This window comes from Tachypleus tridentatus, chromosome 1, assembly GCF_004210375.1.
Source record: "Tachypleus tridentatus isolate NWPU-2018 chromosome 1, ASM421037v1, whole genome shotgun sequence".
NCBI classification, from domain to species: Eukaryota; Metazoa; Arthropoda; class Merostomata; order Xiphosura; family Limulidae; genus Tachypleus; species Tachypleus tridentatus.
In genome coordinates, this window is record NC_134825.1 from 35,580,319 (window position 1) to 35,724,497 (window position 144,179).

A 144,179-nucleotide genomic window follows, 5' to 3' on the forward strand; every position below is an offset into this window, starting at 1 on the left:
AATATAACTTTGATTAATTGTCATAACCTGCTAGACTGAAAGTGTCAATGTTATATAAGATTTGACCTAATATAAAAACTGTTTCTTCGTAAGACTAATGGTAATCAGTCTCTGTTGTCAACAATACAGTCCAGAGATCACTCTGCCCCAGTAGCACAGCGGTGCGGACTTACAACGTTAGAAACCGGGTTTCAAAACCCATAATGAACAAAGCTTTATACTTAATTTCAAAACAAATAAACAAAAAAATTGAAATAATTAATAAAGTAATGTTGGTTGTGAAAAAATAAAATAATTCTGCTTATTTACATTGACCTTTTCTGCACAGGTTTGAACTTTATACTAAAATGTCTTTCATAATTATTTCTCATTAAGATGTTTCACGGCATAAGTAAACCATTTACTTTAGAAAAAAAACCTTTTTAAATCTCTTATAAAAATTAAAATTTACTTATTCGATGTAAACTTTACTTGGATAATTAAAATGTAAGTCAGACACAAAGCGGAATTATACAAGTCAAATACCGGGTTCAGAATAAGTGGTTTGTTTGTTTGTTTTGAATTTCGTGCAAAGCTACACGAGGGCTATCTGCACTAGCCGTCCCTAATTTAGCAGTGTAAGACTAAAGGGAAGACAGCTAGTCATCATCACCCACCGCCAGCTAATGGGCTACTCTTTTACCAACGAATAGTGGGATTGACCGTACCATTATAACGCCCCCATGGTTAAAAGGGCGAGCATGTTTGGTGTGACAGGGAGAATAAGTTAGTTGATTGTTTTCCTGTCCGCTACGTTTGCTGATGGACAATTTCAATTAGAGAATACTCGATGATTCATCACTCTTTATCTACAATTTCTTTTTTGGTAAAGGAAGGATTTACTGTCTGCTTTCCTTCTTTTTTCCCCATTATCCATTTCTGCTTGAACAGCTTATCACTTGTGTTCTTTATATTCACCTTTAAGCCAGCTTACTGGAACGCTTCGTGTTGGCAATGATTATCGCACATAACTCCAGTATTTATAATTATTGTTTCTCATATTTTAATTTTTAACAAGCTAGTTGTTTGATGCTTGAGATTTTTTTATTCTACGCTCCTAGAAAGAGTTTTTTTTAACGTTACAAGAAGGTACTGAAGTAATACTCTAGTACTTTATAGAGTATTTTTAATTCCTTCTCACAGTGATTTTTCCCTAATTATTACTGAATACAAATATATATCCACAACACTTTTACGGAAGCTTCTACTCAGAACCTTCGAACGATAATAATCTAAGCATTGTATTTATTAAATAGGTTTAAATATTTCAAAGAATAGGCTGTTGAGTTATTTCCAAATGGTTTGTTTGTTTGTTTGTTTTGAATTTCGTGCAAAGCTACGCGAGGGCTATCTGTGCTAGCCGTCCCTAATTTATCAGGTGTAAGACTAGAGGAAAGGCAGCTAGTCACCACCACCCACCGCTAACTTTTGGGCTACTCTTTTACCAACGAATATTGGGATTGACCGTAACATTATAACGCCCCTATGGCTGAAAAGGCAAACATGTTTGATGCGACTGGGGTTTGAACCCGCGCCCCTCAGATCACCAGTCGAACGCCTTAACCCACCTGGCCATGCTAGGCCATTTCCGAATGGAAATTATTTTTTCAGATATACTAAAGAAAACTATTCCAGATAATGTTATAATCTTAATACCTTTCTGGAACCAAGCAAGAGAACTATGTTGTAACAACTGGCTCTTTCCACCTATTCTTCCAGTTTGGGATGATAACGGAATAATTTGGTTAGGGCCCTTGACTCAAATTCAGAATCGCAAATTCGAATCATCATCACCGAACATCTTCGTCCGATACGAGTGTAAAAATTCTTATCTTACGAAATTACCGTTCGACTTCAAACTAGTTGGGATTAAGGGTTGTAAAAACTTGAAAAGTGGGGTAAGTCTACACTGTTTTTTTTTATCCACATACTTCTCTGGAGAAATTTTATAGAGTATTTTAGAACTAAGCTGGTACTCAGAAGGCTAAAATGTATCTTTAATATTAAGATATTTAAGTGATGCTCTATAGGGGTAATCTCAAGCAACCATTATGTTAAATTTGAAGGTGTATGTTAGTGAATTACATTATGGGTTTGAAAATGTATATGCCTTGCCCTTTCTGAAATCTCAGAGTGTAAAAATTATAGATCATTGCTAAGCTTGTGTTATTTAAACGTTCAGAGTTTCACATATATACATATCCAAGTTGTGTTCATTGCAAATATCGGAACCGGATTTTTAACGTTATAGTCCCTCACACTTTATGCTAAGCTTCCGAGGGGTGGACTCTGAATTTAAAATTTCTATTGATTACTTAATTACTTTCTGCCAGTATGTTCAACTCACATATGTCTTCACGTGCATTTTTTTACATTTACATTTGGGATGTAAACAGTTAATATTTAAGGAAACTTAAAAAAAAAAGAAAGCAAACAACCAACATAAAAATGTGTAGCATGAAGAAGTATAACTTAACTTGTCCTAAATACTGTGTTTCTCATGAATTTTCTAAACAAAGAATAGTTTCAAATACGAATACATTTCATTAGGTGTTTGTTTTTTTAACCCTTTTTGATACATTACATTTTACATTTTCTGCTCATTATTCTTCTCACTCAATGAAAAATGTTGGATGTATTTGACGATTAATGTTATAATGAGAATTTAAAATACTCTACATAATGATAGATAATTCTTTTGAATTTCGCGCAAAGCTACGCGAGGGCTATCTGCGCTAGTCGTCCCTAATTTTGCAGTGTAAGACTAGAGGGAAAGCAGCTAGTCATCACGACCCACCATCAACTCTTGGGCTACTTTTTAACCAACTAGTAGTGGGATTGACCGTCACATTATAACGCCCTCATAGCTGAAAAGGTGAGCATGTTTGGTGTGACACGGATTCAAACCCGCAATCCTCGGATTAGGAGTCGAGTACCTTAACCACCTGGTCAATGAAATATAAAGGCTAAATAACAATGAGAATGCTAAAGCAATACAATTTAGTCTAGAATTATTTGTTTGGAAATGGGTTTTAAATCAACTTTAATAATATTTGTTAGTTAAATTTCATGTTTCATGATAGCATGTGTAAAAATTATATATTTTTGTTAGATCTTAAAATGTCAAAGACTTGTTAAGTATAATTATTTAATTAAAGTAAAAACCAGAATAAAACGATAATTTAGCTCAGATAGAAAGTTAGATAACCGCATTCGATTGTTTGGTATAATAAGGACCAAAGGCGAGTCTATGAAAAAAATACAAAATTATTCAGTGTAAAATTTCCAATGTTGCAAAAGTTGCTTTTGCTGCCATCTATCAATATAAATTATAAATGCAATTTAAATTTCGTAATGTCGTTGAGAAAATAAATAAGATCGAAACAGGTGACAAGCAGGACTCTTAAAAATTTTACAATTAGCATGCTCTATTTATTTTTAAAATGTGAGTTTTATCAGAATCGTAGCCATCTTCTCAGAGGAGGCGGAAGAACGTCGTGTTTCCATTGTGTTTTCAGGAGACACAATGTTTATGGTGTAATAAATAAAATAGGCTTAGCTTCAAATCTATAAGAACTATTTTATTAACTATTTTACCTTTTGCAGTTGTATTTATATTTTGTTAATTTGTGTATTATGTGCGTGTTATATGAATTATCACTTTCGTTATTTTTAAAGTCTGAAGAAGAACAGTCAACGAATCAAAGTCGCTCGAGTTTTTGTTCTTGTTTGAAAACATTAGATCTTTTTATGTAACCATCTTTGGTTTGTTAACTTTCTAATCAGAATCATGATTAAGAAACGATTTTATACGATGCTTCTTAGATACTCAACTTTTGTTTAACAATATTTGAAGACATATGACATCGGTATCCTATGAAAATATCTGTTATGTAGATTGGTAGTGTAACATTCCATCAAAGAAACTGCACTATAATAACGTTTTTCATATTAAGATATTTTTCTGAACAAACGATGTTAGTACAACTGTCTGTTTTAACAGTAGTTAAACAAAGAAAAACTATACACATTTCCAATCAACTAGCGAGTGAATTGCCAAAGACACTATTTTGTCTGGTATAAAAACCATGAAAAAGTTTTAAATCCTAAATAACTTTGACTTCAATTTTGAATACGAGTTATTTATTTTTTGTATAATTGTATTGTTAATAAATGTTTATAAGACTGAATTAATAATTAGGAATAAATTGTTGAATGTTTACGTTTAAATTTATGTAATTGCAAAATACATAGACACAAAATATAAGTATTACAATTATCTATACGGCTGAATCATAAAACATGGCCAGAACTAGCCATAAAGCCATATTTAAAGTTTATAACCATGACGTTATAGCTTCAGTTTATGTAAGCTTTACTACCAGACTTACAGCATTGAAACTGTTAACTTCTTGTGAGCAAAATAAGAAGGGTAAGTTTCAGACTTTTATATAAATTACCAGCGTAAAAGCCAGTAAAAAAAAAAAGAAAAATCGAAACTGCTGGAAACCAAAACTATTCCGTATAAACTGGCAAAACTATTCCGTATAAACTGGCAATATACAAAATAAATGTTAAACTTCCTTTCCCTGGAACATGCTAAATCGTGTTCCTGAATCCAATACAAATGACTGAGCAAATGTGTTTGATTATACGATGATCATGTTCCTCCATACCTACCTGTTCTTGTTCTGAGGAAAGTCTCCTCTACAGATACTTAATTGGTATCTTTTGTCTGTTTTTCAAACGTTTTTCGAAATAATTCCCAAGCATAGATTTGCGCTAATTTTTGGCTTTTCATAGGAATTTTCCCGGCTTTGCTAATCGCATCCTACCCCGTTTGACGTCATAATGATGTGCTGATGTATTGTCATGTACGTAACACTATAATACCACAGCCGGTTCTTGGAACTCCTTCCTTGATATAGCAGAAAAAGTGCCTAATATCTACGTCTATGTAGAGAATGAGTTTAGTGAAACTGAGAATTGACAATAAAAGGAGTATTGTAGTAGAAAAAGTGGAATTAAACTCCTGTAATTTACGAAATTCGGAGAAAATTAGAGTGACCGATCTCCACTTGCTTTTATATATGTATATATATTGATAGTTTCTCGAATTTCTTTGTGCTTTTCCCCATTCATTTATTTATATTTAAATAGAAATTTCAGACGCAACAAGTTATATATTACACTGAAACTTGGGGTTTATCATTAAGTACGGTAATAACAGTAATGATAATAAAAAACAAAATGGCAGACATAAAACCGCCCACTTAAAACCGCCTTTAAAATACCTAAATGCTAACAATGACTGTTTCATAGCATTGGTTGAGGCCCGGCATGGTCAGGTGGGTTAAGGCGTGGCCCTTTAAGACGTGGGGGCGTTATAATGTGACGGTCAATCCCACTATTCGTTGGTAAAAGAGTAGCCCAAGGGCTGGCGGTGGGTGGTGATGACTAGCTGCCTTCCCTCTAGTCTTACACTGATAAATTAGGGACGGCTAGCGCAGATAGCCCTTGAGTAGCTTCGCGCAAAATTTAAAAAATAAAACCTTGGCTGAGCAAAACTAAAGCTTATTGAGTCGCATAAATAGCTATATACGTGTTTGTGGAGGAAATGCTTATGTGTTTTCTTATAGCAAATCCATATCAGGCTATGGCCTGAGTCCATCGAGAGGAATCGAACCCCTGAGTTTATCCTTGTAAATCCGTAGACTTACCGCTATACTAGAGGGATACATATGGAGGAAGTTAAAATTACACTATTTTAACAAACTATCATCTTAGTAGCCCAGAAAAATGACGGCATTATCGCTGGAGTTCTTTCACAGAATTCTTCGATCTGGAGTTTCAGTGATTACTTTCCTGTCCCGAGAAAGATACTAGTATATAAAAAACACAGAATGAAAACGGAGGATGCTCTACTTTGGGCATATAATTAGATTTGAGGGTAGGTTGGTAGAAGTTCTCATGAGTAATAAAATCGAATCAGGGATACACATGCCCAACGCTTGGTATTGCTGGCGCACAAAAATATAGCTAACAAAAAAGGAAACAAACAAGCACAATATTTTTTATTATTTAATAAAGACAAATAGGAATCAATATATACGGAACCTAGTTAGCTACAGTAATATAGAGTTATAATACCACTAAAAGTATTAAAGCAAGAAAGTCAAAACTACAAAAACTAAATTATTTACTTTATAAGTGTGCATGTTTGTTTTTTCACATCAAAGCCAGATCGAGCTATCTGATGTGTCCACCGAGAGGAATCGAACGCCTGGTTTTAGCATTGTAAATCCGTATACTTACCATTCTTTCAGCGGAAGGCCTGGCATGGCCAAGCGCGTAAGGCGTGCGACTCGTAATCCGAGGGTCGCGGGTTCGCGCCCGCATCGCGCTAAACATGCTCGCCCTCCCAGCCGTGGGGGTGTATAATGTGACGATCAATCCCACTATTCGTTGGTAAAAGAGTAGCCCAAGTTTGGCGGTGGGTGGTGATGACTAGCTGCCTTCCCTCTAGTCTTACACTGCTAAATTAGGGACGGCTAGCATAGATAGCCCTCGAGTAGCTTTGTGCGAAATTCCAAAACAAACAAACAAATCTTTCAGCGCATGGCAACATTTTAATTTATAAAATGTTATCCCTATATTGGCTCGGACTAACATAATTAGTGATTTGTCAAATTAAGGATAACAAATTTAGGTTCTGTGCAACTCAGTTTTTGTAGTTTTGACTTTCTTGTTTCAAAATTTGTTGTAGCATTAAAACTTTCTGCATAACTACATCTAATTGGCTGTGGGTGGTGATGACTAGCTGCCTTCCCTCTAGTCTTACACTGCTAAATTAGGGACGGCTAGCGCAGATAGCCCTCAAGTAGCTTTGCACGAAATTCAAAAACAAAATCTAATGAATTTTTGTTACTTTTCAAAATTAATCAGAAGATCGTGCAATTTACTATGATTATATGTAAGTGATTACCCTTTTAAACTGAGAGAAGATAACAAACTTTAAAATCTGTAACTACACATGTTAAAAGCAAGTGATTTTTATGGGCACAGTATGAATATTTTCTTCGACTCTTTGTTCAGGCGTAATTGATTCTAAGCTCATTTTGGCTTGTCACCTGAAATTATGTACAGTAGCATTGTTTTTAACTAGGCTGTTCCTATTCCTTGAATTGCTGGAAAAATGTTATGGCTTCAACTCAGATCAAACAAAAAAGACAACTGTACCTTGTGTTACACCATACTTCACCTCAGGTTTCATTATAACAGACAGTTGTACCTTGTGTTACACTGTACTTCAACTCAGATCAATCTATAGCAGAAGATTATATTTTGTGCTGCACTCTACTTCAACTCAACTCAAACTATAACAGATAATAGTACCATGTGTTTAACTCTACTTCAACTTAGAATGCAATGAGTAACAACTGAATTTACTCACAATTAAAAACTTCATAAGTAAGCATACTCATGTAAACGGAATATATAAAAATGGCATAGTTGTGTTCACTTCATAACAGTTGAGCTTTACGACTATATCGGTAACACGTGCTTTTCTCTAGTGAACTATTATTGAATTTAAAACCGTTGCACTCTAAAAACTGAATCACGTACTCTTCTTGTACGTTTTACACGTGATCATATCTGTTATTACAAAACCTATCACACATATATATAAACAATAAACATGTTATTGCTGTATATAGAAAGAGATATTATATAGTAAAAGGAAGAAACTTGAATAGAATTAACCAAGCTGAGTACGTAATGTTTAAGTTATAATATTAAAGAAATTTAGTAAACTGAAATAGAAGAGCCATCTAACATACTTGCTCATTTCCGATTTAAATTTTGCTATCAACATTATTTTTGTTACCTTAGTTCAAAACTACAAAATTGGCTATCTGACCATGATTAGGAATTGAACACGGAATTTTAGTTTGTAAGTCCATAAACTTATTGCCTACCCACCAAGGGATCAATGACCAAGTAATGATAGTAGACTTGATCTATAACAACTTCCTGGCCCGGCGAATAAGGCACTCGACTCGTAATTGAGGATCGCGGGTTTGAATCCCCGTCACATCAAACATACTTGCTCTTTCAGCCATGGGGGCGTTATCATGTAACAGCGAATTGGTAAAAGAGTAGCCCAAGAGTTGGCGGTGGGTCGTGATGACTAGCTGCTTTCCCTCTAGTCTTACACTGCTAAATTAGGGACGGCTAGCGCAGATAGCCCTCGAGTAGCTTTGCGCGAAATTAAAAACAAAACAAGCAACTTATTATTATTGCTAACTCCAAATCGATTGTCAATTGGTGTGAAGCCTTGCCTTGGTTATGGGTTTGTTCTTCACACAGTGGACAAGCAAAACTGTGACAACGCTAAAGCAGACAGATTTAGCCAAGGTGTCAGCAACCTCGTTCCCGCATATACCAGCATGGCCAGGAATAAAAATATAAAAATAATAGATAGAAACAATAAATAGAAGTGGAACAGTCATTTCTGAATATCCAAAAGAATAAGGTGAGAACTCATAGCAATTCCAGGAACAAAAAAAGAGCTAAGAGAGTCAGTACCTTTAGTGTACTGTTTAGCTTCTATGTGATTCTAGGCCAATCTAGGGAATCCCGTGAACATCCATCGAGCCAAATAAGCCATTGTCGAGCGAACAAAATCAACTGAATTTGAGCCATCCGTAAACAGGGGAACACAAGAATGGTTCGAAAATAGTCCAGAAAGGAAAAGACTGGACTTTCAATCAGAAGTATCCGTCCTCCTCAAATGATTCAAAGAGAAGTCACCAGTTTGAATGGTAATGAACCATGGTTAGATGAACTAATTATTGGACTCAGAAAGATCGTCCAATGTCAGACTCAATGTAGTCAACAGTGCCTAGACATGAAGGTCAAATGGGGAAAGATAGATCTCTCATTCCTAAAAAACACAACACACCGAGGCATTAAAACAAAACAGTAAAAATACAGCTAGAAAGGCTCACGTTATTTTTTGCAGTTGTTCTTACAGGCGACCTTAACAAAGGAAATGTTCCTACCAGTAATGTAATAAGTGATTCCGAAAAAAAGATAAGGCTGAAATCCAGCATTGTGAAAAACGATAGAATGTAGATAGAAATATTGTGACCCACGGGCCGAGTCTGTCCCATAAAGGTATTATATCTGTCTTTTTTTTATCATGTTTTATTTTGTGGGTCTGTTTTGGAAAAACATATATACGTGTAAACATCAAAAAACGACAAAGCAGCTCAAATAAATTCAATTACTAGTATCGCCTTAAAAAATAACTTCCATTACTCATAAACTGGTGAGTATCGGCTGATTTTTACCCATGCTTAAAACCCCACAGTGAACAGCAGTATGTATTCGGACTCACAGGGCTAGAAACCGGGTTTCGATACCTGTGGTGTGCAGAGCACAAATAGCTCATTATGAAGCTTTGTGCTTAATTTCAAACCAACCAACTAACCCATGCTTTACCTGATGATAATTTCGGCACCTGCCAACAGTGTAGGTAAGAAACTGGCCACGAGCATAAATGAATTGGCCATCCACGTCTGATAGAATATCATCAGGGGGAAGATTGGCATCATTATTATGGAAAATGACCTTTAGAGTTAGAAGGTGGATGGTATAGGAGCGTAAAGTACAATTAATGAGAAAAGTCAAGGTGAGCTTGCAAACGAAATTGAGAATTTCCAGTGATTGAAATGAGAAAGAAAAAGAAAGAAGAAAGAAATACCGATATTCAAATGTGTTTGTTTGGATGAGTGTTATAAGGTATTGCTTAATCCACACTCCCCAGTAATTAAATTATTTCTGGAATGAACAGTGAATGCATATTGCGTTGATAAAGATTGCAAAACATTCTAAAATATTTAAAAGTGGAAAAATAAACAAGTTAAAAATAATTACTTAACAAAAATGTTCATTAATTTCATGATATTAAAATTTTAAATAAAGTATTAGTTTGTTTGTTTGTGGAATTAGGTTATTATATCTAGATAGTAGGAAAAGTAACAGAAAATGTTCCTGAAAATAATTGTTTCAGTGTGATACTTAGCAAAAGAAAGAGAAGTCAAATCTAAACTGGATGGGTGCAAAGATAAGTACCACAGAGAGCAGAAATATTCCGAAAAAAAATTAAAACGTAAATTAAAAAGGCAAGAAATACGAAAGTACGACAGCATCTTTGAAAGTTCGAACACAGACGGGATTATTTCCTCTTACTTCGCACGTGGTTTTAACTGTGTTATGCGAGAACGTCATAATTTGCTGATGTTGATTGACTCATAATCACTAATTAAGTAACCTTGTTTATTTGAACTTATTACTGGGAGAACGCGCTAATAAGCAACAGTTTGCGGTACCAGAATACAGTTTTTAATTTTAAATTGTGTTCTTAAAAACGTTGAAAGTTTTGCGTATTATGATTAGCTTTTATATAAGTACCTTTAAACTGAAAATTAAAATTCACCCTATAATTATATATCAAAATTTAATTTACTTTGTTGTTTCACAGTAATAAGTTGTGCTACACTCAGTAATTATGTGATTTTACTTAAAATAAAAATTTACTTTTCTGTGAAAAAATTTATGACCATGTTAGGCCTGGTTATGGTATAATTATACTTATGTACGTGATGAACATATCGTTGAAGTTGAATTAATATTACACTTAAGAGTTTACACTCAGAAGATTTGCTTTTATCTTACGAGTAGGTTTGTGAATATGACAATGTTTTGGGGCAACATGGGACCTATTACCAGTATTGGCCCATCTCAGCTACCCCATCTTCTGAAATAAACTAAAGTTATTAATAAATAAGTTTAAAAAAATTCTTAAACCTAGCTCTTATTATTCATATACTTACCAGATTTCTTCTTATACTCAGTTAAATTTACTGTCTTCTCAACATCGAAAGGCAATTTATTCCAAAGGCCAACAACCATGTTAGAAACTTCCAAATTAATATTTCAGTATCAAAGCATTAGACTGGTAGAAACATAGTATTAGTAGTAACTGTAATTAAGTAATCAAACTAAACATCTTTTGACCATGATATGCATGGTAAAAATAACAATCAACAGTAGACTGCAACTTTTTCAACAATTTAAAATTCTATTTTTAAAATGTTATCTTCCCACTGTTAAATACCAGAACTATAAATCAGTTGGGCCAAACATGATGGCAGAAAAAAGTTAATTTGAAATATGCATACCTGTAGTGCTGTATATAGTACAGTATTAGGCTTAGTTGTTTCATTAGTTTGTTTTATTGCTTATTGGCACTTAAATCACAACATTAAGAGTCTGCATTTGTTACAGTCCTTTTTTTTTTTTTTTTTCATGTTACGAATAATTGGTTTTAACCAAATTGTGGAAATATTGAAAACAAAATTAAAACATTACAATTCAGTCATAATGAATAGGTATACTATTTTAAAAATTCAAAAGAAATTTCTACTCATAGGGTTTCAGTTTATATTTTACCCATTTTTGTGAACTATTCATTTGAAGTTTAAAACATTATTTTCTTTCATTCTAAACAGGGTAGGAATTTCTTAGTGAGGAACTGGTAAGCTTCTTTCCTGAAAGTGCTTACTAGCTCATAAAAGTTTTCAAACTTTGGTAAACACAAGATGTGGTGTGATAATCACCTATGTTTAGGTACACAAACATAGTCTTGGAGAAAAATAATTGATTATTTTAAGGTACTGATTTATTTGGGTGAAATGCTGTTTCTTTACAAAACACAGCATTATTTCAGTCTGCTTGTCATTTTTAATGCAGAGTCACCATGGAAACACTACAATTTGAATTTGAATTTTAACCTACCCATTGACACCTCAAAACTTCATAAGATTTATATTAATTTATTGACCATATTTAAACATATGTGGCAGAAATACTACAATCAAATCATTCCGATGCAATAAAAACTGAGAAGGACTAGGGTTTAGGGATTTCAACATCTCAGTTATTATTTGAAACTTATTTACAATAATTGTTAGATCATTAAACCAGTCATTGGTTTGAGAGATTTTTCATTATATACTACAAAACATTTCCTTTCACATTTCAACTTATGCATAATATATTTTTTGTAAATTTGCATTTATGATTCAGAACTATGCTTTCTTAGACAATATTATGCATGTCATGGGTGAAATTCTCAAAAAAAGAAAAGTAGAAGCCTTCATTTGAGTTAAGTGGACGTGTTTTTAAAACAAGAGAAAAAATGAAGTGTAAACAAAAAATAACAAAGCAGCTCAAGTAAGTCCCAGTACTGATACCTCTTTAAAAATAAGTTCTGGTACTCAGTACCATTGAGTATTGGCAGGTTTCACCCCTGGTGCATGAAAGTTGACACTACACTAAGTGCTTTTGCTTTTACTTGTACTTATATACAGTATTGAGATTTAACTTACAAATTCTCGAGGAATCATAATAAGATTTTACTTTGACAGTAGAAATAACTTTGAATAAGCAACTTGTCTGTTTGAAGTTTAATCATTTTTTGTGAATTTTGATATTTATTTTTGAACCTAGAGTTTGGCCCATTACTTATGGTACGAGTGAAGACTTGCTTCTGGTCTCCTGTTGGCTTTTCATGTCTTTACCCAGTCTGTTTCAGGATGTGGATCAAATGCTTTACCTGAGGCCCATTGATCAAGATGATCATCAGGGCCAACCCTGACCTGTTGCCACTTTTGATTCTATTCATAACAGAATATTCTATTTTACATATTGTTGTATTCATGTGCAAAAGAAGTGCTAATTTTCATAAGTATGGAGTAGAATGAAACTGTTCACCAACAAGTTTCTTCCACATATGAAAAATAATCTTTCATTTGCAGGCACGTTTTAATACTGACTGTTTTTAGTGTTTCCATTCATCCATCACAGTCTGCTGGGTGGTTCATTTGACTGTTGGCCTCTTTCTTCTGAATAGTGACCCTCAGACTCACTGGAGAATAAATGTTCATAGTAGTGATCAATCAGTTTCTTAAGGTCATCTTTGCCACAGTTAACAAGTTGTTAGATCCTGTTGGTTAAAACTTTAGATCTAAAATCTCAGAATTTTTAATCACATGCTTACTGAGACCTGACAAAATTCTCTCATTATGTACATTTACATTATCAAGAATTACATCAAATTTTTTAATACAATGTTCTACATTAGTTGCTGTTCCTTTAACTTGAACCTCTTTCTAGGTGTATTCTTTTACACCCTACACAAATAATATTAAATGAAAACATAAGATGAACATTATAGGGAAATTAAGGAAAATCTTGTATTTGATCTCATTCATAGTGTCACCAAAATTTAAAATGACTTGACCAGAAAGAAGTTGACAAGTGTGTAGTTTTTGATGAAAGATCTTGCATATGTGTGATGAAGTAAAGAAGTTGATTTGATCATTTGTATGTGTCTGTTGGCAACAGAAGTGTCATCTGAGTTGATTTAGAAAAAATATGTTTGAGGTGATGAATTGTGGTTTTCCAGTCTGTAGTTTCCATGGCCCTGTACATACTAATGACCCATCAAATTTCATTGCACTTTCCAACTTTTCCAGTCACTTCATTCAACAAGTCAAAGATTTCCTCCATTTCTTACAAATGTTTGGCAGAGTTTAAATAAAGATTAAGTCTCTCTCTCATTGTGGTTTGAGACTTACATGCTTTACACTTTACATGCATCCAAAGTACTACAAGATGTGTCATATGTTTTTGCAGGAAGTTTACTGTCCTACTCTTTGAGCCAAGGTTAATGCTTACTCCATCTGATCTAAATCCAACAAGATTTTACTGCTATGTGTGAATTTCAATAAATTCTATTAGCTCTTTGGTTATTGTTTTAGCACATGCATTGCTAATATTTACAATTCCAGAGAAGAATGTTTTGAAGTTCATAATAAATCAAAAGGCAAATGTATACTATTTATTTCTGTGTCTGTAGGACCATTGATTATTATAGAAAATAATTTAGGACTGTTTATATGGTATATTAATTCTATTACTGCTAGCTTATAAATGCATGAAATAGAGACAGTGGCTCCTTTATTGTTCATATACATATGACCAAGGTCAACTCTATTGATGGCTTGTAGTTCATACAAATGTTCAAAAGAGTGAAGACCTGCATGTTTTGCAGTGCAGTATGTTGTTATGAGAAGCTTCTTCATGTCATTTTTGCTCACTGAACATTTACTTTAATGCCCTGTTAATATAAAATAAAGATTATTTAAAGCCAAATTAAAAGTTGCTTTGCAACTGAATTAAATTAGCCTATTTTTCTTTAAAGGACAATGGTGGCTGTAGAGTTGTTTTTATATGCTTTACAGGGTTATATCTCTGGTGCTTCATTTTATCAAAGACATTACTATAAGTTTGGTGAAATGAATGGCAGTGTAAGCCAATTGGAAAATTGGAATTTATTTTGGTTTTATTTACAGTTCCCTCCTCCCCTGAAGTAGAATGTACCAATATTTACACCTGTTTGTTTTATTCAAAATATAATAGCATGGTTACATTATGTTTTGATTTGGAGGAGGGGACAATTTGTGATTTTCAGAATATGATAATAACTTTACTCTTCACTCTGAATTGAGAAGCAGTGCTATGTGTAAAATCAGGGAATTGCAAGAGATAACTCCTTGTTGTAATGTACATATGTTGTGTTTTTATTGTCAGTACTGACACATGTTTAGGGATTGCATATGAGAACTCTTACTTCTTAGGAGCACTGAAAGTGCTTATGAAACTAAATCTGCATAGCTATTAATGTCAGACCTATCTGTGTTAGTTCAGTTTGCACTTTTGGTGACATTAGGTATAGGTGATCTTTTTCCCTTTGGTTAAGTCTCACAGTCAGAAAGTTTCTTCACATCTTGTAGTTTACATCTCTTAAAACTCAAAATACTCTGCTGTATATTTCATTTTCCAAAAAGCAGGCTAAGTTACTGAATTATCATGAAGTTAAAATTATAAAAGCAGCCCACATATATTGACTTTCAAAGCAAAGTAAGGTTATAATATTTCTGATGAAATTTGCAAAACTGTAACATAAGGAATGGCTGTTCTAGTCGTATGCAAGTTGGCATTTTACTATGGTTGTTTTTTTTGGTCAGGTGGTTAAGGCGTTCAAGTCGTAATCCCCATTGCACCAAACAAGCTTGCCCTTTCAGCTGCAGTGTCATTATAATGTGATGGTCAATCCCACTATTCATTGGTAAAAGAGTAGCCCAAGAGCTGGCAGTGGGTGGTGATGACTAGCTGCCTTCCCTTTAGTCTTACACTGCTAAATTAGGAATGGCTAGTGCAAATAGCCCTTGTGTAGCTTCTTGCAAAATTTAAAACAAACTGTGTTTTTTTTTGTGAGATTATTTTCCTTTTTATACTAATGAACTATTGCTGCAATGGCAGAAAGGGGGCTTATAAAACTTTAGGTACAAGGCATTTCTTTAGTCTTAAAGTAATATTTTGTGATATGTGGAAGATTAGTTTGGTGGATCCTCATTTGTGTCAACATTTTATTATTGTACGGTCTCAAGGGAAAACAATCTCATTAAAATTATTGGAACATCTTCACAAAAATTGTCAAATGCCTATTTTTCACAGACATCCATAGTTTCATAATTGGCTGTTTGATTTCCCCTGCCTGGGAAGCTGAATTTTCTTTCCAGGGGGCTTGAATGCTAGTTCATTTATATTGATGCTTTTCCCAGTCAGACAATCATTCTCTTTAGGCTATCTTCTATAGTTCATGAATTAGAAATGATGTATTTTGTTTCTTTTCCAATTCTTCAACAGATGCTTCTTTCCTTATTGTTTCTAGATTGTGGCTTATCATTTTTGTCATTAAGTTATGCCTTTGGTATCTCAAATATAGTGTTATTTATGGGATATTCTGCAGACCAGCATGTAGACCAATCCTAATAATTTCTTAAAATTTTGCATCTCATGGCTTCCTCTAGCTTTGGGATTCATTTTGTCTCTGATTGTCATTTGTCAAGTGTGATGGAATGTATAGCAGTTCTTTTCTGTTACCTATTTAGTTACTATTTGTTCCATGCCTAAGTTATGCTTATTAACCAGGTATGATTATCCCATCCTTTTAACAATATAGGGACATCTAGTGTTGTGGATTCATTCAATTAAAAACATGTATATACATTTCCTCTCCTTTATAATATGAGACTCCATCTTGCTGTCATGCTTTCAGCTCCAAATGGCTATGTATAGTAGAGCTTTATATGTTACTAAAGTTGAATCCAATGCACTTAAAGGTAGTAGACATGCTGCATAGACATATGGTGTTAAAGTTTCTCAGCAATGACTAGATCATGAGCAGTTAATTCAAGAACATCAGCAAAGATATCTGTTTATTCATGGGGATCCTGGCCTTATCGTTGGTGCTGCTGAAAAATGAATGTATTTTATGACAAACCTGTAAGCTTACACTGTGGAGATAGAAGACTGTGAATATTAACTTACCATCCACACAAAATTCTTGAGTGGTTGATGCTCTAGTCATCTTCTTAGGAAGAGTTAGAATATGTTTTTTCTTCCTTTTATTTTTGTCTGATGTGACTTAAAAGAGTTATAGGTATGCATTTAATATATTAAGGTAGTAGACATTATATATTCAGTTCATTCTCCATGTTATATAGATCTTAAGGATCTTGGGCATTCTAACTGGTACCGATCCACATAGAAGCACTCATAATACTGGAAAAGTATTCTGTTTCTATGTGTATATGATGTATGCATAAAGTATCATTACTTTCAATAAGTGTCAACTTATTGGTCAATCTTTGAAAAATAGCCTAAAAACAAATGAGGAATAACTACAATTTATAGGTATTTCATACACATATTTACTGTACTCTGTTAGCCATAATGATCAGTTGGCCTCTGACCATTATACAAGAATGATTTTAGTTTATGGCTGCTTGTAACATTGTCGTGACAACTGATTACTATTAATGATCCTATTGAAACAATAATTAACTCTTGAGATGCTTACCTTTTATCTAAAAATGTTAATTTCCTGAAATTCTCTACATCATAAATGGACATGTCAAATTGTTGGTAACAATGGGTGCTGCCTGATGGGCAAGTAAAGAATGTTGATAAAATAACTGATAAAGCTTCAATAACATTATACATTATGCTTATGGTTTAGAAACTGAAATCATAAATATATTAATTGCACATAATTATAATGAAAGTTCATTTGTGAAACTTAGTTGCATTAAATATATGTTAATTCTAAAAGAGAGTAAAAACATCAACTTGGATAAACTGTAGTTCTTGGAAGCTACCCATGAAGAAATTGCATAAAAGTAATTAGATTCTTGGTTTTTCATGCTTTTTAATTGTAGAAACTTCATATTAAATAAAAAATAAACTCATGGGATCCATCACTGACCATACAGTTTAACTTTTTTGTACAGTAATTTCATAAATATAATAACTTCAGTATTTAAGTTTACAAGTGTTGAAACTGAATATTGTTGAATCCATACAAGAATATAATGGTGAGAACAAATACTATTAAGTATTTTTATGATAGCAGATTTTGGTATATCTGTATTGCTGTAGGCTCATTTCCTTGTGTGGCTGTCATGGATATTTATCATATTGATGTACTGAAAGAAGGGTATTCCTATTTGAGTGAAGACAAACAATCTATGGTTGCAAATGGCACTTCAACACTTGTGAAAGGTCCTGGAGTCAATTTGTTGGTGGACACTTTGAGTGCATGGGACAGCCACGTTCTTATTGAAGGTATTGACTTTTTTTTCAATAAGGGTAACTTAACAATTTAAATGTAGTTGAAATTGTTTTTTTAAATGTTTCTACATAATTTTTAAACAACAATAGATACAAGATTAGATAAAGAAATGTAAGAAGTATTTTGTGTGAAAACTCTTGTATTTTTACATTTATCACTTGTTCACAAAAACTTTCCAACACTGAAAAAAAGGGAAAAGTGTAAAACAAAAATAAAAAACATGACTTAGAACTGAACTTAGAAAACTGAGAAAATAGACTAAAGATCAAGTTTTTATATTAGATAACAATAAAATAATAATTTTTAACAAATCTTTTTTACTGTAGAGTATCTTATTAAGTAGGATATAATAGCATTTTTTAAAAACTGTATGTCTTATTCTGATGTCATACTATTATACAAACTACTAAACCATAGACCATATATCATTATCAGCATGTACCTTTCACCAGATATATCTCACAGGTTGGGGAGAGGTATATCTGGTCTTTGGTTGGATTGAGGTTCCACATCTCTCTTTTGGAACTTTTTGCAGTTCATTTAATGTTGGATCATTTCCTCCAGTTAGTACAGAGTTGGTTGGTTATGATTCATTTTAACTGATTGTTGTTTCTTCCAACTGTTGACTAGCTACGGGTACCTATTCACATTCACTTCTGGGTCCACTCATTGCATATTTGCTTGTTGGCTTGTTGTGTACTGGATGCTTTTATTCTTGTTGCAGATCTGTTATCTTGTCCCCACAGAATGATCCACAGGTCTGCTTCCATTGGGGTGCCCCTCTACTTGTCACATTTGCCACTTCATCTGTTCTGATCTCTGGTTCTTCTTCCATTGGCTCTGGCAATGAATGCTTTCAGTTGGGATTGAGCCAGTGATTATCCTCCTATCTATCTCCTTCCTTAGATTTTGTCTATCATCCAAGCCACTCCTTATTGAGCCCTTCTCATTACCTCCTTATTTCCTGCACAACTTCTGTTCCCAGTTCCTCCACTGCTTCTGCAATTTTTTCTTCCAATCAGGTTCTTTCTCCTCCAGTATTTTTTATTGGTGTTTCATCCTTCCTAACCCATACTTTACAATTAACTTTTGTCTGATTCTTTCTAGGGCAACCTTATTTCACTGCTAGTGAACAGCTCTTATACTGAATTCTGTTTGCCCTTCTTTTTGGTGGTTTACAAAAGATTTTGCCATTGATCTCTACACCATGGTTACTTGCTTTCAACCTCTTTTATTCTGCATTTTTCTGTATTTTACTTTGCTGTTTAACACTTATCTGTTTGTGTTAACCATTACAGATGGCAGAGTGGCCTTATCCTCAACCTTCATTTTGTTTCATTCCCATGTGTTTTTCCCTCATGTGTCATATTTCTCTAATTTGTGTTTTTTTTGTCTCCTCTATTTCTTCTTGCTTCTTCAAAAATGAAGTTTTATTCTTTATGCCCTTACTCAGCATACTTTCAACTCATTGACAACATATTCTCTATCTCACCACTGGTAGTCATTTCAGGTTGGATTTGATCACTCTCAATGTATCATATACCTGTCACTGTCATTTTTAACTTCCCAAGACCTCAGTGGCTTGTAAAGGAATTATCACTTTCACACTAGTATTCCTCCTTTACGTTTCTTACTTGTCTTCATATTATGGTCTGGATCATCTCCTCTGCCTGTTTTGTGCTCTCTGATGTTAATATGCATGCACATCTTCCATCCTTGGTACCAGTTCCCACCTCTTTTTCCAATGGAACCCTTTATCCACTTGTGACCCTTACCTGTTGGATTCACCAACTCATTCAATTGACTTATTCTTTCATTTCTTCACTTTTTTTTTCATTCTACCATCCTATTCTCCTACTACTATACATTTCAACTCACCCTATTCCTGGCAGCTCCCTTCTGTTGTATATAAGTAGATATCTTCCAGGCTACCAGGTGAAACACACTGCACAGTTTCATCACACATTATTTATATTTGGGCATCTCCTCCTTCTTGGAATACTGATTGCTATCCATTGCCATACCACACATTTTGGTTCAACTTTGAGTGGGTAAGTTTTCTTTTAATTTATTTTTAACTCTTACAATGTCCCTGTGCTTTATGTAGGATACTGTTCAGCTGGGGAACATCCATCATACTACCTTCTAGATGTGGTTTCCCAAGTGGTCTGGTTTAAGATGAGAGCTGGACCAGCCACAAGAACCTACACTGTATGTCCTTGAGGTCTGTAATGCCCACTGTTAACATGAGATGTGATGTCCTGAATGAATGGCATTGGTTGTGTAGTGTGGATGTATGCATGTGCTGACCTGGGTTTTAGAATGGAAGTTCTCATTCCCTACTAATTCCTGAGTGTGAGGTGAAGATGGTAAGGATCATCCTTCTAATATGGGCCAGATAATCCATTCCCAGTTCTGCCTGATTTTCAACTGGAATTGACCCACCAATTATGGTCTTTTGTGCTTTAACCATTCTACACCATTAGTCATGTTAGTAAAATTTTTGATGTGCTTCTTTTTCCCACTTGTTTAGTGATGCATATCTTTATAACAGGCAAGAATTATATCTGGTACAAGTGTGGTGTGGTTTCCAACAGGTGTATTCTTATACATGGAAGTGTCACACTTCATGGGCTCTCTTTAAACACTTTTGAAAAGGTACTCATCAATGATAACTTTGCACTGGTCTCTCAACTGTATGAATGTGAGAAGTTATCTATTGTATGAGAGAGGTAAACTATTATATTAGAAGTTTTCGTACACTAAAAATGTATTTCTAATAAATCCTTACCTCTTTTCATACTTTCCACCTGTCCTCACTGCTTGCAGTGCTTCTGTTTGGCTTAACTTAAAATAAGGAATAGGTGCTAGGCTATAGAGGGAGCCAGTTGTGCTATGAGGATGCGTCACACTCCTATTGATAAAGGATTGTTGCATGTTACAATGTACCTGTAACACATGGATGGAGATGGAAGAACAAGGATAGTAGCAAGTAAAAATTTTTGCATATACAGAGTAGTAGTTGTTGAGAAAAACTATTATGTGAGAGAAGGTAAGGATCTATCAGAATTATGTTACCAGCATAAGAAATGATTAACTCTAAAAGAACATTAGTTTAAATTGGTTCATGAAAATTTTGTATTTATTTATTGATTAATAAATCAGCACTGTTATCATATTGGTGGTAGTGTAGCTAAATGGTTATTGCTTTGGACTTATAGTCAAAAGTTACAGACAGTCTAGGCTTGTCTTACTCTATCATTGCATCTGGATAAGACACTTTATCCTAATTTCTGTGGACACTGTAGTAGACTAGCATATCATCCAATAAAAAGATGTCACCATTCTCACATACTTGTGCCATTGGAATCTGTAATTAAGCATTGGCCTTTGGAAAACTTCAGGTATAAAAATGATTGGGTTACTTACTGAGATTATTTTACACCTGAATACAGACTTTTTAAACAAGCCATTCTGTTATTGCATTGTTATAATGATAATTTTGTCCAATTTCGTGAAAGACAAAAATAACCAAGTTAGATTGAAAATGCTTTTTAATATCCACCTTATCAGTTATTAATAGATAAAAAACAAAAAGGTTCATAGTTGCATGTATGTGTATTATGTATTACCATGCTCTGTGATTATTTAATTTCTATAGGCCTCAAAAGAAATGGATTGACATGTGATAATATCAATTATGTTGTGTGTACCCACGGCCACTCTGACCATATTGGGAACCTCAATCTCTTTCAAAGCTCAACACAAATTGTGGGTATGAGTATTTCATCTGGGGACGTTTATCAGATTCATCCTTTTGAAAAGGTTAGGAATGAGAATTTATTTCAATTTCTTAAATATTAAAAATTGTAACAAATTGAGAAATTAAGTTTGCTCAGCAAAACTGATACTTCCATGAAAAAGTTAATTTAGAGTAGCAGTATACTTGTACATCTAACACTAAAACAGTATTCCATGTTTCAGTTTAACTGGTATGTTCATCATAGCTGTTAATAATTAATCCAGTGTAATACAACTTTATTAACATTTGCAGATGACATCAGTAAAGTGTGTTATTATCTTACTCTATTCTTTACATCATAAAGCAAAAAAACATCTGTCCAAGTTTCAGTGACAGCATGCCCAGACCTTAATGTCCTAATTTGTGTTCAGAATAATACATTGCAGATGTGGTCAATGTTACCATATAGCAGAAACCAAAACTGTTATCAACCTTTACTTAAATTGCATAAATATTTAATGTTTTTTCACCTCTCCATAGTAAAACTTAGCCTTCATTGTTGTTATTTTTTTGTATACTGAAATTAATTTATTAAGACATTAAAGTTAACTCTATCCTGATAAATGTTAGGTAGTGTCAGATACTTTTCTGAGAACACATTAAAAATAACATAAAACTTAGTTGTAACTGATTCTTTTAATTAGGTCATGCATTGAATGTGATTGACTTATTTTTTCAAGCCATAATTAAGCATTTTTATCACAGTTATTAAAAAGTGAAACATATATGAAATCTGTGGTATTAAGCCTGCAAATGATAATGGTACTTGTGTAACTTACTTTTATCATGTATTAATAAGTTAATTGTTGTAATTGTAGAGTGTAAGACATTTATTGTGGACATACTTGACTTAAATGCCTGACCAGAAACAAGCCTTTTGTGGTGCATCTCCTCATAAGTTTTCTGAAAAATCAGAAACATATAATCTATACCCTTAACCTCAAGTATGTAAGTAATAACTTTTTCAAAGAAATTCAAAAGATTTGTAAGGCAAGATTTTCTTTTAGTGAAGCCATGTTGGCTATTTAATAAAATTTTAAACTTTGTTAAATGACTTTGCAAAGCATCTTTTAACAGTATTTTCAAAACTTTTCTGTCAAGTGATGCAAGATTAATAGGCCTATGATTACAAGTGAAATTTTATCACCACCCTAGAAGAGTAATAATCCTCTGGCATCTATCTGCTGTTCAAGGACTTAAGAAATAATAATAGCATATGGTTTACATACCCAATCCTTAACATCGTTACCTAAGCACATCTGAGTACTTAGTACCTAGGCCTGTACCATAAACAGGTTTGTCAGTGAGGCTAGTGTTAGTTGTAGATGTATAACATACAGTTTTGTTGATGTTGTGCTTTGTGACATTGGGTTTGTTTTTTATAATAACTTTGTCTGTTTGAGATTTGTTTAAAGTGTAAGAGGTGTTATAGTTTTGTTTCTTTTTTCTATGTCATAGTGTTTGATTGGAGAGTTTATGGTAAATATGTTGAAACTTTTCCCAATGTGAACCTGATGTACAGTTCCAAATGTCATCAGGTTTTATCTGAAATCCCTCACCATGTTATGTGTGTGTGTAAATATAGTGGGTGATGTTTAAGAGTGGCACAGTTCATTGTGGGATTCTAGCAATTTTATGAGGTCAGATAACATATCACAATATAATACTTTCCTTCACTGAAAATGTATTTCCAGTATATTCGTACATCTGATGTACAATTCCAGATACTGCCAGGTGTTGGTTGTGCATTTTCATTTTCATTGTTAGCATTTGTAAGGATAACATTGGTGTTACTAGTTAGTGGGGCCTTCACTGGTGGTGTAAGCTAACAATTTGATATTTGGATGCCATGTTGTGTATTTATTTGCTGCAGGTTTGTTTTTTATAATAACTTGGTCTGTTATTATATATGTAAAAACGGCTCGTTTGGGTTGAGAAAATTTTTTATGTAGAGGAGTGAACAATGTTTTGACCTTCTTCAGTCATCATCAGGTTTACAAAAGTGTTGTAAGGTATGCTAGTTCAGACATAATGGTAACAGGTAAGTACAAAAACCACAAAGAAAACACAAAGACTTACACTTCTCGTACAGTCACCATGATGAAATAATAATCAGTGATGTCAAGAAAACCCACTTGTAGAGAAATATATATGTAAAAACAGCTCGTTTGGGTTGTTCACTCCTCTACGTAAAAAATTTTCTCAACCCAAACGAGCCGTTTTTACATATATATTTCTCTACAAGTGGGTTTAGTTTGTTATTGTTTCAGTTGGGATGAAAAGTGTTGTGTTGATATTTTGTGTGATATTTGCAGTGTGTGAACTTTTAAAAGGCTTAGGAATCTATGTTCAGTAGCAACCGAGTTCAAAGGTCGTAGCTAAAAGAGATAACTGTTTACTATTTCTTTATTTATTGTTCTATATTTTAAGAAAAATAATTTTTATAACTTATTTCAAAATAGTAATAAGTGATATAGATATATAATGTATAATAATTTAAATGTTACTGTATAATACAAAATACTCGTCCACTAAAACACAGCCAAGACTAGGTCAGTTTTATATTATTGGATAAGGTAACAAAAGTGCGCGTGCATCATGTCAATACAAGTTATGTAATCTTAGTCAGGCATGGTAAGAAGGTTAGTATAATAAAATATATATAAATATATGAAGTCATGGGACTTAAGCTATTTAGACTGAACATTTGTATTTTCATGTTATAATACATAGTCATGTTAGCATAAAAAGACAACATGATTTATATTTATTTCCTAATTTTCTCATAATGATTACAAGATTGGTCATTTGACAAATCCCACATAGGGTATGGAAAATAACAAAATATAGTCTCACTTAAAACAAACATTCCAAATGTATTTCAGACGTTTTAGGGATTACACAAATATTTGAGATTTTTGGGATTAAGAATACTTTTTTAATGATAACATGAAATCACCTCATACTGAAACTAGTAACCAAGTAGACTTGATATTTTCACAACAAATCTTTAGTAAAAATATTTCATTATAAAATCTGATTTTTTTTGTGCATGAAAAACTTGCAATTTTACTGAAAATCTGCCAAGTTTGGTGAATGTACACATACTGTATCAAAAGTTATAAGGTAAATACTTGACGTGTGTAAATGTGTATATTATACTGAGCCTATTGTGAAAGGGTCAACTGTGTTATGAAGGAGAGGGATCTTGGTGTAATAGTCGATCAGTCTTTAAAGCCATCCAAACAATGTGATGTTGTTAGTGGGAGGGCAAGTAGAATTTTAGGTTGTATCTACAGAAATAATGAAGAGGTTACAACTTTATTGCACAGGTCACTAATTAAGCCACATTTGGAATATTGTTTTCAGTCTTGGGCATCTTACCTCAGAAAATACATTGAATCATTTATTAGAAGGGTTCAGAGAAAGATTACTAGAATGGTACCTGGAATGGAGGGCTTGTCATTCAATGAGAAGCTGAAATATCTTAAATTTTCTCTTGAAAAAAGGAAAAGTTGGTGGGATCTAAATGATGTTTAAGATTGTAAAGGAAATTAATAGTACTGGTGCATCAACATCTAGGTTTTCAAATTTTAATTATAACATTTTCAGTCCTGCAGTGTACTTTTTAAATGAAATTGACTTTTAAAGTGGAAGTCAAATCTCACTTATCGTATATCTGTGACATTGGGTTTAAAATGCCAAAATACCTTTTTTTGTTTTTATTATATACCTCATTTGCTTTACTCACAGACATGTTGTGCTGAGGAAGGGGAAAAAGAAGGGTAACAGTAGCCTTTCATTTCCTACTTCTACATATTCACATGCAAATGATCATGCAGCAACTCTTTGGCAATAGGACTGTAATATCACTTCTATCATAAACAGCACTCTCTTCACATCTGCACTTGTTAGTCACTTTGCAATTTATGGTGTGGTACTGGACAAACTTGCTGGTCTTTGCTTGCAGATTTGTTGATGTTTTCCATTATACTACTGACTTAGTTTTCTCTACTATTTATTTAAAATCTTGCATTGTAATGTGAAAAATTGGTTACTTTATTTTTCAAACTTTTCTTACTTTTTCTGGGGTCTTTTTGCTAGTTCCGTGGTAAAGGGTGCTTGATCAGGTGAAACTTTTTTTTGAAAATTTGCACTGTCCATCTTGTGACCATTAATCAACATCAATTACATTGTACCTTTTCCTGTCATAGATCTGATGTACAATTCCAATAGCCCCAAGATGGTTGTGCATCTTCATTTTATTGTTACCTGTGGTGAAACTATTACATAACAGGTTTGGGTAATACACACTGTATAGATGGGGTGTTCTTTAGGACAACTTGTAGTTCTTTCTTGTGGTTTTTTTACAATAATTAAATTGAAAACTTCCCCATTGTGAATGTGGTGTACAGTTCCAGATGCCACCAGATTTTGATAAAAGCACTTCACCACATTGTGTGTGTGTGTATATTGATATTATTTCACTTTGTCTCTCAAGCTGAGATATTCCTCCTCCCAACCATTGTTCAGATATACATTCTTGGTGGGTCCCATATTAGTTGTAGATGGACTAGCTAACTAAATTCTCTCATGTGTTACAGGTATCCCACCTCCTATTGGATAACAAATACCCGATTCCATCAGGTTTTGGATTGGAAATGTACAGCAGGTTTGCACCATCTGATCTAGTGTTGGTTGTGTTGGAACTGCTTGCAAATGGAGACATATTTTGGCATGGAAGCTTGTCTTCCCTGCCAATTTCTGTTTTTAAGGGAGAGATGTTCTCTACCTACTGGGAATCTGGTCTACCATTTCATGTACTACTTGATGTTGGATGCAGTTGAACTATACTAAGGTCTGCTACACCCTAACCAGTCAATGCCAAGAATTCCCACTTATCGGTTATACATATTCTGGGATTCCTTCTGACCAATCTCAAAGTGATTAACAAGTGCAGGTCAAAAGAAGGTACTGATTATGATAGAAGTGGTGTCATGCTCTTACTGGTGAAGATCTGCTGCATGATAATTTGCATGTGGATAATACAGAAGTCAGAAGTGGAAGGCTAGTGGCATGTATTGAAAATTTGTACCAAAAAAAGTCCCAGCTACTTGATAAGAGTCATTTTGCAAGAGGAGATATTTCTCTTAAAATGTGGTGTTATAAATGTAGATCATTGTGTCATAACTATGTGTTGTTTTCACATAAAATTTGTCAAATACTTTTACAGTTATGATCATATTGTTGTTTCACATTCTCCATTAACTTTTCTGCATGGTTAATTATCATATAAAATGTTTCTTAGAAATACTTTGTAAGTTTGTTAATCTGTAAACATGTATTTTTTAAAGGTGTTAAGAATGTATGAAATGAAATTTGTTTCAGGGCATACCATACCAAATAGCTAATAATATTGAAGTGATTCCAACCCCAGGACATACTTTATCAGATGTAAGTGTAACTATCAAATCAACACACCTAGGAACAGTTGTTATAGCAGGTTGGTTTGATGATTAGTATCTTTTCACTATAAAATAGATATTGATTTCCTATAGAAATTTTCTTTTAATCATTGTAAATTAATCATACAAACAAACTGTTATATAATTTTTGCACAATGCAATTTGTTGGACTTATGACTAACAAAAGTACTAACTGTACTAAAGGAAATCTCTGGATATAACTTCAAAATAAATTGAATAAAACTGTATCAGAGACTTAAAAATACATAAACACATATTACAGTTTCCTTTTGTGTGGTTAATTTCTGATTTTTGTGATGTCCATTCTGCTCACTTGAGATCACCTTAAGTTTATTTTCTCTAGCCAAATAAGTTTAACATTTCTTGGAAGTGTGTGAGGGGTTATTATCTTCTTGAAGAATAAAATTTTGCTCAATCAGCTTCTTTACAGAGGACATACAGTATACATTAATGTGCTGTTCCATGATTCTCTCAATTTTGTGAAGATCACCAATACTATTCATAGGTCTTGCTCCTCAAACCATCACAGACCTTTCTGCATGCATGACCCTTTACACTAGGAATTCCTTCTGCCATCTCACATTGATCTTTTGATGTATATATAAGTATCATTGGAACCAAACAGTTCAAATTTAGTCTTCTCTGTTCAGTGCTTTTTATGCTAGTGTTTATTGAAGAGTGAGATATATATTTTTTTTCGAAAGCTAGTTTCAGCAAGGAATTTCTTGCTTATTCTCCTATAAAGGATACTGTGCTTCTTGAAAGCTCATCTGTTAATAACTTGTTAATGTGATCAAAAGGCTTTTCAGAAAATTCAGTTTTAACTGCATAAAATTAACTTGTTCTCCCTCTCCTGTCATAGTAGATATTATCGAACTAAGTTTCCTTGCATTTTTCTAAGTACACTTAATTTTTGCAATTGTTGTTAAAGTACAAACAGCATATTGTGAAGATGTTTTGGATTTGTAATTCTAACACCATACTATATTATATATTAGCTGTACTGGTAATATTTTTAAAAAGAAAAGAATTCTCTATGCCTACATGTACAGGAATGAAAACTCAATGTGAAAATCTTAAATTTGTTATCAGTGATTATTGGTACAGGAAATAAAAATAACCATGAATGGAAATATTGCACCATTTTGTACTTAGATTAGACATCTTGAGCTTTTAAAAAAAGCTACTGCACTTAGTCGTGTGTTGCTTTTCTCTTAAAATTTTAAATTAAAGTTTTATATGCTAAAGTCACAGATAAAGTGAGAAAAATCAATAATTTCCCTATTTCTATGCTTTTGTTAAATATTTTAAACTACAATGGTTTTATTTGATAGGCTCAAAATGTCAGACTACAGGAGCATTGAATTATTCAAAAGATTTTCACAGTATTGAACGTGTGTGTGTGTGTGCTTGAAGAACTTAAAAGACAATGTTGTAATTCAACGTTAATAGTAATGTTTACATCTAAAACAAACTTGTATGATAAAGAACAAATATTGCAAGACTTTCTGTTGATTAAGTTCCATGCTTAGTTCTCAGGAATTATTTAAAAATTTGTTTTTCAGTTTTCACAAAGCTTGAAATTGGATTATATATGCACACATACACACACCAAGGCATGTGTCAGAAAAGACAAACTATCCTCCATTTTTTATCTTTAGTTTATACTAAAAATTCAAAGCCAATTAATATATTTGTGCATATCTTTTGATAGGGGATTTATTTGAACGTGAGGAAGACATCAAGGACCCAAGTTTGTGGAGAGAAATTGCTGGAAGTGAAAACCCTAAGCTTCAGCTGCAGTCTCGAGAACGTGTTTTGGATATAGCTGATTATATTATTCCTGGACATGGACCAATGTTCAAGGTGACTCCTGAACTTAAAGAAACACATTCAACTATATTGAAAGCAGAGCTAGGAGCCATTTCAAAAAGTTAACTCATAATATGAGTGTTTGTATAATTTTTCATCAAGTAACTAACAGTTGAGGTGAAAACAAAAAACTTGTCCAGTGTGTCATATAGAATAATTCATGTCTACCAGTAACTACAAGAAGTATTTACGCATACATTGTATTTGAATTTTATTCTTGTTTATTGTTTAAAAATAACCCTTCTGTTTTCCTACAAAATTTGTAAGAAACTTTGTTTAGCATTGTTTGTTTTGTACATTATTAAATTTAATCACTTAAAAGAGGACAGTGATCAGTTACTTAACAGAATGTTTTCATTAAAACATTTAAACGTGTTTTCCAAATCATAATTTTTAAAGTAAATATTTAATAGGCAGTCTAAAGCTATTCTAAACACATACACAAATTTAATGTCAGTATAAAGACATGTTCTTTCATGTAGAGGACAAGACTTAATGATTGTAATAAGCTGTAGAGATGTAAACTATTTCATTTTGCTATTCAACTTTCCTGATGTATACCATCAACTGCAGTACACCATTTATTGTGATACATTATTTCTCCCATGGTAAATTTAACAAAAACTTCAGTAATTTACTTTGACTTGGACTTCTGCATCAATTAATGCATCAAGCAAATACCCAAATTGTTAGTCAGTAGAAGAGTTCTGGTCTTTGGTATCACTAACACTTGCCACTAATGTAAATAAAAATAGCAACAGTAGCAAAACAAAAGTTCTTAATATTCTATAAAAACATGAAAAAAATTATCTTTATACAGATTAATCCCAGAACTGTTGTGGAGACCTATATTTCTCTAGTGTTCATCATATTGCTTGAACAACAAAAAAATTTTGTTTATTCTGTACTACTCTTGTATACTCTTACAATACTTGATAAAATATGTATTTTTTAGCTGCTACCCTCATGGGAGAGCTCATGCATTCATTTCTTGGCACAAAATTGGCTGTATTTATAGATTGTAACTGAATTGTTTTAAGTTTTACTTATGAAAGTGGAGACCTATATAATACATTATCTAACTTTTGCTTATTTTCCACAAGTTTTTGTCATCTTAAATAAATTATTTTTGCACACAATGACCGTATTATGTATTTTAAGGTCAAAATTTAATATACTCCAATATGTTCTTCTCACATAGACTAAGTTGATACTTTAAGTCTATTTCTCTGATATCATAATTAATTATTTTAATTTCAAAGTCTACATAATTATAGAAGAAAATATTTTTTCTTTTCCAGTATATGGTTTATCGTTTTTTAATAGTGATGTAACATAGCCTTCTGTTATAAGCATAATAACGTTATAGTTACAAAGATTTTGTAAACTTTGTAATATTTAATGAATTTAACAAAGAAACTAAACAAAATTAAGAGTATCAAATAAATATAGAGAAGTAATGAATTAGGGAAATTTTAATGAAAGTTTTTAGTTCTTAATACAGTCATGTAAACAACTTGGCATTACTTTTATACAATGAACACCTTATCATGAAAAAGGTTTGTCTAGAGTCTGAAAATTGATATAGTGGATTTAATGGGTGGTGGTTGGTACCTTCAATACTAGTATAGTTTGTGTTATTAATGCCTTACCATCATAATGGGAGCTGAAATGCCAACTTCAGGAGGAAAGTTTCACTTGTTTTCTCTCCAAGTGGAGAGCAGTCACCTTCCCACAACTGTCTGCAGGCAGTGAAGAGTGATACAGATGTGGGCTTGAACACCCATATCTTGTCTCCTAATTTCTGTTTCTTTTCAGTATATTATTTAATTTTGATTGTTATTATTATTTATGAATTTATTTATGTGAGACTGGTAAATGGAGATTAAGACTGATAGGTGGTGTTATCCCCACTGCAATATGGGTCCTATTTCAGTAGTCACCTCCAAATCCTTGGATACATTTTATATCTTACATTATAATAAGCCTGTACCTTGGGATGTGTTCAGCACTTTTTATTTTTGTTTGGGCTTGGTTTTGTTTATTAGAAAATATCACTTAGTCAGAGGTTTGGATTTGAAGTTTTTAATGCATCCTTCTGTATGATTTTATTTTACTTGAGTGTTGAGTATTAATCTTATATATATTGTAGGTTATATCCCCCTCCCTTGCCATGAATACCATTCTCTCTTGAGATCTACTGTATTCTTAGGATTATATTGAATAAGGTAAATGGGTGGAGGCATGTCGAAAATGTTCACTCTTCTAACTAAATTAGTATTTGCCAAAAAGTTGCATCATTCAAAACTACTTCACACTTAACTGGTTAGACAGTATTCAGTTTTTCTTGAACATTACAGTATCTCAAAGATTTACAGGGATAGAAATAATGAAGATAAAATTGCATTCACTCGAGGAAAAACCATCAGTCAGGAAGATTACATTCTCTCATGTAAAGTTGCATTTCCTCACAAATTGTTTTATTTATTTAATTTATGCAGTTTGTTCTCCTTTATTGGTCATGACTAAAACAATATGAATGGACTATATATATTCCCAGTCAGTTAAATCCTCAGGAATGTTGGGTGAAAGATTTAAATCTCAGATTTACTCAGAATAACATGTTAATATTTGAGATGTTGTATCTATTTGAATTAGCTACTGTTAGATATTGTTTTTTTTTCAGACACTCAAGAGAAATGTCTGAAATGTGAGTACAAATGAATCATTTATTTCAATAAAAACATACAAAAACACTGTTTGTTACAGATGAAAATATTTAAGAAAAACATTGTTGCACAATTAATCCACTAAATAGTATTGATGTCTGATCCTTCAGCATAGTTTTCAGTCTTTAGCCATCTCAGGCAAGATAAATTTATCACGGTTTGAGGTGCAATGGTGGTGATGTCAATGGCCCAATCCCTTAAGGAGTTAAGTTAAGGAGCACATGCAAATGAGCCCTTCCAGCAACTGAATTTTTCAACCATCTATATGAAGACTAACATCAAACTTCAAAATAATAGACTCAACAACAGAAGAATGAATGTTAACAAACAAGGAAGCAATCCTAATATGAAACTTCAAACCAAAGCTGAACAGCCAACTAATAATGCAACTAGATCTCAAACTGTGATAAATTTATCATGCCTGAGATGAGCAAAGAGTTAAAAACATCATTGAACATTCAGAAATCAATATCTATTTCAAATACCCAATAATCAATTTAAAGATAATCTACTAATATTGATATAAAACACCAAGTTAATTTCTCCTATTCTAATGACCTTGTTCTACATTTTTTTTAATATAAAGTGAATGATACAACTTTAAATCAACAAAAAATATAGCCTAAATCTGTTTCCTTAAAAATAAATAGAAATAGCCATAACCTAATTTCATCCTTATTAAGGATATGCACATACATATATAGAGAAATAACAGTAATTGAAGTGTACTTTTCACAAATAATAGCTTCTCCAGGACTCTGGATTCTGTGTGGCATAAATGTGTCACTCACAAGACTTGATTTACATATTTTTCTGTTATCTAATAAAAGATATAACAAATTAACAACAGCAAATCCAAACCTCTGACTAATTATATTAGTTTGTTTTCACATAAAACACATGCTGAAACAAAAATAAACAAAAAAATGCTGCATTCATTGAAAAACCTAGGGTTCATTTTATAGACCCACATCACAGCCTGTACCCTGGGATCTTTACAATTAGAGCAGCCTTATTTTGTTTTGGCTTGTTTTTAAGTTATAACAAACTAATTTATATATACAAGTTTTAAGGTTCTCTTTTGTAACCTTTCTTATGTTATGTATCTTTTTATAGTTAGCCCTGAAACGTCAGTGAGGTCTAACTGCAGACAAAGGTAATAATACTGCCAAATTTATTTAAATATATTTGTTACTGAGGGTTGCTGAATTGAAGAGACACGTATATTTATATATATAGTTTTGGTTTGAGGTTTAGAGACTTGCATTTCCAATTGTTTATGTGCTAGATAGATATTCACAGTCTAGAAAGTTTCGGTAACTTATGTTTCAGCCTGCTTCTTTTTCTAACAACATTATGAAAGATATAAAAAAAAAATAATTTTCTCAATAGGAAAACTTCTGTGGTAAATCTTCTTATTCTGAGTGTCAGTGAATATGTATTCCATGCTCCTATACTTCCAAAACTCACACCATTTCATGTACTAAACTTCAGTGTTAAAGAAAATATTTACTAGGTTTGTTTTTTTTAATTTGCTTTACTTTAGAATTGGAAGTGAATTTTTTAATGATTGTAATTCTTTGTACATTATTTTTTAAATATATTGAAAACCTATAACTTATTATATATGAATTAAACATTTTGAATATATCATCTATCTTGATATCTTGAAAGGTTTTACTGCAAATGTATGAAAACTACAAAAAGTATTCAAAGGAAAAGTATGAAATTGTGATAAATATTACATGTATTGACTAATAAGTGTTTGCATTTCTATAAATTAGACTCTCCTATATCATCTAACTTAAAGTAAGTATTTCATTGTAATAGTTTGTTTCATATGAAATAGCCGATTGCATAGGTAAAAATTAAAATGCCATATTTGTAAGAAACACTAGTTTTCTTATTCAAAATATGCTCCATATGCTGCAGTGGTTTTTCTCCTAGCAGGATATAATGAAAATATCCCATCTCTATAAAACTGTTATTTTGGAGACTTTATAATAAACTCTTCAAAGGCTTCAACAATAGTCTCCTGTACCCTAAATGTTTTGTTCTAGAAAGTTGATAATTAGTTGGAGAGTATGGTGGATGCTCCAAAATTTCATATTTCAATTCTTTAAATTTTGAAATGGTGATTTGTGAGGTATGGGGTGGTTAATTTTTGATGCATTTTATCAATTTGTTATCAGTAAGATCATGCTGTAATTGTTTTATCTGGTTGAAAAAAGGGTAACTGATAATTCCCTCTGTAGACCACCATACCATCACCATAACCATTTTTGGGTGCAAAGGTAGTTTCAATGCATGTCTTGGAGACTTGCTTGCATCCAACCATTGTTATGTTTTCTTCCAGTTGTCATACAGGATCCAATTCTTGTTGTAGGTAATGATTCACTTAAAGAATGACTCCCTCTTGTTCCTAACCAGTTTCTGCCCTTCTTTCAATACATGTGGTACCGATTTGTCTCATTTTGTAACCTTTTCTGATTGCAGCCAGATGATGAGAAAGAGTTGTAGGGAAACTTCTAAGTCTGCTGCAAGTGCCCAAGCTGTTGTTTATGAATAAGTTAGCTTCCAAAATAGCTCTTAATCTTTTTTCATTCACAACAGATTGAGACCTTCCTTGGGATTCATTCTCAAGGTTCATATCACCTGAGTGAAATTTTTGAAATCAACACCAAATAGTCTGTTAAGAAGTAGTCCCTTGTCCAAATGCCAAATTGATGTTTTCAGCCTCCTTGGCTGCATTTTTTTCCCACTTTGAACACATACAAAAAGTTGTTTCCATTCTTTTGAAGACATCATTTTGTATAGGGTTCCAAAGAAACACAAAAATAATTATAATACAATTTGGCATGACAGACAAATGAAAAGCACAGCACTCTCATTAATACCAAATAGCATACAGTCAAATTATTGTATCCAATTTATCCTTATCACAGTCACTCTTCAACCAAGCGAAAGTCAGCCATTTCATAAGAAACGACCTAATAGACTGTGATAAACAATATTACATATACAATTTCATTCTGATTTGTGTAAAACTATTTTCAATAAGAAACTTGCTAAATTTTAGATTTTTGAACTACAAAAATAAAACTTTTTTGATATCAGTTAGGAAAGAAGCAAGATAGACTGGTATTAGTACTTTTAATAATGTATGGCACATTATATGAAACATGGGCTTTATCAGGTCAGAGACCTTTAAGTTGCAGGCATTTCCATCCCTAATTCTGTCCTGCTCACCAGAAGGAGGAATCTGGTCAGCAGTATCTACTGCCTACTTCCCTCAACACAGTAATTATAAATACTTATGAGTGAAAGTAAAATAAAGTTATAATGCCCCACAGCTAAGAGTGACTATAATTCCCTACTTTTAAAAATGTGCCAGTCTTGTGACCTAGAAGACATGGATCAACTGAGATGGACAAAATCAAAAATTATTAAAACAGTACTTCTAGGTTTACCTTTAAAATTACCCAAAAATGTGAGTGTAAAACACAGAGAATAAGATAGTCTTACAAGCACTAAACACAAGAAAACAAAAAGTCACTTTATTCTTTAAAACAGAATCTCTCAATCTGTAGTTCATAGGTTGCATAATTATGGAAAGGAAACAGAAGCATATTGTGTAGATTAAATTGTGGTCTGCTGAAACAATTCAGTGGGAAAATGTACTTACAAAAAAAATTCTAATTGTGAAATAACTAAAATATTCATCAGATATTTTACATGTTTTATAGATACTTTATAGATATCTCAAAATACTGCCAATAAATCATAAGATGAATAAAAACACATAAAACCAAAACTTGAATACAAGCAAAACTTCAAATGCACCTAAAAATATTGTTCAAGTATAAAAAAAACATTCTATACCAAATTAAGCAGTTATAAAAGCTATCAGCAAATCAATCATCAAAGCAAATAATTTGCACCTACACATGTAAAAAAATCAGTTTAATATGAATTTAAAATATTTCTTCGTTTGCTAGAACTCCACTCAAACAGAACATTCTTCATATTTATTTTTTCAGTATAGTTCATGCTAAAGTATTAGCAAGACACAAACACATAAAGCAAACTCTACAAAAAAACTGCATAATAATTGAAATGTTGGCTTAAAAAAAGTACTTAAATTATTTGTGTCAAATCATAAATACTATAAGAAACCACTGGTAAAATCAGACTTATCCACATAACAGAAAATGATAGATATTGTTTAATTTTGAGTCAATTTGTATATTAAAAACAAGAACACCTACAATTCCTTTCAGTTTTGTTTTACTTTTCTTGTAAGTTTTGTTCATACTGTTTTTTCAGACGCTTCTTTAATTCTGCAGGAAATTTTTCAAAACATTTCTTACATAAAGGCTTCAAATCGAACTCAAAGATTCTTGATCTGTATTAATTTAAAAAAAAATTCAAATGTCATATAATGCAAAGAAAACCTATCTGGAAGTTTAAAAAAATGTAAAGAAAAATCATTTTATATCTTAATTATCATGTAAGAAATTACACACAATATAGTTAACATCTTCCTACACTGAAAGATACCTCACCAGACAAATAGCTTTTCTTGATTTATGCTGCCTTCTCTATATGTAAATGTTTGCTCATCACTAGCCTTGACACCTCCCTCTACCTTTACCTGAGACAACTGCATGCTATCATGCAACAACACTCCACCAATAGGAGTGTGACAAAACATCCATCGTCATGAGATTGGACAGTACATACAAAACCTACACTGGAAGTGGGAAATGAAGGTATCTATGGGAAATACATTTTCACTGTAGGAAAATGTTAACTTCTGATACAATATCTTTTCACTCCTCACAAATAGTTAGAATTCTGCATTAAATTTGAGGAGAGTTTAGTGAGAAGATGACCCCTTTAGAATGTGTCCAGTGGAAGACAACACTCCCATGAGAGGCTTTACTACTTCTGAGCAATGTATACTCTTCACCCAGATGATATTGTCTTGTTACAATAATCGGTAAAACAATGGAGAGATCTCCCCAGTTTAATCATGGTTGTACAACACATTCAACCTGACTATCACCATATCCAGAGGAACTGACATCCAGGAGATGATAGGAAGTTGGACATTAAAATGGGAATACATCTCCTGTCCATCAGCAGGCAGCATTGGGAATGTTAATGTATCACTCAGTGTGGAAGAAAAATGATACCCAGACACACGTGTGAAGACTATCAGAACATCTGAGGAATGATAGGAAGGAGGGTGTGTCGGCCAGTGGTGAAACTGTATATTGGCACAATGCATCATCTAACACCTGTAAATGTACAGACTACTCCATTAGAAGAATTCAGCTGGAACATGATAAATGATCTGCAAAAAAATTTGGGGCACTCAGAATATGAGAAACCAGCAAATGAATTTGATGGCTGTAGGTTCAATACATCAAGCACAGCATCTGAAACAAAGGTCTCTTGATTGAGTGTCTCTTTACTTGGAGATGTACAAGACTGCTGTTGAGTTGTCAGAAGGCACCATCACTGACCATCTTGAAGATCTGTAAGAAAATGAACCAAAACCTGCAAACACTGAGAAGCTTCATGAGATTAATATGAAGAGGAAACTCTTGAGAGAATCCATTGCCACAAAAACCTCCGAAGCATCCAGATAATCACTTCAACTGGAAAGAGAGGCATCTTTACAAAGGTGATTTCATTTGGGGAGGAAGAAGGGAAACATCAGTAGTGTTAAGTTTTTCAATCCAACTAGCAAATGAAGATGGTTTGTAAAGAAGGAGGAAAAGGGCATCCAAGGAATTCCAGACAAGTCTGCATCAGTCCATCAAAGGCAATACAGGTGGGCACAACCAAGAGGGATGAGGGCTTCTAAAGAAGCCCACATCTCTGAAAGGAATAGAGTCTATAGAGCAGTAAAAAAAGGAGGGGAGGATAGATTGAGAACCAGTAGTTCCATAACATGCAAACAAAAGAGATAGAATATCTAGAGCAGTGGGAGAAGAAGGGAAGGACATTCCAACTGGAACTTGAAAGGAAGGAAGAGGCTAGGCACGGTACCAAGTTTAGTAATAGGCTGGAACAAATGGAAGTCTAATGAGGAAAGGAAGGTGTGCAACCATCTTGACTCAACTTGGGTACAAAAAGAGTTGGGAATGCCTCCAAAAATCTTCTGGCATAGAAAATAAACTGTGTGCACAACAATCAATGAAGAAAAAGGCAAAAGTACCTGCAATAAAAGAATGATCTGACCCCAAAAAGGTCCCACTAACAGAAGAATCATGTTTTCAAGGGAATGGCAGATGAGAAGCATGCCATGGTGGAAAACAAGAAAAGGAAGGCTGGAAAAAACCACCAAAGTACAGGGTTTTAACACATAAAAGGATAAACTAGAAGAAATGCTGTGAACCTAAGGAGAAAAAGACAAAATGGTGCTATGCCAAAGCATAGGCTACCAGATTATGTGGAGTCACAACGTACTAACCCCTGAATGCAATTGATCCATAAAACAACCAGCATGAACTCCAATATTTGGTGAGGCAGTTGAAACACTTGATACTAGCCCATTGACATGACACTGAGGAGGGCAATTGAGGAATCAAAGGAAACATGAAATAAAAGTAAGATAAATCATATCTGAAGTGTTAAGTCAACAAGGGGAGACATCTTCCCTGAAGTGAAATAAAACAGTGACGCACAGGTAACAGTAGGAAACAGGCTGTCATTATTCACTTCCACATATTCAGACATATCTTCACATGATAATAGAGGACAATCATCCAGTGACCCAGAACACTGAGCAACTGTAACCAACTCCCAAAGTAGCAAAAGCTTGCCCCGATGCAATTTGAAGCTACAAATATGTCTTTTGACTTATATTTTTTCCATTAAAAAAAATTAAATGGAAAAATAATATGTGTTTAGATTAACATTCAAAATATATAAAATATAACAAAATAATACATGAAAAACGAAGACCAGCAATTAATTAATATTACGTCTAATAAAGAAGCAACTTTCTCCAAGCAAATTATAAACAAAATATACAATAAAAGAACAAAGAATACCTACTTGCTGGGGAACTTCCTGTCACAACCTGAACAAGAAAAGTGGTTGACACACCAGGCTTTTTGGAAAATTTTGATTGCTAAATAAAGAACAGAAAATAATATAAACTGATCAGAATGATTATACACAGTATTCATCAGTTGAAAAGCATTCTTTGAGTAAGCTTTCTTAAAAACTTATATTTTTTTATGTTAAAAGAATTTGTGCACAATTTATAAAAGTATAAGTACCTTGATAAAATTCACATATTTTACTAATAGATAACGTTTTAGCTAAACTAAACCTTTTATATATATATATATATATATTAGCATATATATAGCTTGATAAAAAAGCCAAATATATTTTAAAATTATAATAAATTGGTTAATTAAAAAGTTAAATCAATTGATAAGAATTAAAAACTTTTATGTTCAAACATAAATCTATAAAAAATTCAAATGCTGGTTTCAACATTTTCCTTGTACAAATACACCTATCTATTAGGATATAAACATTAAGTTTAAACTTTCCCTAGTTGCACATGAATGTACAACAATACAAACATTAAGGTTAATATTATCCAGGAGTACAAAAGAATACAATCATTATATTAAAAACCTTTTTCAAGGACAAAATATTCTTTATACATCTTAAATGTAAAAAGTTTAAAACAGGAGTTGAAAAGCTCTAATATAAATATACAAGTGAATATGAAACTGTAGTCTATATAAATTTTATTCCTATAATTCAGTAGAGTTAAAACATATAACAATACTACATTAATAGCCAGATATTAATTATATTATTTATCCAAAACAAATAATCATAGCAATGTTATATTAATTACATACATTTTCTAAAATGAATCACAATGAGATGCTTCATTGTAAATATAATCAACACTGTAACATGATAACTTCTAAACAGTACAATCATTACCTAAAATTATCCATTTATTCTCTCTTCCTTTTACCATCCTAAAAAGACAAGTTTCATTTCTGTTTAATGTTATTGACTATGTAATTCATCCAAAGCAAAATGTGTTTTGCTTTTTTCTTATTCACGTGGTCTATTTCAATACCAAAACTACATAAACTAGTTTTCTTAATGAAAAAAATGCAGCACAAAGTTTACTTACAATCTCCAACTATTACACTGTTGCAGAAAGAACAAAGATTTCCAAACAGTTGATGGTAATGAGTTTCGCAATATGCGACTCCTCGTTTTTCATAGTGGCGGTGCCCTAGAAAGGGTTTCTCACACTTGGCACACACAAAATGCTAAAAATAAGAGAAAAGAGTATAATTTTGTCTTCTAATAATCTTACAATACCTTACTGATTATTTACCATGAATATATCACAAGAAGTTTATTGAACACACTGTTCTTAGTGTGATATTGACATAAAACAACATTTCAATATATGATGATTAAGAAATATGCCAACATATAAATAACCTACATACACCAAACAGATTTATAGAGCGACAAAGCAGGGAAATAACTGGTTCACAAATATGAAGCAAACACTTTTATAACTTGCTAATAATACAATTCTTTAACTTTACCAATTAACATATTTAAAGTAAATAAAAATAATTTTTCACCCCCACAATTTACAAAATTATGAGTAATATCAATCTATGATCAGAACAAATCAGTCTATCCCAGTCACATCTATTACAATATCTAATACTAGTTAATAATACACACTTTACAAGCTATCTTTTCTCCACTTTACATTTGTTTTAATCACCTGATAATTACACAAATAGTGATATTTAACAAGATGCATTAATATACTTAATTTGTTATACACTAATAACGTTTGTGATTTTTCAAGAATAAAGGTGCAAAGTTTTTAAAACAATATATTCATTGAACATTAAGTTTGGGAAATAATCACTGAAATGAATACCAGTTATTTCACAGTTTAATACAGCTATTGATAAATTTATATGGTATGCTAGAATATTTATACCCTTCGTTTAACAAGAAACAGCATAACTTTAAGAGAGTGTCAATTTTGAACATCTTTTACTCTAATAGTTTGGAACTTACACAACTAAAACAGAAATATAAAACTGCTCTATAAATGTCCTCAAATACACATAAGCTTAACTAGTTCACCTTATTTTAACATAATAAAGAGTATTCAAGTGTTGCTGAAATTTTTGTTTAACAAAAGTTATATAGAACCTACTAGAAAAATTCTAAGTGGAATTATTAGACTTACAAATATTTCAATAAATGTTCACCTTTATAAATACCTTTGAAAAAATGATGTATTGCTATCTAATAGCACAATTTAACCACATTTCCTGAAATGTTTTCTTGCTGTGATATGCATCTTTTCTTAACCAAGTTTGAAATATATTTTCATTGAAATTTATTTATCTATAAAATAGAGACAAAATACTAATTCCAATACAGCACTTTTCTCATCTCATAAGATTAGATGTTCTTATTCAGTGCTTTTATTTTATATATGCCCCTGGTTTTCTCTTCCCCCCCTATTGTAATTGGTAGATTCCAACATGTCTCTTATGTACATCATCACCTTTTAACCAACAGGAGCATGATATGCTCATTCATTATTCATAATGATGAAAATTATGATTCTCTTTTTCTTTCTCCTAGGTTTGCTGTTCCTTCCCAATTATAGCCTGAAGATTCCATTAAGCCTTCAGAGATTTTGTATTTAAGGTTTGTGGTATTTTACCTCTTTCCCCTATCTCTTGCTTCCATTGTTTTTCCTTGCTGCATGAACATTATTCTTAGCTATTTTTCATATTTTCTCCCTCTCCTGATATTCATATCCATGCAGCTCACTTATTCTCATCAATATATATATATTACTAGCTCCTTCTCTCCAAGCAGGAGTCGACCACTCCAACTCACCACCTCTTTTCTCTGGTAGCTCAAGTTGGCTGGTTGGTCAAACTGGAGAAATTAGTCCTTCAACGTACCCACCATCTAGTTCATTTAGGAGTATTCTTTGACACCAACATCAGTTGTGCTCTACATTCTCGTTTATGCCTGTGTTCCATTGAACTTTTAGTTCCCCATGTCCACTTAGCTTGGCCATTTTATATTTGCAAGGTTCTTTTGTTTTTGGGAATGCAGACATCGCATTGGTCCCTCTCAGTTGTGCCGATATTCAATCCCTGGAGTGAAAACTTCATGACTGATGGAAACTTGCAAGGGATCCCCTTTAAACCACCATTTACCTTCCTCCTTCCCTAAGAGACAATCTGCAGTAGTGGCTAATTAAAGCCCATATGTCAGTGGGTTTACCATTTCCTTCCCTATATTTGGATATATGTATGTTTATGGACACTTCTCTTCAATGATGGGGCTTGGGCCAATCACTAAAAAAGCTTCGAGCCACTGGTCACTGGATGAATATGTATTGCATCTCAACATTCTCAAACTTCTAGTGCTTTGTTGGGTACTGCATAACTTTCTCTCTTTTGGCCAACACTCTGGTGATGATTCATTTAGACAGCTCTATAGTAGTGGCTTACATCAACCATCAAGGAGTTATCCAATACAGAGGTTTATGTTTTCAGAATTTAGATCTTTTATACTGGACACGTGCACCTCACTTTTGTCTTAAAACAGGTTACATGATGGGTACTTTCAATCTAGTTGTAACTTATTTTTCATGCCCACACAAAATATATTCCATGCAGTGGACATTATATCTGTTTATTTTCAGGGACCTTTGCTTTTATAGGGTTCTCTTCAATTGGATGCACTTTTCACAGGCTTCAAAATCAACTTGGTTCTCTTTTGGTCACCTGCACTGCATCCACAGGCTATGGATGTCAATGCCTACAGCCAGGATCGGTTTCACAAATACCATTATGTGTAGACTCCCATGAAATTTCTTGGATCTTCCTGATTGCACCCTATTGGCCAGTGCAACCATGGTTTCAGAAATTACATCTACTCTCATCACAGCCTGTTCCTCTTCCACTATTTTCCTCTCTTCTTCATCAACCTCATTCCCCATTCTATATTTCAATCTCCCTGTCCTGTGTCTTCATGTCTAGACTTCTGTCAGTCTCTTGACAAAAAAAATCCAGCTTCACACATCAAGTCATCTCCTTTTAAGCTACTTCCATAGAACCATCTTCCATGAAAGTGCATCAGTGCAAGTGAAATTTTCTGCTGACAAGCCTTTGGTGGCACACGTTGCAGAATTTCACATCTGGCTCTTTTAACCATTGGCTTTCAGTCTCCAGTCTCCTTGCTTACTAAATATTGGGTAACCCTCTCCCATACCTTTAATTTTCCAGATACAGTAGTGTTTTTGCTTTCTTGTTCTCACTACGCTGTTGCATTTTTTTCAGAGGCCTCCCAGGTGTCCTACCTTTATAGTTTGAAGCATTACAGTGCCTGACCAGGTATTCTTTATCTTCAAATCGACGGTGTAAGCCACATAAACTCATTCTCTATCGTCCATGGTTTTACGTGTTCATTGTCAAGTTAGGATGTTCCACAAGATTATTTGAAAGTTACCTACCTCACAAGAATTGCTTTATAAACATATCTGTTATGGATGGTATCACCCATGAATTGCATGAGTAAAGCAGAATGAAATTGCTGCCCATCCCTGACATATTTTAAGTGAATAATTTGGTATGGTGTGCTTTATGAAATAAAATTTTATGGTCACCCATTGCACTATCTCTGATGATAACGTTCCTCCAAGCTTTACAATGGATTGTAACCCCCTTCCTCATAAAGTATGGGAGCCCTTGCCACTTTCTAGTTTCAAGCTTCTGGGATGGTGGACCATGTAATCATCCTCCTGAATGAGTTTCACATGAAACAGATTAGAACCATTAAATTGAGTACAAGGTATGGTATTCTACTGGTGTATCTGAGACATGGCCTCCACAGGAATTGATCCTTCTCCTTACTAGTGGATGAGTAAGTTATCACAATACATTGAATTGATCCACATCCTTATAGGATGACATGGCCTCCTGATGCTATTTACCAACTCAATGGAATAAATCTGTCATCTTACTGCTTGATGTGGCATCCATATACTATTTACTCAATCACTGGAGTTGATTCATCACTATCCAAAATGCTATGATCTCCAAATATTATTTTTCACAAACAGTTGTGCTGATCTGCCACCTTACTGGGTGATAAGGCCTCTTGTTGCAGCTTCTATACACACTGGAGTTGATCTATTTCAAATGCAGTTCCCCTCTTTCATTAGGAGCCCTCATCTTACCTTTGTTTGGACATCAGTTTCCAGTGTTGAGGTTTTGGATTTTAATCAACCAATCAAAATATGTCTTCACACAAGTTGTTTTCATCCTCTTGATGCCAAATGACAATTCCTGGATTGATAATGTAGTGATGATCCTTGTGTCATATGAGTAATCGGTGCAGGTCTTAATCCCTGATTCTTAGGTTTGAGGTGTCAGTACCCAGTGAGAAAGTTTCAGATATAGTTGACTTATCAAGCCTTATCTTATGTTCCTAATCACTCTAGACCTCACAATTGCCACCCTTTTGTTTTACAAATTATACATAGACAAAGAGTATACATAACTTAGAAGTGGTGCTGTTCCCCCTTTCCTGAACATCAGATCTATTTCTCTCATTCTTGGGGTATCCTTCATATGCTTTTAGAGGTACTTCTGTCATTCTTTCTAGGTTATCTCGAGTTTGTCTGCTTGTATGTTATGCACAAAGCTACACAATGAGCTATCTGTGCTCTGTCCACTATGAGTATCAAAACCCAGTTTATAGCAATTGGAGTCTGCAGACATACTATTGTACCACTGGGTGGGTGGTAATCTTGTGAAAGAAGGTAAGTACCATGTCAGAAGTTATGATTTTCCTATACTGAAAAGGTACTTCTGATAGGCGCTTACAACTACTCACACTTCCCACCATTTCTCCCTAGTTTTCTGGTGCTCTCACCTTCTGCCAAACTTTGAAGTTAAAGGTTTGGTTGAGAAATGCAGAAGGAGTACTTGTTATGCTCCTATTGGGTAATAGATAACACATGAGGATTTGCATGAGAGTCATGTTGGAATTGGAATTCCAACATGGGGGAGCAGAAGGTTTGTGGCGTGCATAAAGAAAAAGTTTGCGTACAGAGGGCAACATTGAACGAGAACAGCTTATCATGTAAAAAGAAGGTAAGTACATATCAGGAATACATTTTCAGTATAGAAAAATTTTAACTTTTCTATAAACAACCAAACTGTTAATTCATGATAATGAGAAACACACTTGAAGTAAAAATATATTCTAAAGATGGGTGTTATTTATGTTTAAGTCTTCAAATATTTTATGAAAGTATTTACTAAATATCTTTTATGAATCATTATTACCATAGGAGTTTCATGCAGTATTTTAAAAGCCACACCCAAAGACCATAAAACTTTGTTACGGAAACAAAAATTACGTTATTCATTTAATTATTAATACTGTTATAGATAATTCAAGAAAAATCAAATTTTAGCAAAAGATCACCCAAGAACAAAGTTAATATTTTCCTATAGTTCATAACAGAAAACTTTCATCTAAATACTTGATACTAAAACACAATTCATTATTAAGCCATGTGTACCATCTAAGTTTACTAAAAATCACTTATTTCTGTAGTAGTATTTTTCTTTCTTTTTTTTCTATAACTCAGTGATATAATAAATACAAAAATGCTAACTGCATGATGTTATATTTCCAATTAATCATTTTTTCATAAGAAGTGAAAGCTGAAAATGACTAACTACCTCAGACAAAATTACAGATACAATTTAGTTTGGTTAGTTTTATAAAGTATAGTATCATTACATCTCTGCATCACATGAAAAACAAAGTATAAGAACTGTCATTGTACTACACAATTCATTTCAGTTTTGTAGGTTTAACTCTTTAAACTCGTAAGTTTTTTAGCATTCTGCTAGAATTGTTTTCATGATGTCCTAATACTTATCAATATACCTTAGAAAATGTCCAGTCTGTTTATAAAAGACAGATAATAACATGTTTTGGTTTAGTCTTCAGCCAAAGAGATATAAATGTTATCAGACACTTTCACTGTCCAATAGATAAATCAGGATTTTTGGCCAGATGCTGAAAACACATATTTGGGTTTAAAGAATTAAAGATATCAGTATTTTATAGTATATTCTATAAATAACTTAATTTTGTTTTATTTTTAATGTTTTATATCTCCTGTTATTTTAGTAGTTGAATAATTAATTACAATCAGTGTTATTCTTTTTGAACTGTTTACTTCATGTACTGTGTTTACTCTAATTCTAGTCCAATTTTATTGCTATAATCCAATTTGATAGCTGATCTTGATTACTTTAGTTTCTTTCAATCAATACTACTTGATGTATTTATGCATCTTATTTTACATGGCTTATTTCTTGTACCATTTTCTTGTCTTACTACACACCTATTCACTGATTAATCAGTTTTTCCCATCATGTTAACTAACTGTTCAAGTTATGAATAAATTTTAAATCTCCATTTTACACTTTCAATTTTCCCCTTTCATGCCAGTGATCAAACATATGGATCACTTTTTGAAAGTTCTTAAGCCTTATGATCATTTTATGGACTTAAATTTTAATATTTAATGTATATTCTTTCTGCTCTATGAAAAATAAATAAATATATTCTCACATAAGAAAGTAAATATAGAATATTAAACAAATTAAATGTTTACTACATTCAGAAATGTTTGATTGCAATGTTCAAGTGCTAAGGCTTAATGATCAGCTTAAAAATTGAGTAAAAATTAGAATATTGCTGAGCAAGTTAGAAAAGACATAAAGCATTAGATGGAAGTTTTGATGATGTTCTCATTACAAATACTGAAAGATAAAAGAAAATTAAAATTTCAACACTAAAATTATGACAAACATACTTCAGTATGCCATTGTTTACCCAGAGCATGTACAACTCGTTCTTCTATTGGTCGATGACAGGCTCCACATATGGGTATCCCCATGTTGTCATGGCAGCGCAAACAAAATAGCTCCTTATTCACCATTCGGGCATCAGATGTCAACTCTTTACTAATATTTAAGGTAATAAGATGCAATAGAAAAATTATTTTAACTACAGTAATTATTTTAATTGATTAACAAATGAATACTTCTAATTTAAAAATACTGGTATCATAAAATATTGAATTATTTAAAAGTAGTTGTGAAGATAAATTATTGCAAATATCAAAGAACATTTACCTGCTACTACACATAACAGCAACAAAACTTATCTACTGATTATGTTGCAATTTCATTCATAGTAATTCTTACATTTTAAAAAATAAAATTAATTTCAACCAGGTACTTACTTCTGAAATACTGTTTTTCCTTGTTTAATTGTTCTCACTCTAACAACAACAAACATGATTTTTCATACTTAAAGTCCTTAATGCATTACATTCTATCCAAAGTTCTCCACCATCTTACCTTTCATATGACTAACAGAAAATGCATAAGTGGCAGCTATATTAGCCCTGCTTTCCAGTCACAAGCCAGATTTCTATGTCTATAATTATTATGACATAATGTATTTCTTGGATATGTACTTTATTGAAATTCATTTTCATTCCAAAAGTTTAAACTTCAAACCAGGAAAAATGACCTCTGAAATACTGCGCAATAGATAAGAGAACCAGACAGTGTCATAATAAAGACAACTGAATCACCAGGTAGCAAGCTCTAAGAAAGGAATGTTAACATACCTTGACAACATCATCCTTAAGCGTTGTGATCAAATAGAACTTCAAGAGGACTGTGAAGTAAAACAACAGGAACTGGACTGAACTGATGTAACATTTTTTTCATAGTAGAAAAAGAATTTGTTCCTTGTGATAAAAAACAACAACAACAGGGTAAACGATGGCTGAATTAGCCAAAGTGGAATGAAGAAACCCTGATACTTTATAGAACTAATTTATTGGCTAGTACTAATGGAAAACAAAAACGGGATAAACATTAAGGTAGAGATTTCCCAAAGTCTGAAGCAAGATTTTTAATGACAATGAAGCTAGATCTGAGAATGAAGACCAGTAGAAAAGAAGATCATTTGGATAAAGCTGAAAAGGCATCAATCAATGAACAAATCAGACATTCACATAAACATTGAAAAACCATAGTAGAACATTCATCCTGAGGAAAAAAGCCAACAAATTCAGGAAAGAAATTTGTTGAATGGAACCAAAAAATAAGTGTAGCGATAAAAAAAACAAAAGTTGCGAGAATAATTATATCCTGATTGCTTAAATTTGGAACTGTCTGCGTGAGCCAATACAGTGTGATGATGTAGAAGTGGTAGCAACACTAGGAGTGCTTGATGATCCACACATGTTTCCAATAAGCTGATGCAAAACATGGCTTCCTGTGGAGTCCAGGTACTAGAAAAATATTGATCCCCTAACACACCACCTGAAGTTGTGAGAGAATGCTCTGTTAAAAGATGAATATTGATAGGGGAAAAAAGAAAAGGAATAACCATGGAAATAAATATTTTGTGAAATAATGTATTTGTAATCATTCTCCACTGGAAAGGTTGTGCATGTAAATAAGGCTCAAGAGAATAAGTAGAAGTCCACACAAAGCTATAAGACTTCAAGTGCCACAAGTGATGATTAGAGAGTTATCTGAACCATGCTGATACAAAACCCTAACACTGAGATTTGGCTTTGTGAATGATCCACCCAAGGGAAGTAGCCAACTCAGTATGTGTTAGAGATTCAATGGATGGTAGTACAAGAATAAATCATTCATCCATATAAAAGTGATAGCTGATGCTGATTGAATGAAGATAAATGGCTTTGATTACTGATCCAAAAATTCATAAAGTCAAAGCCAGTACAACTGATTAATGGCAGTGAACTGAAAAATCACCCATCAATGACAAACACATTAAAAATGGTGAGCTAATGGATAATTAAAGATATAAAAATAAAATACTAAATATATTTGTCTTGCCATTCAATGTCTGTATTGAAGAAACTTTCACAACATTCTCTCATTCCCATTTTCAAATGAGGAACAGCTGCAAAAATATTTGAGTAAAATCCCAAAAATCCATGAAAGAAGAATAAATATTGGCTTTAAAAAGAAAAGAAAAAGAGATACAAAATTCCTGGTACAAAACTTGTAGATAGAATCTTAAGGAAGCAAAAACGATAAAGGGAGAAAAGAAGGAAGATGACCACAAAGGAAAAGACCACACTTAAGAACTTGTTTAATCAAAGGAACATAAAGCCAAGGGTCTCAGTATTGAATTAAAGCTCCTAGAAGACCCAAAACAATACAGCTGGAAGGTACAGCTGAAAAATGTCAATGAGTGATTTAAAAAGAACCATTTTGCTTGGTAATCTAAAATAGGTAAAAGAAAGAAGTAGAACTGGTGAATATATAATACTTAAACACAAATAAGGCAAAGCATGTATGCAAATATTGTTTATTGAATGCCTCACAGAAGGACAAAACTCAATATTGTATACAAGATCAAAACTTGAGTCAGCTCTTGGGGGCTTTTCTCTTACTTATAAAGGTAATTTAAATGAAATTCTTCTGAAGCATAACAATGGAAGTAGGAAGACCTTTCAAAGGCTGTTCAAAATGCGGGGGAGACAAGTGCCTTTTAATACTTCCTGATGGGCTAGAGTGTCAAAACAACTTAAAAGCCACTTAGCAGATAGTAAACAAAAACAAGAAACAGGAAAGACTGCTTATTAAAAATATAGATCCTCATCAGTGATGTTTTCTAAGATTACTGTAATACACCTGAAAAAAACAGAGTGGTTAAGGAGCTACTTTACGGGTATGATAGTTTAATATGTGATACAGGTGGTTCATCAAATTAAAAAATTGTCTATTTACAAAATAAATTAGTATTATAACATTAATCTTCTATCTCAACAGAGTATGAATGACTATTTCCTGAAAAACAGAATTCTGTTATGCAGATGGTTAAGCAAAAAAAAAATCAAAGAAAGTATTTTCATCTTACCTACATTTTGAGCAATTAAAGTGATAAGGATGATATGTTTCTCCAGATATTCTTAGTGGAAGTTCATCTATTATACCACTGCACAAAAATAATGCAATAGACTAGAATATATAAATTCTATCAAAAAAAGTATTACTTTTAAAGTTTAACACAACTCCAAAAAAAATTGATTATTCAAGATTCAATTTAAAATACATTAGAGTCAAAATGTTTAAATTTGTTTCACAAATATACTTAAACATTTAATAAAATTATATGCATTATATTTAAACGTATATGAATCAGATGATACATTGTTGTTAAGTTCAAAGCTGCTGAAAGGCCATTTCTGCTGTGTCTTCTACATGGACCAAACCCTGGATATTAATATATAAAACAAGCCAGATAACTCAGTTAAATGCACACGCTATAATTTTTGGATTTAATTTACAAAAAAGGACTATTATTCATCATACTAAAGATAGTTACTACTCCACAAATCAATTTATTTTGCAATAGTAACTTAATCATAAATACTGGCTTCATATTCATCTAATAACATACCTTTATATGTATTAATACAGAAAGTGAAATGATAAAAACTTCATCTACCACTGAATCACTGTGGATGGATATATAACACATAAAAATTCTAGAAAGAAATTCAAGTGTAATTAAGCAGTGTAGCCCATTTATATAAATCTAATTGAACAAAATATTTCAAGTTGTATTATCAATTCACAATAGAAAACCATATTGCAAGACAGTTGTATTGATATAAACCTGTAGGTGTTTTAGGCTTATTTGTTTTATTGAAATGTTACATATTTGTATGATCAAAATGTCTAGGAGATAATTTAATTTTTTGTTTGTTTGTTGTTAAGCACAAAGCTATCTGTACTATGTCCATTGCAAGTACTGAAACCTAAATTGTAATACTATAAACTTTAAGACTTGTCACTGAATCATAGGATAAAACAAATAGCTATATGTTTTAAAAGAGGATCTGAGGTCAATTGTTTTTTGGTGAATCTTAATGTGCATGCAGTCTAATTAAAAATTTTGGTTAAAACAGTTGAATCATAATAATTTGTTTAATTGTAGCTAAGCATAAAGCTTGTGTTCACCACTAATATTAAAATTCAGTTTTTAGCATTATAAGCCTGCATATTTACTTCCACACCACTGAGGAATAAATCAGATCAAAATACACAAATATGGTTAATCAGCAAATGGTGGAATATATTATGTGTAAAAAAAAAGTATATGGTCATTTATAAAAAAAGAGCATACATTATAGTTCAAAAAATATTGTGTTACTCTATATTTTTCAATGTATAATTCTCTACAAGTGGGTTTTTCTCATCATCACGGATTGTGTTAAACTCTAAACCCTGACATGCACTTTCTTAAATCTTCTAATGATTTTTTAAAACTTTTTATTTTTAGTTGATTCATGTGCAATTTAACAACCTTCAAAAACGAAAACTGTACAGTGCAAAATATATTCCAAAAATATTTTAAAATTAAAAAGGTCCATAAAAATTATCCTAATGGTAATAATAAAAATAAAGAAACATCTGTTTCGTATTCAAATTTTAAATAAATATATCTACTTACTGACACTTGACACAAATATTCTTTCCTACAGCAGCTCCTTTCTCTTTGGCATTACAGTTAAAACACAAAGCTCTGTGAAACAGGAAAAATAAAACTTCAATACACATAATAATAACAAAAATAACATATTTTCCATAATGTGCAAAATATTAAATTAATATAATGTTATTTTTGAACAATAAATACTAAATCAAGTAAATTACAAGATATATCAAAACATTCAAAAAATAAAGTAGCTCAATATCCAAACAAATGAACTAATTTTATATAAAATCTAATTATATAATTTAATATAATTTGTACTAAGAACTCCTAAAGATGGAAGAATTGTCTCATTTCCTGTCATACCTAAAACACAGTAATTTAGAGAAAAAAAATGAATTTATAAAATTTAAAACAGTCAATATTACATGTACCTATCATTGGTGTGTATTATCTGTTTGCTTTACTTTCCATAAAACCATTTATTTTAATGTTTTCACCTTTGCAGAAATCTGAAACAAATTTAATATTTCTACATATATTTTAAACAGAGAAATATTAATAGACTGGCCTATGCGATGAACCTCAACATATTCATTTTTTGGTGAGAACTTAAATATTTCACTTTCCTTTAAATTTCTGATTATCTGAATTATATCTTTTGTTGAAGGAATATAAAGACATACAAAGGTAATCAGTCAATCCAAAATAGTTTACAAAGATGGTTGATTTAACTTTCACTTACTACAATATTTATTTTGGTAACCCTGTTGGCAACTATTATGTGGAACTAACTTCATGAGTAAGCACTGTTCATTTGATTAATATCAATCATTTAAGTTTTGTTTGTATCATGTTGTAATAAGATGCTTTTTGTTCCCATATTGATATTTTAAACTTTTTAGTGTACTGGTACTTGTATGTTTTCTTGCATATGAATACTCCAAAGTATACGTCCAACATGCTTCTTTTGACAGTTAACTGTGCTTCCCAGTGAGCTACTTATAATGCATCAAGCACAAGTAAGTGTTATTGCTTTCCTACATACTGAAAATAGTATACAACATTTAAATACATCTGGCACAGTAATACAAGATAAGTGCAGATACTCAGTATTGTGTGAAGACTTGTTCAGTATATTTTCATCACTGTATTTTACAGGTCTAGCTAAACCAGTGCACACACACTTATAACATGTCTAGCCTGAAATGATGCAAAGTTGTAGTTGAATTTTTCTGGGAAAAGAACCCTGTTCAGTAAATAAATATAAATTGATTAAAAATGCTTTACTTACTTGTAGGTTTTTAACAAATATCATATGCTATTGTATGATAATATCATATGTGCCAAACAATCATAAACTTTAATACTTAAAAAAAACATTCTCTCTTCTTCACTTTATATTTTGAGTATTGAAAGGATGGGGTGGATTACACTGGAAACAGTAACCCCAGACTTTTTTTTCTGTTGGATATTATTATAGGTGTCATGTGTATACTATATCACTTTTTATTTTGCTTTCACCTCATTCTGGTCCCAAATCCTGCCCGCCCAAGATTTAAGTAATCTTATCCAGTATGATAACTATTGATTTCAGATCTGAGTTCAACTAATCCCTCAATTACTTTACAGAAAAACTATGATAAAATATTCTTAAAAAGGCTTTTACACACAAAAAAAACAACCTCAGCTTAAAACTGTATAACAAGGTGCATGAAGTTAGATTTTTTTGAGTTGTCAGATGACTCACTAAGACTTTAAAGAAATTAAACTTAGTTTACTGCTCATACAGGGTGCTTGGAAAGTCACTGTGCACTTATATATTTATTAACAGACATTTTTCAATATAGAATACAGGAGGTAAATATGAATAACAATTATAAACAATGTTGAAAGTGACCCCTGTTGGCATCAATACAGGCTTGGATCCTTCGTATTTTGTTTCTAAACACCACTATCAGTTGCTGGCTTGAAATAGACTGAATGAATGCTGTTATTGCTGCTGTCAAAACTGCACAGTGACTTTCCAAACACCCTGTATTAAAACAACATTAAAAATGTCAACACATCTGCATAACAGACAAAATTTCTGTCTCTTTAGTATTCACATAAGTTGTTTTGCAACATATGCAGATAAAATTCTAAATCGATCAGTACTATAAAACTTTCCAACTACAATCCAGTAAACTTGAATAATGAAAACTTAAGTCCAGTAACTCATAAGTGATATGTGAAATGAGTGTCCTGAGTTAACAATGGCTATGCATACTAAACTCTTATCTTACCTAACTGAAAACTCCAATAACCTGACTGTATTTATAAATACTTAACATTTTAAATTTTTCTAATTGGTTTTTTCTATTATGTAGCAACAACATTTTCTACAGGTTTCTTGTTTAATGAACTTTTAATAGCATAGATAGGTATTGTTTGGGTTCATGAATCATAAAGCAAGTAATCATGTCTACTATACCAACAAAGAACACACAATTAAATAAAAACAATATTTAATCACTTAGTAATACAATATTTTTAAATGTTCTTTGATAGATTTCAAAGACAGTGGATGTTGATCAACAGCATTACTTTTGGGTGGATGGATTTTTTAAAGTGATCACAAAATAACTGTATGTCACTACATTCAGTTATGCCACTCCATGGTTTTACATTATACTCTAACAATTAATCTTTGGAGCTTTACAACAGTAAGTTATTTATACTGAACTGAATATTGGTGGTTAAACTGTACTATTTTATACCATTCTGGTATTATTTACAATGTACAGAAAATATTAACAACAATGCAAAATTCAGTAAAGTATAAAGTATTTAAGTTAGAAAATAAAGTATTTCAATAACCCAGCTAACTGGACAATTCATTATTTTGAGTAAACAAAAATACTCTACATAAAAATACACACATATAATCCAAATAATACCATCACAAAATAAAAACAAACAAAATGACACACCTTCCTGCATTATTGAAGAACCCTTTGTCAGCTAGTTGAGCCCAACATAATTGGCAAAGGAAACAATGGGGATGCCAATTATTTTTCAAAGCTTTGATCACTCGTCCAGTTATAAATTCTTTGCATCTTCCACAACATGGAGCATAAAGAACTTGAAAATCATATTCACAGTATTTCCTCTGTTCAAACTGATAAAAGGTTTTATGATAATTACTCATAATCTCTCAGTAGTTTTAAATTTTAAAGAAAAACATCTATAAATATAGAAAAACCTAGAATGACTGTTTGTTTGGTAGATATGGGTATGGAATTACAAATCCAGCATTTTAAACTTGAATCAGTTCCATTTTCTTATTTTGAACTTATTTTACAAAACTCGGCTCGTATATTTATATTTTTTAATTTAAAATTTTTCTTTTGGAACCTTTATCTGAAAAGCATTTCTTTAAAATGTTATGAGTGATGTAATTTTTCTGCAGAAAAGAGGAAAAAAATACTTAAAACCATGAAGTCATGATGTTACAAAAACACATAAGTTCAAGAAGTTTCAAGATAAATGACTAAAAACCCTAAAACCAACCTTCAGAAGGTAGACCTTTATCATCAGGATTGTGCCCATTAGCCATTCCCAGTTTGCCTCTGAAGAAGAAAGGTCCACCTTTTGAAACTGCTTGGGTTATGTGGTTTTTATTCACTAAAACTATAAAGTGTTACTGACCAAAACTGTACCTATTTAATATTGCTATGGGGTTTAAAGATAATTATACTTCCATAATTTAAAGTAAAATATATATTTTGATAATTATATGATATTATACTGTACATAAGATTTATAAATTTTTCACAAAATAAAGCTTTAAACTATGTCCATTTATCAACGGCCATAGTCCATGATTGAAAAGTTAAATGATGACTACTGCAACTCACCTCAAAAAACATAACCTACAATTTTTTAAAAGTTCCATTGGCTGAATTTCTTGTTTCTTAGGTGGGAATGATCTACTGGACTGTACCATTAACCTATTTTGCTAACGATGCATTCATGATATGACTTAAATCTTTCATCCTCTCTCTGGATTTCATTCTGAGGTATGTTCGTTTCTTTATATTCTGCCCTTTGTTCTTTATGATTTTTCTTTTTATCATTCCACATTTCTTAATTTATGTAGTATTTTCTCCTTGCTTGTTATTGTTAATAGGATTTATGTGGCTTCCTTTCTCATGCTCAAATTCCTTGACTCCTTTTCTTTATGCTTTTCTTAGCTATTCTTACCCTTTGTTTTTTTATTCTGCCCATCCTTTTTTGACTCTTCACATTCCTTGCTCTTCACTTCAACTCATTCGTGACCTCTCATGTATTTGTTGGTTTCAGGAGGCCTTCACTTGCCATATTCACAACCCTATGCTGATATTCCTTTTCAATGGCATTTTATATCTTTCAACCCATTCTCAGATGTTTCCTTTCAACTACCTCCCTTCTTTTATAATGGCTACAGAGTTGGGAAACTTGTATTGGGGTATAAACCTTTTCTCCTACTCAATCAGAGTTGAGTACTTTTGGACATTTTCATTCTCTCTTATTTCAGCAGAGTTTGGCTAATTATCTTTGCCTACAAACTACAGCATATCTAGTAACCACATTTTCCATTTCCAATACTCTTCCTGCATGAAAGGTTCTTTAGCTTTTATAGACTCTGGGTTTCTTAAAAACTCCTCAATACTTTTGAGATGCCCTCATTTATCACCTCCAGTGAATGTTGTGGATCTTCTTTTTTTCCCTTTGTCATCTTTTGTGAGCATCTCCTCAAGGACTTAACATGGTGATTCCATGTCCATACTACTTCCTATGCTTCCTTACCATTTCTCCAACTATATCTCTACCTTTTTTGTTCCTTCTCTTTTTAACTGAGGTATATTTTTCAGTGATGGCAGGACTTCCAACATTTGCATGCAAGACATCACTTCATGTCAATGTGCCAAACTTTCTCATTCTTCATAAGTTATATTCCTATTCTTACAAGTGTTTCATTTAGTCATGTTTCACTTACTCTATTTCAGTCTTTCCTTGTTCCAATCATCCTTAAGGCTCTTGTTCCAGGGTGTTTTGTTCCTGGGCAATAAATAGCAATACACATCTGAGCCCATTAACATCACTTACCAGGAGTTTTAATCATGGTGGTAGTTTGCCTCTCTCGACCAGACTTCTGTCAGTGCAGTAGCTTCAAAAACCCCAGGTCTTTTGTGTGGTTTATTTTGGTTTGATACACCTCTCTTGGATGCTTTTCCTACCTTTCTAATCTCTGTGCTTCCTTTTTTATAACCCTCTGTTCCTCATTCTTTCACTTTGGCTGTCAATTACTCAACCAGGCTTGCTCTTATTTTTTTCTCTATATCTACTTCTCTTTCTGGGCTTAAGTGTACTCACTACTCCCCTTTTTGGGTCCTACTGATGGTACCTCTTTAATCATCTTTGCTTTGGTCCATTTAATATTTAGACCTCGCCTTTTTTTCCCCATTTTCCTCTTCCTCTCACTTTTTCTTCATAGAGAATTAACTTCTTCTCACCTCTTCCTCATGGTAATAATGCTGTGCACCACCTTTCTGTGTTTTTTACTCAACTATTCATCAATACATTATTGGTCTCAGCTTCTCCTGGTTTTTGGGTGCTCATGACTTCATAAGTTCCTTGAGGTATTTCTTCCACTGTTCTTTCTTTATATTCCACTTACCAATTCTTCTCAATTTTTATCTAATTACTCTGCTTGACTGAGACTTGAATAAAGTTTTGCACAGTCTCATTCATGCATGTACCATTCAAGCCAGTGGCTTCCTGATTTTTGTATCATACTTATCTCCAGATTTGTTTCTTCCTACTTCTCCTCTAAGATCATCATTATTCTAATGTTTTTCATATAGAAGCTCTTCTCACCCTCATCTACTACACCTATCTTTTCCTCTTCCCAGACAGATCTTTCCTTTGTCAGACTTTCACCACTAAGGAAGTACACTGTACTCCTCTCCTATCTCCCCTACTTCTGTCTCTTAACTGTCTATTGGACCATTTGCATCTAATTTGACTCCTGTGTTCTGATAAACTGTTTGTTGTGCCTTATCATGGATCTTTTCGTTTAGAGGCTGCTGTCTTCATATATCCCTTTACCAGAACGATCTTTGCCATGGACATCTTTCCTTCTTCTCTTATGGGACAGTTCCATTAACTCTTCCAATGACATGTTCATCTTAAGATGTGGACTTTTGCAGACTATCTCACCTTTCTTTGCAATTTATTCATCATCTCTTTTCTCCTCCCTTTACATCTTGTTTTCACAAGCCCTTGGACAGACCCTGCTAGGCCAGTATGTAAACTCTCTCCAAACATTCACATCATTCTCTACACCCTTTGGTTGTTTTCTCTTCAGATGGTTTTTAGCATCCATAGGTCACAATTCTTCAATTACCCACCAAATTTGAAAGGAATATATATACTGTTTCTTTCACAGCCCCTCTTCCATTCCAAAAGATTTCACCAAAAAAACAGGTGTTTCCTCTCAGGGTATCAAGCCATAAGAATGGAAAGCACTCATACCATCCACCTTTACTCTACCTGTGCCCACTGTGTGATGAAATTTTCCACATAACCACAAGAATTATCCTCAAGGAATAAACTTATATTCACTCTATTGCATGTACTATCATAGAAAGAGGCAGCACTAGAGAGGTTTTTGTGCCCAATTCCTGGACTGTGCTTACTGACGTTTAAGAACGGGGTTCCAGAGACCCCTATTCACTGTCTCCAGTAAAAGATAATATTCGACTAAAGGGCCAATAGGAATCCAGTCACTTTCTCCAGGTCTTTCCAACAAAAATTCTCCTTCCTTTATTGAGTGAACTGCAGAAGATCCTTGCCACTTACCAATTCTTGTCACTGAAATGATGAGCTGTAAAGAACTCTCATCAGTTGGATTCAACACTGGGGCAAGCTCAGGTGTGTTCAGTAGAGCTGGATGAGCGCATTATGTATAAATGGACCTATCCTGCTTAATCCAGTGCCTTCCACCTACATATGTGCTCTGTCAAATGGAATCTATTCAGGCAAGTTAAGGTGTAGACTCACAACATCATGTCAAAATCTGTAATGTATATGACATATCCATTTCGTACAGTCAAAGTCTGTTCAGTGGTGTCAGTGCAAACGAACTCTATATGGATACATACTACATAATGATAGTTCCTCCCTCCCACAGCTGATGTTAGTCCCATAGTGTTTGACAATAGAGTTGAAACAAGTACTCTTTATAAATCATGATGTATCAACACATACCCTTCTTCCACAGCTGGTGTGTCCTGTAGAGTCTGACTGTAGAGTTGAGGAGTACACGCATTTCTGTATTATATAATAATGTATCTTCCTCTCACAGCCAATGTTAGTCTCATAGTATCTGGTTATATAATTAAGGTACATAATTTATACAAACTGTGATGCATCACTAACATACTCTTTCTCCACAACTGCAATCTGTCCTGTAGATTCTTATTGTAGAGTTTAGGTTAGTATATATATGTATTATAGGTGCTCTCCTTCCACAGTTGAGTTTGTCTTATAGAGTATGATGATAGAGGTTAGGTGCCCACACATGTCCTGAATTTGCCCCAACCACACTACTCATATTAGCTGTCTAACAATTTGTGTGCAAAACGTAAATGGGTATCTTCACATGCAGACCATCTCTTCAACACACACCCTTGGCTTCTCTGTCTCTTGCCTCTTTTCTGGTCAAAGATGAGATGCAGTCTCTCAGTGGTGTGCCCCTATGGAGCCCCTGCAATCAAGTGTCACACCCCTTGCACTTTATGAAGGGAACTGATCGAGGTACAATTTGCACCAGTCACTCCATAACTTCACTGTATGAAGAGGTGAGGTATTATCTCAAAAGTTAACATTTTCCTTATCTGAAATTGCATTTCCAATAGCTACTCATCTTTTCCCACATTTCTACCCATATTCTCCACTTCTACTTGTTTAAAAATAAAACATATATTCAAAACAAGTCAAATTATGTACAAAAATTTTTTACATTACAGAAGTCCCCTGCTAGTACAGCAATAAGTCTACAGGTTCACAACTCTAAAATCAGGGGTTCTATTCCCCTCAGTGGACTCAGGAGATAGCCTAATGTGGCTTTGCTATAAGAAAACACACACACATTCAGTTACTCAACATTAAATAATTGTCTCCTTTTTGTCAAAGCCCATACAGGTGGGTTCAATCACTTTAGAACACGTTTGACAAGACAAATTCCCTCCATTACCTCTGTTAAACTGTGAAACTCACTGTAAGTTATCATGCATTGAGCTTAATCACTCACATGCAGACTAACTTCATGTTTTCTTTTTCTATCTCAACTTCACTTGACTAGTGCTCACTTGGTCACCTATACACGTTGGTCACGTTTACAAAAATTAATTAAATATTTAGCTATAACACAGTTTTTTCTGTCTTGATTACCAATGCCAATGTCTGCATAATAAATCACTAGAAATAAACATCGTTCATGAACATACAGCCACCATATTGGAAACAAAAACTTACCACTGAAATAATTTTAATAAGATAAAACCTGAGATGTTTAGTATATTATAATAATAAAATCTTAATGTTTAAATAACTATGACCTTCAAATAGCTCTATTTTTTCTGACATTAAATATCAAAAGAATTATTACAGCTTAAGAAAAATTAGAATAGTGACAACTTACCTCAAAAAACAAACCATCAGGAAAGGGTCTGAAACATTGGCAACACCTACTCATGCAAAAATGTTTATGATTACAAACATTTAATACATTTTATACTAATCTACAATTTTATGCAATAAGTACAGTTACATTATTGGCAATAAAAACATTTAAATTTTAAAAAATCATGCTGACATGCTGCTGCACCTTCTAAAAATGCTTAGCTCACTGTGATGTTAACCTACAAATTAATGCTTCTAATATTTTGAATGTAGAAGAAGGTAGTGATCAAAAGAACAAAAATGTCTAAATATGAGTTACAGAAGTTAAGAAGCAGTTACAAAGTGGGAAAGCATGACAAACTGAGATGTACACTACATGGCCAAAATTATGTGGACACCCCTTCTAATTAGTGGGTTTGGCTATTTCAGCCACACCCATTGCTAACAAGGACATAAAATCAAGTATACAGCCATGCAATCTCCATAGAGAAACATTGGCAGTAGAATGGGTCTTACTGAAGAGCTCAGTGGCTTTCAACGTAGCACTGTCAGTTCATCAAACTTCTGCTCTGCTAGAGCTAGCCTGATCAACTGTAAGTGCTCTTATTGTGAAGCAACATAGTTTAGGAGCAACATAGTCTCAGCCATAAAGCAGTTGGCCACACAAGCTCACAGAACAGACTGCCGAGTGCTGAAGCAAGTAGCATGTAAAAATCATCTGTTGACAGTTGCAACACTCACTACCAAGTTCCAAATTGCCTTTGGAAGCAATGTCAGCACAAGAACTGTTCGTTTGGAGCTTCATTAAATGGGTTTCCATGGCCGAGCAGCCGCACTCAAGCCTAAAATCACCATGCACAATGCCAAGCATCAGCTGGAGTGGTGTAAAGCACACCACGACTGGGCTCTGGAGAACTATAAATGTGTTCTCTAGAGGGACAAACCACATTTCACTATATGGCAGTCTGACAGATGAATCTTGGTGCAGCAGTTGCTGAGAAAACACTACTTGCCTGAATGCATAGTGCCAACAGTAAAGTTTTGTGGAGGAATAATGGTTCCAGTGAAGGAAAATCTTAATGCTACAGCATACAATGACATTCTAGACAATTGTGTGCTTCCAACTTTGTGGCAACAGTTTGGGGAAGGACAATTTTTGTTTCAGTATGAAAATGTCCCTGTGCATAAAGTGAAATCCATAAAGACATGGTTTGCAAAGGTAGATGTGGAAGAACTTGATTGGCCTGCATAGAGCCCTGACCTCAACCCCATCAAACACCTTTGGGACGAATTGGAACACTGACTACGAGCCAGGCCTTCTCACCCAACATCAGTGCTTGACATCACTAACACTCTTGTGGCTGAATAGGAATGAATCTCCACAGCCATGTTCCAAAGTCTTGTGAAAAGCCTTCCCAGAAGAGTGGAGGCTGTTGTAGCAGCAAAGGGGGGACCAACTCCATATTAATGCCCATCATTTAAGAATGAGATGTTCAACAAGCACATATGGGTGTGATGGTCAGGTGTCCACATACTTTTGGCCATGTAGTGTATTTTCCAATGAACTTGAGCTAAAGATTAAGGAAAGTTTTCTCAATGAGGCCAATGTTCTTGTCGCACATAAAAATCTCTTTCATAGGTGTATCAGACTAAAAAGAAAATTAAAATCTGAAATTACCAAGGATCAAACTATGGTAGCTTATAGAGACAACAAGTACAACCAAACTGATCCTATACCACTAACACACATCTCTGTGTGAAGATTGTGTATGTTCCTATTTGTTCCAGTTTAACAGCAATAGCTAATATTCTTGTCAACATCATTCCTTCTTAAACATAAATATCTTGAAAACAACAAAATTCATCACAAAGACTATATTTCACCAAGTATCTTATCAAAGGTTTGTACTCTCTGTTCACTTGAAACTTTTAAAAACATATTGTTAAAGATTTCAACAAAAGTATTGTGTTTCATTGTAAATTAAAAGGTACCCTGTAATAACACTACATTCATTTAAGAACATTTTAAAAAGCATTAACCTCACTCAAGTGTCTCAACAAAAATTATTTTCTGCAATAAAATTATAATAACTTAATTATCGTTCATATAAGCTTTATTTAGTGACTTAAGTACTCTCAGTACTCTCTCCATTACCAAAACTTTTAACTCAATAATTTTTTCAGTAGAATTGTTTCTCTTTAGTTATCTTAAAACTGTTATGCTTACTTTGAAATAATTTTGCTTTTAAGAGTTCAGAATGCGACTTTCCATTTATTAATAGGTGATATACTGGAATGTAAAATTAATTTTGTCAAATTGAAAATTACATTTTCATTGTCCCAAAATAAATTATCAAAGTTACCATTATCTTATCATTCACTGATTATATTGATTTATTTATTGATTGTACTTTATTTCTAGCTGTAATCAAATCATTTTATAACCTGAACCAACAATTGTTGTGACTTGTCATTTTACAAAATGCATTGACCTGAAAAATAATTATATGATTACATGTAATGTTTAGTAGATTTTCTGGACAGTAATGTGTAAATTGCTTATGCAAGAATCAACAAGCATTATATGTGTAGAATTTGTTAACCTTGTGCCTTTGTGATGACGGTAAATGAATAAACTGTTTCCATTTTAATAATTTATGTAACACATTATCATCTAGCCCTCTCAATAACTCATTATTTCATTTGAAAGCTTATAATGTTAAAAACTAGGTTCTGATACCTATGGTGGACACAACACAAATAATCCACTGTGTATTTGACAATAAACAAACTATTGCATATGTTATCAAACACATAGCATCTCCATTTAGTTATTCAAATGTCATGCTGTACATATAATTGTGATTATTTAATACAAAAATGTAGAGGAACTAAATATAGACTTGTAAATTCCAAATTTATTAATTTTTTTAAATAAAAAGTTCAGAATCAGCAATTTTAAACATAGAGAAAGATAACTGGTTGATTTACCAAATCCTCCCTTCCCTTTTTTTTTGGCATAACTTCTGAATTAACACAATTGCAATAACATAACAGTAAAAATATTTCCATTATTCACCATCACCAATGGTGAGGTATGTGAGTATATCACGTGTTTTCTGACTGCTTTTATTTATATCAGAATTTCAAAACGTTTTCATTGAGTATCTTTCTATGTAGTTTTGGTAGAAGCAGGTGTTTCAGAAAACTGTTGAAATTGTTTCATTCTAATTGATTCTGTGGCTTTGTTGTTTTCTAGCAGGTAGTATCTACTTTACTCATTGGGATGCTGCTATAGTTTATACATCGTATAAAAATGGGTCATTGGCAGCCATTTTCTTTGCTGGCCAAGTGGATGTTATCTAGAGGTTACAGCCTTTGTCTGTTGCACAAGAATGATCAGTCATATACCAACACACACTGCTTTTGTGAAAATCAATAGTTATCCTTTGGTATGTAACATCAGTTTTAGTCACAAATAGATCTGCCTCTAGTTTCACTTAGTTAAAGATGTAAATTGAACTATGAAAAGATATTTTACAAAGTAATAACTGTTGTTCGAATCTGTATGAAAACAACTGTCCAGCATCCATGCAAGTACGCAAGTATTGTGTTCCATTTCTTTGCTTTGTATGTAATAAACATGGCATCTTATGTCACATGTCCAGACGTTTTCTTAGCTCAAATCTCAGTCATTCAACTAAATTCAAATTTATTTCAAGTTTCTCAAGTGACCCTCTTGTCACAAAACAGTATAACCTGATACTTGAAAAGAAATCAGTTTACATAAAAATACAAAAGTGGCAACTGTTATATAACACCTATAATTAGTTTGATACCAATCAATTACAACAACAGTTACTGAATATCATGCACAAGGTTCCAGTAATTTCAAAAAAGAAAACTTCAATGCTGATACCTCAGCCAGGGTATGTTTTCCGATATTCCTGTTCACCAAGGTATCTCTTCATAGACATTACATTTGTTTAGACTATTACCCGAAATATATTTTATTATATGTAGCTATTGTATTTATTCTTAAAGTTAAATTGTTTTTCCTTTCATTTTAATTTCATTAAGTATGCTGGCACTCTTATTAAAATTTGTTAAGCATAAACAAACTTCTACAAAACTTTTAATTTCCAATAATATTAAGTTACAATAGAACTTACACGAAACATTCTTTATGCCAAACTTCTCCTTGAGAATTCACAATTTCCTCATGAGGTTGAAACCCTTCTTTACATCGTGTACATGTCATTTCTCCCATTGGCATAATGGACTTCATGTTATCTATACTAACAGATGAGAAAAAAATATGTAAAAGACACAAGTATTAAAACACTTTCCAATTTTAGTAGTAACAGTAAGTTAATAATATATATTAAATAGTTAGAGCAAATATAAAACCACTTTACTTGTAAACCTTTACTTTACCCCTGAGAATAACTGCAGAAGTTATGAGAACCATTTATCTGGTAACATCTAACTAGGTAACATCACTGAAAGTATAACAACTAATGACATATTCTTTGACATATTGTTTAGTTAGAGTATTCATGATGAAATTTCAGACTTGGAATACTTTCAAAATGTTGTCCTCTACACTTGTGTCTCTACAACAGACAGTTACTGTCCATTCTACAAAGTTTCATCAACCAATGACATAATCTACAGTCAACAAAAACAGTTCCACATAAACTATAGCTCAGTAAGTAAGTTACTATCTCATTGGAAGAAGGTTCCTATCTTCACAAAATAACATTTTTATTTCTAAGGAAGTGATTGTATATTTTTTCTTAGTCTTATTAAACTACCAACAGCTTGTCGTGATAACTTACGTCAGGTGTATGATATAAATTTAATTCTTTGAATAATTGCACTGACACCTTTTTCTAAAAGCATCCATATATTATCTTGTTCTGGACTTCATTATAAAATCAAAATCTGCCAATAATTTCACATGAATTAAAAAACCTTGAATTTCCAGTGTGATTTAGCCAAGAAACATATCAACGAGAAACTTCATTTATCTCTGTTAAAGGCATAACTATTGTAATTTTCCTACTGATATACCTGTTACACGTTTCCATTCAACTTTAATACGTGAGCTGTACTAACTACTGTATATTTTTTTTTTCAACTGAAGTTATAATTCCTTCCATTTCATAATACATTTATTCACCTGACAACCAGTTTTCTCATGAGATTCGAGTGTGCATTTTTTAATATACTGCTAGAACCTAAAGCATTTATCAGCTGGCCATATTTCCTTATCTTCATATAAATTACAAGAAAAACAGAGTATTGCAACTAATTTTAAAAAAACTTTAACCATGAATGTGACAATTTTTCCATAATTATAATTTCCTATTATTTATTCTCTACATTTTATTGTTCTGGTTGATTTTCCTCAAGTGGAAAACCACCACCTTAAACTTGCACAGAAACATAATTAAGTAATTTGTTGTTTTGTCATTCATATTTTACGACCATGAACCAATACCTGCAATACCAAGCCCTAGTATGTTATTATGATATTCATTAACCATTTCCAGGAAATGCAGAAAATCTTCTTCTGTTACTTTGATGCCTTTTACTCTGTACTGGTTATCATTGTCTTTTAATTCATTGTCAACTGTTATTTTACTTATGTGGTAGGACTAAAAACTTATCAAAACTTTTAAGGCTTCTGGGTCATTCCATGTCAAATCATCCAGAATTTGGAAACTTTTCCAGGTGACTCCCTCAAAATGCCTTGAAAAAATTCACATGTACTGTGAGATCTAATAGGCTTTTAATTACAACAATTGCTGATTTATCAACTGATATGTTATAGGAAATTTGAAAAAAAAATTCATCTTTGTATCATATTAAGTCTTAGAGCTATGGCTTATTACATAAACCAATGTTTTTTAAGATTTTGGGTTTTCAGGTGATTTTACAGCCTCACTATGAAAATCCTAAGAGAGATAAACTTGGTTTGAGACCATTTTTGAATTATGTGAGATTAATTTAGTCACTGTAGCAAATTTTAGCCTTCTACCACCGTTACTCTTGCAGCTTTAAGCAGCCAAAGTTGCCCAAAATGAATTTGCCAAAAATGAAAAAAAAAATTAAATTTTACAGGGCTGTAAATCAGAAACTATTAGAGATATTGATCTAATCTTTGGCAATTTTTCATTATATGAGTAGATGAGCCTATGTAAACTTTTTCAAGGCATTCTGTGAGGATCACCTGCAGCCCCCTTGATGATTTGACATGGAATGACCCTTCTTCTGATTGCTTTCTTTCCTTTCATTTTGTCATAACAGACTTGAATATCCTTAGGCCCTTACTCATTTTGTACATATGTATTTTATTTTCATATCCATTAATTAATTTGAGATTACTGTATTAATCTTCACTAACTTAGATCTTGGTTTAAATTCTTCACCTGGTTAGCTCTCTTTTTCGTTTGTTTTCTTTTGTCACTTTTTGAATCTTTGTCAGATCTTATTTCATAATGGTCCCCCAATGTCCTACCACAAATACAACATAATTAAGGCTTACCTTAATTACTATGTAATAATAGTTGCATGTCGTGCATGCTACACAAAGTGTAAGGTGCTTGTGCAAAGCATATTAATTATTGCATATATAATACATTAAGCACACAAGTTTTCAAGTTTGTGGTTCTTTGTTGAAATGTCCTTTGATGACAAAATAAAAATGTATTGATAACTGTTTTGTGTTGTACTGAATTATTATAATAATTTAAATACAGTAATGACATAAATATTTTTATTACATACATAACTATGTTTTAATTTTTAAAATTCCTCAAAACTCTTGACATGGTTAAAATGCCCATTATGTCATGGTAGCTTAGGACTTGGTGCAACCATACAAAAGCATGGACAATGATATCAGTCTGACAGCAACAACTTCAAAAAAATTATAAATGTTAAAAACAATTTAAATGTAACATAAATATCAATAAATACAACAGAAAAACCAAATATGTACCACTCTTAAGAAAACTTATCAATGCTATTTCTAAAGATATTATGCCATTTGTATACATTTTAAAACAAACAAGTTCTTGGTAATGCTGATAATTGCAAAAACTTATAAAATGAGCTAACGATAAGCCACATAAAAATTCCTATTAGTAACACATTTAGGTATTGCACATATATCACTGTAAATGTTTGACATGTAAACATTTCATATGTAATTCTACTAACATTGCATAAAAATAGGAAGGGCACAGGATAACGAAATTTAGACAAAACCTTCATGCTACTAGACCTTATATAATTACATGATGCATACATGAAGTTAGGCTAAATGATAACTAGAATCATTAGCATTAATGCAATATAATTTATCATTTTTTCTTTATTGACTAGAGTTACTGTTATGGTAGTTCCCCCACACAAACATGTATATATAAAAAAAAGAAGAGAGAAAACTTAACTAGCTGATGGAAAGAAAGAATATTAATTTGAACTATATTCCATACATCTTTCAACTTAATTAATAAACACAAAAAATAGAAAGATGATAGCAACATAGTAGAAATATAGAAGATTTTAATGTAATGCAGGTAGGCTGAGTGGTGGTTTGGCTTAGCCATTAGAGCTTCAACTAATACTAACCATTACACTGTTATTTATTTTAAGTAAGAATACAGTGGGCAAACAGAACACACAGGTACTAGCTCGAGACTTTACAGTCAAGGCAAAGAACTCTGATACCAAGATTCTAAGAATACTTCTTTTATTAAGTTTTTCATATACTTAAAGTTTACATTCAGCATTCATTTTCTTGAATAAGAAAAGAATACTTCTTTTATTAAGTTTTTCATATACTTAAAGTTTACATTCAGCATTCATTTTCTTGAATAAGTTAAACTCTTTTACTTTAATCAACACTTTCGCTAAATAGTCACTTACTAGTATTATCTTTATAGTACTTTAATATGCTAACTGAAGTTTAGAAATAATAGCAGTAAAGTACTTACAAAGAGTTAAGGTAGGAAACAGTTGGTGAGCTTATTATTGTGGTGTTCATGTTCAAGTAGCAGAAATAACTGATCCAGCATCTGAAAGCAATTATTTGTCTGCAGAAAAGAACTGACTTTTCAGTGGTTGCATGAGATTTTATTTATTTCTTCTTAATATCCTCACAATCTGCCAAAGAGTATGCACAACAACCCTCAAGTAGCTCCAACACTGAATTAGTCAATTCTCTTATGAGCATAAGTAACAGCTGACAACAAAAACAAATCTGCTTATCCATTAATTGCAGATAGAGACGGTAAATCATCAGCCGATTCTCTTGCTCACATTCTTGTTGTCGATACTTTATCGAAGTGCCAGCTAGCTCCCGTTTTAGGAAGTTTTAAGCTCAATAGTTATCAATCATCTGCAGCTTTAGCCCATACTGCAGTGCCTTCAAGCTGTCAGAGATTCTTCCTAGTTCTGCTTTTTAATGCAGCATCCTAGGTTGCATAACCCTTTTACTGACCTTGATAGTGTCAGCTTGTTACAGTATAAACATACAGTGGAAAATTTTTCTCAACATGTTTCTCCTCTTGAATCATCATCATTACATAATAATTTTTTTAAACTTCTGTGCCTATACTTCACTGTATCACACTTCTCCTTATTACACAAAATTAGCTGAGGCATTTAAAATATCCAGCAATGCCTCACAAATGAAAACAACCTGTTTATTTTCTACATGACCAAGAAACAAACACGCATATTGCTTAAGTTTAAGTTGTTTGTGATTGAAATATACATATCCAATCTTAATAAGTAATTCTGGAAAAAATCTTGTCACCAAAATTTCAAAAAATAGACAAGAAACTGACACTGAATGGAGCTGTAAATCCAACTTAAAAACCTTGATTGTATAGGTTAGAATAAAGGCAAGATTGACATATAAGAATAAGTGAAGACATAGCCCTCACAGTAATCATCACCCTTCCCTGCTGAAGAATACAAGGACAACAGAACGTCAAAGCTTGTAACTGATACAAGTCACTAAATATATTTTCAACTATGATTGAAGCATATGCATGGTCACTGCCAATTTAGAAGAACTCTTCCACAGAATAAATACAGCAAGATGTGGAGAGCTAACTCATGATCATGTTTACAATTTGTATGGATGAAAAAATACAGTTTGATATTCAGATCCCTTGAAATACCATAAAAAGAAATAACTAATAGTGGTTCAATCACAATAAATAATTGAAACTCTCTTAGTCTTTCAGAATCAAAGACAATTACAAGTAAAATTCCACAGAAATGTTTGTCCCTAATTGAAAAACATTCTTAGATGAGGTAAATAAAAGTTAACTTCTTCATCCAGTAAAATTCAAAAGAATACATCATAGACAGATGAAGAAACAGGAAAAAGCACATAAAATTTGGATGTTAACATCTACATACACCATAGACAGAAAAGTGAAGAAGCATCTGTGTGCAAGAATAGTAGGAGCTGAAAATGTTTGCAATAATCTGGAAAGTGGACACAGAAAAACAAATGAAAAAAGGAATATCAACCTTATACAGCTAAACAGCTTACCATTCAATTGTAGCTGAGCCTCTAGAAGTACCTAAGAAGTAAAAATAAGACTTAGATGTATGTGATGGGAATAAAAAATTACTGTTAGCATTCAGAGGATTAGATGAATCAAACAAAACCATAAAAGTTTATATAAATGCTTACTGTCAAGAGGACTGAGTATAAGAATCCAGTGATAATTAACCACTTTTTCTGAGAGAGAATCAAACAGTTTCTTACATTAAATTTGAGTAATATGTTGTAACCTAAGACACATATAATTAAAGTAAATTAAACTACAAGTGGTAAAAAGCCAATAATAAAATCTAACAAAATTAATAACAGGCAGTTATGAAAGGCACAAGGATAATGAAAAAAGGAGACTTGGTTAGAAGAATAAACAACCTAATTCTTAAAAAAATGGCATTTTACAGCTGAAGTCCATAACCAAATATCTGAAGGTAAATACTGTAAACTGTCAAATGCTCCTGAAAAGAAATAACCTCAATAAAAATAGCAAAAGATGAAAATCAGACAAGAGAATAAAATTATCTCTTTCTAGCCAAGGAAAGTAAAACAGACTGTAAAACTTATCAAAGACAAATAGAAAAGAAACTCAATATCAGAAAAGTTCCTTATAAAAAAATTAAAACTAGGCTTTAAAAAAAATCAGGATCTGAGAGAAAAAGGTATTTTGTTAATAAAATAGTCGACTATGTCAGGCCAAATTCAAATAGATAAAGGTAATGAAGAGAGGACATACAAAGGGTTATCAAACAATACTGTATTCATACCTTAAAGAAAATATAACTGCTACAAATTAATACAAAATCTGCAAGTCAGCTTGATTGCAATATTTCAAGATAAAAAGTATCCCATAAAATTATTTCTACAACTGAAATTAGAAAGATATGTTAGACACAAGATCTTTCCTAACTGCAAACCTTCTATGTTTTATGTATGAAAATCATAATATCAAATGTACATACATAGATGTACTTTTCATATTCAATATGGCAGATATCCTTATCCCACACACTGAAAAACATAAACAACTGTAAAAAATGAAAATGAAACATATACTCTTCAAAAGCAAAATTTGAGACATATTGTTAATAAGTTTATTCCGGGTAGTTCTGTATGACATGTATGAAACTTTGCACATCACTGCTGAACATCCAAAGTCTGCAAAGGCGAAGTCACTAGTTGAAGTTTAACGTCACTCAACGTCAATAACGAGTATGCCCCCTGTGAGCATCAATAACTGCTTGGCATCTCCTGCCCATGGAAGCGATGAGATGACGAATCACATACTGTGGAATGGCTGTCCACTCAGCCTGCAAAGCTGCTGCAAGCTGAAGTAGAGTCTGCGGTTGAGGTTGTCGCCGTCGCAGACGTTGGTCCAACTCGTCCCAAAGATGTTCGATGGGGTTTAAATCTGGTGATCTGGAGGGCCAGGGAAGAACGTTGATGTTGTGGTGTCTCAAGAAGACAGTGGTGAGTCGGGCTGTGTGAGAACGGGCGTTGTCATGTTGAAAAACGTCGTTGACGTTCACCATGATGGGTTGCACATGGGGCGTAAGAATCTCGTCGACGGTTGCGTACGGTCTGATCGGAAATCCTACGCAGCCCTGGTATGGTTAAGGCAGTAGACGTTGCAGTGGTGGTCCTATTCCGAAGGTGACGTAACCGGATGTAGCGATCTTGTGCGGGCGTGGTCACACGAGGTCTGCCAGATCGTGGACGGTCACAAGTTGAACCATGTTGTTGGTGACGATTCCATAGCCTTGTAATGGTGCTTGGGTGGACATTCACAGCTCTGACAACATCTGATCGAGATTCGCCTGCTTACAAGCGACCAATGGCGTTGTTGCGTTGTGCTTCAGTCAGTCTTGGCGTAACTGTATTGCGTGTCGGTGGCTTAACACTGAGCTATGGAAACCGAGAACCCGTCACGTTTATAGGGATTTTGCACATGTTGCACGTGCAGAACATGCAGAGCTCTCAAACAAATTTATTGGACACGAATGCGTTTTGGCGAAAAATCCGATGTTTTCCTCCGTTTTCAAAGTGCACAACTTTTATTGTCATTTTGGTCTGACAATCAGTGCCTTAACACGTGTAACATCACATACTTTGAGCTTGTAACGTTATTACATATATTTCTCTTTAAAATAACAAAAATATCCCTTTTGCGTTTCTTTTTTTGAAGAGTATATATTCAATAAAAATTTAAAATTACTAATTTTCAAAAAAGCACACAGCTGTATTGTAGAATGAAAGTATAGAACCATTTTTCACACAAGCATGCAGTGTCTGTACCCCACTCTAACATTTATAGCACATGCAGACAACCAATCACAGTGACAGTGAAGACGAAACGATCTATCCTGCACTGTTTTATTGAACATGTTCATATAGATGCACTCCATAAGAGTGGGCACAACAAGCAATGAGTAAATAATTGTTACTGTATTTTAAGTATCAAGTGTATCAATTTTGTGTATATAATATTCAATAACTAGTGTTGTCTCATCATTTGAAATGTTATTTTTAGTAAATATTTTGAGCATAAGATATATTACACAAAAAATATGATACAATGAATAACTAAACATACTTAATCACATAAGCTGCGAAAAAAAGCACAATTGATAATAAATATTATGAAAATGTACAAATAAGTATAAACCTTTTCAAGCTTCTATTTATTACTTTATGATGACTTTCGAAATGTATATCAAAGTTGACAATATAAAATCCTTGAAAAGTGTGTAAACTGTCCATTTTTATTATTGATAAATGATAATATCAGAATTAGAATCTCAGTTCAACACAGAGTCCTCAATATACACTAAAGCTTTGAGGTAATTAAAATAGCAAAACAAAATACAAATAACAGTCACTGATTTCAAACTTGAGCTACAATTTTAAATACAAATGACAACTTACCAGTATGCCTAGTGAACCTCAAAATAATAAACACAGCTGATAAAATGCAAGTTATCAACCATATCAAATCATATTCTACATATATCTAACCAAAAAGCCCGAGAATGGTGGAACTGAAGTTAGTAATAGGTCCTTACTGAATTTGAATGTGAGTGCTGTGCTGTATAAGATAGTAGTTATAAGTTAGCTAAAAATGACTTTAAAAAGGGAAAAGCTATTAGGTACATCATTGATGACACAAGCTAATGCTTAAAATTTTTCAACCTACTTACAACAAAGTTAGCTTTAAGGTACATAATGAAGAAATTAAAGGCTCATTAGTTATATTAAAGTCAAATATCACTCCAAAAGAACAAAAGTAAACACTTCTCAATTCAAACAAACCTTGAAATATGATATATTTTTTAAAAGTTGATCAATTGATACATAAATATATGATTAAAAACTTTAACAAGAGTTCAAAACTGCAGGTCAGTACATCTAATATGTAAAAATAGCTACTAGGTTCTGTGATTTCAGCTCAGAAGCTACTCCTTATCACGTAACACAAGAAATTAATTCTCATACTGCTTTGAAGACCCAAACATTAAGGAGAAAAATTCTTGTTGCTCATATTTAATATCACGGTATAAACCAGCTTTAACTAATCCACTGATAATAATGAAATTAAATGTTTACTGTATTGTAACTCTAATCTTGTAACTAAGGCAGCAAAAATTAATCACATATTTACTATGATCAATACAAAAATGGGTGAAATCTCTATTAAAATGGGGTCCAAATGCCAAAGTATAACACCCTTTTTCTCAAAAACGCTCCCTCAATACTATTTGTAATATATACAGTGTATATGTAAATAGATGTTCAATAAGGTGTTTCAGTACTCTCTAAAGACTAACTGTGTCTTTATTATTTTCTGACAGGACACCATACTCCAAAACACCTGGTTGCCTTTTATGAATTAATTCTCTCTTATTTCAACATAACAAACAATATGTCACTGAGTGTATTCACAATACCCTGAGACTACTAATTTTTGTACTTCTTATCATAATGCACTGCTTAGGTAGAAGTTCACTTGGCTAGTGATAAAGATATACTTGAAAAACAAACCAGTATCTTAATATGACTGATACTATGCTTAAGATAAAAAATACAAAAAAAAAAGGCATTGGTAAAATTTGTGTCCTTGTAACTGATTTTTATCAATGTACAGAGATATGCTGGTTATATATCACACTTTATACAGAGATAATGGAGGCTCAATGACCACAACCACAACAACAAAATATGTCTGCACTTGTCTTTACATGTTTAAAAGTGTGATGTTTTAAGGTGAAAACTACTGTACTGCTTAACCATAATATCTATTATATATTAACATAATTTTCAATGCATTTTGTTTTTCCTTCTCAACTGAAATATCTTCCTGACAAAGATTCTTAAAATATAATGTATAAAACACACACAAAACACAACTTAGAATGGGCTGCTTAGCATATAACTTTACTTATTGCTCACTGAATTACGAAAATGTATACCAGTTTTGTTAGTAATTTCACTCATCAGCATAATAAACCTTAAAACAATGAAGTAAGTGAAATACTCAGAATATTTTAAAGAATAAAGAACTTATTTTGAATATCTTACACCTTTCACTTATTTCCTTGTTGTCTCACATTTATCACGCTCAAAATAAAATCATTTACATGACCAGTAATAGCACTGTTTTAATCCGCAAAGAAATAAATGAAGTTACGATTTACATTTCAAGCTTGTTTTGGGATATTTCTTGCACACTTCCCTAACTTGAAGTGAATTTAAACACATACATACAGATAAAGAGAGAAAGAGAGAGATTCAAATACAGAGTAATACAATATTTCATCACATGCAATAAAAAATTGAAGCAAATCACAAACACTATTGTAGTTCTTATTCATTCCTTTTAAAGTTGATTAAAAGGAATGTTCTTATAATACTAAAGTTTTGGTAATTTTAATTTGGTGAACTATTTTATTTTAACTTAGCTAAAATGATAGGCAACAGGTTCACCAGAGATAAAACACTTATTTTTGAACTGTAAGAACATTATCTCATTAATCAAATAAATTTACATATTAATTTTTTTCATCCTTTCAAAATGAAAGAATCAGTGATACTCAGATGAGTTTGGTTTGGTGTGTTTTGAATTTCGTGCAAAGCTACTCAACGGCTATCTGTGCTAGCCGTCCCCAATTTAGCAGTATAAGACTAGAGGGAAGGCAGCTAGTCATCACCACCTACCGCTAACTCTTGGGCTACTCTTTTACCAATGAATAGTGGGATTGGCCATCACGTTATAACACCCCTACAGCTGAAAGGGTGAGCATGTGTGGTGCAACAGGGATTCGAACCCACAACCCTCAGATTACGAGTCAAACGCCTTAACCTACTTGGTCATGCCGAGCCACTCAGGTGAGGCAAATTAAAGTTGGGTACAAATAACAATGTGTGAAACAAAAGTATCTGCTGATGTAGGCCCCACAGTATATCAGATTTAACGATATTGGTTTTATAATTTACTGGTGTTTTGTTACTAAAAGGAAAAATTCCAATCTTCTGTATTTTATAGTATATGTTAATTTAAGGTATCTCTGCCAAATTTGGAGGAAACATTGTTTACTTTTTGGTATGTTCCTTTTTATATTGCCTATTTTAACTATATATTTTATGAATTTTGGTTTATTTTCTTTGCATTATGATTTTATAAGGTTTAATTATGAGCTCTAAAAACAGAAATGTAATAGTTACAGAAATCAAAATAATAATTTCACAACCAGAAGTACAGATCGAAAATGGTATCTATATTATTTATTTGTGGAATGTTAATCACCTCTATTCCTTTTCGTTGTTATTCTCTAAGTATACAATGTCTGCTGTTTCTCATGGACAATGCAAGTAAATGTGATCTTGTGTAAGAATAACAACAGCAATGGCTTTTAACAGTTGTTTAGGTAGCATATAGAGGTTATATTGCCACCACTGTATAATGAGAATGACCAATCACATAGTAGTACATGTTATGCAAAGTAGATGGAAGAATTCTTATTATCTAAGTAATTTCAAGCTTAGCATCCTGACTAATGATCTGAATTGTATAAAGTTGTGTTTTGAGGACAGCTCTCTCCAGAAAGTAGCCTCAGCTATCACTAAACCATTCTCAGAAACAGAAAAGTATATATTTACATACTCATATTCATTGACTATTTCAGATAAACTAATTTGTTGATTGATCTGTCTATGGCACTCTATGCAGTCAATGTTTGATAAGATGGTGAAGCACTAGATAATCTGGTTTGAAACACCAAAAGAGTTCCAAATATATCAGGAAGTAAAATTCAGTAGTTAACTGTTCTCAGAATGGTGTAAAATGTTGGGTGTGGAAAGATGTGGCATTTCTTTTGTGTCATCTTCCAATCATTATTCCTTCAGCAACTTGAAAGGGCCATGCACTGAATGGTCAGACACCAATTTGAACAGTCTAAACCCTAACGATTCCTGAAATGACTGCAATTTGCTACACATCATAAATAATTATAACAGTCCTACAAGACACTGATATTTTCAGTTAGTAACTGTAAGACTATACAGCATTCATATAACAGTGTTTGCTATTCCACTAACTTCAAGTGAATTATTCAAGTTGAATAATATTTTAGCCACAAAACATGTAAAATTCATGCCTAATTTAATTAATATGCACTATATAATATAAATGCTGTTTGGTAGGCTCACAGTTAAGTCTACTAACAGCGTGATTATTAAATTGGTGTGGAACAATCTGGAACGAGGTTCCACCTCTTGAGAATTCAAGCCAAGAGTGTTCCTGGCCTTTTTATTAGAATGTCACAATGGATCACAAGAGGGATTTCCACTTTATCAAAATCCCTTGGCCAAGCGTGTTAAGGCGTGCGACTCGTAATCTGAGGGTCGCGGGTTCGCATCCCAGTCGCGCCAAACATGCTCGCCTTTCAGCCATGGGGCGTTATAATGTTACGGTCAATCCCACTATTCGTTGGTAAAAGAGTAGCCCAAGAGTTGGCGGTGGGTGGTGATGACTAGCTGCCTTCCCTCTAGTCTTACATTGCTAAATTGGGGATGGCTAGCACAGATAGCCCTCGAGTAGCTTTGTGCGAAATTCTTAAACAATCAAAATCCCAGTTCAATCACTGTCCAGTTTCAGTGTTTTACTGTGAAGGTATTTATACAAATATTTGCAAATTTAATAGGTACAAGGTGATTTTTAAATAAAAGTGGTAATTCAAAGGTAAATTACATTAGTTTATCTCATAATGAACTAAGTCATTTTTAAAACGCATAATTGTAACACTTTAAAGTTTATTTCTTGTACTTATTGATTACAGGAATATCCTAACAATATTTAAATCATAAAAGTCAAGTTGCAGTTATAATGGCTTACCTTTTGTTCTGATAAGGCACTTCAAAAAATTTCTCCTCAGACGTTTCGAGTAAACCAGGTGATTTTTGAGATGCAATATAAGGAGATAATGGTGGATAAGTGTTTCCTTTTGGCATCAACTCAACCTGTTCATTAATTCTGACTGTTTTAAACGCTTTGTCAGCTACTTCTTGAAAATTTGATTCCACAGGAGTACATTTAATGTCTTTTCTTCGTTGCCATAGGTCACTACTATACAGTGGTTTTAAAGAAACGGATGCAGTCTTTCTCTGTTTTCCATCATCATCATGCCTATTTGCTTCGTTGTTTGCCATCATTTGAAGTTCCACCAGAAAATAATCCTCGATTCTTCTGTTTCCTTTATAAGTTTTGTACCTATACTGAAACTTCTACCAGATTAAAGTTAACAATTCTATAATATTCAACAAAACCACAATTCGACAGTCTTCTGTTAAACTATAAAGAAATGATAATCCATTGTGAAGTTTTTTTCTGAAAAACTAAAAGCAGTCACTCTATTCATCTCATGCTATAATTCATATCAGTTGGTAACAGAAAAAACAAACTCAACAAAACTATTGACTCGAAGATATATAATGTGAGAGTGTTGAAATGGTCAACATACATATACTTCAAAAATCAACCACTTTTACATGAGCAGACTAAAAATACTTTTTATTTTTACTCTTCTGTACGTTATCGAAAGCGTTAAGCTCCCAAACTGTTTTAGTATATGCTCGATTAATCACGTTTATTAATTGTTTGCTTGGTGCACAGCTTATCACCTCAATACTTTGATCAGTTGACGTGCCTGTCCAATAAAATGACAGGTAAAGGAAGTCCATGTTATCCATGCTTCAAGAACACTTGCAATCAACTATTTGATAAGTAACAGAAGTGTAGTTGAGTCAAAGCGCGTAGGCTCGGCGTACCTGTAAGTTTTTTAACCGGAACTCCGTACCGTCACAGTTTTGAACGAATCCCACCTTACACTGTTAAACGTGTTCCGGCACTTTATTTAATACTACATCACTGATAAGCAGTGATATTTATTATACGTTAAAACAAGAGTAGCTTCCCCCTATACAGTGGTGGTAATAAAAACAAGGATAAGTTCTTTGTGGTTAAGTACAAAACTCCCGAATTGGCTATTTCTGCTCTTCCCACCAGAGGTATCGAAACCCGGTTTCTAGCGTTTAAGTCCACAGACGTACCGCTGTTCCATTGGAGGAAAAAAGATAATGGAAAAGTCAATTGAAAAAAAAAAGGACAAACGTAAAAAAATAGAAAATTACACAAGTTGGTAAAATAGTATAAAATATATGTTTTTACATGGTTTCAATATTTAGATTAGGTATGACTTAGCTGTTATTGATATTGTTTTCCAAAATGCTTTTTAACTTTCTTCACCTGTTTTTGTAATTTTCTGTCTTTTTACGATTGACTTTTTATTCCATTGTATTTCTGCCGTTATCTTTATTATTTATATTCAATTTGATAATACATTATTCACAAAAATAAAATAAAAGCTCTTTATTCGCGATATAATCTATTCATTTATGAAGAGCAATTGAGAACAAATTGCGACTTATACGATAATTTGCTTTATTAAGGTAATAATTTTGTTACTTATAATTATATGCGAAAATTAAACTATATATAAGGCTATAATGTGCCTCCCGCTAGTACAGCGGTATGTCCACGGACTTACAACGCTAAAATCAGCCGTTCGATTCCCCTCGGTGGGCTCAGCCTGATGTTGCTTTGCTATAAGAAAAACACACGTTTCCAACATTTTAAGCCCCCCGCTAATACAGCGGTATGTCTCCAGATTTACAACGCTAAACTCAGGGGTTCGATTCCCCGCGGTGGGCTGAGCAAATAGCCCAATGTGACTTTGCTATAAGAAAAACACACGCTACAATGTGCTTGGTCTGTTTGAGAAACTTGCAACTTTCAGCAGTGTATTTTCATAGAAGCAACATTTGTTCAGTTTCTAATCCTCTGTTTTTATTACAAGCAAAATGTGTCTACACCTACAAAATATAAGCGATCAGCAAAATTATCCTTTCTGGGAGCGCGTCATTAAAAGATCGCTTTTGTGTGATTAGGCTTCATTTAGTCTAACAAACTGTCAACGTTCCTTTATTTATTTAAATTCGATCTTTGCTCATCACAGCAACTTGTGACGTTAAGATACTTAGCAGACAGACAAAGATTGTCGATTTGTGTTTTATTTTTAATTGTTGCTGGTAAAGAAATTATTCTCTTTTTGTATCTCAAAGTGACTGTAATTCTTTATGCCTTAAAAGTGATAAGCTTGTAACGCAGAAAACAAATTCCGCACCAAGCTAGCCGTCCTTAATTCTTTAGTCATATACTAAAAGGAAGGCAGATTGGTTTTGTTTGTTTTGAATTTCGTGTAAAGCTACACAAGGGCTATCTGAGTTAGCCGTCCCAAATTTAGCAGTGTAAGACTAGAGGGAAGGCAGCTAGTCATCACCACCCATCGCCAACTCTTGGACTGCTGTTTTACCAACGAATACCAACGATCGTAACTTTATAACGCCCCATGACTGAAAAAACCAGCATGTTTGGTGCGATTGGGATTCGAGCCCCCTAATCTCGGATTATGAGTCGAGTCTCTTAACCACCTGGCCATGCCGGGCCTTAGGTTAAAGGCCCTTCTTGTACTTTAAAATAATTTATTTTACATATCCCATGTAAAGAAGGTTTGATAGGTCCAAGTGAAAGATAATTACGTATTTAATGAAAACGAATGTTGATTTGCTTATTGAGAGGTCGAATTTGAATTTTTGACACTTTTGTGGCATAACTATTTGTGCGGATAAAATAAATAAACTTTCCGAAAATCAGTCTGAAAAAAAAAATTCTTACATGTATATTCACTCTAATGATTTATTACCTTTATATTTCTACATAAATATAAAACTGGCAGCTTGAACTACCATCTGATACAGATATTTGACTGTTGTAAACTTCTCTAGCCTTCTAAAAACAAAAAATATTAAATGTATACAAATTTAATAAGTACTACATAATAAACATATAACAGAACAAGTCTGTATGCAGTGCACAGTGAAGTAGCTTAAATCTTAAAAGTTAGATATTGTTACTGTTACTGTTTGATACTAATATTTCATCAACATATAGCAACATATGTATAAATAACTTAATATAAAGAGGTTTGAGATTGGTTTATTTTGAATTTCGCACAAATCTATAAGAGGGCAATTTGTATAAACCGTTCCTAACTTAACAGTGAAAGATTAGAGGAAGGTAAGTAGTCGTCATCATCAAATCTTAAGCTACTATTTCTACTAATAAATATTTGGATTGAACGTCTCATTATAACGCCCCACAACTGAAAGGGAAAGCACCTTTGGTGGGACGGGAATTCAAACGCACGACTCGTAGACTGCGAGAGGAGTGTTCTAACCACCTGCCCACGTCAGGCCAGTAAATTAGGAGTCCTCTTCAAAGATCATGATAACGTTGATGCTATTTAAGAAATTCACGATACATATCACATCACTTTTATGTTACCCACAGGGTGTATATCCAATTTACCTGCATATAAAGGTTAAGAGTTATTTGTTTGTAATTAAGCACAAAGCTACACTATGGGCTATCTGTGCTCTGCCCATCGAAACCTGAATTATGGTTGTGTGAGTCTACAGACATACCGCTGTGCCACTGGGGGCTTAGGAGTTATTATCAGGGTTTATAGGTGTTGGCCAGGATTCTCTTAGAGTAGGTGTGTGTGGTTCATTGACCGGGAAAGGTCATCTATTAATCCTCACACGACTCACTGAATCAGTTTACAAAGAATTCAATAACAATCATGTAACCATAGACGTATTTTTAGATGTTAAAAAAGCATTCGACAGTGTTTGGCATAACGCCATTAAGTATAAATTAACTAACTTGAAAGTAAATCAAACTGTTATCAGATGTATATCAAACTTCCTAACAGATAGAACAGCTCAAGTAAGAATAAACGAAACTTTATCAAAATATTTGAAAATAACTGCAGGAGTTCCCCACGGATCCATCCATTCGCCACTCCTTTACATTATTTTCGTTAGTGATATACCCTTTCCTAGTCTAACTTACACTTCACAATACGCAGATGACATTGCAATTTGGAGTATTTCTAGAAACTCGCTAATGACCATGTCTCGCGTTGAAGAAACGCTGAATCTCGTCGTGAGCTGGAGCAACAAGTGGAGAGTGGTTTTAAACCCAACAAAACGCAAGCAATAACTTTTTATAGGAAATTAAAAGAGAACAGAAAAAGTAAACATTTCACTCGGCAACGCGCATATTTACACGAGCAAGCAAATCACATTCCTTGGCATCACTTTCGACTCCAGATTAACGTAGAAAAAACATGTTAACAGCATACATTTATCCATCAAAAAACGCATTTCACATTTGCTGACCATAGCTAGCAAACACTCAAACTGCTCAATAGAAACCATAATTCAAATATGCAAGGCTTACATCCGTTAATAGAATATGGATGTCAAGTCACATACAATATGTCTAACAATACACTACAGAAGATTCAAATCCAACAAAATAAAATATTAAGAGCAGCAAACCGACTACCAACATACACACCTATCAACTATGTACAGAAAATCAGTAATCTACCCACTCTCAGAAACAAGCTCACAGAATAATAGTTATTACAAATATTACTTAAAATCAGAACATAAATACGAACTAACTGCGTCATTATGTAAACCTGCCAGCGTTCCTATAAAATACATCTCACTATATAGCGTATTTCAACAATTACAAGCCACTCAACAAAATACATGATTATAAATACGGTGAATATACGTTCATGTTTAGATGTATTTCTTTTCGGATCCGGGCACAGGAAAAGTAAAACATTCGGCGTCTGTCCTGTGAAAGTGGGTTTTCTCGGGGCACTTCTCCTCCCTTCCAAATCTCAGGCATTCGATCTTTAGATCCCAGCCAAGGCAATATTCTTTCCCAGCCCCGAATCGTGCCGTTTGAGTTGACGTTTCGTTTCGTCTCGTCGGCTCTTTGGACGACGGGCTCCAGCCAGGCCTACTTCCTGTGTGCCGCCTTTGTCTCGTTCTCCTTTCTCACCCGTTATTTTCAAACTGCCCCACCTCACTTCATCACCTTAAACAAATCAAATCAAATTACAAGAAAACTTTCACGTAAAATTAAATAATCTTCCACGAGCGGGGACGAAAACGAACCACAACGTTCCTGACCACCCCTGTAAACAGGCAGTACACAGTAAACTTGTTTAAAACTAATATATATTCAAAACAAGTCAAACATATGTACAATAATTTTATACATGGCAGGATATTACAGTTGTATCTAAGAATTTAGATATTTCTCTTTTTTTGTCAAAAGTCTACAAAAGCTGATTCATGTACTTTAAAATCCAACTGACAAAATGCTTTTTTTCACTTTGTATTCTACTACTCAGCCTGTGATAAATTCACTTACGTTCTCAATGGATTACCACAAATGTATTCAGAATTTTAACGGTGAAGCTCTTGCACCCTAACACAACTTCTCTCATTCAGCCCATGGACCAGCAGGTCATATCGAACTTTAAGAAACTCTACACCAAAGCACTGTTTCAAAGGTGCTTTGAAGTGACCTCTGACACAGAGGTAACCCTCAGAGAGTTCTGGAAAATCACTTTAATATCCTGCATTACTTGAAGATCATAGACAGAGCCTGGAAGAAAGTGTCTTTGAGAACCATGAACTCAGCCTGGAAGAAATTGTGACCAGACTCAACAGCAGAAAGAGACTTTGAAGGCTTTGAGACTGACCCTGTTGTCGAGGATATTGTCTCACTAGGCAATTGTATGGGCTTAAATGTGAGTGGTGATGATGTGGAGGAGTTGGCGAAAGACCACAATACTGAGCTCACCACGGAAGAACTCCAAGACCGTCAGAAGGAGCAGCAACAGAAGATAACTGAGGAATGAGGAGGAGGGAAGGGAGGATGTTCATAGTTCACTAATCAAGGAAATGTGTGGAAAATTGGGAGAAGTACAAAGTTTTGTGGAAAAATATCACTCTGATAAATCTGTAGCAAACCGCAACATAAACCTTTTCAATGACAGTGCTATGTCTTACTTCAGAAACATTTTAAAATGCAGACAGAAACAAACCTCATCAGACAAGTATTTAGTGAAAATAAGTCCAATCAATCTCAAGAAGTTTGTAGCGGTGCAAAGAGACAGAAAAGAGAAATAACCCCAGAAGGAGAGTTACCTGATGTTTTTATGGAAGGTGACTCCCCTTCCAAACAATAATAACCCTCCTACTCTCCACGTTACTCACCATCTTTCACTTACGCCATCAGCCCTCCTCAGCACGGGTAAAGTGCAGTTAAATTTTCATTTATTGTTTTTTTTATTGTGTTTATAGTTTTGTGATTGACTTTATGCATGTAAGTATTATTATACAGGTATAAATAAGCAATATTTTTACTTAAAATGCTTCATAATGCGTAATTTTGGAGGTCTGTATCGGATTAATTTAATTTACAGTATTTCTTATGGAAAAAATTGATTCGGTTTTCGAACAACCTTTTGGAACGGATTAAGTTCGAGAACCGAGGTACTACTGTATATATTTTAATATCGATGTTTGTTTTAGTTAAATATTTATACATATAGTAACATATGTAACTAAAATTGTTAAAATTATGTACTGCGAAAGTCATGTCTGTTCTCTAGATTTGTAAAAGATTTTCGAGCGTAAGAATCAACATTTTATATACGTACGTAAATATCAGTATTGTTGGACCAACTGAACTTTCGAGAACCTCGCTGAACTTTATACATCGACGCTTCAAAAGACAGTGTAATATTGTTGGTCTGCTACAGTCAGTATATTATAAACTTCTGAAGCTATAATTGTGATAAACACTTATTAATAAATAAACTACGGACATTTGACCAAGAATGTTCATAGATTTCGAACATTATATACCATTAAACTTCAGAGAACTAACTTCAGATGTTACTATTTCTACGATTACACTACATGTCTTCCGCGGTGAAAAGTGAGCTTATAAACCGTTTGAAACCAGCCAAGAATATAACTAGTTAACTTTCCCGTCAAGAGAAGTGTAGCTATGTATAGATATAGAATTAATTCACTCTCCGTGAACTATAGATAAAAGATTCAGTTCCACACCAGATAGAAGACTCGGTACTGTTTGTATGTTGATAAACTCTTGTATATAAATCGTTATTTGAAATAATTTTATTATAAATTATATTGTTGTTTGTATATTATATTTATGTTGAGAAAGAAAATTGTGTGCATCAATCTTGCTGAAAAATATCATAGATTTGAACATATTGACATTCAATTAATTTCAAATTTAAAATTAAAATTTCCGGCTATTATAAATCATAATGCGTAAAGTAAGTATAATAATAAATTGGAGACTCGTGCAGAATAAGTTATAATACGTAACAAACACCATGACATGTACATTTGATTATTGCCACGCAAAATACATAAATCTGGATGAAGTCTAATGTTTGGGCCATGTAATACACTTATAGAAGCTAATCATAAAATTAAGTATCTTTTGTTTCGGAAGCAGGTAGAATTAGCTTCCACAGTTATCCATTCGGCAAGGGTTGAAGTCTGTTGTTACTTTATAGTGTTGGACGATTGACGTTTTAACTGAACCCTGTATTTGTCGCAGTCAGAACAAACAAAGTTGGAGAAATCAACACTAGCAGTAATGCAAGGTTGTATCCATCACACCATGGGCAAAAAGAATACGAGTCTATCAGTACACTTAAGGTTGGTGATTACAGATTATGTTGATAATATGGATCAAATGCAGCGAAAATACGTGGTGTTGTGTTGGATAATTATGGCTATGCCGATATATTTAATGGACCAAATGGTCAATTTAGTCGAGCTCTTATGACTAAGCACCACATAAACACAAACTACAATTGCCCAATAAAGCAATCATTACACTGGCTTTCTTGAAGCTAAGGAAGTTACAAGTGCTGAAACATAGTAGATTCTTTAGGCCAAAGTCATATAGGCTTTGAAAAATACTTGGTTGTCTCCAATAGTAATTTTCCGGAAGAAGGAAGATATGAAAAAATATTATACTATTTTTTCGATGGTTAATTCAATAATCTTCACTGGGAACAGATGAATGTTTGAATATGTTAGAAGGTTCCCATTATTTCAACAACCTGGATCTAAAAATCCTGATCCTGACAAGTTAAGTTGGATAATGAAACCAAAGCTAAGGCTGCTTCTAGATAAAGCTAGTATGAATTCTGGCTCATGCTGTTTAGTGTGTGTAATACAGCAGCTGCTTCAGAATAACTGATGAAGTTTATATTTAAGAAGCTGACATTGGAGAGATGCTTGATATATTTACATGATGTTTCGGTGTTTAGTCACACTTTTGAGTCTGCAACTGAGAATTTGAAAATTGTATTTCAACCAATACGAAAAACAGGCTTGGAACTGAAATTACAAAAACGTTTATACAGGTAAGATAAATTAGCTAGAGTTTTTTGGTCACATTGTGGGGGAAAAAAGTCTCAATGGGCTCACCTTAAACAGTTATGATGAAAAATAATGACCCTCTTTACTGATGAACGGGAAGTCTAGAGTTTAATTTAACTTTCGTTGTTTTTCTAATAGTCTATAGCCAAGTACTCGAAGAAGCAGCATAACTGTTGACAATTAAGAAAGTGGAAGCAGACTCTGGATGGTGCTAGAAATGTAATCAAGAATTCTGATCCATAAGGTTTGCTTTAGTAGATGCACAACTCCTGGTCCTTTTACTTAAGAGATTTATCGCCACTCAAGGCCACTCAAACAGAGGTTCTTGTTAGAGCATGGTTATTGGTACCAGTATCTCTCCCATAGCAAGAAGGATTCTGGCTCTTCTAGATTTTGCATTAAACTTGATGGCAAATATTATTTTGCTAATATTTTTTATTTCTAACTACTTTCAAGAGATCTATCCTGTATGGGGTTTCAATAACATTTAATTATGAATTTGTACAGTTCACACTACAGGCTACACCAAGAAATATCAACATAATTAAATGGTTTATGAAGAACCAGACTGCAGTTCTGTAAATTTCATGTTGGGAAGAACATGAAATTCTAGAGCACTCACGCACAGAGCTATTGAAGAGCACTCAGTGTTCAAGAAAGGCATTCTTAAAGTAAAGTAATAAGTCTTTCGCTTGAACCCTTAGATCACTTTCAGTTTCATTGTCGTTGGTATACATTTAACCATATTATAGAATTTTCTTGTGGACAGCGTAAAATTCCCATTGAAACAACTGTAAGTCTACAGATTTACAGTTCTAAAATCAGCGGTTCAGTTCCCCTAGGTGAATACAGCAGATAGCTCAATGTGGCTTTACAGTAAGAAAAACACACAGAGACAATGTACAATAAGGAATGCAATGGAGAAGTTGTTTAGAGGAATAAAATATCTGATTTACTGATAACTTCAGCAATAAGTAAACCTTGTTGGACAGCAATAATTTTTTCTTAGTCAAAGTAAGCTGTCGTATCAAAAGATATGATGATGAAGTGTGTGAAATAACAAGTATAATGATTTGTTGCATGTCGAAAAATTAACTTAAATTTGATTTGAAGTTTAAGCAAATATAAATGTTTTAGTAGCTGCGCAAGAATCCAGTGTTAGCTGATAAATTCCATTATGGGACTATTGTTTTGGTGATTGTGACATTAAAAGTGAAATAACAGATAAGATTTACTTAAGTAAAATAACATGAGAATAAACTGTGATGAAATGTAAGCTGGTTAGCATTGTCAATGATTAACTGAAATGAAATATGCTTACGTGATTAGTAGGTTGAAAAATAAAGAAACCAAAAGCAAAACTTGACCCTCGAGTCAGAAACAAAAATGACTGAAAAGTACTGAAACTGCTCTTACATCCTCCATTCTCTCCTTCTGTATCTGATTATCAAAACATTGGATCACAAGTATCCAGAAATATCCTGCATACACAGGGTAGAGTAGATTACAATCACTCCTTGAAAGAGTAGCTAATTTGTGTGAACGAATCCTACTAACGAAAGTAACACCTAAGCTGAGATGTCACGTGACGTCGATAAGATATAGTATCAGAACAGTAGAAAAGTATACACTTTCAGATAATGAGATATGTGGTAATTGCAAGTTCTGAAGACACAATATACAGAAATTATGTTATCAACAATAATTTAATAACAACTTATGTACCTGACTTTTGTATACTTGTACTTAGTTTAGATAAAATAAAAATTATTCACAGATGCAGAAATAACTCTACGTCTGACAGTTCCACTCACGAATTATTTCGATTATTAAGTTAAAATGAACAAAATAATGAATTGAGAGCAACAGTGACACTAAAGACACTTAACTCACTATCACTGATGATGTGAGTAATGTATCTTGTAAAATTATTTTGTTTTTACGACAATTTTCATAGTTAATAGGGAATAAATATTGTTTGTCATTTGATAACAAAATGTTTTATTATACAGAAGAAATCACTAAATCATTCTGTATTTTAAGTTTGTGAAAATTTCAAGATATTATAGAAATTATGTCTCATGTATTTCGCTTGATTTCTTTTGTGTGTCGAATTGTAATCAGCAGTTTGAAAACAAGGATATGCTGTCAGTTGTTGTTCATAAATACAGTATTGTGTAAAAGTGTTTGTTTGTTTTGAATTTAGTGCAAAACTACATGACGGCTATTTGTATCACCACCCACCACCCCCTCTTGGGTTACTCTTTTGCCAACGGCTAACGGGATTGACCGTCAAACAGCTAAAAGGGTGAACATGTTTGGTGTGATAGGGATTCGAACTCGCAATCCTCATATTATTAGTCGAGTGCCCTAACCACCTGAATATGTTGGGCCTGTGCAAAGGTGATAGGACAACTTAAAACTTTAGATTAAAGGCTACTTTCAACAAACAATGGAAGGTTTGTTTTGGAATTTCGCACAAAGCTACTCGAGGGCTATCTGTGCTAGCCGTCCCTAATTTAGCAGTGTAAGACTAGAGGGAAGGCAGCTAGTCATCACCACCCACCGCCAACTTTTGGGATACTCTTTTGCCAACGAATAGTGGGATTGACCGTAACATTATAACGCCCCCACGTCTGGGAGGGCGAGCATGTTTAGCGCGACGCGGGCGCGAACCCGCGACCCTCGAAATACGAGTCGCACGCCTTACGCGCTTGGCCATGCCAGGCCAACAATGGAAGGTAAATCACAGACAGATCATCAAAATTTTCACATTTAGTATAACAGAAACTCTTGTGGAAGTACGTGAGTTCAGCAAACAGTTAATATTTTGTGTGATCCTCTTTTTGCTTTAATAACTGCAGACATACTTTCAAACATCATTGCAATGTATTTAATGAAAGTGTTCTTTAATATTTTACCCCAAATGTCTCTAACATACTTCCATTAAGTTTCCTTGGAAGTTACGTTTGATTTACCAAGTTTTTGATCTATCAAATCCCAGATCTGCTCAATTTGGTTGTTACTGGGGCTATATAGGGGTTATTGTATCATTTGAATGAACCTAACAGCTTTTTTATTAAAGAAGCAATTTCTGTATAAACTGTATGAGTGTTTGGGTCGTTATTTTCTTGGTAGTAGAATCCTTTACTAATAAATAATACACACAAACAACTGGATTTACCAAGACGAGCCAGTATCTGACGATTATGATATCTGGTCCATTATGATATCTATTTTGCAAGTAGCTTTTATTGCCTCAGCAGAAAAAAACAAACCAAAAACATCACCAGGCCATGACTCCTCCATGCTTCGTAGTGGGTGTTATGCATTTTGGTAAATATCTTTCAACTTTATTCCGCCAGACGTACATCCTACACTTTGAACCAAATATTTCAACTTGAACTCATCCGTCCATAATACCCTTTCTAATCATTGACAGTCCACCATTTTGTTCGTTTTAGCAAATTTAAGTCTTTGGACATTATTTGGAGATCCAACTAGAGGTTTTTAAACTGCTACATAACCAAATTTTCTATTTATATTAAGTCTTCTTGATACTGTAAATCTGGATATCTTTTTCTCATTTAGTATGGTCGTTTATCTCAACCTCGAGACCAGTGGCATTTTTCCTTTTGTCTCGAAGGCTGTATAAACAAAGTAATTAACATCAATATCAATATATTGAGTACAGATGTTCTACATCTTTCTTTATTGTTTCCAAAACTACTTGTCTCAACCTCACAATCAAGGGTATGCTTCACAATGTTTGGAAAGCATTTCGAATTTACGGCAATTTGTCGGAGAGCCCAACTGGCATCGTGTAAAGTTTTTATGTAAACCTTGCTCTACTGAAAATTTTCTACGCTTTGTTTTGGGCTGTGGCATTCAACAAAACTTAATAGCTAGTGCTAAACACTGTTTTCATCAGAGTTTGTTTGTGGAGTACTATTACACCGATTTCTTTTAGCGCATACCAGTATCATAAATTAGCTCCTTGCTAACTTCGTTTCGTATAGTTTAAACACTGTGTGAGGTACCATAACAGTTATTTCAGACCTTAAATTTGATCACTATGTTCATTTAGACAGAGTGCTCATAACATGCCCTTGGCACACATATATGGATGGGAATTCCAAAGAATGACAAGTATTTTTACTCTGGGCGCGGCATGGCCAAGCGTGTTAAGGCATTCGACTCGTAATCCGAGGTTTGCGGGTTCGAATCCCGGTCGCACCAAACATGCTCGCCATTTCAGCCGTGAGGGCGTTATAATGTGACGGCCAATTCCACTATTCGTTGGTAAAAAAGTAGCTCAAGAGTTGGTGGTGGGTGGTAATGACTAGCTGCCTTCCCTCTGGTCTTACACTGTTAAATTAGGGATGGATAGCGTAGATAGCCTTCCAGGAGCTTTGCAAGAAATTCAAAACAAACAAACAAACAAACAAACAATTCTCACTCAGGCTCATTTGGCTGGTGACAGGAATAAGTGAAGTATTACCATAGTGTTGAAATTTAAATTCTGAAATGGAAGGGAGGAATTTACCCCATAAAATAGAAAGATTGACAAAATATTTTCTTGCTTTAACACTTTTCCACAGTACTGTATTTATATAGTTTTATAGTACTTACAACTTGAACGACATTTGATGTAATATATGGACCAAACAGCCAGACAAAGATCATAAGCTTCAGTTGTAGTTATTTCTAATTAAGAGTTGTTAATCAAAAGAAAGGCAACCACTCAACAGTACCTATCATCCTTACTTCTACTCTTAACCGGATGATTGCATTGACTATGAGAGTTTTTGTATTTCGACAGCTGAAAGAGCGAAGAATTTTCAGAGATGTTTTGCAACTCGATTCTTGTCCTTAATGTTCCCAATCCGTTGCGCTAATCCATACAGTACCCAACATAAACACTTAAAACTAATTTCTTTCTATAAATTTTAAGAACTCTAAATTCATTGACTATCACACTAAACAAATGTCTTAAGTGCAATTTCAATACTGATTATAAAGTAGTAGATTTTTTGGCGTTAGGTCATGATCTTGTGGTAATTTGAAATAATTTGCTATTTATTTCATATAAATAAATATCAAAATAATTTCAAAATTACTAATTAGAGGGAGCGTCACAGTGCACGTTTTTCCTGAGTTTATTCGAGTGCTTTGAAGTTTTTTAAAGTGATTTAAACTTTATGTTTAGTGATTTAATCATTAACATATAGTCATTTTATTTTTGTATTATGAATAATAAATTTGACGCGTAAGTATTCTCTTTCATGTTATTGTTATCAACAGTTATATTGTGATAAGTATTAATTGTTAGTTTTTGTTTCTCGTTGTGCTAGAACATTGCAGCCATAATTTTGTTGATCTACCTTCTCTCAATACATCGTGAAGTTCAAGCCACAAGAGCTGAACAATATATGAGTATCAAATATTAGAAAACGTGGAAATAAATTCGAATAAATATCTAGCTATTTATATGAAATCCTTAAATTTTATTTATATACTTTTATTTCTTTTACAGTTTATTATTACTAAGTTCTTGAAAGTTCTAGTTCAACAAAAAATGTAAAGGAGTAACCTTGTTTAAAAATATTGGTTACAAAATGTTTTACCTTTACAGTAAAAAAAAAAAAAGGCTAGTTTCCACAGTGAGATTTGTTGGGCTTAATATTTGTAAAGTCAGTTTAAGTCATTCTGCAGACATACAGGTATATATACTCCATAATTTTGGTTTGTTTTTTAGTGTCATAACCACGTAAGGTAAATTCACTTTTATGAAACAACTGTTTATATGAATATAGCGACTTAGCTTACATAAAACATGATATTTCAATGACATTTAGTATGTATGTTTGGTAAACAACATTTAAGGCCAACAGACCTTACTATATAAATTTATTTGTGATGAAAAAGTGACTTAAATCACAGCAAGTGATTTTTCTCTATTGAAAATAAACTGTATTTGATGTAAGATTATGCATGAGTATTGCGTAAAAAGCCAGTGTTGAATGTGTTTTTAACAACTTTCAAAATACTATCAGGTCATTGCATAAATAATGTCCAAAAATCAAATTCAGAAAGTGCATCATTATTTCTATCTTCGTAGAAGGCTTTAATGACTAAAATATGTAGTAGGACATGTATAAAAATGTTCAGACAAATAAACTAACCCAACCCCACTTTTTCAAATCATTAATCAAATAAACCCTTATGAAGATGGATGTGTCTGAGGAGCAGATTAGGCATATAATTCTTTATGAGTTTAAAAAAGGCAGTACTGCAGCAGAAACTACACAAAACATTCAAGGTGTTTATGATGCAGAGTTTTTCAATGAAAGAAAATGTTGAAGATGGTTTCAGAAGTTCAGGTCAGGTGACTACAGCTTAAGTGATGTGCCACGTTCAGGTCGTTCTGTTGAATTTAATTATGATTTGCTGCTGGCTGCACTTGATGAATATTGTGCTGTAACAGTCGAAGAACTACCACAAAAACTTAATTCAACCCATTCAATAGTTCAACGTCATCTGCAATAGCTTGGAAAGGTGTCAAAACTCGGAAAATGGGTCCCCCATGATTAGACACAAGCCAACCTTAGAGCAAGAGTGGACATTTTCACTTCACTCTTGTGAATGTAACTCACCTTTTTTGGATAGGTTAGTGACTGAAGCTGAAAAATGAATATATTATAAAAATGTCAAGCATTGCAGATACTGGCTGAATCACAGCCCAAAATTGACTTCCACCCTAGGAAAGTCTTTTTAAGCATTTGGTGGGATATTGTTGGTGAGATCCCCTTTGAGTTGCTGCCACTCAATATAACAATTATATCAGACTGATATTGTCAATAGTTAGAATGCTTGAATGTTGCACTGAAAGAATAGTGGCCTGCTATAATTAATTGTAAAAGTTTTGTGTTACACCTGGATAATGCATGGCCCCATACAGCAAGGACGACATCTGCAAAGATTGAACAGCTAGAGTGGAAAAACTTCCACATCCTTTTTATTCTCTAGACCTTGTCCCATCTGATTATTATCTATTGCAAAGTTTGCAAAACTATTTTGATGGGAAAGAGCTTGGAACACATGAAGATGTCAAAACTACCCTCTCTACATTTTTCTCCTTCAAACCCCAAGAATTTTATAGAAGTGGCATTAAGAAGCTTGAGAGTCATTGAGAGGAAGTAATTAATAATAATAGAAAATACATTGTTGATTAAGTAACATTAAAAGCTTTTGAAATCCTTTTTCTTTTTCTGAATCTAAAATTGAACATTACTTAAGGGGATGACCTGATATTTCATTACAATAGAACCACATTTATACAGTTTATCAGACCTCAAAGATAAACATGATAAAGATTGACCTAATTTATTTGATAAAAATATACCACCATTACTTACAGGAATACAGACTTAGAAGTTAGCACGTATCATGGGAAAATAGAACGTTAATTGTAGTAATGCTGATAACTGGAACTAAGATTGCTAAATGTGATATAAGTGTTATGTTTGAATTTGAGTATTATGCAATTAAAGAATATTATATATACTTCTTAAGTAGACCAAGTTAAGGTAACAGTGAAATTTACCTCCAAAAACAAATTAATGTCCTATCTGGGAATCTAGAGCTTTTAAGTAAAGTTGCTGACAAACCTGGTAACTTTTATTAGAATTGAAAATTAAGTGTAATAAGTAGTGTGAAATTGTGAAGTGTGTAAAATCTTGTAGATTCATATATATATATTCTGAATGAATAAAGAAATAACTGTTTCTAATTTTCCAGGGGAGCCCCCCACACTGCAGATGCCAACAACAATAGTACTAGCACAAACTGTACATTTAGCTGTTATAAATCTAGTATTACATACAATTTTTGCATCAATTGATTTATTGTTTTTTTTAAAAAATGCTTCGGTTAAGATTCTCAATTAAATATTTCATAATTGTTAAAAATGTAAAACAAGAAATTTTTGTGTTTGAGTTGTGTACTGCGAACTACATGAAGCATTTTTAATGTTGATTTGTACAACATTAGTTTTATGGTATTTCTTTTTTCAATCTGGAATTACATGTAGTATTAGGCTTGTTAAATGAAGTTTATTGAGGTATTCTAGTCAGTAAAGGCATGAGTTATGTTATTAACTTAATCATATTGTAATTAATTGTCATTTGTTCTTGTACAAGTTAAATTTTGGGTGACCTGTAAGTTAACAGAAGAAATTTGCATTGAGTGAATAAGCAGTTATGAACAACATTAACTTAATCAGTTAAGGTACAAATGGTGTATTAAAAAGACAAGATTTAATTACATTTGTATACAAGATGTGGGAAAATAATTGTAAATAGAACAAACTTTATGATAACAGCTGATGAAATAAATTACACACCTCAGTCTGTAACAGAAATCAATTAGAAGATTGATTAATAAATTTTGATTTAGTCTCTTTTTTTTCACAATTCCATAGATTACAAAATGAAGATGGTGAAGATGAGTCTGTACAACTCTCTACAGAAATACAAGATGTGAGACAGGTACAGTGTGAAGGTTCCTTTTGTTTACTGTACAAACGTGTTTGTAATATTTATATTGATCAGTCTTGCCTAATGGGTCAATCTGTCATAAATTAGTTTAGCAATGATAAATGCATAGAAGGATAATAAGATTTTGTATTTTTTGCTTTATTGTTTTGTTGTTGCTGATAAGTTCATATTTTGTAGTTTATTACTTTTATATATATATGTATATGTGTGTGTGTTGTGTATGGTAAAATTAAATAAATACATTTAAATGAAATTAAGTAAATAAAATCATGAGGAAGGACTGTGTTAGAAACAGCAAATCCCAACCTCTGATTAATTATATTATAGCAATAATTTTTTAAAACAATTTTAATGTGTTTTGTTTTGTCTTAAAAATTTGTATATGGTCTAAACTGTATATTTATAAGCTTTTGATTTGCATTCTCACATATATACTTTATATGTTATGATACATTTATATTTCCCAAAACACATTATATGCCTACACCAATATCACAATTGATTTTACTTTATAGGACACTGTATTAGATAAATATTATTACAATTATACTCTGTACATTTTTATAGAAAGGCTGTACAGGCACATTCATTATATTGTTATTTTTCAATCCTTGTTATTTTATTGATTATCCAAATAAAGCTTAATATGATCTAGAGATGATTAAAAATGTAAAGGTTGAATGTCAAACTGTCTTAGTTTCTGTGCTCTGTCAAATGAACTCTTACTGGTCTTATGCATTGTGATAATAAATTTGATCTGAATTTAAGAATTCTTATTTGCACTATGATCTTCATTTTTTTTTTCTTTGCAAATGTTTTCATTTTGTTGAGAAGTCATGCTTACAGTTATACAGGTAACTTCTAGAAATGAGAGAAAAATGATTTTATTCATTTTACTTTTAGGAATACTAAGAAGTTAATAAAAAATTAAGCATTTAATGGCAATAGAAGTATGCAAATTTTTGTTATATGTTCTGAACCTCTTTTACAAAACTTAGTTGTCTGATGTTTTAAAAACATTATTAAAACACTCCTTTTTTACATAATATAAGATGCATAATATTAAAAAGGAAAGCACAGTTATGATGTGAAAAACTTTAAAGAATTGAATCTAAAATTGTAATTTCATGGAATTCACTTTGTAAAGGTGAAAAAAGAACCACTGCCACCAGATCCAGGTGAACATAGACTTCAATTCAGCTATGCATTTTGGTATTGTAGACAACCTCGTTTACGAAGTTATGATCAAAACTTAAAGATGATTGGTACCTTTAATACTGTAAGTAACTGTAACTGACTTTGTTTATTTAGTACTTATTAGAGTTATTTTTTAGCTTCTTGGTTTGACCTAAGCTTAAACTTAACATTTATGTTATACATATGTGAAACAGAGAAATATTTAAGTTTTATGTAAAATGTTTTAACATTTTAATTTGTATCTTTATAAAAACAATGTTGTTTTTTCATGAAAATGTAGAGGAAAGATATATACTTTTATAAACATTGGCATAGTATGGAGTAATGTGGTGAATTTGTGTTGACAAAAGTAAATAAACATGTGTAGTGTAATGTGGTGAATTTGTGTTGACAAAAGTAAATTGTGTAGTGACGTACATACTGCAAATGTTAATTATAATGACATCATACAGTGTGATTAAAGATATAAAAATGTGGAGAAACTGTGATTAGTTCATAAAGTGTTTCTTAAACCATGGTGTACTTGTAAGCAGCAAAGTTAGCAGCTCAAATTTAGTGACAGTGGCAAGGTTGCCTCAGAGGTTCTCCATAAGGGAAAGCAAGTTTAGTCACAGTGTTTTAATTACTTGTTGAATTGGATTAATTGAAAATGGTAATAATTACAAGTACGTATTTTGATTAATCAATTTAGTTGGAAGTTTGATTTATTAATTAATTTTACATAGATAAATCTAATCATTGATCATGGGTAATTCTTTAAAACTTTCAGCTCTACTGGAAGGCACTGGATAGAGAAGGAAATATAAAGTAGATAATGTTTGGCAGTAAAAAGCATTAAGTGTTATTTTAAGTTTAAAACATGACTCTCTGCTAATGTAAGCAAAAATAACTTTAAGTAACATTATGTATGGAGTGGAGAACTTCATTACCTTGTGGAATCCCACAACAGAGAAACTGTACAAATTAAACAAATGAATAAAATATGTGTTAGATGTTCACAGTAGAAAATATACTATTTGTCTTACATACAACTTAAGAGATTGTTCATCATTGTTAGATGGGTGAGCCTTCTATGGAATACTTATCTTGAAAATGCCAAAGTTGCAAGCTCACCCTTGTCTTTAAAGTTTCAAATGCCATTTAAGCAAGCTAAAACATTTTCAATAGTTGATGTGATACCAACTGAGCTGATAATGTATTTCTGTGCTGCTAGGCTGTAACCTTAGGGTTTCCTTGTTGCTTGTGTTTTCTTGTATGTGCCTTGTATGCATTTCTTAGGTCCCAAACATACTTTTTATCAAAGTAAATGCATGTAGTCTACACAAAAAGGACTATTGGTCAAAATTGTATATTTATTGAAAACTTTTTGTTTGTTTAAACTGTTGACACTGCTGTAATTTTTCAGTGGTGAAACCAATTTTTGGTCTAAAAGCTGATTTACATTTTGTAAGTATGCAATTTTATTTTCTGTTGGGAAGAATATTTTAAGTGCAATTAATCAAATTTTTACAGTTGGATAAACATGAGTGCATTTTCTTCTGAATAGAGTATTAAATTTTGTATTATAGTATATTGGCATATTATTTTATGTAGACTGTTTGAAAAAAAACAACAGTTTTTCATAAATTTTTTGTCACTATATTTTCACAGGTTGAGAAATTTTGGTCATTTTACAGTCACCTTGTTAGACCATCTGAACTAACTGGTCAGATTGATTTTCATCTCTTTAAGGAAGGAATCAGGCCCATGTGGGAGGTTGGTAATTCCTGTTTTAATTTTAAATCAATTTAAGGTTATTCTTTTAGGGTACTTCTTTTTATTGGAAAATAATGTATGTATTTCTTATGTTTTAATTTTATTCATAATGTAAGTTATTTACACTTATATCAGAAAATTAATAATTGCAGAAATGATAAACAAAAATAGTCCTAATATTACTAGTTCAAAAATCGTTTAGCTAGTGGTAGTTGATTGTGAGGATATGTTATATTAAATCTAAAATATCTTTACTATGAAAATGAGGTTAACCACAGATATTTTTCCATTTCCTTTTGATTTATTCATTCTGATTCAAATTCAGGTTTGTGACAATTTCAGATGTATCCTTCTGTCTCCCACAAATTACTCTCCGAGAGTAGAAATGAGGAAAGGGGGCATCTCCAGATAACTTGATTCTTATAACAATTTTTAAGCTTATTGGTTTATAATAATTTGTTCATTTTCAGCAATTAAATTAACTTTTAAGATTTTATACTGCATATGTAAATCATGTTTCATAATCTTTTGTCTCATAATCAAACTTGCCAGGAAATTCATAGCACTGATTGAAAAGCTTCTTGAGCAGTGACTTGTGGAAGACAAATCGCAAATCTGAAATGCTATTTTTACACGTGTGTGATTTTGAGATACATTGAACCTTTTCTGGCAGGGTTTTAAAAATGTTCAGATTTGTTGTACTTTAGAAATTAGATGTGTGATACAAAAGTATTTGTACTTAGGATATAACTGAATTTGCAACATCAATCTGATTCAGACTGATATGCCAGAATATAAGGTGATGTTCATATAAAGAATAGAAATTTTGTCCATTGTACAATTTACATATTGCATTTGAATAAACTTCAGAACTTACAAAATGTATATCTGCAGTTTTATTTTCAGCTTCTCTGTATATACTGTATCTGATATTCACTCTGGTCAGTCAAGAATTGTTGCTAAATCAACAAAGTAAGTTAAAGTGAATATCTGATAACCCTGATATCAAATTCATAATATATGTTGAATAGCAGTCTGTAAATGCTCATGCATGCACATTTTAACACCAGCCTGTGCACATAGGGTTAAGAATAATTTTAGGTTAAAGAACATTTGCTGTTAATTTGATTTTTAAAACAATATTTGACCCTATTGATTTATAATAGTTCATCAACTACCCAACTTATGCACAGAGGATTAAAGTTAATTTTAGGCCACACAAAATGTGCTGTGCTAACTTGATTTTTAAACAATATTTGGGCTTATTGGTGTACAATACTTTGTTAACTTTCAGCATTTAAACCATGTTCTACAAAAACTGCAGTGCATCTGTTGTATAGTTTTTGATATTAGTGCATTGCAAAAAACAGTAACAAAAACTAGTGGATAAATTTGTTTGAAATTGGAAATAAAACTGGTGGACTGTTAAGTTTCTGCAGAATGAAATGTCTTATTTTTATATCTGATACTTGTAAGAAGTCACAACTTTGAAAATGCAAAAATATTTCATTGTGATTTATTTCTTTTAAGGAATAAGTAAAAATGTTTACCTGTAATCTTGGTTTCAGTTTGTGGTTTTTGTCTCCTTACCTTTTTGTAAAAGTTTCCAATTAAACTTTTATAACACTGTAAATTCTTTCTTTGTTTTGATTAAAAAACACTAGTCACAGCTTTGCCATGTTTTTAAAATTACTGGCAAACAATAAAACCTTTTACCATACTTAAATTATAAGCAAGCAAACTTTCTTTAATTGTTAATCACAAAGTTTCATTTAGTACATGAAATAAGTTTTAAATCAATTTTATATTTATTTGCATATATTTTAAGTTTCTTTTTGATGATTTTCCCCCCTTTAAGCAGTTACTTAATCCTCAAGTCAAATGTAAACAAACATCAGCAAAATTTATCTTGACACAGCTGAGACTAGCATGAATTAACTAAGCCTACCTCATTTTTTCTGTGAAAATATTTCCTGTTATACTGCAATACTGCAATTCTAATTAAGTATGAAATGATAAATTGTGCTTTAAAAAAAGTTGTTGTTTACAAACATCTATTCTTCTAACAACATATGAAACTAAGCATTTACCACATTGTTACAATCTCTACACAAGCCTCAACTTAACTGGAAATATCTTGTCTTATACAGTTGAAAAAAATGTAAAGACCTTTCATTATACATTTGGATCATGAGCCTACTGCTTCTCAAAGCAGAGATACAGCCAGTCATGTCACACCATCACAGAATTGATAAACAATGACTGACTATAGTTGACAATGTTACACTTGTGCTGAAATTATAAAGTTTAAATAGTCTCTCTTTTATCCAAAACTATTTCAACTTTTCTCCCAGGGCATAACAATTGTTAAATTAAGAGAAAAAATTCAGAAAACTCACAAACACTAATGTTATTGTTTTAAGCTTGCTGTGGTCATCCTAAAATTAACACTTATAAGTTGTTGAAATATTTTTACAGATAAAATTAATAAATTTGAACTAGTACATATTAGAAAAGTATTGAGGAATGCATAAAAGTTTATTTTTCTCTAAAATTCACTGGTGCAATTCATAGATCACATAGAAGAATATTTACATAGTTGAAAATATATGTATGTAATTTTTAATTTATCTAAAATTATTTACAACTTCAATAGTAGTTGCTTATAATTTTTTTATCATATTGATATTTTACAAGGACTTTAAAGTTGTTTGTTTATAACCTGATTTCTTTTATGAAATATGAAGTTTTCATCATAAGCAACTAGATTAAAAGTTAATGTTATTTTTATCTATTTTATTGTAACATTTATAATGTTTGGAATTTTTATTCTAAAAGCATAGGCATAAAATGTAATGACTAAGATATAGACAAGAATACAAAATATTATTAAAATGAAGATTATTTTTGAGGGTTTGACTCTTTAGAGAGCCCCCATGTAAAAGTTTAAAGTAAACAAAGAATACATACACAGCTCTGTTGGAGGTAAAATAGAACATTGTATTTTTAATAAAGCTTAAACATAACATAAAAATTAAATATTACAGTAGTCATAATAAAAGACATTTAATACTACAATAAATAAAGTTAAACATTTTACAATAGCACTTTGCTGTTCAAACCTAATATTTTTTTAAAGTAAATGTTAATAATATGTTCATAAATACCCATTTATCCACATACAGACATTTTAAATGCTTTATGATAAAACTTGGGAAATCTTTTTAGTTAAATGAATATTAAATGTTTGAAATAAAAGGATGAAGCCAACAGAAATGGTGGTCGTTGGGTGTTAAGATTAAGGAAAGGGTTGGCGTCACGTTGTTGGGAAAACCTGATTCTAGCTATCTTAGGTGAGCAGTTCATGGTAGGAGAAGAAATATGTGGAGCTATGCTGTCAGTCCGCTCTCAAGTAGGTTAATCTGTTTTTCTCTGAAGAGTAAGAAAGAAAAAAATCTGTCAAAAGTAGTGTTAAAATTAAAGTGTTTAGTATTTTGTCAGATTTTCTTCCTCAGGTGCATTTTCCATGTGTAATTTTGTAATATTTTTCCTACTTCAATTTAACTGGTGTTTTGAGGTTAGTTGTGTATTTTTAAATTTCCATAGTCTTAAAATGTATTGACATACTTTCAATACAAATATTGGATTTGTCTGGAGAAACTTAAGTTTCTTTCTCAGTGGATTTTTTCTTTAACTGTTTTCTAATGTTTTATCCTAATTTAAAATGTATTGAAATTTGTTAAACATACAGTAATAATAATAATAATAATAAGTAATATCTCTAGATATGTACAAGAATGGTTTATGGTTTTTGTAAATAGATGTAGTGTTTGTTTATTAATGAAGATAAGTTATATCAATTAGTAGTAAGTATAACCCAAAAACATGGAAAATGATAGTGTAATAGTAAGAAAAATATTATATGGTTATCTCACATACACCAACATGCAATAGGGAACAAGTGGTCTCATTAAAATTTCTGCACATGTAAATAGAATGCATCAGAAATTCAGAAAATGTTCATGTAGCTAAACTGAAAGTATATTTACTGAAGACTTCCCAAAGAAAAAATCATACTTTACCTTGAAAAGGTTTTTTCTTACTTCCTTATACCATGTGTTGCCTTGTTGTCTCTGCCACTGAAGTTGGAAAGAGGATTTCACCCATATGTATGTGTGATTTTCAGTAAGGTTTCTCAAAAATGGTTGAATGGATTTCAATGAAGGTTATTATACTTTTGGACTTAAAAGTGATCAGCTTTTGGAAGGTCAAAGGTCTAAGCCACAGCATGGTCCTGAAAACCCAAAAAAAACTCTCTACCTGTTAACATGGTGACTGATTTTTTATACTATTTCTGCTATGTAGCTGGGCCAAAAATGATCAGAATATGATGAAACTTGAGGTTGTGTATAATATTATTCCCTGTTCTCATGTCAGAGTGATCCATATCTTAATGGTGGACCTACAGACTCATTTTCATAACTTTTGAGAGACAAATAAAGTGAATGCTGTGTGACTGAGGGATGTACTCTACTAAGTCTCTCTCTAGTTTTCATTTGTTAAGGCTGTCACCACTTGATTAATTTCAATAACAAATAAGTTACATAATTAACTACATCATTAACTGTAACTGAGACTAATAACTATAAGTAACTAAAACTGAAGTTACAGATCCTTTAGTGTAAGTACAATTATAATAAAACACTGCATATATGTACAGTGTAGGCTATTTCAAATTAGAATTTTAATTTCAAGGAATGATAAGGGTCAATTGACCCATCTTTATTACCTAATTTGCTACTACCACTATACAAATTGCATATAAGAACCTTTATAATTCTGTTTCCTAAATATCTATCCAGCATTCTTTTAAACTTCTTCAATGTTGCAACTTTTACCACAAGTGACATTTGTAGCTGATATAAAGGTATAGTGGAATGATATGTATTGGAACTAAATTTTGACATTGTTTGGTATTTTGTTTCCACAAAAATTCATTTCATTTGGAGAAGGTTATGTAACAGCTCTCTTCAACTCAAAATGTAAAGACTCTTGGAGCAAAGAGATTTATTGAAGTTGGAGATTGAGATTTTCAAATGGTGATATATTTTCTATTTCATGGCATTGTGAGGAAGATGTAACCATGGGGTACCATGATCATTTAGAAAGAGACCTGCAGCTGTTGACCTCACAGATTGAATGGCTTATGGAAAGTAAGATGAGAGTGATGTTCTCTGTACATGACAGCTGTATAAAAGACTTATTTGCAATGGAAACTTTGTGGCAGAAGTTGTTGTAAAGATGGATGGTTATCAAATACAACATGAACTCTGATGATGTGATAAGGATTCAAAGTTCTTTGAACAGAATGTACTTAAACTCTTAATTCCATAGATGACAACCCTATTAAGGAAAAAACAATCTTAACTAGAAATATATATTTCTTTTCACATATTAAATTTTTATCATGTAGTGTTAATGAATTTATTATTTGCAAACCTCAGTCATGTTCTCCTCATTCCACTCCTCAAGACAGTTATTCTCTTTCTTAGGAAAAATGTGTATGTTGTCTTGGAAGTTGTTTTCATATATTTATTTTATGTTAAAATAATATTTTTAGAAACATAAAAGCTAAAAATAAGGAATATTTACATTACATATTACATTAATTACATTAATGACTGTTTCTGTTTTACAAGGAGGATGGTATATCAGTTTGGAACAAGACAGCTAACGACAATGCCACCACCATCAGGATTCGAGATACTTTAAAGAGAGTGTTGAACTTACCGCCCAGTACACATATGGATTACAAAATGAATTCTGAGAGTCTCAGATAGAATCTGTTGTATCTGTTAATATTTGTTACATAAACTCATGAAATGAAAAAAAATATGCACACTACTTAATTGTGTGAGTCTGGAAACCCTGGTAAATACATCATGATGATCAGCTATATTCTAGCATTTAACTTACTTTGGGTAATCAAAGAAGATAAAATACAACTAAAACAGTTTGACAGAAATTGGATAACACTGATGTCTATTTATTACACATTGTATTATTTCAATTGTAGCAAACCACAGAAGTGGTAAACTTTTCATCAGCTAATGAAAATTATGGATTATTACATTACTGTAAAAAATAATATTAAGCCTTAATTCCATTATATTTTGGGAAAGAGTGTAAAAATCAGTACTTGTTTTTGATTATATTTTTAATGGTTTTAAATTATTATTGTAGCTTTGTAAAATTTTATCTGTGAATATTTCTCAGCCAAGATTAATGTGTAATGGATATCATTTGTGGAAGGTATAAACAAGTCTAATTTTTTATGATGGAAATGCATTTTACCTATAAAAATGATTGCCAGATTTAAAGAAACAAAATTTCTTTAAGCTTAGTACTGAAGGTTTAAAAATAGATTGGCTTTAACTTTACTATTTACTGGGTATAACTGGGTATTAAGTTAAATTAGATAGTACTGCTGGAAAATAACAATCCAATTTTTATGTAAACTGTATGTTACAAGATTGGAACATTCAAGTATTAATACTACTATTTTAATATATTCAGTCAGAGTTCTGTTGATATTTATACATGATTATTTTCAAATGAGTACAACAGGTAAGAATATTAGCTAATATTACCTGAAATTTGATAATACTGTTGGAAAATACTCAGTCTCACTGTGAACTGAATACTGTGAAAAGAAGTATTATATTTGTAGATTTTTAAAACATTATTAGTTAATACTAGTGTCTAAGTGTTAGAAATATACCAAGCTTGGGTCAATTTGAAGTATATAATTATTTCTAGAACTTGTTCACATTATTTTTATAAAGTTTATCATTTTCCAGTGAATTTTAGGATATTCAAAATCAGTACTGTCTTTCTAAAAGACCTGAAACTGAGGTTGAATGATTGAATACTTTTATTGAAGAATGTAAATTTGTTATAAAGATTTTTTTTTAAATTAGCCCAAGCTTATGAAACAAGTATAGGTTAAAACTAGAATTAGTTTGAGCCTTTTCCTTATGTTGTAATACCTAAACCATAGGTTAACAATGTGCTTTGTTGTATTTGCAGTATATTAAATAGACACGAGTAAAAAAAAAAGATGGGAGAATCTGAAACAGGTTTTCACTGAACTTTTTGTACGTTATTTTAGAATGAACAGCTGTGGATAAAAGAAATGTATATTATGGTAGTGTGAATATTCTACAAAGTTTAAACAAAGATTTAACTAATACATTTTTCATGTTAATTAATAGTTGTACCCTAAAGTACATATTATTTAAATTATTTGTTTCTGACTGTCAGTCTTAAAATTAATTTTATGTGCTTTACAGTTCAAATCATAGGTATGCATATAGACATCACATAGGGGAGAACTACCAATAAACTGGACATAAGTTACACAATCAGATATTTTCTGTCACCTGTGACACTACTTGTAGTACACGTGATTTACAGATAGCCAAAAACATGAATGAATATTATTTCCATACAAGTTGCAGAAATGAGTATTTTTTGAAGTATAATTCAGTTTTGTGTTGATTTACTGATTTATGATGCTTCTAGTATTTATAATTATGCCAAACAGAGAAGTGTTGAATAGAAAGCTGGAGTTTATCAGTTTTAGGTTTTACGACATCTATACTTCAATATTGTGACATCAAAAGGTTTCTTCATGTATAAGTATACATAAATTCTAATAGGACCATCTATGGTCCTTTCCTTCCAATATAAGTTAGAAAAATAACACTATGTAACACAAATTTTGTTCCTGAATAATATGTGTTATTTCTTAATTGCTTATGTTGTAAAAGTACAGACAATGGTCATTATTTCATTCAAACTTTGCTTTTGTGACCTGAATAATGAGATTTAGAAATTAACCTATTTTCTGTGTAAAATTGGCACATTTTTACATTTTCATTTACATAAGATCTGAATAAAATGACATTAATCAAGATTTACATGTATTTATATTAAAGTTATACAAAAATGTTTTGAAGTGAGTAGTTTTTTGAGATTTGTGACTGTAATGTAAATCACTTTAACGTATCAGCCCCCAAATATAGTCTCCCATCATGTTTTCGTTATATGCCCTTTGGTAGCGGCATTTAAAGTCCAGTATATCTTGATGGAAGAGCTCGTCTTGCTCCTCTAATATGCTCCCATGTTCTCCTTGAATGTATCAAGATGAGCATCAAGGATATGAACTTTCAGGGACATCCTGCAGCCCATTTTGCTGTAGTTCTTCACCAGAGCCTTGATCATTTCCACATAATTTTCGGTCTTGTGATTGCCCTGAACTACTGCACCAAGCTTTTTATAACTTCATACTAAGCTTCTTGGGGAATTCTGTGCACTCCAGGATCTTCTTTATTTGTGGTCTAACAAAGACACCAGCTTTAACCTTTGCCTTAGACAGCTTAGGGAAGAAGTCTCGAAAGTACTTGAAGGCTGCAGACTCCTTATCAAGAGCTGTGACATACTGTTTCATAAGATCCAATTTTATGTGCAATGGTGGGAACAACACCTTCTGGAGGTCCACTAGTGGCTCACTCTTGATATTGTGCCTTCCAACAGAGAACTCGATCCATTGTGACCAGTGCTTCCTGTTATATAATATAAAACCTTACTATTCAAGCAACCAAAAATTGTCCGTCTTACCTTCTAGAGTTTTCTGCAGTGCTCAGAGGTAAAATGAGGTGCCCAGGGTTTGTTTTGATCCCCAACAGGCATGCCAAAATATGCCTTCACACATTTTAGCAGATGCTGTCAGAGAGTATTTTTTCACTCTTGTCTTGATAAATTGGCCACATACACAGCAGAGTGTATCTGGAGAATGCTTGCAGCTTCTTGATGCCATCTCTGATAATATAAGATAGGTCTATGTGCTCACATGGGCAGCTAGAACTAAAATGAAGTGGTAGTGATGAGCCCCTTTATATATGTATTACTATGGAAAGTTCTAGAAAATTCTAAAAGGTTCTTAAAAATTCTCGTTAGTTCTACAACATTCTAGAAGATTCTTTTAAGTTCGAGAAAATTCTCTATCAGCTACTCAGGATTGAATCTACCTGGAATGTTCGGAAAAATAGGTAAATTTGAGAATCTCTACGCAGGTCACAAAAGCAAAGTTTGAAGAGAAAAATAGGTCTTATCCATTTACTTTAGGCATAAGCTATTGGAAAATAACACTTTCTGCCCAGGAATAAGAAAAATAGAAAAATTTGTTACATTGTGTAATCATCTGTGAAGGAACTCAAGAATATCATAAGAAGTATTTTAGGCAAAAAAGCTGTTGAACCATCATCTGAAAATGCTAAACCATGACTGATAATGCATTTTTGGGTTAATAGGAGACTTCTCTTATGTCGTACTTGAACATGGTTATTTTCCACTACGAGGCATAATTCTGTATATGAAAAATGTACATATTATAGATGGTTGGGTTGTGCAAAAATTTTGGTCAGCTGATTATTCAAGTAAACAACGTAAATGGGTGGTATGGAAATTTGTAAAAAATAAATGATTTTGTAATAAAGTAATGTACGTGTTTTATAATATTTGAATAGTGAATTTGAATAGAAGTATTTTTCAAAATTATTATTACGTGGCAGTCAAATGAAACTAAGAGACAACTAAGTAAATGTTTACATATGGTAGATTGAAATGAAAAAATTAAAAATGTAGACGTTAAGAATCAAAATAAACCCAAGGAGGATGAAATAGGGTAATGCCTTGCTTAATAGTACTTGAAATGTTTGATCTTACTACACTCGCTGTATTATTTCAAAGCGCAGATAACCAACAGCAATTCCGAGACCTTCTATTGACGTTCTATTACGCATGTTATATGTCAAAAAAGAATAACGGGACTATTTTTCTTTAAATAAAAGTTGTGGTTTATTTTGCGTATGCTTGAAACTTTCTATTCAAAACATTAAAAAGAAGACGTTAAGAACAGCAGCCATTTGTGAAAGGATAAAACAACTCATCTCTATGAATCATTTACATACTGTGACTAAGAATGTCCCCAGATTATACCCATTTTAAAAATATCATGGACGACACTTAGGTGTTTGTTTGAAACAACCTGAAGTTAGTTGTTTGGAAGATAGAAAAGAAGAAATGTGTTATTCATGACAATATTCTGTTTCAGTGTGGTGAAGTAATTTGACCGCATAATAGACGGGGACACAGTTCGGCGGCCATATTGACCACGTTTATTTTGACGGGTAAATAAATCAGCATGTGTCTTTTGATAAGATGTGGTGAAGTTTGCCTTCAAATCTCTCTCTTATGTTAAGTTATTGTAAAAGATACGTAACTTTAAGTTAACTTCATGGAATGATTATGGTTACAGACTATTGGTTTGGTTTATTTTGAATTTTGCGTAAAGCTACATAAGGGCTATTTGCGCTAGCCGTCCTTAATTTAGCAATATAAGACTGGAGGGAAGGCAGCTAGTCATTACCACCCACAGCCAACTCTTGGGCTACTCTTTAACCAACAAACAGTGGGAATGGCCGTCACATTATAACGCTTCCACGGCTGAAAGAGCAAGCATGTTTGGTGTGACGGAGATTCGAACCCACGACACTAGGATTACGAGTCGAATGCCTTAACCACCTGGCCAGGCCGTGCCTAACAGAGCATTGAAGCCAGTAATTACCATATACATTATATCATCACCCATGATGGTTTTATTGACTTGAAACGTTTATATGTACAACAGGAATTCTTCTACGTTGAATCTGAAAATAATATATATTTTGCTCCTTCATGTACAAGCTGTTTCACAAAATGTCATATATATATTTTTACATAAGTGAACAATTTTCATCGAACTCAGTTCTCATTTTGTAACGCTTAAAATGTTGACAACCCCTGTCTATACATTCCTGTTGACCAATCTCGACGTGAGAATCTTATCGATTATTTTAGAACACACAGCTGGTGTATAAACTGTTATTAGGCTGCATGACGTGTCGTTTTTGGATAGTATTTGTTTATGAGTGCACCGTGGCATTATTATTTTTCAATATTATTTATTCGTCGATATAGCATCAAGAGGTTATTTAAATGACCAAAATATTTTTTTTTGTAAATTTGATCTAAAAAAGTTTTTGTTTTTGATTTGTAAAACATCTTTACACTACAGAAAAAAAAAAGTTTTCACAAGCTGCTTAGCTGAATTACGGAAAATCCGTTAATAAAACCCAAACAACTCCGACGTAGTTCATTTTCGTAAGCCTGTGTTATAGATCTATTAATATTATAATAGTTGTAAGAAAAGTTTTGGAAATTATATAAAAAATGCTTTCCAAAATAATTTAAGAAAGCTGAGAATTTTATTGGATAGTCAACATGACTTTACTGAGGGAAAACATTGCCTTAGAAACCTTTTCACATTATGTAAAAAGGTTACTGTAAATGTAGATGAGGATAAGGGTCTAGATTTTGTGGATCTGGATTTTCAGAAAGCATATCTGTCAATAATGAGGTTAAAACACTCTTAAAGTTATTGCCATACACAGTACACTTATAATTCAATTTGTGATAATCCACATGTATTCTCTTCCATTTATTATAATTAAAATCTGTCTGCCATTTATTCACCCAATTAACTAAATTATCTAACTCTTTTTGTAAAGTAACAGCATGTTCTTCACACCTAGCAACATCCAAGATCTATATATAATCAGCAAATTTAAGTAAGTCATAGATGTAAATCAAAAAGAGCTAGGATCCTAAGAATGAGTTCTGAAGTATCCCACTTATGACATTAATCCATTATGACTAAAATCCATTTATAACAACCATCTGCGTTTATCTATCCACCCACTCTTCTATCTAATTAGATGTTTTGTTTATTACAGTTTATTAGGCTAATATGCTCAAGTAGCTGACTGAATAAACTCGCCAAACAAAACTTAACTAAGTCTTTGATTATTTACAATGTTGGTTGTAATGGCAAACTCTTCCAGAATTATAATGATGATATCCTTCTGGTAGTTCGTGATACCTCTTCGTTCATATAGGTATTTGCCTGCATTCCGTTCTATATATTTTGTCAAATTATGTTTGAAGGATATGTTATTTTTTGGCTTATGCCATCTGTTCTGTTTAACTAGCCACTAATTATTTCTTTCAATCATTCTAAACATGTTATGAGAAGTTGGTGTTTCAATGTTACAGGATCTTTCAATCATTCTAGACATGTTATGAGAAGTTGGTGTTTCAATGTTACAGGATCTTTCAATCATTCTAGACATGTTATGAGAAGTTGGTGTTTCAATGTTACAGGATCTTTCAATCATTCTAGACATGTTATGAGAAGTTGGTGTTTCAATGTTACAGGTTCTTTCAATCATTCTAAACATGTTATGAGAAGTTGGTGTTTCAATGTTACAGGATCTGATGATCTCATAACATCGAGGCAGTGCCTTTGTTAGTTCATCTGCAAACTAAATAAATGTCTTTAAAGAACGCTTTGCAATTGTTATGAAATTAGACTCCATTATAAATTGGTTATATTCCAACAAATCCACTATGTTATAAGAAGCACCTGGTTAAGATAACGGGGAAAACATTTCCAAATGTTCTAGAAGTTTAGTAGAGGCATCTTCTTTTTTCTGTACTTTGTTTCAATACCATTGTCTGGTATTACGTATTATAACTTATTTCCGACGAGCCTCTGATTTATTATGTTATGTGAATTATCTATTGCTATTTCAAATAAGCGAAAATTGGAATTTGAATTTAGAAGTTAATTAACTGTTAATATGTATCACATTTATGGTATTTTATAACGAGATTGTTACACACAATTTCCCTTTTAAACACAAATATATTTTAATATATAAAGGTAAAAACAATACAGTTTATAATAACGGTTATTACTGATAGTTATTACATATGATCGTTTATATACAAAAGTTTTACAAACACAAACAATACTGAGTATTATATCCGGTCTAGAACTGAATATTTTAACGACGATGGTCATTCATTGTTGTTTATGGCCCTTTTAGGTGGATACAAGATGAATGACCGGTCGTCCTAGAAATGATTTGAAACCGAGCCAGGCATTACTTCTATGGTTCCTTCTAGTAATACTTCATTGGTTTCTCTATTGTTTAATACTGAATTTTCCAACTAAGTTCCAGAAATGAATTTTATAATTTCATGAGTAAAATAGTCCAGGAAAACCCTTCATTAACATGTGACATTACAGTAGTAGTAGTGGTTTAGACCAGGTGTATTCTCTTATTACATGTATTGTAAAAGACTGTTATAGGCTGGAAGTCACGAGTCAGTGCCCAAAGAAGCATTATTTGGTTAATCTTTACATTCAATGATTAATGTTTTGAGATATTTTATTCTGTCATCAATGCTAATTTCTACCTCAGTGTTTGGTTGGTTGGAATTAAGCATAAACTACACGATGGTCTATCTGTGCTCTGCCTATCACGAGTATCAAAACTCGGTTTTTAATGGTGTGAGTCCGCCGACATATCACTATGCCATTGGGAAGATCTTCATTGATGATTCCTTCTGTCTTATGTATGTCTTTCTTTATTTCACTAATGTTTTTGTCCTTTGTATTTGACTACATTGATTTTGTAATTACAACTTTGCTGTATTTTTCAATTTTGTTATTACAGCCTCTTCATTAATCTTCATCTTATTATTGTAATATCTCTATATATCTCCCAAAGCTTCTTCAATCAGATTTATTTTCGTTACACTATTATTTACCACTGTTGTAATTAGAGTTTTAAATGATTCAAATTTCATCAAAAGTCAACACAGGTTGATTCTGTTACTTTAGAACACAACTGACAAGAAGAATTATTTGTTCTCTTCTCTATCATCGCCTACCCTCTAAGCGGCACAGCAAATTGCCTGCAAACTTCCAATATTAGAAATCGGGTTTCTGTATCCACTATGGACAGAGCACAGATAATCCACTGTATCGCTTTATGCTTAGCTAGAATCTCTTATCATAATGCAATCAGTGATGAATTCACTTATGTTAACCAATGGGTTACCATAATTCTATCAAATTTTAAATAATTTTCTTTTATATCAAACGTCCACACACTGGTTTAATTATTCTAAAATCGATTTGACAAGATGTATTATTATTCTCTCTCTCTGTTGCTACAATATAAACTGTGAAACTTTTACTTTAGAAATCACTTGTTATGGGTAAACTGACAATCAGCAGTCTGTTTTCACTTTTACTTTCACTAATTTTTTTTAATTTCTGACCTGCACTATGTATCTGTACATATTTATAACACTCGATAGGAAAATCTACAAGTATCTAGCCTTATATTGATAACAATAATCACCAGAAAAACTTGAAGCTTCTGCTAAGATGATGTCAACAATATTACAGAAGTCTAATATAACAATCAAGCTGCATACACAACATACGACCCATGGGGAGTTACGTAATGAAACATGTTAATATTTTAAATATAAAATCATTAAATAAACTGAATAATAATTCTTAAGATAAAAAGTCCTGTATTCCAACAATATCCCTCTTCTGGTACCAGTAGAGCATCACAGTTCTCTCATTGGTAATTTTCATAATTATTTTATAAAAATAATTCAAGTACCTGTTTATTTAATGACAATAAATTAGTTTATTTCCTCCATTAATATTTTAACAATCTTGAATATTTGTACACTGCTGTAAGTTGCTGTAAACATATAATACAAATGACGTTACTTAATGGAAACAAAAAAATGAACTCACTTAAACAAAGTATTCGCGACACTTAACACATTTACTGGTTCATTATTTATCATGAAATCACTCCACACACTTCACTATGTCATATTTATAATCTGGCTTGGAATACATTAGAACAAAATTATTGTCACATATCTAATATTTTATGGGCATTATACGCCATCTAGTTAACAAATAACAGTATTAAAAACATAGCTCACAACAATAAAAAATAACTTTATTGGTCAAAATAACAAGAAAGTAGAAAAGTAAAATGATTTGTCTTTGAAATCCACAAGATAGATAAGCATTTTTAACTGTTTCTTTAAAACTTCTCATATTCATATATTCCCGACTTTTCAAAGCCTCATATTCACACACAAGTCACACACACACAAATAAATATTTTATTTCAGAGAGTGCATAATCTAAAGAAGACTCACAGCAAGTTTCACAAAAACAAACCATATAATACATTTTATATATATTTTTGTAATTATGGAGTTTCACCAAATACTAACGGTTTCAAGATATCACTTATATTATAATATAAAAATCAATACCCATAACATTTCCGTTTACTGGAATATCAGTAAGGTTGTAAAACCCATATGATAAGACACTTCCATGTTATCTTGGCTTTCAAAGCAGTTTTTAACCATATGTTTTTATTTGACAAACATATTTACAACTAGTATAAAAAGTATTCCTTTCTCTGTAGAAACCTTAATATGGTTATTTCTTTTTAACAGGCACAAATGGACGGTTGGTCTTAGAATTTTTCTTTGTGATCGTTACTGTTCAACTCTGAGTAAGTAACGAAATTTTTAGCCTATCTAAAGGTTAATTAGAAAGCCAGTTAAAATCCACATAATTGGCAATTCGTTTCATCCAATTGTAGATAAAAGGGCTTAATCGTTCCAACATTTGGCAAAATTTATTTATCAAAAATGTTCGTTTTAACTAACTAAGTACACTAAAAAAATTCACCCAGTTTTGTTAACAAAATTACAGGGATAAATTTGGAATTAACAGAAAACAGCTGGCTGTCCTTAAAAATTAAATATGCTTTAATTGTTTCTTTTTTTAAATTCGCACAAACCTACACGAGAGCTATCTGCGCTAGCGTCCCTAATTTAACAATGTAAGACTAGACTAGAGGGAAGGCTAGTCATCACAACCCATCGTCAAATCTTGGGCTATTCTTTTACCAACGAATAGTGGGAATTACTGTCACATTATAACGCCTCCATGGCTGAAAGGGCGAGCATGTTTGGTGTGACGGGGATTCGAACCCGCTACCCTCAGAGTAGGAGTCGAACGCTTTAACGCAACTGGCCATGCCGGGCCTGCTTTGATTGACACTACAGGTAAAAAGATGGTTAGTTAAATTTCCTTGACTTGTAAAAGAAAATTTATAAAGTATTTATTTAATCTTTCTTAAATGTTATTTTTTGGTAACCCACTGTGGAAAAAAACAATGAATAATCACTAGGCGTTCGTAAACTTTAAGGAGACCCATGTTCACTTAAAGCAATTAAAAAGCAAACCGAGACATTGCCATGATAGAAATAGGAAGAATGAAATATTTAAAGGAAAGTGAATATTATTTTAAGAGAAAAACACGAAAAAACTGAGTTTCTGCGGACCTAGTTTTTAACTAAAAAGCAGTAGTTACAAATAGAACGAAGAAGACAAAACTGTCGTGAACCACGAGTTAAGAAAGAAAATATTAAAAAATATATTATTTGGAATGAAAATACATCGTGAAACAAACAAATTAAATAAAGATGAGAAAAAGAGAAATAAATGTAGAATAATTTACCAAAATAATACGTGTGTCACATGTATAATGTGTTGGTATGGTAGAATATTTGTAATATAAGTAGAAGAATGAGTCAAAATCATTATCTTTATAATACTGTGAAGCTAGAATGACCCACAAGCGACAGACAATTGATTACAACGCTAAAATAAGAAGTGAAAGAGCACGGCTTTTCTCTTAACACTCAAAAAGTGATTGAGAATAAAGTACAGAAATTTCCGAGTAGAGAGCAGCACCAGCTGGGTTGAAAAATCGGCATTACCTGTTAAGAATTAGGGTTATGATTGCCTGTTAAGGATTAGGGTTATGAATATCACTTAGACAGTAAACAGGATATATACGCTGTCAAACATAAACTATATTTATTATACAGTACCCAAATCGTTATCAGAATTGTTAGCCAAACAAGATCAGATGTTGACAAAGATATAGTAATCAGACGTTCAGATCACGTTTAATAATAGTAATAGAATGTTGTAATAAAAACAGTAGAAGAGAACATTATCAAAAATTAAATAACAAAAGGAATCTTCAATAGCCATGGTTGTAGTTAGATCTCAAATCGTTCAAAAAATGGAACTATGAGATAAAAGTTTGTTCTTGAAAAAACAAAAACTCGCAGCCATTTCATGAGCCGCAAAACTGAGACTAAAAATTAACAGACATTGAGAACGATCCAAAAGCTCAACTGCTTTCCGAAAGTGAGCCCTTTTTTCAAATGTCTTATAGAATAGACATAACTTAATGAATGTCGTTTTGACAAATGTATTGATATCCTATTTTACTTTACGAACAAAATAGTGAATTTATTTTAACAAGAAAAGAATGAAACTATAGGCAGAACTGTAAATTTTCCTATGTTATTTCTTTTTCTGTTTTTTTTTCGGTTCATTAAAGAAAAGAGAAATAAACTTAGCTGACAGAAGATAAACCATTTATTTTTATTAGTAAGAGATATCTGCATATAGAACGATAAGATTCAGTGATAAAGATAAACTAAAAGGTAAACAGATAATAATGCTTCAAACAGCTAGTCAAGCGAACACAACACCACATATAAATTCCTTAGTTGTTAAACACAAAGCTAAACAATGGCTGCCTGGGTTCTCAAGCTTCCTGTTAAGCCATTGAAGATTGGTGTTGCGAGAGATGGACACATGCTAATAAGTAGTTGTAAGCGCTTTAACAAACTACAAAACCTTTGTGATAAAGATTGTACGGTTTTCTGAATCGTTTAATCAGTGAAGTTTGGATTTTTTTTACATATTCGTGAGTTGTGTGTTTTGCAAAACCCAAAATATTTTAATTATTATTATTTATTGAACATATAAATGCTTTAAGATAACTACAGATTTTCTGTAGATTACTGAAGATTTTCTCAGTAATGTATTGCAAACGTATTCATCGTGTTGTAATTCAGTAACATAGACTTTCGGCGGTTTAAATCATCACACGTAATCATGTTTTGTAATTTATTAGCCGTTTATTCAATTCTCCTGACAGTTTGGTAATATGATTATTCATGCAATAATAGCATAATTTGCACACGAGCAATTTGGTGGCTGGATGTGCATACATTTTGAGTTGTGGAGGCCTTTCACTTTAACCCGGCATGGTCAGGTAACTAAGGTGTTTGACATCTACTCTCACGATCGTGGGTTCGAATCCTCATCACGATAAATATGGTTATTCTTTTAGCGGTGGGGGTGTTATCATGTGACGGTCAATCATACTATTGGGGTAAAAAGTAACCCAGAATTGTCTATGAGTGGTGATGGATAGCTACCTTCCCTCTAGTTCAACACTGCTAATTTATGGAAGGCTGTTGCAGATAGCCCTTGTGTACCTTTACGCGAAATTCAAACTAAACTGCTTTCAATCTGGATGAATATACGCACACGGGTCAAGAAAATATTACATATATGAGCTTAAGGGTTCAAGATCTCATGCAGTAAGTTAACGCTTTGTGTCATCGTAATGTTAAGTAAATAACATCATTATTGAAAATCAAAAATTCAAGAAAAAGCGGTATTATGACACACTGTTTTACTGCAAGAGTGTTTACATAAAATATGATTAAAGCACAGGTTTCGAGGTTCTAGAGTGAAAGTCAAATAATTATATTGACACTATACTCTTGGTGTACTTTAAATATAACGAAGTACTTAGCTACGTGTATGTGTGGGTCTGTAAGTAACTCGATCCTATAGTTTTAACAACAATATTTATTTTAAATATTACAATCTTTAAGTAGTTATATCGTTGGGCCCAACGTGGCTTATTAACTAACATCCGGATTGTGAGTCCGAAGGTCTACGACTTTGATCTCATTACCGCAAAAATCTCATTTCGAACTTTAGGGTTATGGATGCATTATAAGATTCATGGTCAAACCCTACTATTTTAGTGGAGTAGCCCAATAGTTGGCAGTGGCTGCTGTCGATTAGCTGCTTTCATGCTAGTCTATCAGCACAAAATTAAAGACGACTAGCTTAAATGGTCCTTGTTTATCTTTGCTCAAATATTTGAAAAGAGCATGTGTTATTTTTCATATCATCAAGTAAATGTAACTGTTAATTACACTATGTAACACAAATTTTGTTCCTGGATAGTATGTGTTATTTCTTAATTGCTTATGTTGTAAAAGTACAGAAAATGGCCATTATTTCCTTCAAACATTGCTTTTGTGACCTGGATAATGAAATTTAGAAATTAACCTATTTTCTATGTAAACACAGGCAAATTTGCACATTTTTATTCACGTAAAGTCTGAATAAAACAACATATGAATCAATATTTACATGTATTTATGCTAAAGCTTTACAAAAATAAAAAATTTAGAAGTGAGTAGTTTTTCGAGATTTGCGACTGTAAATGTAAATCATTTTCACGTATCAGCCCCAAAATACAGTCTCCCATCATGTTTTCGTTATACGCTTCCAGGTCACAAAAGCAAAGTTTGAAGACAAAAATATTATTTTATACATAAGCATAAACATATGCATTTATTTTAAGCATAAGCAATTGGGAAATAAAACGTTCTGCCAAGGAACAAGAAAAAGTAAAAATGTTGTTACGTAGTGCAATTAAAGGCTTTTCCTACAGTTTAAACGTTAATTATTGGTTAAAATCATAATCTGAATATGTGTAACAGATAAGAATTCAATATACTGTTCATTTTCTATGTTTCTGGCGAACGGTGAGGAGCAGCTTTGGGGATATGAAACCTTAATAATTTATGGAGAATATAGAGTGAAAGTATGCTCAATTAATTATAATACCAGTAGTAGACGTATAATTTATCACTACGTGTTAAAAAATGAAAGGCTTATGCAGACAACCTGTATCATTAATATGGAAAATCATATGCCATTATGAAATTGGCAGATCATGAAGATATCTTTATTGGTCAGTTTATTGCAGGGTTACCAAGTAAAACAATGTGGCGTCACATTGCTATCAAATAGATTATCATTCTGATAACGATCATATCTATAGTGACTTGAGTCAAGGTTATAACTTTAAACATGTCACAAGAGAATCGAAAGCCTGCAATAACAGCTTCACTAACTATAAGTTACACAGATCACTCTTTTGAGATACAAATATTCCATCACATTGGTGTTCGGCTAGAGATACATGAGTCATTAACACATTATAGGGTTGTGACATAGGTCCATGAGATGCCAACGAAGGCCATAAGAAGAATACAACGACGCTTCCACCTGGACTGTGCTCTGGATTGGAGAACCAAATAATATGTTTTGATTACGGACAGTATGGTTTGAAAAAAACTGTCTTTAAGCTTTGAACAAGAGAGATATCCACAGTTTCTTAATTTTATATTGTATTGTCGAAATTTTTGGTAAACATTACTGTAATTTCTACTCTGTCATTTGTTCTTATTAAAAGTGATTCACATTTTGAGTTAACTTAAAACTACGACCAACCATTTCAGTTACTAAAATATGTTTTAGTTAAAGTTTTAAGTTCGGCATTCTCTACAATGATATTGTAAATTCCTATTATATCCTAATGCCAGAAATAGCAGTATTGGGACATTTTGTTGCATTTTTAGGATAGAATGGAACTTATGATTATGTATGTTGCTTGTGTGCTGAAACTCCTAAACGAAGACACTACACAGTGAAGAGAGGCATTTATTGCAGGTTTTTTTTCATTTAACATTACTACCACTGCTTGTGTGACAGAAAGTTCACCATTCATGTGCATCTCGTGTCACTGAAGAGGCTCATGAACGTTAAAATTCCAAAAGGATGATTGCGTAAAGAATTGCCAAATGGTGAGATCCTGTTCATACATTGAATGTTTAGCTCTTGGACACTGCATGATATTTACAGTAATTTTTACAAAAGTAGGAAAGGTGATTAGTAGTTGGATGGCATGACTAATGTCTCGAGAGCTGAAGTAAGAGCAACTGAAGAACACAGATCAAAGTGGGTACTGCTTACCATGTAACAATGGTATGTATGGCCAACAAAAATGCAGTGCAGGTATATGTAACCTGTGGCACTTGCATGATAAACCATAAAGGTAGGAAGTATTGCAGTACTATTATTATAAGTCATTGTGAAATGATTTTCAGTCTGTGTTGAAGCAACTAGTCAGTCAAGAAATACTTTAAACTCTGTATAATGTAGAAGTTGAAGCACCCAGGTACTACATGTACCTGAGCTAATAATGCACAAAAGTAGTTCTACTGGATAGATCCACATTAGGACGTTGAAAAACAATATAGATGGTGCATGGTGTGTTGCCAGAGCTATAAACATTTTTATGAATAATAAATGTTGGATACAGAATATCTCAGAATTATGAAATAAATCACTGGGATGAAAAGCTTGAACGATAAATAACTCGCTAGCTACGTACATAGTAAGTTAATACGTTTTAAACTGAACATACGTAAAACATTTTATTATTGAAAAATAATGTGGCCCAAAGTTTAAATAAAACATAACAAATCCACCGATTCCCTTAAAACAATTTATTTTTAACATTTAATATTGAGGGGAATATATTTTGTTTTTTTAATTTAAAGGTATACAATGTCCTACTTTAGAGACTACTTTATTGTTTGTTCACTTGCAACTACAAAAACAAAACAATAGAAATACCCTAATAGTCATGATTTTTACTTCACTGGACAAAGTTTTATATTATATCTCAGTATGAAACGTAGAGTAATAATTCATAATGCAACAAAGGAAAATTCCTTTGCTTTCAATGAAAATAAACTCTGTTTTTGTTTCGTATTGATTATCAGATCTCTGGAAACATTGAGTTGCATGCAGGAAACTCTTTTCTATATTTCACAGGTGAACAATCACGAAACTACTTTTGATAAGAAGTTCCGCTTTAAGTTTGTACAATTAACGTTTAAATTTATCTTATTAGACGAAACTTATTGATGGGAAAGGGTTTCTTGTACATCGTTCATATGCATGAGTTAAGATGATGAATTACATAGTTATAAATATCTAAGTACCTTATTAAAAAACACTGGAAATGGTTTTACTCTAGTGACGACCAGTTTGAAAGGGTTGCTGTCTATTTCATTATTTCTCAAATGTTAAAAGCAAAAACGTATGTGTCTGCGGAGCCAAGGTTAGTCAATGTTTTCTGAAGTGTTGCAGGCGAAGCCAAGGAGCTTAAATTATTGTAATTCCAGAAAATGTTTACAGTTAGAGTAACATTATGTGCCTATTCTGATATAAGAGAGACCAAAATATGATAAGAGTAAGAAAAATAGACAAGTAGAACTAATATGAAAATAAACAGTTTAATTATGAACTTGTAGAACCTTCTTTTTATCACTTGTAGAGCCTTCTTTTTATCAACTTGTAGAACCTTCTTTTTATCAACTTGTAGAATTATCTAATCTTGTTGACTATTTAGTTCCAGCAACCAAATTCATTTTACAATGTATCAAACACTTAGTAACGAAAACGTATTGGAGTTTAGGTGGGTGCTGACCCCAGTCTAGGAAAAGAAGTCCCAGACAACTATGTTTGAATGCTTATGTTATGTTTAAATATAGTTAAAAGTACCACTGTAACATGTTTTTTATTTCGCTTTTTGATGAATAAATACAATATGGACATTTTTGATACTGTGAATGGAACAGTGTATATACCTAATTAGAATAAATGGTAATGTAAGTTTACTTATTAATTGGTACACACCAAATTTAGAAGTTTGTTCTGATATATTTGTTTTATAATAAACAATACTCTATACAGTAAACTTTCAGTTACCCTTTAACTGTAATTTAATCTTGGGGTTGAAGCTTTCCATTTAAATGGATAACACACTAGCTAGTTTAAAATTAAACTATATTAACTTGTTTAATTTTTCATGTCAAGTAATTATGTTAAATTATAGTCAATATTTTCTTTTGTATTTCCTAATATAGTCGCGATTAAGATAAGTGATTTGTACGCATACGAATTACCCGTAATGGTATGTGTAGCTTATGTTTTTTTTCTATTCTGTTTAAAAATACATGGAATTGAGTAACCTGAACAATTTATTGAATTAGATTACCCCCAAGACGTCATCCTTTGGTTTAAGTTCGGGAACTAGTATTTCTCTCAGGGAAGAACAATATTTTTAGTAACAGCTTTCTAGCAAAATGTGTTGAAAGGCACATTTCCTAAGCAATGAATGTGAGATCTTTTGAAATCTTGAGAATAAAACATAACCATTAACACATCTTGCGGTTTAACGGTCTTTTTTTTTTTTCTGTTCGTGATTATATTTGAAGAATATTTTGGTATTACAAGGTTGAATGCGTTATATTTAGACAATTATGAATATGCAAATCAACAAGATGCATAATAACCAGAGCTGAAATAAACTCATGGTGGAACGGTTTGTATCAGAGCTACATTTTTAAATTATCTGGTGTTTCGTAGTTAGTGTGATGTTAGCAATCAATGATCGCTTTTTGGAATGGTATGTAAGAAGGCTCTCTGTTGCGAAATAATTATACAATATAGAATGAAATTGTAAAGATGTGTATATCTCTGGGGCTTAGAATTTACAACATACCATTGGCGAACAAAGAAAAGTGAATAAACATGGGCATCAGAGCTATCAATAGAGGCAACAGGGCTATCAATAAAACTGTGGAGAATACCAGTACTGATTGACCACAGGGGCAGGTTGACATAAAGCGGATAACTTCCCTGTGATGAAGTTAGCAGTCGTGATATTATGTTTTCTAACACATCCAAACACGCCTCACTAGCTTATGCAGTTTCAGTGTGATCGCAAGCTTTTGTCGTGTGCATGAGTAAAACCTATTTTCACATACGTAAGTAAATAAATCATACTGCAATGAATTTTGTTGTGATATATTAAATAATTTGTTAAGATAATTTCAGTTGTATGGTTTCTTAAAGTGCATTCTTTAGGCTATACAAGTGTACATAATTTTATTCGACAACTATGACTGGGACGACCCCCACAATTCATGTCCAGTTAAATGGTGAGTTTGGATACGTTGACAGATTTATCTTGGTGCAGATTGACCTGGGTGTCAGCCAACCCAACAATGAGGATTTTGCATCCATTTTTATGCTCTTAAAATATAGATAAAATACAAATATTTAAATACGTTTTGACTAATTTCAATTAATGTTCAAACGTTGAAAAATGAACAAATATTATTAAATGCTTGGAATTCTTCATTGCACTGCACCCTTTCTATCATTTTATTGTATTACTTTTCTAAAATTTTAATTTCAAACTGTGTTTGTAGGCATGGTAGTAAGAAACAATTAAAATGTTATATATATAATTTACTTAAGTATGGAATAAACTTATTAATATAAATTAAAAGTTTTTAATTTGATTTCATTCGGATCAATTTATCCGGTATTCGGGGTAAGTTGATACATAACACACAGTATTCTATTATGTGATACACAACACACAGTCTTCTATTATGTTCATTTCTGAGAAAGATAAAAAAAGGTAAGTGATATTTTTTATGTGATGGAAGAAGATGTCTGTATTATGTTGGTATTGACGTTTTTTATTCTGATACTTACAGCTGACCTTTACTTAAGGACTTAAAAAAAGATAATTCAACTAGCCCCAGTCCTTCCTATCTAAATAATGGTAAGCGAAATGCGGCATCTTATAGCAGTTGAGAACCCACAAACACAAATGTCAATGGAAAAAGCAGTTTACGTGCCCTAAGCAATGGTGTGTAACACAATCAAGAAAGACTTTCATCTGGAAATGAAAATAAAAGTGTATGGGTTCTAAATAAGGCATCGAGTGATATCTACCATTAAATCAGTGTGTACATACTTCAAGTAACTAAAGAATCATATGCGTATTCATTTTATTTCATAAAACTACAAAAGAGTCAAGTCAATGGATCTCTGCAAAATAATATAGTTGAAACGAACATCAGCAGACTATCATGTTTATATGTTGGATAGATTACCGGAGGAATTGTGTGTTTTGATATAATGGAATTACTATGGAGTCTTCTGCAATGGAAATTATACCACGCGGATACTGTCTTCGATCAGATACAGCATAATTGGACGTGGTAACAAAATATTTAATGGAGTGGCGAGGTTCTAAAATCGTCTTAAACTACTGTACTCAGCCTTCTATATTGTATAAAATAGAGTACTAATAATGAGTAACAATTAGTCACTACATAAAGATATCACTAGACAAATAAGCCTCTTAACCTTGGGTGTATAGGCAACAGTCGCAAATATGTTTAAAAAATAATTATACTAGAAATGCAAATCTATTTTAAAGCTTTAATACACTTAATTATTAAGTTAAATGTTTAAATCTTCACTGGAGTTTATATGGTGATAGTTATAAGTATTACGCTACATGAAACACAGTGATTTAGTTTTTAATTAAGAAAACAAACAGCATTTGACATATTTCCTATCAGATTTAGCCCACTTCTATTCTTCAGATATTTTTAATTATTGCCCTTTGATGTTTCCAGCAGCAAATTCAAGTTATTATGTTCAGTTTTTATACCTTTATTACGAGTATCAGCAATACTAATTAGATATCTAATGTTGGAATATTAAGTGGCATAGGCTTCATATATACTTAATATAACATTTTACTTCATAGATATTTTAATCAAAATGAATAAAATTTCAATATATCAAATTTACTTCTTAAATTTTATTCCCTACGTTTGAGGATAATTCTATCTACAAACTTTCTTTAAGCTTATCTCCAGTATATTATTCTCCTATATATTTATTATCCTATTGTCCATCCCTGAAGTAAACCCGATCTTTCTGGATTTTTCCAGTTCCGTTTCAGTTCAACTTTATTCTCACAATGCACGTGATAAACACCTTTATAACAAGCTTTTCATTTTTTTTTGTCATATGGTCCACTCATTTCTGAGTTGAAGAAGGTATAGTGATGTTTGAGCCTCCTTAGATCTGCAATGATTTTTTTAATATCTTCAACAAAACTGATACGAAGAAATTTGAAGCAAAAGTAATCGAGTCACACGATGTATCCTAACTTTCTATAGAAAATTTTGTTTACTCTATACAGTATTCACTGTACCAGTTTTCTATCGTACAATGTATATTATAACCAACAAGCTGAGGTACCTGTCCTTTGCGTGGGATGTGAACTTGAAATAAAAAAATGTGGGGCTGGATGCTCTTCGTACCAGTCTTCTGAAAGAATGAAGAAATTTTAAATTATTTTAAATTTGTTTTTCTTATGTATATATATATATTTGGTAATGAAATCTATATACTCATAATTACATCTGAGATATTTAAATGCATGTATTATCTTAGGTAATTTTAAGTACGAAATTCTGCTTTTATATCTGATTTTTTAATGTGACTTCAGGCTTGAAAACTTTCCTTAAATAAGTATGTAGGAAAGCTGACATAATGTTTTTTCTTGTTTTGTTTTTTTTTTTCATTCAGAACACGCTTGTTTGTTATTTATGCCAATATTATAATTGTAGTTTCTCTTGAATCATTCAATCGGTGGATAGTGGAAAATAATTTTTATTTAGAAAGATGTTATGACTGTTTACCTCCATTTGGAAATACTATATATGATAGTTATTTTATAAGCACCATGAATTAGTGTGTTAAAAATGTGTTAATTCGTTTATTTGTTTGTAATTAAGCAAAAAGCTACACAATGTGGTATCTGTGCTCTACCCAGAAGGTGATATTTAAAACCGGTTTTTAGCGTTGTATGTTCGAAGACTAGGGAGGGGGGTTAAAATATGTTAAATAAAATTACTTTAGACAAATGTTGAATGTAATTATTAAAAATAAAATATAAGTTTGTTAATGTTTTCTTTCAATACATATCACATTCAAACCAACAGTTATTAACCATAGCCTCCCAGTGCCTCAGTGGTAACCTAGAAGACTTATAACGCTAGAATTCGGTTTAGATACTTGAGATGGCCACAGACATGATAGTATTTTGAGTAGAGTTGTGTTCAAATAGAAGAAAATATTAAGCCTCAGCTAGTTCTCTTTTTGAACTACCAACACCAAGCTAATCGAGATCAAGTCCGAATCCAATAATTGTTTGTTTATACGACCAGCTTATAATATAAGTAATATTTTTCAATAAAAACAAGAGCAACAATAATAATAACAGGTTTAAGTAATTATTTCTTTTTATAAATAGCAAATGTAAAATTCTGAACAGCTTAAAAATACTTCTTTTCACTTTGTCCAGTTACAATATGTCCACTGAGATACCTATTTTGAAAAGCTTAATAAAAACTTTTTTAACGTGAAATATTAAAATAAAAATAGTAATATATTAGGACTTCGTATTTTGGTTTTTTGAGACCCATCAATCAAAAAAAAATCAAGAACTGAAAGAAAAACCAACAACAACAACCATATCCATTTACCATCGTGGAAGTGAAGAAAGACCTGCTTATTTTTGTGCGTTTGTAGCAATTTAAATCGATTTTGATCCTATTTTTGATGGCTGCGGAAGTTATTTATTGTTTCGTAAAACGTCAAATCGATTCTTAGGAAAACAACCCAAAACCTCTGGATCCGCAACTGAGCCTCCACTCAGAGTTCAGTATGTTATAAATATTTCGATGGTCGATTCCAATACTTAGGCCATTGCTGGTATGTGGCCTTGACAGTAAATATATTAGGGCGCATTGTTTACTTTTCCGAAGAATGTAATTATTAAGGCAAACTGATTTCCAGTGGTGATCCCAAGTTGGATGGAAAAGCGGAAACTATTTTGGCTCTTTTAAATTTATAAACATACATATATTTACACACATACCAGCCCGTAATAGTAGGTCTATAATACAAATCCAATGGTTCTCAACCTGAGGTTTCGTGAGTTTTTTTCTTTAATTAAATAATGAACGGAAGGACTCATAATAATAACATGTAAAACCTGGGCTATTTTATAATTGTCAGAAATGTTCTGTCACTCTAAGTATGTGAGAAAAACTGTTAAAACAATTTTATTATTAGTTAATAAAAACAGTTTGATGCGTGAAAGGAACCTTCTAAACACATGGAATTTCTGCGGAAAATAATAAAAGGGGTCCTTGGTGACGAAAAGATTGGAAACAACTGTACTAATTATTACGGCCTGGCATGGTCAGGTGGTTAAGGCGCTCGACTCGTAATTTGAAGGTCGAGGGTTCAAATCTCCGTCGCAACAAACATACTCGCCATTTTAACCGTGGGGACGTTATAAAGCCACAATCAATCCCACTATTTGTTGATAATAGAGTAGCCCAAGAGTTGGTAGTGGGTGGTGATGACTAGCTGCCTTGTCTCTAGTCTTACATTGCTAAATTAGGGACAGCTAACGCAGATAGCCCTCGAGTAACTTTGCGCGAAATTCAAACACAAGCTAATCATTATTAATATATTACGACACGTATAGTTAATTATAACTATACTTCGGTCAGTTAGAAAGCCCGGCAAGTTGTCCATTGTATTACCCTGTGCTTAACAGAAAATAAATAAACTTGACCGTAGGAAAAGCTAAAGTCTCTGCAGCTATTTAAAAAATGACTTTTATTTTGCATTAATAACAATTCAATGTTACAACTGTACAGTTTCGAAAAATATTATTAATACTTTTAACCATTGTTATAAAATAGATATCATCATATTTAGATAGTTTATTTTCCAGTAATATGAGAAATAACGTGCTTTTACAGAAGAATAATAAAGGCAGTTATATTGGATATCCATTCAAAATATGATCATATTTTGTTACATATTCAGTGAAAAAATCAAATGAAACTTTTGTTCTTTCTCTCTCTAAGGATATACATACATGTTTCCCACTTATGCAAGTGTAACAGTTTGCTGTTTTTGTACAAAATTATAGGTAGTGAAATAAGAACAGGTAATATAGTGTTGTCCAAACTATCATTTTCTGTGTATATCCATAAGTTTGTATAGTAATAAAATAATATGTACAAATCATGTGTCTCAATACGTAAGAAATAGGATGTACTTGAGCACAACATGCGACATGAAAACAATATACTAGAGATAAGTCAACAATTATATAATTTAACTTATTCAGTTTCATTTGTTCTGATTCAGCCAAGAGCACCATCAACGTTGGTCTTGCCTGCTTTTACTGTAGAGGAGGAACGCTTGCAAAAACTGGAAGAGATGGAATCAACTTTCAAGACAGCCCATGTTTTGGATTCATATCTTGACCCCTTCTTGAATCTATACACAACTAAATATAGTGAATTCGTTTCAGTTTGAGGAACTGGATTATTCTCGAAACTAATCTAACAAGCAACCTATATTAATAAAATAGAAGCTCATAGAGACATCATGGAGACGCTAAACAATCAGTGGGTACAGTTCAAAAAATCGAATTCTTAGAATATTTAGAATCAAATTCAATACTTCCCAAAATAATATGTCTCGGTAACGATCTTTGGCAGTTACATGACGCAAATTTTAAAATATGGATCCAATGTACAGGAAACCTTTCCAGTGTAAGGTTCTGCGTTAGTAACATCAATATTTTCTGTTGTTTTTCGACTATTGCAAAATGATTTTAAGTTTTGAATCTAACACTTGAACTTGAAAGGTTGTTATGTACCTATCCTCACCCTTTAGATATTTGGAAGCCTCATTATTTAATTTTAGAAGTTCACTCATAGTGACCAGCCAGAGGTATAATTTAAAGTCTAAAGCTCTCATGACGGATGAATCTTTTGAAAGTTCACTCATAGTAACAAGCCAGAGATGCAATTTAAAGTCTAAAGCTTTCATGAATGATGAACCTTTATCAAAAATTTCACAGTCGAGGTTATCATTGTGAAACATTATATTATAATATAGAGTTTACGAAAAAAATTTAATGCGAACTACAGTACAGTTTTATTTACTAATTTTACCAACATGCTGAAGTTAAAAACTGCAGTGTGCAAGTTATTTAAGTTGCAGTTATTGTTGAATTCCTTTGAAATAACCATGTCTATCTGTCTTGCATTAAATGACTGAAAAAAGTTTATTGGGTATTTGAAAGAAACTCATTGTTGTTTTTTTCCCTTCAAAGGTGAAAGCGATGTAAAATTGTTTCCTTCAATAAAACAGCCACATTTTTATATCATCAAAGTGAATTATAAAAATAACAAAAAACCTTTGGTTTATTTAACCCTTGTCCACCAGTGACACAGCGATAAATCCGCGAATTTATAACGTAAAACTTGGGTTTCTATACACGTGGTGGCCACAACACAGAAAGCCCATTGTGTAACTTTTAACGTAAGTACTAATAAACAGTCAGTGGCGTATAGGTGCGAATCAATGACCAAAGTGTGACGTCAATTGTTTGTTTTTGAACAATCTTGATTTTAGGGAAGAACTTTGAATTTTTATGATTACAAAATAGGCAATTCAGGGAATTTCACTGTTGATTTTAAATAATGATGAATTCAGCACATCCAATACGTAAAAAGAAACACATTTCGCTACGATTTTATAACAGACAATTGATTCCTTTACGGCCCGGCATGGCCAGATGGTTAAGGCGCTCGACTAGTAAGTAATATGAGGGTCGCGGGTACAAATCCTGGTCTCACCAAACATGCTATCCCTTTTAGCCGTGGGAGCGTTATAATGTGACGTCCAATCCCACTATTCGTTAGTAAAAGAGTAGCTCAAGAGATGGCGGTGGGTGGTGATAACTAGCTGCCTTCCCTCTAGTCTTACAATTCTAAATTAGGGACACCTAGCGCAGATAGCCCTCATATATCTTTGCTCGAAATTCAAAAAACAAACGATTCCTTTATGATAAATGGTTTAGCGAAAGTTCATCTCAGATGTCTTATCTGCCAGAAAGGACATGATATTTTGGTTTAAACTTTAAAAAAAAAAAACAAGAAATTTTGAAGGGACATGACAAGAATTAACTGTTGTGAATGAAGTATTTGGAGACACTGATCAGATGTGGTTAAATTTTTAAAGATAATTGTTTATACATTCCATGTAAACATATTCCTCACAGAAAGAAAAGGTTAGCTACAAGTTAAAAAACAGGTAGGTTCACAGAGAGTTTATGAGATAAGATCAAAGAAAGTTTCACGCATTTATGAAATTTGGTATAGCAGGAGACGTAGAAGATTGTAGAATATCAGGGAAGTTGGTAAAAATTAACACTAAGCACATCATTAAATACATTAAGAATAAACAAGATGTTAAAATGGGAGTAGGACCCTTGAAGGATGATAAAGGAAGACTAACATCTAATGATTACGAGATGACTGAGTAACTAAATTTACTTTTCTCGTTTTTACTAACGAAGATTTAAGCATTATTCCACAACTTGAACACTTGATAAATGATGTTACGTATTCTAATTTATTTCGAATGGATCTTTGATTTATTATGTTACGTACACTAGGTATTAAGGTATGAAATAGCCGGAAATTTTAATTTTAACTTAGAAGTTAATTAAATGTTAATATGTATCAAATTTGTGATATTTGCCAAAAAGATGGGCTCACACAATTTTCTTTTTTAACGCAAGTGTATTTTAATATATGAAAAGAAAGCAGTACAATTTATAATAGCGGTTATTACAAATAATCATTTATATATAAGCATTTTACAAGCTCACAAACAATATTCAGTCTTATATCCAGTCTGAAATTAAATAATTTTGAAGGATTCAGGTTCACGAAGCGAAAATAATTTTTATGATGACACACAGATAAACTTCACTTGACGGTTAGTTAGCTTGAAGCTTCCGTAAGCTTCACCGACAACAATATCAATTATCCTCTTAGAAATACTAACGTCCGAAGTTAGTTCTCTGAAATTGAATGGTTCGCAACGTTCGAAATCTATAAACGATCCTGGTCAAATATTATGTAGTTTTCCAATTAATAAGCATTAATCACAACTATAGTTTTTGAGGCTTGTAGTATATTGACTGCAGCGACCAAACAATAATAATATTAATGTCTCTAAACCAACTTTACTACTCATTAGGCGACTTTCTCGAACATTCAACAATAATCGATAATACAATTGTATTTTCGTAAACCATATATTTTTGGATCTTGCTCTCGAGAATCTTCCACAAATTTAGAGAACAGGTAGGACTTGCACAATACACGTTCACAACATACTGAGCATGCATCAAACCGAAACAAACATAGATATTAAAATAAATTTATAATAATAAATACATACAATAAAAAACGAGATTAAACACGAAGACTGCATTCTGAGATGATTGAGAAAAAAAATAAAGTTTGAAAATGGTAAGGATTCTGAGCTAGGTAATATTTTCCCAAGGGTTTTGAAGAAGATTAAAGTCTGGATATGCGAGCCACTTACTGCTATTTTTTTGTCAGGCCTTGAAAAGTGTTCAGGTACCAGAGAATTGGAAATTAGTTAATGTAACTACTCTTTTCAGTAAAGGTGATGAAAATTATCGCAGTAACTATAGGACTATTAGTCTTACATCAGTTATAAGAAAGGTTTAGGAAAGTCTGTTAAAAGATGCTTTGCAAAGTCATTTAATAAAGTTTAGAATTTTATTGGATTGTCAGAATGATTTCACTAGGGAAAATCTTGCCTTACAAATATTATGACATAATTTGAAAACGTTACTTCATATGTAAGTGAGGGTAAGGGTGTAGATTTGGTGTATCTGGATTTTCAGAAAGTAGTTGAAAAGATGCTACATAAAAGGTTTGTAAAAATTGTCTTTATAGGTGTGGGAGATAAGTTGGCATATTGTATAGAAGAGTGGCTGAGTGGAAGAATGAGTTTTAGTCAAACTGGATTAATGTCACAAGTGGTGTATCTCAGGGCTCTGTCTTCAGACCGTTACTCTATCTGATTTACAGCAGTAACATAGATGAAGGAATAGTCAATAAAATTGTCAGATGATATTAAAGTTTAAGGTGTTTCTAGTTGGGAATAGGATGCTGCTGCTTTACAAAAGGATTTAGAATATTTAGTGATTTGGGCAAATAATTAGCAAATGGATTTTAATTGTAATAAATGCAAGATAAGGCATGAGAGTTATCATAATTTGAATTATAAGTATAATTTGGATTGAAATAACCTTAATGGTTTTATGGAAAAAAGGATCTTGGGTAATAGCCGATCAGTCTCTAACGCCATTTAAGCAGTAGGATGTTATTAGTGGTACAGCAAATATGATTTTAGGTTGTATCTACATAACTATTAAATATAAATTTTATAATTTCATTATAACAGATCATTTGTTAGGCCACGTTTAGAGTATTGTGTTCAATATTCCAATCCTTATTTTGAATTATTGGAAAGGATTCAAAGAAGCATTACTAGAATGGTGGCTGAGATGGAGGGATTCTCATATAAGGAAAGGCTTAAAGCTCTCAAATTGTTTTCTTTTGAAAAAGAAAGATTGGAAGGATCTGATTGTGGTATTTAAAAATGATAAAGAGAATTGATAGTGATGATTCATCATCTTTTTAAATATTTAACACTGAGAATAGTAAGATCAAGTGACACAAGTATAAATTTCTGTAGGGTAGGAGCCATCTTTAACTAACATAATTTTATTTTTTCCCAAGATAAGCTATGAGAACCTCAGAAAAGTACCAGAATCGGGTAAAAAAAACTTTCTTAAGACTCTTAATGTAAAAAATATAAGCAGGTAACAAAATGTATGAGATATGTTAAAATGTAGTTAATGAACAGGGAAAGTGGATATTTGCTGGTGAACAACTAATCCAGTTGCATAAAAACTGTTATTAATCATTCACTAGCGTCACAAATATTACATATGTAGCTGGTTCAAAGAAAGATAAGTAAGAATCCATCTCACAAGAACAGTCACAGAAAAGGAATTCAACTTGAAGGAAGTCTGCATGTTTTGTAGTCGAAAGTTACAAAAAAAGGACAGAAATTTCATTAGTGTGGCCTCGTTTGAGTTTTGAAAGTCACTAGAAAAAGTGTACAGGAGAAGGGTGACCATGTTTTTTAATACAACATAAGAGATTTGTCAAAACTGATTGCAGTATCGGCCGGTTACTACAAACTTACCAAAGTTGATACATTTTGGAGAAGACAACATCTATCGTTGTGCCATCAGAAAATATATATGATAAGGCATTTGAAAAGTTTACTGCCCTTACTGTGTAAACTTTGGAAAGTGAAAAAGCTGTTTACATGGACCAAGTGCTATACAAATAAAAATAGTGTCTGACAAAGTACCAGAGTGAGTAGAATGTGCAGTGCTTTACAAAGCATTAGCTTAAGACAAAGCTTGAAAAATGCTGTGGATAATATACAGTTAAGCAATGCAGATGTTGTAAAAGTGAAACGATGTGTTTATTTTTTGTAATAATGAAGTATATACCAATAAATGTTTTGAAGTCTTGCCTGACTCTGAGAGGAAAGATGATTCTTAATTTTCAAACTCATTTCTCATGTTCTTGTGCAATCATTGCTTTGAAATACGTAGTGCATTTTATTTAAAAGTATGTATGTGTTTGTGTGTTCTTATAGCAAAGCCACATCGGGCTAACTGCTGAGTCTATCGAGAGGAATCGAACACCTGATTATAGAGTTGTAAATCCGTAGATTAACTGCTGTACCAGCGGGGACTGTTTAAAAGTATAAAAATGTACACTTAAATTACAGTTACGACAGAAAGTGTTCATACCCCTGCGTCCCAAGTAGTCTTTTGCTCATAACTTAAAAAGTATCACGATTAGGCTAATAGACGTATTCTGTATATTATAAATATTATACTAACACACATCTATATACATTTTTATGGAGATTAAACAACAAATAATCTGTTTATAAACAAATAACCAAAAATAGGAGGAGAAGAAAGTGTTCGTACATCTCAGAACGTGTGAGAAAACTAATATTCCCGTAAAAATTTAGTTTAGTTTGGCGAATAAACTACATTATACCATTCCAGAACTAGACACTAGGTTCATGATTATTGGAATTTAGCCAGTAAAACATTTACTTCCAGCAATTTAGTGTCGTCTAAGACATTATCTGCTTGGTCATCATAACGAACAGGAAACAGTTGTCCACTGATTTTAAAATCCGAGTTATTGTAAAATACAAGTCTCGTGTGTCTCTTTCCGGTATCGCTACACAACTTAATTGGCCGAAATCTACTGTTCAAAGCATAATTGCCAAGTTTAAGCTTACAGGATCAACTGCTAACCTCCCTCGTTCCGGACGCCCCATCAAAATTCCAGAGAGAACCAAGAGGAAGGTTCTCAGAGAAGTTAGTAGGAACCCTCGTTTAACACGTAATGACATACAGAAACTGGTGTTGAAGTAAGCACCTCTACAGTTACGAACATGTTACGCACTTCTGGGTTCAAAGCATGCCGTCCTCGTAGAACTCCATATTTAAAGCATGTTCATTTAGAAGCACGATTGAGGTGTGCAAGAAAGCATGTAGATAAACCCTTTACCTATTGGAAGAGTATTATTTGGTCAGACGAGTCTAAATTTGAGCTTTTTGGCCACAATGATGTTCACAATATTTTACGTAAGAATGGGAAAAAATTTTCCAAAAGCACCGTCCATACATTTAAATACCGAGCTGGCTCGATTATGCTATGGGGTTCCTTCAGCTCTTCTGGTGTAGGCAGCCTTCACCGCGTCAACGGAATCATGAAAAAAGAAGAGTACGTTGATATATTAGGCACTTACATCAAGAATGATGCTCGGAACTTGCGGCTTGGGCGTCGTTGGATCTTCCAGCACGACAATGACCCTATGATAAATAAGAGTACGTTGATATATTAGGCACTTACATCAAGAATGATGCTCGGAACTTGCGGCTTGGGCGTCGTTGGATCTTCCAGCACAACAATGACCCTAAGCACATATCAAAATATGTGCAATCCTGGTTACAGAAGAACAATATAATCTTTCTGGAGTGGCCATCGCAGTCACCCGATCTCAACCCAATTGAAAACGTTTGGCATCAGTTGAAGACCAGGGTTCATCAGCGTCATTCGAAAAACTTGCAAGAGCTGAAGACCTTCTGTGAAGAAGAATAGAAGAAAATACCAGTTGAGTACTGTCAAACAATCATGGATGGCTATGAGGAGAGATTGCGCCAAATAATTCACCTGAAAGGCTTCACAACTGACCATTAAAATAGACGCACGATCACTTTCTGCCCCACCTATGTTTAGTTATTTGTTTATAAACAGTTTATTTGTCGTTCAATTTACATAAAAATTTATGTAGATGGGTGTTAGTATAATATTTATAATATACCGTACTTTCATTATCCTAATCGTGATACTTTTTACGTTATGATGAAAAAACTACTCACGACTCAGGGGTTCGAACACTATCTGTCGTAACTGTATGAACATATAAATCTACCATATATCTTTATGTGTTGCATTTGTAATAATAATATACATTATTTAATTTAAGATAGTTTCTTTAAATAAACAATCATGATACTTTGTTAAACATATTGTCAATTACAGTGATAAAATATGTTCCAAATTTAAACTCCAATCTACCCTTATATGTCGTACACACATATTGTTTATCATCACTTTATTAATATAAGTATCTATATGTGTAGCAGTTACCCATTTATAGCTGTAACAGTGAATGCCTGTGATGTAAAATAAGTATTGCAAGGTAACATCAAATGTTAAATAATATGTTTAAGTCTGTGGCACCACACATTGCTTGTTGTCTTTGAAACAGTTTCTTGTGCATGTTGCGATAAAATGGATAAGAATGTTTTTTTATAGTACTAAATGTTCAATGTTACACTTTCTTGTTGTATTGACACTATAAACATATAAACATAAGCTTAACAAATGTTTTCAATTTGATGATAACAGTTTAGTTTATTGTATTAATGCCGAACAGTGTTACCTGACATTACCAAAATCATTTAATTATCATGTTTATGATGTTAGTTTTGGACAAGAATCAGATTTTTGTCAATCCAAATATCCTCTTGAAGTTTGATTCCTTGTATTAAATTGATTTATTGTTACCCAATATCACAATAAATTAAATTCATTGTCATCTGCCACTCAATTCCTTCAAGGAATATAGGGCCGCAATCACCGCGGTTTCGTGAACAGGTTTTTAAGTGAGTATGTTGTTAGCCCACTGCACCTCGCCTCCCCTAATTTAGTAGCGTAAGACGAGAGGGAAGGCAGCTAGTCATCACCACCCACCGCCAACTCTTGGGCTACTCTTTTACCAACGAATAGTGGGATTGACCGTAAAATTATAACGCCCCCACGGCTAGGAGGGCGAGCATGTTTGGCGCGACGCGGACGCGAAGTGTAGCCCAAGAGTTGGCGGTGGGTGGTGATGACTAGCTGCCTTCCCTCTAGTCTTATACTGCTAAATTAGGGGCGGTTAGCACAGTTAGCTCTCGAGTAGCTTTGTGCGAAATTCAAAAACAAACAAACAAACAAAACCTATCGTAGTTCAGATGTAGTACTCGGCTGGTGGTGCTGTTGGGCTATGATGAGAAATGATGGATAATTTATTATAACAAAAAAAATTGTTACTTGTTGTAATTATTACATGAGCAATAAATAGTTATGTATTTTATTCAAAACGAAAACAGAACAAAAACTTTTCTTTAGGTTTTCAAAAAATTTGATTGATGTTTTGAAATGAATATTAATACATGGGAAATCTAAGTTAAAGCAAGGATAATTAATCGAGTTTACAGGACAATTATTAGTCGACAAGACCCCTACAGTACGCCTATTATTTATCTGTGCCTAGACACTGACTTACTTAACACAAAAAATTAATTATATTGACCAATAGCGACCTTTAAAAATATATGGTTATAACGGCGTTAGATATTAAAAAATGTATATTTTTGTATATATACATACATATTGGTATGGATAGAAAAAAAGACTTTTTAGCTATAAGTAAATATTTTATGCCTTTTAATAATTATTTATTTTCTGAATATAAAAAATATTGAAAGAAGAACTGAAATGTGAAAAAAGTCAACACATTTAACCTAACATTATTTATTTAAAATCTTATACGACAAAAATGACAACACTTTAGAGCTGTGGATGTGGTATAAAAGTGGCGGGCAAATCACACTATTTGATGTAGCATTATTCCATGCGAAATACGAAATAAAGAAACGTAAAAAAATAAAAAGTGATGAACAGAACTTGGATGTTTCAAATTTTTGCCTCACAGTTGATATTTTGAGTGTTTTTGTTGTCTTATTGTTTAAACTATTTTAATAGAGTTTTTAATAAAATAAAATGGTGTAAAGCTATAATTATTGACGAGTTATGAGCTTTATTAATTCCTTTTACAAATTGGTATTTTGGTCTTTCGAAAGAGATCTTTCAACCAACTGTTATTGATATATTTGAATTTAAAACAACACAATTCTGAAATTCGTAATCCTATTAATTTATCAAAGTTAAAATTTCCAAAGAATAATATAAATCAGAATTCGCTGCGACACATTGATAAAAAAAATTAATGGTTGAAAATACTATTTGAATGTCTCAGTGAAAACATATTTTGTATTCGTTACAATGATTGTAAAATATAGATTTATTTATTTTTATTCAGCTTTTCGAGTAAATTTTTATTTTAAAACTGTTGTAACGAAATGGAAGCAATGTTTATGATTAAAATTATAGAGCGACCGTACACATCATAAGCAAAAAGGTAAGTCCTAAATGTTTTCTAGTCATTACCTTAAAATAAAAAGGTAAGTCCTAAATGTTTTCTAGTCATTACCTTTTAACCACTGTTATTGGTCTTTCTGTTTTAATTTCCCTTTTTGATATATTTAAGTAAATCTTAAACTATAGTTGCAACAAAAATAGTGTCTCGTCTTTCGAGATGTACTCCCACTTTACGTTGAAGCTACTAATTGTCCCGTGGAATATTAACGAAACGTTATTGAGGATCGGTAAGTAGGTTTCTATACTTCCTGCTTTTAAACCCCTGTTTGCAAAAATATGCACATAATGTATGGTATTGAAGGTAATGGATATCTTGCGTGACAGTTTTTGTTAAACATCAAAAATACATATCAAAACATAGAACATTTAGATTAATTTAATGTTAGTATGTATGAGTAGAGTGCTTTTCAAACATTCGTTTACTATGCGTAACATAAACACATCTTAACTTTTGAAGTTTAAAGATTAAATAAAAGTTGAAATATCAAATGATTAATAAATATGTGAAACAACTTTAACTTGATGTTGTGGATGATGTTTGTCGTCTGTAAGCCTTGAATGGTTTAATGTAGACAGAGCTATCCGAAAAATAAAAGAACATGGCATAAAGTTTGTCTTTCGCGCAAAGCTACACTAGGACTGTCTGCACTAACCGTCCCTAATTTAGCAGTATAAGACTAGAGGGAAGGCAGATAGTCATCACCACCCACCGCCAACTTTTGGGCTACTCTTTTACCAACGAGTAGTAGGATTGACCGTCACATTATAACGCCACCACAGCTGAAAGAGCGAGCATCTTTGGTGCGACGGGGATTCGAACCCGCGACTTTCAGATTACGTGTCGAACGCCTTAACCCACATGGCCATGCCGGGCTTATGACATAAAGTACCTTAAATTATTTTCTTATCACAAAGAAATTATTGTATTTCTGCTAGTTTATCTGGATGTTTTAATTCACATCAGGAGGGTTGTTTTTTTTTACACCACAAAAAAATGTGTTCGCAGCTGAGAAAGTTATTAATATCTAAGCGATACCCTGTTCGTTTTCCAGACTAGTTGATGCAATCTTAAAGTCGTTAGGCCCCCCCGCTAGTACAGCGGTATGTCTCTGAATTTACAACGCTAAAATCAATGGTTCGATTCCCCTCAGTGGGCTCAGCAGATAGCCCGATGTGGCTTTGCAATAAGAAAAACACAAACACATTAAAGTCGTTAGATCCTTGCTAGATGTAGCAGAGAGCTGGAATTAGCTACATTCATTTCTAAAAATGTGGCTATTAGAAAAACTGGGCTCGAAGTTCCTAGAATAGAATTTTGTCAAAACAACGACTAAAAATTGTCAAACGCCCCACTAAAAGCTCGTCATTTTAATGAGGCAAACTAACAAAAAATTGCATAGAAAAACGTACACGCACATGCGCGCAAGCACGTAGATAAAATAAATGATAAAACAACTTCTAATACATATAAAATCTAGTACGCTTTGAAAACAATTGATTTCAGTAATGGATTTTATGTCATGTTGCTTAACAACAAAGTGTATAGGTTATATTTTTATGTTAAAATGAGTTCAGGATACATATACCATTAACCTAATAACCCTAGCAAAGCCTGATACTTTCGCCAGTAAAAAATAAAACGAAGTTTTGGAAGCAGAGATGGTTGAAAACTCACACCTTATCACGATTCTAATGCTCTTCGTTTCGAGAAAAGAGCTTTATATTAAACTTTTATTTTGCCTTTTAATGAGGATTTTGCTATTTCTTAGCTTTAATACGCATTTCTATTACCAACTTTCTTTATATATACATAAATACATCTTCTAAGTCTTTAGTTGAAAGCAACGTTGTCGAAAGTTTCATGTCAGTATTTAAGTGACTTTTTATTACACTGTATGTTGAGGGTTTGGAAGCTGCTTCATCATGAAACATAACGATTACTAGCAACCCCCTGTTAGTACAGCGGTAAGTCTACGGATTTACAACGCTAAAATCAGGGGTTCGATTCCCCTCGGTGGGCTCAGTAGATAGCCCGATGTGGCTTTGCTATAAGAAAACACACGATTACTAGTGGGATGTTTGACGATTTTCACTAGTTTATCTGACAAAGTATTAATCTAGGAACTTCGAGTCAAGTTTTTCTAGTAGCCACATCTTTGGAAATGAACGTAGCTAATTCCAGCTCTCTGCTACATTTAGCAAGTTTCAGATATTATGTGCATATTTTCGCAAACTCTGTTTTAAAAGCTGGACATATAGAAACCCTATTGCCGGTCCTCAGTGGCGCTTCGTTAATATTCCACGGGACAATTAGTAGATTGAAAGTGAAGCATGCCGGGCCCCTTTTTACTGTGACAAGCTAGTGAAAACCACATAGAAGTGTTTCCTTATATTACAAATTACAGACTCAAATCACAAAAAGACAAGCACGTGCGCTCAAGCTCATCTTTTCTCGAATTGAAGAGCAATAAAATCACGATAAGGTTTCAACCATTCCTGCTTAATCAGGGGTTCGATTTCTCTCGATGGCCTCAGCAGATGGCCCAATGTGGCTTTGCTATAAAAAACACAAACATAAACAAACAATCCCTGCTTATAAAACTTTGTATTATATTTTATGTTATTAACATGTGTATTGCAAAACAATTATTCAGTGAAATGTTTAATTATTCGATGTACATTATAAGTGTGATATTGATATCCTTTCTACCGTTAGAGTTATATAAATGAAGTATATCGACTGTTCAGACAATCGAATTTTATGCTTTATTCTTTTTTATGTTTGAAGAAATTTAAAATGAAGTGGGAGTGCACGCATCTTCTGATTAAGAGTTGATTTTCTTAGTGTAATTGCAAAAGATTCTAGTTATCCGAGTTTGAATTCTTCCTGGTAATGGAAGATGACGTAGATGAAACTGTTTGTTTGTTGTTATTGAATTTCACATGAAGCTACACGAGAGCAATCTGCGCTAGCCGTCCATAATTCAGCAGTGTAAAATGACCAGAGGGAAGGCAGCTAGTAATCATCACCTGCCGCCAACTCTTGAGCTACTCTTTCACGAACGAATAGTGGGATTGACTGTCAATTCGGGGATCGATTTACCCTGGCCGAGGGAGCGCAGATAACCTACTATGTATCTTTGCGTTTAAACAAGCAAACGAACAAAGATATTTTCTTTAACGATTAATCGAGTGGAATTTTGGAAATAGTAGCCTAGGGCCTGGCATGGCCTAGCGCGTTAAGGCGTGCGCTTCGTAATCTGAGGGTCGCGGGTTCGCGCCCGAGTCGCGCCAAACATGCTCGCTCTCCCAGCCGTGGGGGCGTTATAATGTGACGATCAATCCCACTATTCGTTGGTAAAAGAGTAGCCCAAGAGTTGACGGTGGGTGGTGATGACTAGCTGCCTTCCCTCTAGTCTTATACTGCTAAATTAGGGACGGCGAGCACAGATAGCTCTCGAGTAACTTTGTGCGAAATTCAAAAACGAACAAACAAACAAAACCTATCGTAGTTCAGATGTAGTACTCGGCTGGTGGTGCTGTTGGGCTATGATGAGAAATGATGGATAATTCATTTTAACAAAAAAATTGTTACTTGTTGTAATTATTACATGAACAATAAATAGTTATGTATTTTATTCAAAACGAAAACAGAACAAAACCTTTCTTTTGGTTTTCAAAATATTTGATTTTTTTGCGTTTTTATAATGTTTTGAAATGAATATTAATACATGGGAAATCTAAGTTAAAGCAAGGATAATTAATCGAGTTTACAGGACAATTATTAGTCGACAAGACCCTACAGTACGCCTATTATTTATCTATGCCTAGACACTGACTTACTTAACACAAAAAATTAATTATATTGACCAATCGCGACCTCTAGAAATATATGGTTATAACGGCGTTAGATATTAAAAAAATGTATATTTTTGTATATATATATATATACATATTGGTATGGATAGAAAAAAAGACTTTTTAGCTATAAGTAAATATTTTATGCCTTTTAACAATTATTTATTTTCTGAATATAAAAAATATTGAAAGAAGAACTGAAATGTGAAAAAAGTCAACACATTTAACCTAACATTATTTATTTAAAATCTTATACGACAAAAATGACAACACTTTAGAGCTGTGGATGTGGTATAAAAGTGGCGGGCAAATCACACTATTTGATGTAGCATTATTCCATGCGAAATACGAAATAAAGAAACGTAAAAAAAATAGAAAGTGATGAACAGAACTTGGATGTTTCAAATTTTTGCCTCACAGTTGATATTTTGAGTGTTTTTGTTGTCTTATTGTTTAAACTATTTTAATACAGTTTTTAATAAAATAAAATAGTGTAAAGCTATAATTATTGACGAGTTATGAGCTTTATTAATTCCTTTTACAAATTGGTATTTTGGTCTTTCGAAAGAGATCTTTCAACCGACTGTTATTGATATATTTGAATTCAAAACAACACAATTCTGAAATTCGTACTCCTATTAATTTATCAAAGTTAAAATTTCCAAAGAATAATATAAATCAGAATTCGCTGCGACACATTGATAAAAAAAAATTAATGGCTGAAAATACTATTTGAACGTCTCAGTGAAAACATATTTTGTATTCGTTACAATGATTGTAAAATATAGATTTATTTATTTTTATTTAGCTTTTCGAGTAAATTTTTATTTTAAAACTGTTGTAACGAAATGGAAGCAATGTTTATGATTAAAATTATAGAGCGACCGTACACATCATAAGCAAAAAGGTAAGTCCTAAATGTTTTCTAGTCATTACCTTTAAATAAAACGGTAAGGCCTAAATGTTTCCAAGTCATTACCTTTTAACCACTGTTATTGGTCTTTCTGTTTTAATTTCCCTTTTTGATATATTTAAGTAAATCTTAAACTATAGTTGCAACAAAAATAGTGTCTTGTCTTTCGAGATGTACTCCCACTTTACGTTGAAGCTACTAATTGTCCCGTGGAATATTAACGAAACGTTATTGAGGATCGGTAAGTAGGTTTCTATACTTCCTGCTTTTAAACCCCTGTTTGCAAAAATATGCACATAATGTATGGTATTGAAGGTAATGGATATCTTGCGTGACAGTTTTTGTTAAACATCAAAAATACATATCAAAACATAGAACATGTAGATTAATTTAATGTTAGTATGTATGAGTAGAGTGCTTTTCAAACATTCGTTTACTATGCGTAACATAAACACATCTTAACTTTTGAAGTTTAAAGATTAAATAAAAGTTGAAATATCAAATGATTAATAAATATGTGAAACAACTTTAACTTGATGTTGTGGATGATGTTTGTCGTATGTAAGCCTTGAATGGTTTAATGTAGACAGAGCTATCCGAAAAATAAAAGAACATGGCATAAAGTTTGTCTTTCGCGCAAAGCTACACCAGGACTGTCTGCACTAACCGTCCCTAATTTAGCAGTATAAGACTAGAGGGAAGGCAGATAGTCATCACCACCCACCGCCAACTTTTGGGCTACTCTTTTACCAACGAGTAGTAGGATTGACCGTCACATTATAACGCCACCACAGCTGAAAGAGCGAGCATCTTTGGTGCGACGGGGATTCGAACCCGCGACTTAACTAAAAACACACGATTACTAGTGGGATGTTTGACGATTTTCACTAGTTTATCTGACAAAGTATTAATCTAGGAACTTCGAGTCAAGTTTTTCTAGTAGCCACATCTTTGGAAATGAACGTAGCTAATTCCAGCTCTCTGCTACATTTAGCAAGTTTCAGATATTATGTGCATATTTTCGCAAACTCTGTTTTAAAAGCTGGACATATAGAAACCCTATTGCCGGTCCTCAGTGGCGCTTCGTTAATATTCCACGGGACAATTAGTGGATTGAAAGTGAAGCATGCCGGGCCCCTTTTTACTGTGACAAGCTAGTGAAAACCACATAGAAGTGTTTCCTTATATTACAAATTACAGACTCAAATCACAGAAAGACAAGCACGTGCGCGCAAGCGCATCTTTTTTCTCGAATTGAAGAGCAATAAAATCACGATAAGGTTTCAACCATTCCTGCTTAATCAGGGGTTCGATTTCTCTCGATGACCTCAGCAGATGGCCCAATGTGGCTTTGCTATAAAAAACACAAACACAAACAAACAATCCCTGCTTATAAAACTTTGTATTATATTTTATGTTATTAACATGTGTATTGCAAAACAATTATTCAGTGAAATGTTTAATTATTCGATGTAAATTATAAGTGTGATATTGATATCCTTTCTACCGTTAGAGTTATATAAATGAAGTATATCGACTGTTCAGACAATCGAATTTTATGCTTTATTCTTTTTTATGTTTGAAGAAATTTAAAATGAAGTGGGAGTGCACGCATCTTCTGATTACGAGTTGATTTTCTTAGTGTAATTGCAAAAGATTCTAGTTATCCGAGTTTGAATTCTTCCTGATAATGGAAGATGACGTAGATGAAACTGTTTGTTTGTTGTTATTGAATTTCACATGAAGCTACACGAGAGCAATCTGCGCTAGCCGTCCATAATTCAGCAGTGTAAAATGACCAGAGGGAAGGCAGCTAGTAATCATCACCTGCCGCCAACTCTTGAGCTACTCTTTCACGAACGAATAGTGGGATTGACTGTCAATTCGGGGATCGATTTACCCTGGCCGAGGGAGCGCAGATAACCTACTATGTATCTTTGCGTTTAAACTAGCAAACGAACAAAGATATTTTCTTTAACGATTAATCGAGTGGAATTTTGGAAATAGTAGCCTAGGGCCTGGCATGGCCTAGCGCGTTAAGGCGTGCGCTTCGTAATCTGAGGGTCGCGGGTTCGCGCCCGAGTCGCGCCAAACATGCTCGCCCTCCCAGCCGTGGGGGCGTTATAATGTTACGATCAATCCCACTATTCGTTGGTAAAAGAGTAGCCCAAGAGTTGGCGGTGGGTAGTGATGACTAACTGCCTTCCTTCTAGTCTTACACTGCTAAATTAGGGACGGCTAGCACAGATAGCCCTTGAGTAGCTTTGTGCGAAATTCCAAAACAAATAAACAAACAAAATATTAGCCTGCTAAATTATGAGTAACATCAATGGGGTGTCGTAAGAACTCGTACACACGTTTATGTTTATTAAAATCATTAAATTTAACAAAACTGTTTAATCTAGTTTCCGTTAAAGTTTTATTATATATTAGTCGATAATTTTATTTTCCAACTGTTTATGAACTTTTTAAATTTTTCTCTTTTGAATTTAAATTTAATTACTGGAATTGCCTTTAAGTTTCAAGTTAAAAATCGTATTTTTAAATTATTTGGATTCTTTAGAGAAATATCATTTATTATTTGCAATTTTAAAGCGAAGGAACTTTGGAATAAGATGCTCATTTTTATAAGTTAGGATACAGTTTTAAAGTTGGGCTTTTTGATGCAGGAAACTTTAAAAGCCACAGAAAGTCCAAAATAATTATCACAACCGAAAACATTGGACCAGTGAGTTCGGTTTGAATATCGCACTGAGCTATACGAGGGCTATTTACTTTAGCCGTGTTTAATTTAGCAATGAAAGACTACATGATAGGCAGCTAATTAATCAATAGTGGGATTGACCGTTACAAAATAACACCTCCTCCCACTGTTCAACAGTGAGTATGTTTGGTGGGATTGAGATTGAAACCCGCAACACTCCAATTGCGATTCAAGCTCTCTAACCTTCTAGTCATGCCCGGCTTGGACCAGTTAGCATGGAAAAGAATGTGAATAGATAAGGCTATGTAGAGGGAAAGGTGGCCAGTGAAATATGTTTAGTGGATTATCAAGTGTCAATTATTCTAAGTTCAAACTTTTGTCCTTTAAGGATAACATATTAAAGAGCATTAATAATGTTAGGAAAACATGTAGACTCAAAACGTCTTGATACAAAGTGATAGAAACTAATGGTTCGAGAACTTTCTGAAGGCGGACCTTCCTTCTTCAGAGACAAGAAGAAGGTAAAAAATCCACCTTGCGAAAGCGTTCAGGTTATAGGGTTTTAATCAATTTTTATTGGAGAACATATATAAAAACAATGCAATGAGAAAGCTAAATACGAAACAAAAGACCTTTAAAAATTAAACTCATTAGATT

The 144,179-nt window shown here is 32.7% G+C and overlaps 3 protein-coding genes across 12 annotated transcripts; 2 read left to right on the forward strand and 1 right to left on the reverse strand.

Annotated features, from left to right (window-relative positions):
• The first annotated feature begins 10,049 nt into the window (after nucleotides 1-10,049).
• LOC143246185 (metallo-beta-lactamase domain-containing protein 1-like) lies at nucleotides 10,050-33,413 on the forward strand. Of its 6 annotated transcripts, none has more exons than XM_076492421.1 (5): nucleotides 10,050-10,373; nucleotides 17,677-17,862; nucleotides 21,531-21,694; nucleotides 27,060-27,174; nucleotides 28,872-33,413. In XM_076492421.1, the coding sequence occupies exons 2-5, from the start codon at nucleotides 17,700-17,702 to the stop codon at nucleotides 29,093-29,095; spliced, it is 666 nt and encodes a 221-aa protein (XP_076348536.1). In that variant the 5' UTR covers nucleotides 10,050-10,373; nucleotides 17,677-17,699; the 3' UTR covers nucleotides 29,096-33,413. The 6 variants fall into 6 exon arrangements, with proteins under 6 accessions (XP_076348536.1, XP_076348545.1, XP_076348553.1 ...); XM_076492430.1 differs by having other exon boundaries at nucleotides 10,050-10,369; XM_076492438.1 differs by having other exon boundaries at nucleotides 10,050-10,299.
• Nucleotides 33,414-35,289: 1,876 nt separating this feature from the next.
• Nucleotides 35,290-87,229, reverse strand: LOC143246151 (LIM and senescent cell antigen-like-containing domain protein 1). 5 transcript variants are annotated; one of them, XM_076492389.1, is made up of 11 exons: nucleotides 87,107-87,229; nucleotides 77,100-82,283; nucleotides 64,296-64,416; nucleotides 60,143-60,188; nucleotides 54,387-54,574; nucleotides 51,433-51,504; nucleotides 49,834-49,911; nucleotides 46,730-46,880; nucleotides 39,947-40,088; nucleotides 38,830-38,905; nucleotides 35,290-36,163 (listed from the first exon to the last, which is right to left on the reverse strand). In XM_076492389.1, exons 3-11 carry the CDS (start codon nucleotides 64,409-64,411, stop codon nucleotides 36,046-36,048), a joined length of 987 nt encoding a protein of 328 aa, XP_076348504.1. In that variant the 5' UTR covers nucleotides 64,412-64,416; nucleotides 77,100-82,283; nucleotides 87,107-87,229; the 3' UTR covers nucleotides 35,290-36,045. The 5 variants fall into 5 exon arrangements, with proteins under 5 accessions (XP_076348504.1, XP_076348501.1, XP_076348488.1 ...); XM_076492386.1 differs by having other exon boundaries at nucleotides 87,012-87,176; XM_076492373.1 differs by lacking the exon at nucleotides 87,107-87,229 and having other exon boundaries at nucleotides 38,826-38,905; nucleotides 64,296-64,421; nucleotides 77,100-78,851.
• Nucleotides 87,230-90,807: 3,578 nt separating this feature from the next.
• LOC143246201 (eukaryotic translation initiation factor 4E type 2-like) lies at nucleotides 90,808-104,319 on the forward strand. The gene is made up of 6 exons (XM_076492456.1): nucleotides 90,808-90,959; nucleotides 94,173-94,239; nucleotides 95,396-95,527; nucleotides 97,096-97,200; nucleotides 100,460-100,612; nucleotides 102,900-104,319. The coding sequence occupies exons 1-6, from the start codon at nucleotides 90,940-90,942 to the stop codon at nucleotides 103,038-103,040; spliced, it is 618 nt and encodes a 205-aa protein (XP_076348571.1). The 5' UTR covers nucleotides 90,808-90,939; the 3' UTR covers nucleotides 103,041-104,319.
• The last annotated feature ends 39,860 nt before the right edge of the window (nucleotides 104,320-144,179 follow it).

What these genes read in the sequence shown, in the direction of transcription:
- LOC143246151 (XM_076492366.1), bottom strand. Translation starts at nt 77,416, where the DNA reads ATGATGGCAAACAACGAAGCAAATAGGCATGATGATGATGGAAAACAG. An exon ending in GTGCCTTATCAGAACAAAAG is followed by an intron (nt 64,422 to 77,099) that starts GTAAGCCATTAT and finishes CTCATCTGTTAG; the next exon opens with TATAGATAACATGAAGTCCA. An exon ending in CTGATGGTTTGTTTTTTGAG is followed by an intron (nt 54,575 to 60,142) that starts GTAAGTTGTCAC and finishes ACCTTTTATCAG; the next exon opens with TTTGAACAGAGGAAATACTG.
- LOC143246185 (XM_076492400.1), top strand. An exon ending in AGATTCATCCTTTTGAAAAG is followed by an intron (nt 21,695 to 27,059) that starts GTTAGGAATGAG and finishes AATTTGTTTCAG; the next exon opens with GGCATACCATACCAAATAGC. An exon ending in AGGAACAGTTGTTATAGCAG is followed by an intron (nt 27,175 to 28,871) that starts GTTGGTTTGATG and finishes ATCTTTTGATAG; the next exon opens with GGGATTTATTTGAACGTGAG.
- LOC143246201 (XM_076492456.1), top strand. Translation starts at nt 90,940, where the DNA reads ATGAATAATAAATTTGACGC. An exon ending in AAATACAAGATGTGAGACAG is followed by an intron (nt 94,240 to 95,395) that starts GTACAGTGTGAA and finishes CACTTTGTAAAG; the next exon opens with GTGAAAAAAGAACCACTGCC. An exon ending in TGATTGGTACCTTTAATACT is followed by an intron (nt 95,528 to 97,095) that starts GTAAGTAACTGT and finishes ATATTTTCACAG; the next exon opens with GTTGAGAAATTTTGGTCATT.